General features: G+C 33.8%; 1 protein-coding gene across 2 annotated transcripts; it reads right to left on the bottom strand.

Moving 5' to 3' along the window:
• Positions 1-11223: 11223 nt before the first annotated feature.
• Positions 11224-77136, bottom strand: LOC118189231 (FAST kinase domain-containing protein 2, mitochondrial-like). 2 transcript variants are annotated; one of them, XM_085827455.1, is made up of 9 exons: positions 77114-77136; positions 67627-67811; positions 59669-59798; positions 55408-55810; positions 42771-43407; positions 33638-33868; positions 25890-26019; positions 17649-17763; positions 11224-11390 (listed from the first exon to the last, which is right to left on the bottom strand). In XM_085827455.1, the coding sequence occupies exons 2-9, from the start codon at positions 67796-67798 to the stop codon at positions 11277-11279; spliced, it is 1932 nt and encodes a 643-aa protein (XP_085683581.1). In that variant the 5' UTR covers positions 67799-67811; positions 77114-77136; the 3' UTR covers positions 11224-11276. The 2 variants fall into 2 exon arrangements, with proteins under 2 accessions (XP_085683581.1, XP_035215698.1); XM_035359807.2 differs by lacking the exon at positions 77114-77136 and adding an exon at positions 76953-77107.
• Between the last annotated feature and the right edge of the window lie 49745 nt (positions 77137-126881).

The following is a 126881-nucleotide window of genomic DNA, read 5'->3' as shown; positions in this document are numbered from 1 at the left end:
ACTTTTCAAACTGTTGCCACAAAATGTTAGAGATAAAACTTAAAAGATGAAATAAATTTTTGGGTAAATATTCAACTCTATTACATCTCAACTAAAATTTAAAAAAAAAAAAAAAAAAAAACTGCGTTTAATTTTGCTTAAGCTTAAAACTAAAAGTATCCCCCCCCCTCTTTTTAGTCCAAAGGGATTTCAGTCCCGAAGGACTATTGCTTTCGTTTTGGCATTTTGCGTCGGACTCATAAACGTCGGTTCACTTTTCAAACTGTTGCCACAAAATATTAGAGTCCTGCATTATATTTGAAGAAATTAAATAATGAAAAATCTGCATAAATGATTGTCTATTTCTCGCATTGTGATAAAACAATGGTACATAGAGCCATCGAATTTTGAATGACGAAATCCTACTGCGAATAGGGGCATCTGAAATCCCAAATTTGGAATTTGTTTTATTATAGATTTTATATTTTTTAAAACTTTAACGAATTTTTGATTTACAAACTCAATGCTTTAAAAGCGAGAAATGGCAACGTTATATATAAAAAAAAAAATACTTTTATCTCCAGCTCGCGAGACTGTGTATATCGGAAATTCTAAAGATATGCTTAATTTAACATTATTTTGCGATATTGCTCTTGAACTGAATTTTATGGTTTAAGTGCAAAGAACATGATATTTAATAAATAAAGGTAACACTCAAAACGTTAAAAAAACGCCCCTTTGGACGTCATTTAAAATCTGAAACATTTCAGAATTTTTTTTTTTTTTTATAAACTGTAGTCACATAACAACTATAAATCAGACAACAACAGATTTTTTAAAGGACCAGAAACTGTTGTCTTGCAAATGAGAAAATGTCATAACCGGAAATTTCCGACTTCAGCCGGATATCATATTGAATAAATCCTGACGCAATTCTTCCTGTATAATTAATGTTGCATCTATTCAATTACATATTGATATTCGGTACAAAAAATGATCTGACGTAATCCAAGTTCAAAAACCGAGAAACCTGTCAGATTAGCTGCTGACTTTCTTCAGAAATTAAATTAACATCAGAAAAAAGGAAACAAAAATTACAATACGGCCAAAGGGGCGTTTTCTTAATGTTTTGTGTTCTACCTTTATTTATTAAATATCGTGTTCTTCGCACATAAAACACAAAATTAAATTCAACAGCAATATCGTTAAATAATTTTAATATGAGCATATCTTTAGGATTTCTGATACACAGTCTCGCGTGCAAAAGGAAATTTTTTTTTTTTTTTTTTTTTTAAGTACAGTGTTGCCATTACTTGCTTTGAAATCGTTGAGTTTCTTAATCAAATATTCGTTAGTTTTACAAAATATGAAATCGATAATAAAACAAATTCCAAATTAGGTCTTCCAAATACCTATATTTGGTGAAGGATTATGTTATTCAAAACTAGATGGCTCTAGATATCGTTGTTTTATCACAATGCGAGAAACATTTATACATTTATGCAGATTCTTCATTAATTTCTTTAAATATAAGACAAGGCGATAATATTTGGTGGCAACAATTTGAAAAGTGAAATAGGCATTTAAAGTTTTCGACGCAAAATGCCAAAACGAAATTAATTGTCCCTCTGGGTTAACGCCGTTTGGGCTAAATAATGTCTAACTTTTTATGTAAATGACATCTTTTCTCAAAAATATCTCTTACTAATAAATAGCGTAGTAGGAAACTAGTGTAAATTTATAAAATACTATGATACTTCTCTAATACAAGTTCTATAAGATGACATCATTATTTCAGAAATATTGGACTATCTCAGGCAAGTTTAGGATTTAGTCCTCATGATTTTACACAAATTAAAAGTGAAAAATGTTTTTACTGCAATGAATTTTTGGGTATAACTATTAGAAAAATTCATTTGCATACCAGACTACCAAAATTATACATTAAAATACACAATGTAAATCACAAAGGATACTGAATGATTTTAAATGGGGGGAAAAATATACCTCGAATTATCCTAATTTATTTTTTAAACTTAATAAACTAAACTTAATTTTAGGGAAACAATAAAAATTTTTCTGGTGCAGATAAACTGGTGGGAAAAAAAGCGATAGAGAGAAACACCACAAACTTTGAAATTAAATATCTCAATCAAACATTTAATGCTATAAACTTCTAGTTAATGTAACTACTATATCAGCCAGAAAAGCATATAAACAATTGAATTTCATAATTCTTATAAAATCGATTTTTCAAATTAAAAAATACTGCAACATGAACATTTCCTTCGTTTAAAATATTTTTTGTTCGGAAGTACATATCTATGATCAACAGCTAGAAAAATGAATGCCTGTAAAATCTTTTTTATAAACACACTGTTAAGTTAAATGTTTTCCAGCAGACTAAGCACAGAAATTTCTAAAACAGGCTAAACATTTTTGTCAAACGTTATAAATTTTTAACTTTGTCATGACACAAATTAGAAGTATGGTATTGAGAGTTTAAACGGAATACTTATATATACCAATGCTTTATAGGTTTCAAATTCTTAGATGGTTTAAGTCTCCTACCTTGATAAATGCATAAAAAAAGGGTTGATCTTTACAATATGGTAACTGGTAGTTTGGCGACATTTTGGAGGCGATAAAGGTTACTACCTGGGACTTTGGTAATAATGTGAGCAGTACTCAGTTCCAATTACGCATTATTTTGCGTGAGGGAAATGAAAGATCATGGGATATGTCATGTGATATTAATGGACGAATTACGGTTCTTTAATCGGAAAAGGGGGGAAATCGGGAAAAAATGTGGAAATTTTGTATTTAGCTTTATTCTGTGTTGTGTGAAACAGTGTTGTTTAATTTTTGGATCCCATGGCCCTAACTAAAGTGAATTCGAAATGGGTATTTAGGCATTGTGATAAAGAGAAGTTTGCTTTTTATTTAGAGGAGGAAGTATGGAGGAAAAATTCACAGAAAAAATCTTTCAATAATTTTATTGAATGAATTAGAAAAGTGTATCCGCCACGTAATCAAGATTCTGAAGAAGATTAGGTAAGTTAGTATTTTTAATTATTTGAGGATATTATTTTTATGCATTGTTCTAAATGTAAGGTGGAAAGGAATTTGGTATTATTGGGAAAATTGTTATTAGCAATGATTTAGTTTAAAGTAATTAGGATTGTAAGGTAATTTTTATTAATTTAATGTATGTGCTCATTTATATTTTAAGTAGTATTTTTGAATTTAATTATATTTTAATGAAATGATAGTTATTTTGTGAATTTTATGTTTGTAGGAATTTGGTATACGTTTAAGTTGAAATAAACGTGCATGGAAATAATTTAAATATTTGATACTAAGTATTTGTAATGCTTGCGGTATGAATTCGTTGGTGACGTGTATAATGTAATAGATGATTTAGAGGTAAAAGTTTTTGGATATTTTATTTATTTTATATGTGGAAATGTTCATATTTGTAAAGGGTAAATACTTTTTCGCGATCAGGTAATTTCATATGTGTTCTTTTTACCGGGTTTAAAGATTGAGAAAATTGTCATGTATTTTCGTGAAATTTTTCTAATTTATGAGAAAAAAGCAGTGTACATGGATATAGTGAAGAGTGTGCGCAATGCCATTTTTGTGCAATTCTGGGATGTTTTTTTTAAGTAAAAATAAGTCGGCGTGTACATGGTTTATGTGTATGTGTTATTTTGAAAAACGAGTAAGGAGTATGGTATTGTGCACTTTTTCCCAATTTTGCAGTGAATATTTGTCATGATTAAGCAGTTCTGCTTGATAAAATTTCTAGCATAAGTGTAATTCGGCTAGTAGATTGTTGGAAGAAGTGTTCAGTAGATAAAAAGAAAAGAAACATGTCTTTACTTCGTGAAGACAAAATGGCGGCGGGGAAAAAAAAATAGAGGGTTGCCGTAGGAGAGTTGGTTGCCAAATTTTCGCCAAAAAATCGCCAAGTTACCATAATGTAAAGATCAACCAAAAAAAGGTTAAACGTCTTCAATGAAATCAACGTATGCAGTACTGGTAAGATGCTATGCCAGAAGCTTTGTAATATCATAGGCAATCGAGGTAATGCTGAACCTAGCTAAATGTTAAGCTATCACCTCAAATCTGAGAGACAACACCCTGAGGGATAGCCCAACAGTCTTCTGCCAAAGCCTCTGAAGAGGACTTTTGGCCCTCTTGCCACAGAATTACCAAACATTTATGCCTTCTCTGACAACTGAACCTGGGCCCATCAGTATGGTAGTCAGCCTCATTAACCAATACACCAGCTGGGGAACAAAGCTAAGTAACATTATGATTCAAATATCTTTGAGTTTATTATAAAATTACATGCCATTAAAAATTTTATGCATTCCTTCAATAAACATGTAATTATTGCATCATCCTGCTTTACAGAAAATGTTATCATTTCAATCCAATTGCATTTGGTCCTCTGAAGTATTCTTCAGCACTATTAAATGGGATACAGATTTACATTCTTTTGGGGTGGAGAGAGCAGATTTTGATTTGAAGACAGACGACACTCTAGCTTCAATCACAATATACACCAAGACAATAAAGCCCATATGTGGCCCTTATTTTCTCAATCGTTGGTCGTAGATATATACTTCCAGCAACATAAATGAGAAAAATATTCATATTACAGCATTTTTAAATTTAAATAGACAAGTTTTTAGAAAATATGAAATTTAGCTTTATATGTGCAAACAATTAACAATATAGTTTTATTAAAAACTGATTTCTCAATATAAAAAATAAACGACACTAACTTCACAACTAGATATCTAGCTGTTAATGTAATGCTTCATATAGATACATGCATTTTTATCTAAATAAATTTCAAAGTTATATATATCACAATATTGACATTTTATTTTTATTCTGTGATCAATAATTTTGAATCATACTTCTGTCATTTGCTGAAGTCCATACTTACAAATCCACCCGTCATTGAACTTCAAATTATTCACAAAAGCTTTTTATAGATTTTAGTTTTTCTTTGTCATTTTTGTTTCAAATTTTCAACAAAAAATTTCAAAAGTGCACATTAGTAATAAAGTAATTCCTTAGACCTAGAAGCAGTAGCGCATTAGCTGTTTGAAATAAACAATTTCAAGTTGATTCAATAGCACATTTTAGTATAAGACCATACTATGCACCTTGTGTAAAAATACATTAAAGGATAATAATTCAGTGGCTTGTCTTGCCATGTTCCACTTCATATGCCGATGGCAAACCATTGCCGATTTTGGGGAACAAAGAAAATACACAACTGTCAGATCAATAACACTTTTCCCCTTACTCTTATTTTGCTTTCAGAGGGCTTAGTTTTGTCCTATATTTAAATTGAGAAAAGTGAAATATACTGTTCTTTACTTACCTATATTTTTAGATGATTTTTACCTATATTTTATTCAGAATCAAAATTTTTGGGGGTTATTATTTTTATTTTTTTCCACCTTCAAAAATTAAATCACTTGATATTCTTTCTTTCTTTCTTCTTCACTTTTTTTTTTTTTTTTTTTCCACAACATTAAAATCAAGAATAGAGTATAACACTTGATGCACATATGCCTAAAAACAATGCAAGCTTCTTCAGTCACTGCTGCAAGTTCTCTTTTTTTTTCTTGCAGCTCTAAATGGCATTCAGCACTTTATTCTAATGTTACACGTATGTGATGAGTTAGATATTTTAATTAACAGCTTTAAGAATGAACTACACCCTGCCATCAATAATTAAATGGAAGAACTTTCAGAGAAAAGATCTAAAAACACTATTATTCATGATCTAATGAAACATAGAAATGTTGCATGGGAACTATTGTTGTGAATATATTGTCCCGCCAACAAAACAGCTGTCAATACATTGCACCACAAAGTCAAAAAAACTAAAGTACAACATAGTTAGTGTTAGATATTTAGAACTGTTGTTTTAGGATAATTCTATCTATGAATCTAAATAAAAGTTATGTTACCAAACTATTTTTTCTATTAGTGCCCCTGACAAGGTCATCTAAATCAAAACTGAGAAAGATGAATCACTAGCTGATCACTGTACATCTCAATTTTGTGCTAATGATATGCCTCAAGCTCTTAGGAAACAATACTTCAAAATAAACACACACGGACAAACTTATTGTGGTCAAATCATCTCAATAAAAAGAGGAAAGAGGACTAAATGGCTCAATATTTAAGTAGAACACTCAAGCCCCAGAAAACCAACTCAGACTGTGTTCTGCCGCCCTTTGCTTTCAGTGCGCCTCTGGGCCTAATCAAGACCCATTGACTCGCGCAGATGTTAAAAGATTCCTTGGTTCGTGTTTCAAGACAGGTCGGGTGGATGACCAATCTACTCGCCGCTAGCACTCCCACAGGCATGACATAGCTCACCAACGTCGCAACAGCACTGGCCCACACAGTCAGAGAGTGCGGCCGCACCATCAATAAACGCTTCCTGCTAAAGGGAGGAGGCAGACAATTATCGGCTTCATTAGGGCCACTAAAACCTCTGTCGGGCTATGAGAGCAGATGAACAGACTAACAACCGACGCTCCGCTACTTGCCAACGCATGTCCTTTAGTCTGTCGAGTCTTCCCAACTGGCTACGGCGTCCTCAAAGCGGGAGAAAATGCGTCAAGAACCGTGACCTGCACAACCGACCCGACCCAGTTCTGGGATCTGTTTTGGTCAAAGTTTCCAAGATTACATCAAACGCATCGTCAATTCTTATGTTATATACGTTTTTGTGTTACAGGTCGCTTTTCAAAAATCATGCTTTACTATTCATCTCCCCCCAAACCTCCTGATGATTATAAAAATGTCAACAGGAGACCATGGTTATAAGTGGTCAAAGCATCCGATTTCTGTATTTACACACATTTTCCAATTTATTTTCCCTCTGCAACGTCCCTATATCTTATTAATCCTATCTTTTCTAGTCAGACTATAAGGTCTTCAAAGCATTAGGGCAATGATGTTACCAATATTTCTAAGTTTGAGATAAACCATGATATGTCTTGCCCATTAACGAGAAAGCAAATTTCTGAACAGAACAGAAATAAAATAAATAAAAAAATCTGAAAGCCTTCAGATTTTACATTGTGCCCAAAGGGACATTTTTTCTTAACATTTTGTGTGTAACCTTTACATATTAAATATCATGTTCTGCACACATAAACCATAAAATTCAGTTCAACAGCAATGCCTCAAAATAATTTTAAAATGAGTATATCTTTAGAATTTCTGATACGGAGTTCTCGCACGCTGGAGATAAAAAAGGCTTTTCTTCCCATAAAATGTTGCCATAGCTCGCTTTGAAATTGTGGAGCTTGTTAATCAAAAATGCATTAACATTTTACAAAATATAAAAAAAAAAAACAAATTTCAAATTTGGGCTTCCAAATACCCATATTCGGGTGGAAACATACGTCATTCAAAATTGGATGGCTCTAGGTACCGTTGTTGTATCACAATGCACGAAACATATATACACTTAAGCAGATTTTTCATTATATAATTTCTTTAAATATAATATAGGGCTCCAATATTTGGTGAAAACAATTTGAAACATGAGCCGACATTTATAGTGAATAGACGCAAAATGCCAAAACGAAATTAATAGCCCTTCTGGACTAAAAAATAAACAAATATCACCAGGTTTTATAGCAAAAGTATAGTTTCATGAAGTGTTGAAAAATAAAAACGAAATTCAAGCTAGTTTTTCTACACCACCACAAGCTACAAAAGTTTCTGCAATATCATAAATATAAAATGTTAATGAAAGTGGAAAAAGCCTTAATTTTCCTTGACATTATGCTTCTGCAATATCATAAATATAAAATGTTAATGAAAGTGGAAAAAGCCTTAATTTTCCTTGACATTATGCTATCATCACATAACTATAAATGTTTGTGAATAAGCACACTATTTTAATATTTTTATTTTCAGAAGAGAAATTTCCTTATTTATAGGATGTAAAAGTATCTATATACAATTTCCATTGCAAAATTTACAGCCATACTTTTTTGTTTGTTTATTCATGGAAAAAGAACGATCTTTATTTCTACAAACCCTTGAAATATTTCATTACATTAGCAGTATAAAAAAATGTATGCCTTAATTTCTGACTATTGTGAATTATCTTAAATTTTCAGACTCACTACTCCCTTACTCAGTACACCTGAGTGACAGGCAAAACATACTCTAATATATAGTAAATTTTGAAGTACTTTATTAAAAATACAATACATGGAGTTCAGCAACATATTATATTCTGTTATTATTTATTAATATTCATAATGTCTTACTGTGACAAATTCATCAACTAAGTTTCAATGAATTTATACGTTATATGAATATCCTGTTTTACATAGATAATCACTACAATCAAAAGTCATTAATTCGGACCTCAAAGCTACAAACTTTCTGCGCATGCGTCGCCTTTATGGCTGCGAATATGCGTGTGCGCATAATATGTTTACGCATGCGCGTTTAATGTATAACGGACGGTATAAGCTAAGCTAAAATTATCTAATTCAGTTAATGTTGCACACTGCGTTGTTCCTTAATCTTCAAATTGGATCCGGCTTATTATTTTTTGCAGACTGTTAGAGCAATTTTATAAAAGTAAGCTTGAACTTTCGATTATGTCAAATGGAATTTCCGATATATATTTACTATTAATATGTAAAGGATCTACAAAACGAAAGTATGTTTCGAAGTCAATTAAACAAAAAGTGGAATTGCTGCAAAAAATGGATATCCTTCATTTTTCTAACCATTCCGAAATCTGTTTATCAATTTCACGCTGCTCTGGGGGAAACGCCGCGGCACACAATGAATTGGAAGTTGATCTGTCAGCACTATCCTTATCTTCAGGGCAGATGTTTTTATTTTATTTGGCTTATAATTCCTTACTAAATGTAGTATTTCATCTCGATGTACTCCGTCTTTGATGTGATTTAAATCAAGTTCCTCATCATTATAATTTGCTTCCGCTAGTGAAGAAAGTGACACAGAGGTTATTGAAAACTAAAAAATTTCGATTGACAAATTAGTCGGTATTCTCGACACAGCAATTATAGGACTCGAACAGCGGAACTTTGTAACTGAACAAGAAATTATGTCTGTTTATAGAATTAAAAAGAAAGTATTATCACATATAACAAAGCAACTTACATTGAAAGAAATGTTTAATAAAGTAAACAAATAAATATTAAGCTTTTTTTTTGGTAAATTTTGATACTTTTTAGATCATAATTGTTCTTTATTACATAAATTACGGTTTCATATTTTTAATTTTATAATTTCTGCATGCCATCTTACTAGATTTAAACTGATGATCTATAATCCGGAAAAATCGATAATCTAGAATCGCCGAAGTCCCGACGAGTCTGGATTAACGACTTTTGACTGTATTACCTGCAGTTTCATGTATTTGCGGTATCTCCTGGAATTAATTCCAGCAGATATAGGGGTACTGTAATTATCCTAATCACATAAAAAGTTCTGTATGAATTTTATAATCAATATATTTAGACACAATTTTATATCACATGAAACAGCAGCTTGTAGAATTGGCTGTCTGTCAGATTTATAAAGGGAATTACTGGCATGGCAATCTGCTTTCTTTGTATTTAATTAAACACACTTACAAATCAACTGAAGAAAAAATTCATCCGTCTTATACACTGTGACTTCAAACGTCCTTACGTGTCCTTTATTTTCTTTTTACCACTGGTCATAATGTCCAGTTACAAAAGTGTTTTAAATGACATGCATGTTCATGATTTGACACTTTTAAATTTAAAAAAAAAAAAAAAAAAAAAAAAAAAAAAAAAAAAGTATTGTAAAAATAACAGACTATATATATAGCCTCTGGTCCCTATAGTCAAATTTAATGAAAATCTATAAATTACATTAAATGAAATATACAGTATATTTAATGAATTTATCATTTAGTTAAAGTTAGCATAACTGATGGGAAAAATTGTATCCTAGAAGAAAAGTTTTAAATATTACTGCAGTATCAGTAATAATTTAAATCTGTTTCATAGTATGAATAAATTATTACAAGTAACGGTTTTCATTACAATTGTGATTGCATTACATATGTAATAGCTACAAACTAAGCTGAATATGTTACATTAATATCCCATCCAACTACAGAATTCTAGCTAATAATAATAATAAAAGACAATAAGTATATGAGTGTGTGTGTACACACGCATACAGATCAATTTAATAGTAAAGAAATAATTCTAAAATGGAATGAATTTTAAAATCAAGTGCTACAAGGATTGAAAATTTAACAAAATTTTTTAATAATTAGAAAACAAGAAGCTGAATATGTTACATTAATATCCTATCCAACCACAGAATTCTAGCTAATAATAATAATAACAATAAAAGACAATATGTATATGTGTGTCTGTATATAATATTGTATGATATTAAATTCATTTAGTGTGAAAACAAGTTACTACTACTTGCGCAATTGCTGCAAAGTAAGTTAATAATAATTTATTTACTAAATAATATTGATGAATTGATTATATTATCCTTTAAGTTTAATTATAGTAGGATTATCTTAAAAGAGTGAATCCATACTAGTAAGTTATATTATGAAAGATGTTTTGAAGTAACTTGAAAGTTAATTGTTAAAAATGTTTTAATGGGAACTGGAATTAAATCATGAATAACAAAATTTCAATTGTAAAAGGAATAAATTAAAGGTAAGAATTAAATTAAATAATATGCATGTAATCATTATCATTGATCGGAAATTAGTTGTATATATATATATGTACAGACTTAACTTCTTACTATTAAATTGATATATATGCATGTGTGTGTGCATATATATCACACACGCATACACATCAATTTAATAGAAAAGAAAAAAATTATAAAATGGAACGAATTTTAAAATCAAGTGCTACAGCGATTGAAAATTTAACAAAATTTTTTAATAATTAGAAAACAAGATTATTACTATCCTGAAAAATTTTAAGAAACCATTAATTTGAAATTTAAAGATAAAGAAAACAATGAAAGACTATTATTTTTTTAATTATTAAAAAATTAATCTTTTGTTGCAACCAGCAGTTTATCAATGTCAGTGCAAATTGTGGTAACTTTAAATAGAAAAATTCAGAATATGAATCTGTACATTCACACAGACCAAAGAGCATGAAAAATTCTTCATATTACTAATGGTACAATCAATTTTAAGACATTTATTGACTAATTACAGATTAGGCAATAAATTTTCAGCTTAATGTAGTCTTTAATGCATCCTTATCTTGAACAGCTTGCTTTATTTCTCGCATCAGATACGGAATTTTTTCCCGATCAGGTAGATCCCTCCAATGTGAATAATGTATCTAAATTAAAAAAATAAGTAAATAAATAATTTAACAACACATTTCAAACACAGGTAAAAAAATATGATTCTCACTATGAAATTTAACTGCAGGTAAATCTACAAGTTCAATAATCAAATTAAATTGCATCAAACATCAGTAGATTACAAGGTACATTTCTCAAACTGTAATGTTACAAAATTAAATAATCAATTTTCTAAATAATAAATATTATAGTAACCATTTAATATGATTTGTTTCAATCTACTTTTGGATTTTTCAAGAAACACTGAGAGAAAATACAGATGAATTCCATGTAAAAGACAACATAATTCTTGAGAAGCAGATAAATATTGAATAAAAAATTTAAAATTACCAAAACTTAGCCTCAATTTGATGCTCATTTCACATTAAAGCTTCAAACTATTTTAAGAGAATTCATCTTTTTCTTGAAATACATTTGGTTATGTGATGGTTTTCTAGCTCTGCACACTCAATGCTTTTTCATAATGATAGTGATAGTAGATTTCTGGCACAAAACCTTAAATGTTATATGTGCCAAAGTGGAACCCTGAGATACAAGTTTAATTTGTTCCAGCATTGAGCTCGTTGGCAAATTTCATGTATCTAGAAACAAATTTCCCTATTGAAGATAATGGGAATCCAGTTAATCCACTTCGCATCCTCAAAAATATCAACATAAAAATCAATTTTCCTAATAATATAACTATAGTTTACCTTTATGAAGAGTCCTGACTAGTGATATGGATGTGAGGAGGAAGATAAAGGCTACTGTGGGGACAGCTTGCCTTACATGCCATCTCATCTTCAGTCAATGTACCTGGTATTTTTCAGAGAAGGTACAAATACAGTGAAAGAGCCTTAGAAAAAATGCTATCTTCCAACATCGAATCGCCTTTTAACTGCTTCTCGTTAATCCACACCAACAACAGCTTCTCAACATCTACTAGGGGCTTTGGATGGTGCTTGGAAGTAACGGTAACTTCTTTGGCTGCATCAAGTTTCTTAATTTATTTTTCTTCTTCGGAATAGCACAAATCATTGATGTCGAACAGGCATAAGTCTTTGCCAATTCAGTCTCTTTTACATCATGCTTATGTTTATCTATTTCTTTTTTAGTTTCAACTTCAATGGCTTCCTTCTTTTTCTTTGCAGCAATATTAGAGGCAACAATTTTCTTAGAATGCATGGTGAAATAATTACTTCACACTAAATGCACATAGTTATTAACTCACAAGCACACAAACACGTAGATAAAAGAACACCAAGTGATCTAATGGGAGGATTCACTGAGTCAAGCCGGATCAGGAAACGCACCACGCATACCAACAGTCTGGCTTGTTACTCGAATGTTCGTATTTAGAGACTCATACTTTCCTCGTATTTGAATTTCTCGTATATAGAGGTGATCATGTCTTGAGGTTCCACTGTACAGAAGTTTTATACTTCCACACACAAATAACTGACAAACACACATGTTAGATAAATACAAAGTTTAAAATAACAGCATACTTATAAACAGAAATGATAAAATGATTAAAGCTGAGATGAACAATAAGATTCAGGTAATGATATCAGATGTAAACAGGAGTAAAATTATATGAGGTATATTAAACATGAGATATATTAAAGTACCAGTATGCAACACCAAAACAAAATCAAATTAAATCATGAAGGCTCTTTCAGGTAGTGAAATAAATTTGTATTGGCCTCTTTCCTGTTTATATGGTCAAGAGACAAATCACAGTCATTAAAATACTTCAGTAAAATAAATACTGTTAAAATACAGACATTCTATTAGAACAGTATAAAAATCTGCACAAACAGGTTCACCCTCGACTTTAACAGGTAATTGTGTGTAACTCGAGAATGAACAATTCTAAGGATGGGTTAAAATTCCTCCTTCCAGTTTCCAGTGGCCTCCCAATGCTCTACTTGGGATATTCCCACTTCTCAACTTATTAGTAAGTTGATTACTCCAGATAAGCTGCCATTTACTGAGGATTCTCTGCTTGATGGCTTTCCTAATATCTCTGTAGGAGACAAGCCTGCATGACCATTCCTCAGCAGAGTTTACAGTGATATTTGTCAGCTCCTTTCCCTGTATGCCCACATGTCCAGAGACCCAGCGGTAGAGAACCTGATATCCTCGACTTCTCAACTTTAGATTTATACTTTTAATTTCAACAATTAGTGGATTCTGAGCATCTGAAATTGCTTCTAGTACATTAAATGAGTCAGTATAAATAATAAACATTTTCTGGCACAGTCTGGATATAAATGATAGTGTGTAGTACAAAGTAGTTAATTCTGAAGTAAGCACAGAGCACACCTCGCATAAATGTTTACGCTCCGCATGGTTTCCAATCACTAAGGCTATTCCAACACGATTTTTTGCTTTCAACCCATCTGTATAAATAGAAACATAACTACTGTACTCTTCTCTGTTCTCCAGGAAAATATGATTATATATGATCTCGTTAGTGTTGTATATTTTTCAAGATGCTGGAAGACATACAGAAGCCAAATCTGAGCATCTGCCCAAGGAGAGATTTTAAAATATTTTACTGGCTAGATATCCGCATCATCCATGCAATAGTTTCCTATCACTGAGAGAAGCCTTAAAAAGACGTAAGGCACACAGGATGGACATGCTCCAAATAAGTGGTCACACGTGTCATCAAGCGAAAGAATCTGACAAGGATGGTGGGCTTACAATATTTTGTTGAAATAACATTGGAAAGACAAATGCTCATGACATAAAAATCAATGCATTTTCATAATAATTTTCTATACATATAATACTTGCTTATATACAGCTTATATAAGTTATTTCCTTGAGTTAGTTTTACATATGATACTACAACTTATTTTTTAAACATTCAGAATTTCCAAACTCAGCAAAATGATTGCTGAACACTGTCAGTTTGACCTAATCTCCTAATATAATTAATCCTGGTAAATGAGCAATCCCCCCTCAAAGTAATATTAAAATTAGCCATTTTCTGTAGGTCAGTCCTATTAATCTTCCACTGAGGCATTCTCTTCAGGCTCAGTGAATTCACTTTTGCTGGTATGGAAGACATCTGCGAATTTACTGGAAGCATAGCTTTGATCATAATGGGAAAAGGTTGATGCTACAATTGAAAGAAAAAACAGCGATGATTACTTCTTTCAAGAAGATAGTTGTATGACTCACCATTATACAGACCATTATCATCAGTATCTTAGTCAAAAATACCTCAGCTGCAAAGACAGAAAGAATTTTATGTCCATCTTGGCATATGCCATTATGATGGATACGATGAGCGCAGGAGACACATTAAATGAAATGGCCAATCTGGGCTTCAGATTTAAACCATGATTTTTTTCGGGGGGGGGGGGTTGGCCCGAAACAAAGGCCCAAGAAACATATTACTTAAACATCAGTATATCCTTTATTGAAACAGTAATGCATTCCCATTGTAGCCAATGTATGTGTATATAACGTGTAATTCAAGCAATTGTGCGAATGGCCCACCGGCCCAAGTATACTATGACATCACTTAAGCAATAGTTAATATTTTATTTAAGTATTAGTGTTACCATGATGCACCACTGTTGTAAAGTATAGCATTGTTCATCTGCATTCAACCAATGTAATATTACTTTCCCTTTAGTTTTGCTTAGTGGCAACAGCTGAAAAATGTTATTATTTTGGAAGAATAAACTTGTTTGGTTGTGTTTAAAATTCTTATAGAGATTATTTAGGTAGAAATGAGTTGATGAATGGACAAAATGGTGTACATTTATTGTCATATCTAACAACTGTGTATATATATAACATGCATAATTCCAGCATCAGTGTAATAACTGTGTGCATGCACTGCATAAGTGAATACAAAACATAACTATATTTAAGCAATAGTGTAATACTATTGTAACAATTACATATAATGTATACTTCAAGCATCCACGTAATCCTATTGTAACCATTGTGTGTACACAGTGCATAAGTAAACAAAACGCATGAACTGCACATTCTAGTTTGCTTATTGAATGCTTCAATTGAATGCCAATTCACAAATTACCTACTTACGCTACCAGTCCAAAAAGGTCAGTACAGTCAAAAGTCGTTAATTCGGACACCCATAATTCGGAATGATCTATAATCCGGACATCAAAACTAAAAACTTTCTGCGCATGCGCCACGTTGACACATGTGCAGAGGCGTTCACGCGTGCGCGTAAGACCTTTTACGACTGCGCATATGAGTGTGCGCAAGTGCAGAATATGTTTTCGCGTGCGCATTTTATGTATAATGGATGTATAAGCTAAAATTATCTAATTATCTATTTCAGTTAATGTTGATGATTGCGCTGTTCCTTAATTTTCGAATTGCATCTGGCTTATTATTTTTTGCAGACTGTAAGAGCAATTTTATAAAAGTAAGCTTAAACTTTCGATTATATCAAATAGAATTTCCGATATATATTTGTTAATATGTAAAGGATCTAAAGCAAAAGTATGTTTTGAAATCCGAAATCTGTTTATCAATTTCACACTGCTCGGCGGCGGGCGCCTAATGAATTGGAAGTTGATTTGTCAGCACTATCCTTATCTTCAGCGCAGATGTTTTTATTTTATTTGGCTTATAATTCCTTACCAAATGTAGTATTTCATCTCGATATGCTCCGTCTTTGATATGATTTAAAACAAGTTCCTCCTCATTATAATTCGCTTCCGATAGCGAAGAAAAGTGACAGAGGTTATTGAAAACAAAAAAATTTCGATTGAGAAATTAGTCGGTGTTCTTGACACAGCAATTAGAGGACTTGAACGGCGGAACTTTGTAACTGAACAAGAAATTATGTCTGTTTAATAGAATTAAAGAGAAAGTATTATCACATGAAACGAAGCAAAACTTATAAACAACTTACATTGAAAGAAATGTTTAATAAAGTAAACAAATAAATATTAAGCTTTTTCATTTTGCAAATTTTGATACCCTTTAGATCATAATTGTTCTCTATTTCATAAATTACGGTTTCATATTTTTTATTTTAGAATTTCTGCATGCCATCTTACGAGATTTAAACTGATGATCTATAATCCGGAAAAATCGATATTCCGGAATCGCCGAAGTCCCGATGAGTCCGGATTAACGACTTTTGACTGTATTAAGCATTAGTGTCATCATATGGAAGCTACTGTGTGTAAATAAAATGAATTATGTTTTAATGTAATCCCACTGTAACCACTGAATTCATACCATCTGTATGCGCATAAAGTGTATGAATTGTTGTTCAGGTAATCTATTTTCAAAATCATAAAATATCCAATCGCAGCAAATAATAATGTAACCATAGGCTGCACATGCTCAATCTAATCATGTTAGCAATGGTGTAATTTCAATTATGTAACAGCCGTGTAACTACTGAATATAAATCAATTGGTGGCACCATTGCGATGTCAGCCGCACCTTAGCACCAGAAAGACACTGTGGCCCCAGGAAGGCATTGTTAATCTTGATAGCTAGTGTAAGGGGTCTATACCTACTTACTCAGGCTAAATAATAGGTGGCCTCTGCACTTATATTTAACACCTGCAATCAACAAATATGTTGGATAGTGGTCTTTCATCTGTCACACAAACTTGGCTTGGTGGCTTATAACTTCTTTTTCTTCAGACCATTAAAAACAATTAATAGGCACAATGATTTACCGACACATACAAAATGAAAATGTGCATTGGTTTATGCATTTCTGTAAAGAAATACGTAAACCAATGCACATTTACATTTTTCAAAAAGGATTTAAGAGCTAAGTACCGAGATGGCACAAATGCATGGGGTGTATTGGTTTTCAATTTTTTTTTTAACCCCAAGCAGTCCATTCATTACTGTTACAACATTATTCCCTCTTTTCCAAAACTTTAACATATTTTCCAGAATTAACATATTGTAACCTGCAACCTAAACTGACTATAATCATTATTTGACTTATTACAATTAATTCTAGATAATACACTTAATTATGTTTCAGGGGGGTTAAATGAGTTAACATACCAGATGTTTATTTACAAAGATAACTAAAATGAGCTCTTAGAAATTTACTACCTCACCCACAAAATATTTCGCAAACAATTTTATACTAATGATAAAATGGAAATTTAAAAATGGTCCCTGTTTTGTAGTATGAAAAAAAAATTAATTAAAATTTTTAATTACATATACTATGAATGATGTATAAAAGTGTATTACTATATAACTAGACTTACTATAACAGGAGAATAGTCTCTCTTTGCTAAGCTTCTAATTTTTATATCCATCCATCCTCGTAGTACTTCAGGATCCTTACAATATTGCTCATCATATGTGACCATGACAGCAACACTAAAACATATAAATCAATTTTTTTTACAAGTATTCTAGGAAAAAAATGTATAAACACAATTAAATCTATTCTATATACTTTTTAAATTTTAAATTTATATTATTTATGTATTAAATTCCTCACTGCACACACACACACACACACAAAAAGTCAAAGATGAATGCATCCATATACTAAGCCATTCCACATATTCCAAGAATACAGTCTTCAATATATTCTGGATTTGTCACATTTTGTTTCAGAAGTTTGATGGCATAGCTACAAACGAGTGTATCAGAGAAATGTAAATCTGGATAACATTTTGGAGTAATGCAGTTACCAAAATACATTAGCATAATTCAGTTATCAAGTACAGATCATTCACTAGCATGGGTTTTGGGATCTGCTTATGAAAACCTGCATCAAAACTGCATTTAATAGCTACATATTTATAATATACACTAATTTTAGACTCTGTTTTCATAAACTGTTTTTAATCTTCAGCTAATTTTAATAATTTGTTAAATTTAGTATCTGTTTTCATAAACTTTCATTCATTAAGATGATATTCACATCATTAAAGTTAAGTAAAAAAGTAAAATATTTTAAATTATAAACTAATATATACCAAACATCTCATGACCGAACAAATGTGGTTATGCCAATCAGGGGGTTAATGCTATTTTAAGGCAGTGGTCAAACTGAAACTGATGAGTTAGCAAATTCTTTCTGGGAGTTGTAAAAAATTTCTTGACGTACAATCTTTAACAAATGAAGGAAAACTTTGTGAAGAACATTTTGAAAGTTCTCACTTTAGAGATAAAGCATTATTCAGTTGCATTACCATTCAAACATAACAATGATGTTTTAGGTGATTTCCATGAAAGACATACAGAAGATTTCAATATTTAGAGAAGGACTCTCATCCATACCAGAAATTTACAACCAATATATTCAGTTTATGAAAGAATATTTTTCACTGGGACATGTAAAATTTGTATCAAACACAGATTATGAATTACAGAATAAATACTATTAAATCCCACATCACTTCATATTGAAGGAATCTGTCAGTTTTGGTGTTAAGAACCAAAATTGACAGTCATCTTTGATGAGTGTGCTAAAACAACTACAGATGTGTTGCAACTCAACTCTTGCTGAGATCCGATGGCTGAGTGACGTCATCTCGAACTATGAACTCTCATTTAGAGATCGCACGAGAACTCGGAACTGAGAAGTCGCACGCTACGTCGTGCCACATTTAAACACTTTTCATTATGTAAATATTCGGTAACCTGTTTGCGTCTTCATTAAATATGTTTGTGTAAAGAAAGTATTTATTATTTATGGATTATTCCCTTCAAGATTTTGCAGATAGAGATGCACAGAAGAAATCAATTTCAACCAGTGGCCCTGGCAGAACCCATTGGGACAAGGTAAGCAGTTTTGTTTTACCTAGATTAATTAGTTAGAAGTAAAGATAACAATAAATAAATAAAAATAAGGTGTTTCTTTAAATGATACATTAACCCTCTAATCGGCAAGGCCATATATATATATGGAATAGAATATTTTTTGCAATATCTGTAAGAAGGTTATATATACGTGCATATTAAAATATGCCAAAAAAATTAAGGCAATATATCAAAAGAAAACAAATCCAGGTATGAAATACCAGGAGAGTTTTTAGATTAAAATAATAAAAAAAAAAAAAAAAAAAAAATTCTTCTCATAGTAGTTTTGGGAAATCTGTGCTTTCTTAGCGAAAACCCTGGCCGCTCAGAGGGTTTATGATAGGCCACAAACACAAGATGATTTTATTATTAAGATTTAGACTTCATAACATTACAATAACCGCTGATATTTAAATTATGTAGAGACAAATAAAAGTTCACAAAAAAGAAACAAGATTTTCAGAAAATAACACATTGTTCAATAAGTCTCAGGATTAACAAAGAAAACAACATACATTTCACAAAATTCACATTTATTCATCAACATGATCATCATCAAGAGCTATGCAATCATTGCAAAGCTTTTCTAACTTTTCGATACCATGCCTGTAAAACGATTTGTCCTTGTCCGTAAAATAAGCTTCAGTGGCAGCGATGACTTCCTTATTCGAGCCAAATCTTTTCTCCCGGAGCATCTATTTCAGATCAGCAAACAGCCAGTAGTTGCTGGGAGCTAGATCTGGGGAGTATGGTGGGTGGGAATGCAGAGTGAAGCCCAACTTGTTCAATGTAACCAGTGTATGCATTGACTTGTGGCACGGGGCACTGTCTTGATGGAAGATAATTTTTCTTCTTCATGTGCAATCTTTTTTTTTTTTTTTTTTTCGATTTTGTCCTTTAGACACACCAATAACTCACTGTAATATGTGCTATTGATAGATGTCCCTTTTCAAGGTAGTCAATGTAAATTACACCTTGCGTATTCCAAAACACTGATGCCATGATTTTGCCAGCTGACCGTTGGGTTTTTGGATGCTTCGGACGGCTTTCACCGGTTGCACGCCACTCAGCTGACTGTTGCTTCCACTCCAGAGTGAAATAATGGATCCACGTTTTGGCCATTGTCACATGCCGACGCAAGAAATCCTGTTTATTGTGAGTAAACAGCGACAAACAACTCTGTGAATCTTCGACTTGTTGTTGCTTTTGTTCCATTGTGAGCACATGCGGCACCCATTTGGAAAATACTTTTTTCATGCCCAACTTTTCATGTAAAATTGTATATGCACTTCCAGTTGATATGTTTACCATCTCAGCAATCTTACGAACTTTCACTTTGCGGTCATTCATAGCGATTTTCAACAATTGTTTCGCATTTTTTGGAGTGACTGCTTCATTTGGCCTATCTGAGCATGCCATATCATTTGTATCCATGCGACCGTGCTTGAAATCAGCATACTAACTTCAAATGGTTGTTTTTGATGGAGCAGATCTGGATAACATTTTTCAAGCCATTGCTGAGCTTGGATGGTATTTTTGCCCAATTAAATAGCAATGTTTGATCAACACTCGAAATTCGTTTTTCTCCATTTTGTCCACAAATGCACAACCACTTTCACCACAGTAGCTTTGCTAGTTCCGGTCTGAATGCCATGCAAATCAGACACATGTCATTTGAAGGTTAGTTCTTTCGAACAACGAAGTTAAGTTGATATTACTACACCATCCGTCAGTTAGTCCTGGGACTTATTAAATGATGTGTTATTAAGGAGAGATAGCTCCAATCAACAAACACAAGTCTGTAATTTAAACACTGTCGGATATGGAATTGCAGCTGCTCCATATCTTGCAACCAACGTTTTGAGTCAGTTAGCGATTGATGAAGGACTGAACTTTCCGAAGGCAAAGAATGCAGTTTTAAGAGATTTTTACATTTATGATGTACTAACCAGTGTTAAGGATAATCCACCCGGAAGGTATAGCGTTGATAGATGAATTGCAGCAAAGGCTAAAAAGGGTGGCTTTGAGCTCCATAAATGGTCAACAAGTGAAACATCATTGTTAAAAAATGCTGGCTTAACAAACATTCGTCATGCAATAGAAGGTAAAACATTAAAAGTTCTGGGATTGGAATGGCATTCTGACAATGATGAATTCAAATGTAATTTCAGTGTAACAGATTATCAAGGTGTTTTAACAAAAAGGATTATTTTGTCATTTGCATCAAGGTTATTTGATCCACTGGAGTGGCTAGTTCCTTTTGTAATTCTCACTAAATCCTTCAGCATTTGTGGAAATTACATTTGTTATGAGACGATTCTATACCAGAACAGACTGATCAAAATTGGAGAGGTTTATGTACAGAAGTTAAACTTTTAAATTCTATAAATGTACCTAGAAAAATACAGTTATATGATTATTCTTGATGTGAACTTCGTGAATTTTGTGACATACCTAAAAGGCTATGCAGCAGTTATTTATGTCAAAACATATAACAACTTTGATATCTGCGTTAAATTTGTAACAGATAAAACTTATGTAGTACAACTGAAACCTATCACAGTTCCAATACTAGAATTATGAGCAGCAGTATTAGTGGTATACTTGATTTACGCTGTCAGAGCCACATTAGCTATACAATTTGATTTGGTGCACATTTGGGTGTTGTCATGGCTGAAGTCAGATTCTGAATGGTGGCAAGTATCCATACCTAAGAGAGTTTCTGAAATACAAACCATCTTACCAGCCCAGAATCGGAGTCGTGTTGACAGAAAAGTAAATTCTGCTGATTGTGCTTCCCATGGGTTATTTTCTGCAGAACTACTGTCTCATGAATTGTGGTGGAATGGACCTCCTTGGTTAAACTGCAATCAAGTTTCCTTGTCTACACATACTCCTATCAATTAAAAGGTATAACTACAAGCACATGAAACAGTATAATTTGTAGATTTTGAACCTCTACAGGAAATTACTGTTATATCATTTATATCCTCATTTTCGACGTTACAATGCATACTTGCCAACCTAGGACACACTCACAAATCATGAAATTTCTATCAAAGATGAAAAGATATTTTAAATGATAAAAATATACATTTTTTACTAATGAATTAACTGAAATAGTTACTAATTAATATCTGAAAGTTAAGTTACTAATTCTTAAATGGAAACAGTACAAAAATACTTATAAAAACACTTTTATGATTTGCATCTTTAAAATAATAATAAAAAAACTTAAATAAGTTTTTGTAGAAGTGTTATGAACAGTAGCAGATTTTGCTTTCATTAAAAAAGAAACTTCAGAATTTTGCTCGTAGCAATCACCATATAGGCCTGCTTTTGATAATTAAAGTTTTTCTAATGTGCCATTACTAATGTTAGTTCTAAATTTAGTCCTTGTTTTTGCAAAAATACTGAAAATCCTCTAACACTCTGCATTACTATGGTGAATTGTCAGAAAGGCCAACATTATTTAGACAGTTCACAATACTTTAAAATTCCATTAGCACCTTTCAGTTTTTCAATTAAACTCCACTGGGTGCCAATCCTAGATAGTTTTATAACATTATCCAAATTTTCTAATTGTAAACTTCAAAATTACGACTGCAATTTATCAGTTGCAACATCAAAACCATCTTTCATGACTAAATGAAGTAAAATGGGAAATATATTCAAAAAGTATCTTGTATCTATCGGGAGACATTTTTCTAAATAAAGCTGCAACATTATCTGATGCAGCGGCAGTTTCCGATTATCCGATTCCAGTAAAAAGGCAGAGAACAGGCATTCTGTATTTAAAACCCCTTTGGTCTTTTGTTTCCAAAAAAAAAAAAAAAAAAAAAAAAAAAAATCCAACAGAATTTAAATTGTCCTTGTGTTTTTGTGTAAGCACATGTCTGAGACATTGGCCCCTTAAACGTGCCATAATTTCTCACTGATGAAACAACCTTGGTTTTCTTTTAGATTTAATATAGAAAAAAACCAAGTGACACCCCAAATCACTTTTTTGGTGCAAATAACGAAGTATTAAGCCAAGATACATAAAAATCATGAAAATTTTGAATATAAGAAAAATCGGGAGAAATATGTCGCAAACGGGTTGGCGGAAGAACGATCAGAAATCAAGAGTCTCCTGCCTAAATCAGGGGAGTTGGCAACTCTGTGTATGCTTGAATATTAAGATTTGTATCAAATTCAAGGCTGTCACATCTAGAGAGAAATACTTCATCTTTATCTAGGAATGAAATTCGAGCTGCAAGACTCTGTTTGAATACTACAACGACTGAACTTCAGCAAAGAAATTCAGTGTTTGTAGATGGGAAAAGATTTACCTACAGAAATATATCTCCTTAACTTGTGTCCACTTTTAGATAATAACAGTTACGAGTAGGAGGAAGACTGAAAAACCTGCATCTATCAGAGAATGAAAAACATCCAATTTTATTACCTTCAAAAGACAATCTGATAAAAATCATAATTAGACACTTTCATAAGAAGTATCTGCATGCAGTAACAGAACTTCTTTTAGTCAGACAGCAATTTTGGATCACAGCTGCTAGATCTGTTATTCAAAAATTAGTAAAAACAAGAGTTTGCTGCAAACATAGAGCTCAACTGGAAAGTCAAATAATGGCTGACCTATCAGCACCTACAGTAACACAATTGTGACCATTTCTTTGATTTCATAGACAAAACTCATTTAAATGCTATGTGTGTTTATCTGTGTGCTTTGTAATCAAATCTTTGTATCTTGAAGCAATCAGTTAACAAAGGCATTTTTAAGAGCATTAAAACAATTTATTTCAAGAGGAACTGTGGTTTACAGCTACTGCGGTACTAACTTTAAAGGTGCAGAGAAAGAAATTAGAAAATACTTTTTGCAGTGAAAGCAGAATCAAGAAATTCATGACTTTTTGTCTCTAGAGCAAATAAAATGGATATTTAATCCACCTTCAACACCCCATTTTGGTGGAGTATGGGAATTAAATGTCAAAGCCAATGAAATTTTATCTAAAGAGAACTGTTGGTGATACTGTGCTGACATATCCTGAATTTCAAACTCTGATAGCGCAAGCTGAGGCTCATCTCAACTCTAGGCCATTGTATTCAATATCGCCTGACCCAAATGATTTAACTGCATTAACACTTGGTCATGTCCTAGTAGGAATGTCTTTAACTGCCATACCTGAGTAAGATCTAAGTTCCTTGAATCATCTTGACCGATGGCATGCAAGACAGTTCATTTTTCAACAAGCAAAGATGAAAGTGGCAAAAAAGTCAATGATTTGGTTCTCACAAAGAAGCCAACCTTCCACCACTTATATAGCAGTTAGGAAGAATTACTGTGAAATCCAGGCTCAGATCACACAGTCAAACTTGTTAATATTAAAACTGTTCATGGTATCATAAAACGACCTATCATGACATTGTGCCTCCTTCCTACACACACTAAAAACTGGAAACTGCATCATATCTAATATTTTTGCATTTCGTATTAGTTTTATTTTATGTTTTATTAATAGTATTTTCATTACAGAATAAGGAGTTGCAAAAATCACCAATTGTTGAAATCCACTAAGATTTAAACAGGGGCCATTCATGCAAGTATTGTGAGTAATGCATAAAATCTAAGATCACTTAATTTGTCTATTTGATGGCTGAATCACCAGTCCACTTCCACTGAATATTGAAGATAAATGAATCTATGATTTATTATTGCAGAAGTGCGTAAGTTTCTTTGTTTCTACTTTTTGCATGTGGCAACAAGACTAGTATTTGGTAAGAGTTTTTGTGTTTGTGACAGCCATGTAGAATGGCTCACTTAGTTTGTATTACTTATTTCATATTTAGAACTAGTGTAATTAAATAAAGCTAAGGGAAATACAGTCCCTGAGTCATGTGATTTAGTATTTAGGGAACAAGCCGCAGTGAAACATGCGAAGTTTGGTCCAAATATTTCATCATACACACACATATGCAATAAGAACTCCCTTTTAGAACTTGATCCATCTTAATATTTATTCTTCTTCATTTTTCTTAATATTTATTCTTCTTAATTCAACTTTCTTGGAATAACAAATATTGTTTACAAAATTAACCAAAATTAAAGTCACTAAAGAAATTATTCAGTAGTTCCTAAGAATTTCTGAAAGAAATGCTCCATGTTTCTGAAATGGAGATACACAGATAAAATATCAGAAGGTTGAAAATGACAACAGTGCTGCAATACATCATTAAACACTATGTTTTTCTTAGAATATATCTTATACAACACTTTTTTTTAATAAAAAAATTTTTTTTAATAACATAAAAATTTTATTTTGAATTCATTGATCAAATATTTGTACTTAAAGCAGAATACTTTTGAAAGCTTCAAATCAAGAACTTTTAGTACCTATTGGATTTACCAACAATAAATGATTGTCCCCTAAACTGATGATCAATCAGTTTGAATAGCAAATATGTTTCCTCTGTTCTTCGTATGCTTTATAAAAAGTCTCCTTGCAAGGGGAAGAGTAGACTTACTTCTATTGCAAAATATCCACACAGCTCTCAAAATAAAGTTATGTATCTCAACAACCGTTTAAAGGGATGGGAATCCATTTTTGTTCACAATATATGCAAAATAATAAAATTATTACAAATGGTACATGAAAAATATGACTACTAAAACATCAAATTAATGCACTCACATTCTAGCATCAAGTGGGAGATCAATATCTTCAACAAAAACTATATTCTGGTAATATTTTTCAGGTGCAGAAGAAAGTGATTTTTGTATAGAAACGGGATAATTTCCACTCCTCATGGCAACAATGTGATCTATTAAAAATAAAATATTATGTGAATGTGATCTATCAAAATAAAACATTATGTACAGAAATTATATTGTTCTAATATAAGCATTCAAAAGTTCTCTTTATATTTTTTTAATAATGTACAACTCCAATGATTTTTTTAAGGATTATGAACAGAACAGTCATATAACTTATAACAGCATTTTAGTTTGACATATAGAGTAAACATTTACTTTTTTATAATAATATATGATAAACTATTAAAAATTAATTTCTGGTATAAAAACTTTATTGAAAAAGACTGGAACCAAAAAAGATGAGTTTTTATTTAGTCACACCAATATAAACTGAAATGCTAAAACTTTAGTTAGTTATAACTTTAGTTTTAAGTTTCTGGCTGCTATTTCCAGCATGAAAATAGGTGAAGTCGAATGACAGGTGCAAGATATAATAATTATGAGCAGTCATACTTAAGATCATGTTTGATAAACATGTACTGCAAATGTGAACATATTTCTTATTACTGGACTTACTTTGATAAGCACTCTGTATCTAAGGTGTGAACTTTTGCAGGTGTTTACAGAAAAGAATCAAGATTTTAATAGTAATATGAAAAATAATAATTGGGGAAACAGCACATGTGAAAAGAGTGGACATTCTTTTCACATATGGAAATGATTCCTCAAGAAGATGATGATGGAAACAAATAGAAATTAGGGTGCCTCAAGAAGGATATAATCATTCAGAGAAGGGAAACATTACATTTGATGCTTGTGCCATTTAAATCATAAGCTCACAATACAATGCACAGTATTCGGAGGTTTTAATATATGGCAACTTTCATGAGTATGATCTCTGTCACTACGACATCAAAAAACACAGCTTGATCAAGGTCAAAGACATTCTTGAAACATGCACGACTAATACCGCATGGCAAGGCTAAATTACATTCTTCAATATATTTTTATGCAAAATTATAGATCTGTCTTGTCAACAAGATGATATCCATGTTTCACAGCGTTCCCTCTTGGTTTACGACAGTCATACTCAATCTTAGACCCACCAAGGTTTTGTTGGTGGCCTCATCATAAGCCCATTAAAGGCAATAAAAAAACCTAACAAGTAGTGAGCATTAAATTATTCAAAAATTTTCGGGAAAAGAATCGTCGGTGCATGTTGCATACAATGCAATGAATCTATTGCATAAATTTCACACACCCTGCGATCCTTCTCACTTGCATCTTGTTTTGAAGCTGTCTTATATGTCTAAGAATTAATGTCTTGAAGATTATTAATGACTTACACAGTACTGCACTTACACTAGATACACAGTACTGCACCATGCTAACATACTTGTTTGACACATCCTTTTTGAATATGATAAGCTGTTTCTTTTTTCTACAGATTAATTATATACTTAAATTATATCTAAAATCATTCTTTGATTTTTATTTTTAAATCAGACATATTTTTCCAGTTATATTCTTATTTAACCTCTTTTGCATATACACTGCTGGCCACTCAAATTGCAACACCAAGAAAGACAAAAGATATCACAACAAAATTTATTTAGTAGATAACATGTTGACCAAGTATCAAATGATTAAATTTATAGACTTCTGTGAAGTGTGGTTCCTTCCAGAATCAGTAGACCGAGTAGACGCCATTGTTGGAGATCACCGCTGCCACATGCCTCGGCATTGATTCAAAGAGACTTTGGATGTGTTCTTGGGGTACAGCAGACCAAGCAGCTTCCACACGTTGCCAAAGTTGATCTTGTATGGCAGCTTGGGATGTAATCTGGGTCAATCGTTCAGCAACCATGCACCACATGTTTTCTATTGGCGAAAGATCTGGAGAGCGAGCCGACGAGGGAAGCAATTCAATCTGGCGATTGACGAAGAACCCTTGGACAATGCGTGCCAAGTGTGGTCGCGCATTATCCTGCTGAAATATGGCTGTGGGCTAGCCCTGAAGGTAAGGAAGGACAACTGGCTCTAACACCTCAGAGATGTAGCGCTGGCTGCTTAAAGTACTGGCAATGCGTATTAGAGGAGTGCGAGAGTGATATCCAATACCGCTCCATACCATAATACCAGGTGCAGGACCAGTGTGGCAGTGCATAACGCAGCTGTTCAGCATCCTCTCCCCAAGGTGTCTCCAGACTCAAATCCGACCATCGTGATGTAGCAGACAGAAGCATGAATCGTCAGTAAAGACAATTTCATTGAATTCTGCCGTCCACATCCTTCTTTCATCGCACCATTGGCGGCGGAGATGTCTGTAGTTCTGCGTCAAGGGTAGACGAAGCAATGAATGTCTTGCGAACAGACCACTCTGCTGTAAATGGCGTCGAATGGTACGCTCAGACACTGGATGATGTGTTACAGACTGAATGTGCTATGCTATGGTTCGTGATGTGACTGAGCGATCCGTCACTGTCATGCATACAATGTTCCTGTCATCACGTGAAGTGGTGCACTGAGGTGGATGCGATCGAACACGTCGGTCCGGTGTACCCTCCTGCATCCAACGGTCACATATCCGCATCACAGTTGTTTGGTTTCGTCCAACACAACTACCGATTTCCCTGAAAGATAATCCACACTCTTGGTAGGCCACTATCCTTCCTCTGTCGAACTCAGATACTTGATCAAACAATGATCGCTGTTTACTACGAGGCATAATTGATCTTTTTTTTTTAAAAAAAAAAAACAGAAGAAAAACACAATTGCCGAACTTGAAATCGTTAAAAACTCCAAGCCTTAAATAGCGGTTTGAAGTGTGCCACAGGCACGCGTGATGTGCGTCTGCACTGAAATTGTAATCATTTGCATATCTCACCTCCGCTAATGCATGTTGTAAATTTCATGTTATTTGCATCCTTCCTTCAGGCTGTTGCAATTACGGTGTCCAGCAGTGTATATTCCTATTTAACATTTTTTGCAGTTATATTCCTATTTAACCTTTCTCAAAGAGTCTGAATCCAGTGAATCAAATGCAAGTGATTCTACTTCTTCAAAACTGGCAGTCAAGAACTCAAGTTCAGCCTGGGTCAATTTTATCTTGCAAAAATACAACTGAGCTGTATATATATAAAATCTATTTAAAAACCCTACTATGACACATGTGTCCAATATGTATACAATAGCTAAATATTAATATTTTTACTTGTTACAATAGTAATTTTGTCAGTTTCAACATATAACTTTATCACAATAAGAAGTGAAAATAGTATTGGGTTGTTCAGAAAGTAATTCCGTTTTTTTCCCATCAGAAGGCTTTAGTGTATTTTTTCACAGAAGCTTCACATCTTAGCTGCATAATTATTATATATCATGACAAATGATATAGCAAGGCTTGCTCATGCAAAAAATTTGATTGATTTTACGAAGTAATTTTTGGTTGGTGCCCTTTCCAATTTGGAAAGTGTAATACAGCATTTTCAGCATATTTTACTTTTTTACTATCGAAAAGGTAAAAATGCTTTTCAAGCAGGGGAAGACGTACTGAGAGGACAGTGTCAAAACTGCTTTGCAAAATTTCAATCAAGCATTTTTGACCTTAAACATGCACCATGTTCTGGAAAGTTAGTTAAAGCTCATGAAGACACAATAAAGGCATTAATTGATGCAACAACTTGTGAAATTGCTGAGAGATTAAACTTGGTGAATTCGACTGTTCATTATCATTTGAAATGCCCATGTTTAATCTCGAAGCTCGACATATGGGTCCTCACGTTCCCCACGGAAAGAAATTTTTGCCATCGCATTGATGTTTGCAATTTGCTTCTCAAACATCAAGAAAATGATCCATTTTTGAAGTGCATCATCACTGGAGATGAGGGAGTAAAAAAGATGAATTGGCTCAAAGCCCTTTGAAAGACGACATTAATAAAAAAAAAGGTGATGCTATCCATTTGGTGGGATTTCAAAGAAATTGTATTTTTCTTTTTTTTTAACTTCTATTGGATAACACAATAATTAATTCTGAAGTGTACTGTATGCATTTGAACAAACTGAATGATTCGCTTAAACATAAAAGACAAGAATTGATCAATATAAAAGATATAGTGTTCCACCAAGATAATACAAGACCTCATACAAGTTTGGTAACTTGCCAAATGCTTTTACAGCTTGGATGGGATATACTGCCACACCAACCATACTCTCCAGATCTGGCACCTTCTGATTATCATTTGTTCTGGTCTCACATGTAACACCAAAAATATATATTATCTGCTGTTTATTACAGACAAAATTAGTTGAGTATACTCAAACCATTATTGAAATACATCGATGTGAAATAACAACATAACATAGGCCTTACTCCACTGAAATAGAGCAGTGGTTGGGACATATATGTCCAGTGAGCTTGAAAGGGTGTATTTGGCAAAATTCAAATTAAAAGTGTGGCTCTTTTTGGAATTCTTTAATAAATCAGGACATGCTAAACAACTGTAACTTTAATCTGCTTAACCTTCCAACATGCGTGTATGCGCAAAATTTATGACAAATTCAGTTTTTAATGCACATTTTTTGCATATTGAAGCTGAGACGTCTGAATGTCATTTCTATTCCTCTTTTCTACCCTTCCCCACATGATGGAATGTGCCAACAGGAAGTCATTTGACTTTTTTTAACTGGGCTTTTGTGCTACGTGGCAGCATTTTCAAAAGAATTACGACACGCGCGTGGTTGTGTTTTAAAATTCGGAAAATATTTTGTAATTTTGTGTTATTAGTTGCAGTGTATTATTTTAATTTGAATACATTTGGCTCTGTAAATTTTATATCGTTTTTCATGGCAAAAAAAAAAAAAAAAAAAAATATATATATATATATATATATATATATATTGCAACAAGCTGATTTTGCTTAGATTCTTCAAGAATTATCTGATGAAGAAAAGGAAACCTTTGGACGGGAGAACAAGCGATTTCCATTCCTTATTTTCTTTTATTTCTAGTTTTTTGGAAATAAATAAAAACATTAAAGTTAGTTTAAAGTGTGTTTTTGTAACCAGTAAGAAGTAAATTTCCTTGCAGAAATAAGTAATGCTAAACTTACTTTTTTCCCCTACCAAGGTGATTTCCTTTTCATTGTCTATACTTTGATGAATATTAAAATTAGCTTCGATTTTAAAATATAATTATTAAATATTAAATTAAAAATTTTCTATAATGAAATACATCATTGCATTTCTGTTTCACTAACATACAAATTTTAAAATAATTTACTTATATTTGAATGTGATATTCGTATTTTTGAATAATAAGATTAATATTTTATTTCTTAACAAATTTATTATCAATATTCACTCATTTCTGTCATTTTTCGTGTTTAAAATGGTAAAATAACGGAGGTTTTAAAAAATATGATGCGTGCGTTCTCATGTAAAATTGCCAAGCGCGCGTGCTCGAAGCTTAATAGCACTACATTTTAATCAGAATACTTTTTTAATATGAAAATAAAATTACTGAATTTATTCTTAATTTGCACATTTTTAAAAGAAGTTAAAACGATAGAGATTTTTTTTTAAAGAATAAATACCTATAAAACAGTTTGTAAATTAATGTTAACACAATTGATTTTTAGGTATTTAGTATGAAATGTGACCATCATGTTTTGGGATAGATTTTTGGCAATTTTTGGTTTACTATGTTTTGCCACATTACTTCATCACCGAGAAATCATACTTGAATAAAAGAAGTCAGAATCCTTCTTTACTTGTTCAGTTCATTTTGTGCATCCTTTCCTGAAGAAATGCCCAAAAGTTTTCGATTGGGTGAAGGTAGGGTGAATTTCCTGGCAACTTAAAAGCTTAAGATCATTTTCTTCAATAATTTTTTATTCCTTTTTTTAACGTGTGGCACAGAGCAAGGTCTTGCTGGAAAATGCCATATACCACTGGCCAAATTTCCTTCAGCTTAGTACATTTCTTTTGATTGTTTCAATATATTTGTCAGAATTCATTATTCCATCAATTTGCAATAATGACCACAGCCCATGAACAGTAAAGCAGCCCCAAAACAATTTCTTAACGGGTATTTTACACACTCATCAATATGTTTCACGGAGAGTTTCTCGCTGTGTGTTTTCCTGACATAGCAAGCAAGACCTTTGACCCTGCACAGCGAAATGGGCTTCATTAGATAATAAGTTTTCCCATTGTTTTTCATATTTTCTTCCCTTGATTGTCTCTTTTTCACCACTGCCTTAGTTAGAAGTTGTTTTTTATAAGGATGGACAGCCTTACGAACCAGCTTCTAGTAGCCTATGATGAACTGTGGATTTGTGAACATGAATCTCTGATTTTGCTAAATCTGTTTCTAGGACTCATTTGGATTTCCTTAGTAAAACAGAGGTAGTTAGCTAGTAGCTGACACAAGTGTTTTGCTTTCTCCCAAACTTTCCTTTCTGCTAGGGTGATAAACTGCCTGTGTTGTTAAACTGTCTAATAATTTTTCTACCAGAATTTAAGTTACATCATACAGTTCATTAATGTCTCTCTGTATCATCGAAGAGTGTTCATTTAATGTCACTATCTTCTTTTCTTTTGAGTAAAGTCATTTAAAACTTGCAGTACAACTTTTCCAACATATAATATAGCCTAAAAGAACAACAATTATCTCAAGAGCACCTAATAGCACCTCTCATTGAATCACCTAAAAGTACAAAATAGTAAATAGGTGAGTATAATCACAGTTAAATATCAAATGTAAATCAGGCCTGCCACATTCAGGAAATCAAGTGATGTGAAAATTTCCTCTTTTTCACATTAATTTGGAAACTACTGCACAAATTAAATTTGATACTTTAAATCACCTACCAGAAGTTTTAAAATCCCTGTTTTGAGATTTGGAGAATGATAAAGCTTTAGTCTCTTTCACTTTTATTTGGACATGTCTATAATGCAGTATTTAGCACATCTTCCTCGAAGTGTTAAAACTATAATCTCGAGTTTTCAAAGAGCAGGTTTTATTAACATTATTATTTATCTTATACTTTATATACCTGGCTTGATACATTCTTGTACTTGTTCCAATATCCTGTTCATTCAGTCCTACACTTAGCAGACACAGTCATTCAGCATATAGCATTTAGCCTTAAAGGCAAATGTATTTATTTATACATTACAGAAATTATGAGCTAAAAAATTCTAGTAATATATCTAAATTCAAACTCAAAAAGTTTATACCTTTTTTAAGAACAATCTTAAAAGATAAAATGTACTTAAATCCACATTATTCCATTCAAAATACTCAGAAAAGAAATTATGTGACAAATTAGTATCTCGCAACAACAACAACAAAAAAAGTGTATACTAACTAAGTGATTTCCTCACCCTCCAAAATGCACACCTTTAAATAAAATTGTTACATGAAAAAACTGTTACTGTATTTGTAATTGTAACATAGTTACTTTTTCAAAAACAGTTAAATCCAGGATTTTTTTGGCAAAACTGTGAGCAATACAAAACAAGCATTTTCCAATGAAATTTAAAGTAACAAAATATGAAGACAAAATTAAATGCCTAAAATGACTATATAGAATATATTTCAATAAAATTACTGAATCAATAATAATATATTAAAATGCTTGTTAAAAAATTCTAATCTTTAAAACTCGAAATTTCACAAACCTATGACATGGCCATCATGAGTATAGACACCACTCAGCAAGAACTGCGATCCACCAAGTCCATTTTCGATGAACTTTGCTAATGGACATCCAGCATCTACATGCCTTTGATAAATGCCTTGAGTAAGTTTTTTTATAATACTATCAGGAAGAGAAAATTGTTCGTTTTGATCATAAACTTCAAGACCCCACATGATAGAAAATAAACTCCTTTCAAATTCTGCAGCTCTTCCTAAAGAAGTATAAATTGAATAATTAGAAAGCTGCAAATGGGCAAAATTTCATAACAATATATATGTAACAAGGCATGAGGCAAATTTTAAAGAATATGAAGAACACTCTAAGTAATCTGAAAGATCTTTCTAAGAGAAGCTCTATTAACCAGGGTTCGTTAATTAACAATTTCCGTGTGCAGAAATGTGTATTTCTGCACACGGAAATTAAGTACTTTTAAGCACCATTAATGAAAAAAATTAAGAACCTATGAGCAAATGGGAACTGAATAAATTCAATTAAAATTATTATCTATGCCTGAACTTCACTTTTGTAATACTCAGAGCTGGTTTTATACTTGATAAGGCCCTGAGCTATTTAAGATATGGAGCCATTTATACTATATTTTAATTTTCTGGGGACCCTAAGTTATAGCTTGTATAGCTTACACGTAAATCCTGCACTGGTAATACCACCCTAAAAATAAAATATATCTGTAAGTAGGATGCATTATTATTAAATATTAATTAATTAACATAATTATTGATAAGTTTGAGAATAAAATAAACTATATGAAATTTATCAAGTAGCATTAAATATTTTACACTCATAATAGTTGGAAATATTTGAAAGAAGATAAGTGACATTTTATTTACATTTTATTAACAGTTAGTTTTATTATTATTTTTTTAATATCTTATTTTGTCATATAGTTGCAAAATCCAGAGGTTTAGTAAATAACAGGTAGATTTTCTGTCAAGCGGCATAGGTTAAAATGAGAAGTAAGATCATAATCAACATGATTCACAACTAAAGACTGGATGCTGTCACTGCTGCTGCTTGCCTACAGAGAGACCTGCTGATTGGAAGAAACCTAAAAGGGCTTATGTAGGCATGGTTGGCAAGTTTTGAAAGTTAGTTGGGTTCTGTCTGACACAGTTAGTGCCGTAGCTTTGTGTAGAGTTCCATGGGTTGTAACCCAGTTAATATACATTAAGGTTCTAATTTAGAAGCCAAACAACAAAAATCAGCGTTATATTTCCAAAATTTTCACAGGACTAGTTTCGATGGTTTTACCGAACCACCATCCTCAGCTGCAAAACCTCAAATGAACAAGATAGGAAATAATGATTAGATAAGATAAGAAAGCCTGGACAAGAATAAGCAAGTGGTGCCATCTATTGGTGAAACCAGAACTAAAACATAATTTCTTTAAAGGCCGAAGGCAAATTTGGATTGGAATTAGGATCGTTAACTAGAACGGAAAGATTTTTATGAATGTGAAATGCCTCTAGAAAATCCAGTTCTCCAATGGAAGATGTTTTTTGAATAATTTTGGCAGCAGAAAAATTGAAAGTGTGGTTTTCGGACCAACAATGTTGAGCAACAGAAGACTTCTGTGTTTCCTTTTTTCTAACATATGCCTCATGTTCCTTGACGCGAAATTTTAAGGCTCTCTTAGTTTGGCCAATGTAAATTAAACCACACTGGCAAGGAAAATAATTTACATTGGCCAAACTAAGTTTGCTAAAATGCTAAAACTAGTTTGCTAAAACTAAAATGCTTTATTTTAATGTTATTTTTTAAATATAATTTCAATATATTACCATTATTTTAATGAAATTTATCAATGTTACAATGTTTTAAAAACTATTGCCGAAAAATTAACAGATCTCGGGAGTAAAAATTTTTCTATAGAAACTGATCTTAAAATCGCCAAAATGTTGATAAGTCGCCAAATTTAGAACCGTTTAATAAAAGAATTCACATCCCCAAAAGTGAAAAGTTGTTTAAGAGCTCTTCACTAGGAAAAATGAATTTCGAAATGCTTATGTTTCACTTCTTGCTTAGAAACTTGAATATACCACCGTTTATATTAGAAATAGGAACAAATTATAACCCATTCAAAAGGTAACCATATATGCCAGTGAATTGCCAAAACTATTCCTTCAAAATGCTAACTAACACTCAAAATGGCAGTCATAAAAACAGACAGAAATTTCAGATGAATAAAATTAAGGACTTTCTGCTGATTTTGGCCGAAATTCAGGACTTTTAAGGACCAAAAAAATTAAGGACTTTTAAGGACTCTTACGGACTGTACGAACCCTGTTAACCTGTCATCTTAATAAATCTGAGTCTATAAAAATAGACTAAAGTAAGTAAATATACAAATTTAGCTAATAAGGACTCTTTAAATACAGGTGTTCATGAAAAATCCCAAAACACGAGGTGCTCAGAGAGTTAAACTCCTCAAAATAACTATGCTTATGTTTTACAAAGTCTTCCATATTTTCATGTTTTGAGACATTTTTCTCCAGAATTTTAAATAAGAATAAGAAAAAATAATAAGATAAGGTTTAACAATCTTATTACTAAATTTTGTGTAATAATTCATGATACTTAATATTTTGCTGTTGACATTTTTGACAATGCAAATAATGCAATTTACCACCAATAACAAATACAAGTCATATCAAAACACACTCATAAGAACTTTGCTTTGGTTTTATGTAACCCTGATCATCAGTAAGCCAAATTAGGTTTTGCAAGAACGTTACAAGTTAATTGCTATTTTCTTTGCTTTTCTCTTGCATTTTGCAAAAGTGACTGAAACTTAGAACCTACTTTTTACAGAATAGCAAGCAGTAGATAATTTTCAAAGATGCAGAACTGGTTATACTACTGCACAAACTCAAAACAATTTTAAGACTGTGCAATTTGTACAAATGCCGAATTAAATACATCAAAGAAAGCACAAAACCTTTTAGATCCATATTTAAATGAACTTACATGCCGCTGTGTTCATAAAGAAAGTGGCAGTTTTATTACTATTTTACATTCCATTAAGGATTTTTCACCGTATGGACTTTTTTTCATATCACCGTTCATTTAGGATATCACCATGCGACTAATTTTTCACCGTTTGAAACTTTTCATTCAGGGAAAAAAAAAAGCGGGATAATTTTTAAAAAATTGAAAGATAAATGGTAACTGTGTTAAATTCATCATCTTAACCCCTTCATTGTTAGCTTGACACAAATTCTTAATTGTTGGATCTAAATCTTTACTTCCCTGCATAAAAGTAAGGAATTTTTATGTACTACCTCCCGGTAAATTTCTTAAATGATGGAAGTAAATGGCTACTCTGAAGCTGTTCCTTTTCCCATACAGACAACGATCTATGTCACAGCAGTATGGAAGAAATCAGCAGTCCAAATGTGCCATTGTTCCTTTTACAATTTTTGCGAAACTCCATCTGAGCAGATCACCCTGTCAAATAGATTGAAAAATACAGGAAAATAACCTGCTAATACGGACTTTGTATTCATTATTTGGGACTTCGATACAGCTTTTACATGGCAAGCTACTCAAGGAATTCATACCTGATTTTCAAGATAATATGAACCAAAGATGTAGATGGATAAAGAAAAGGTAAGCCTTCTCATAAAATTTGATGAAATCTCGTAAAATTTTAAAATTGTACGGATTTTTGGCATGTGTGAAACTGAATTAGCCAACAGAGATGACTCTGATTGTTTCCCAATCTGCAAACATAAGCTCTTTTCCAAACTCTTGTTAACTGCCACAACTTTTAATTGGACTTGCACTAAAGAGAAAATGGGCTCACATATCTGAATAAAAAATGGTTGGCACCTAATGCTCAAATCTGATCATGATGAAATCAGTTTTGATGAGCATAAATCTGACAAATCGAGAGAGTCATCAAACGTTTACCCATTAATGGTCACCTTGACAAAATTAACTGTGCACTATATGCTTATAACTTAAATGTATTTAAAACTGTCCAGCTCCACAACTCTAAAGTACAACTTAAGCCTATACTTTAAATCAAATTTCTCCCTCTACTTAGTTTTGATAAAGTTCTTAAAATTAATCACCTTCTACATTTTGTAATGCGAATAAAAAATTCAAACCCAAGAGAACAGCTTTATAATGCTTTAAATGCAAATCCTCAGTCATTTTGATAACTGCAGAATTAAACCATGTTGTCAATGGTATTCAGGTCCTCTCCTTTCATGTCTCCTCCCATGCGAGTTTAAATGCATCAAAAAAATTAATTTGCTGTAACTATAATGGACTTCAAGTAGCTAGCTTTTATGGTTGCCTGATATTTAAAACAGACAAGCATAAAAAATTCATTTTCGCCTGTCTTTGGAGTTACATATGCCAATATGACAAAAAACTGCTCACTCTGTTGCTTCAAGTCAATCTGAAGCTACCAACACCAATATTAATGCTAGAAGATAAGTTAACATACCAACCTTGCAGCCTTAGTCTAAAACTAAAAAGCAATTGATTATGAATTTATGTCAATAATATCCAAACTCGTTGAAAGTTTTCAAGATATTCGTTATTACTAGGCAATAACTCCAAAATTTATTTAACTATGCAAGAGATATTGAGCTATAATTTGAAAAACAGAAGAAGAAAAAAAAAATCTTTACTCCACAATCTAACAGCAAAATATGCAGCAACAGAACAGAGTCTTTCATCCATGACCACAGGCTCAAAACAGGCCCATTTGCCCTCCCTATTGCCAGTCCCTATGTGGGCTGACTTTCAAACATCACACCTATCAAATTAAGGTCCCGGGAAGACACTCTGCAGCACTAGGTTTGCATCACAGAAAAGACATTACCTGGCCATGAAAGCATAGCAAGTTAAGAACAGTGACCTTCACAAGTACTTCGTAATGGTGGACATCACCATTAACCCTGAAACTGCAAAGACCAAGAGCAAATGTTTCACAATATCAATTACAGATGATGCCATGAGACTAGCAAGGTCATAAAACACATGGGGAGGGAAGAACCACACAGATTTATAAAATAAAAAATGTTTTCTATTGAAGCAGCTACAGTTCGTCTGTTATACAGTCAGGGCTAACAATATTCAAGAACATAGTTCTGAACTAAATATACTTAAAAGATACAATTAATATTGTTAATAGATTTAAAAAAAACTACTGATGAATCAGGAATTTTAGAGGGGAAAGCAATACATTTTTGCACTGTGTACTGACTATGTGCTTATGAGACGAATTTGCTATGATATAATAAAATAATAATATAACCAAACTTTTTATTGCTTTATTTTATCAATTTTGGATATAATATGGCAAGGAAAAGGACTGCCAATATACTGAAAAAAGCTTATTAGTAATTAAATAATAAAAAATACTAAATAAAAAGGATATTCAAGAAAAAATTGTGTCTGACGTAAAAATAATATCCAGGGTAGATCATTTCCGTGTGCTCTCATCTAACTACACCACTATAATAACTTTCCATAGGAATGCTATAGCAGGCATTTTTCCAGGTTACAAAATAGCAAAAACATATTCATTCAAATTGTTTGAAAACTTGGTATTTTGCTTAGTTTCTTCCTAAATATGTATCTTTGAATATTTTTTTCATTATGAGAACATTTTTTAACAGAAAACTTCTTTCAACATAATTATTAATTACAGTAAAAACTGTAGATGCTTTTTAAAATTTTCATGGTCTACTATTTTACAAACTTTAAAAAAAAAGTTTCATGCAGTATTAATGGTTATATAAAAATTAAATGAGAATTTATGACAGAATTCAGAATACAAAATTCAAATGTCTGCATTTAAAATACAGGTTATAATACCTTAACCAAAAAATTCTTAACTGTAAATACTAATGATCACCACAATTCTTACTTTAAGGGTCAGTAAAATGGCAAGAGTTGTGATACATCATATGCTTTGCAAATTGAAAAAAATCCATTTTCCTGTTTGCTCTATTGAAAAAGGTAGTTACTGATAATATAATTGGGAATTGAATTAATACTTTTATTACTTAATCAAATATGATGATTGATTAAATACTTGAGCGAACAAACAGAATTATTGAAATATGTGAATCTGACGTTTTCCAACTTGAAAGTTTAAAATACTGTCTGTTTATGAGATGAACAGTGCCCGTGGTGCTATAACAACAGGGCTAGTATATTTCAAATAGGGGCGAACCAAGGGTTGCTTTATTGTTATTTTGTTTTTGGAGACTGTTGGCTCAGGGTAAAAGAGTTACCATCCATCTTCAAGATACCCCTACGGAAAATAGGTCAAGGATCATTTATATGGCAACAGACATTTTCAGACAAATTGGCGAGAGCTTTTTTTATGATAGACAGACTATACAGAGATGATAATGAATGAATATTAAGTAGTAAATTTTGTTTATATCATAAAAAAGAAACAACAATAATAATAAAGGAAGTATACATACTTTACAACAGCTGAAAAATTAAGAGGATAATGAAAATTTATCCTCAGCAAATATTAAGTTTCTGTAATTTAAATAATATTTCAAATATCTCATTGGAATTTAGTCGGACTATGTCAAAGACCATTATCAACTTACAGGTAGGAATGCCTTTGGGGAGGACTTTTTAAGGGATTTTGGCTAATATTCATACCACACATGGCAAAAATCACAAAATCTGCCATACTACATGGTTGCTGGTGGAAAGCTGAACAGTATCTAATTTAAAAGAAACATGTCAATGTAAAATTTATAAAACTAAGCAAATAAGCAATCTTAGTTTGACACAAATTTTGATATTTCTCTAAAACATAAGATTCAGACTCCTTGATACAAAATTTTAATGCTCTTTTAGTTTGCCTGATATATGTCAAAATCACGATGACTACATATGCTATAAATATCCCCCGGATTAAAAAAAAAAAAAAAATACCCAAAAGATGAAGAATCTGTATAATTTTATATAGGGAAGTGACAAGGTTGTTAGGATTTTTTCTAAAAGTATAATAATCCTGTTAATGTGAGATTATAAACATTTCCCAGATCAGTGTAAATTTGTAAAATATGGAAATGAAGCAAAAAGTAATAAAAATGCATATTTTGATGAACTTGAAAATATTATTTACATTGGATAAAAAAGGACAAAAATTAATAAAAATCAGTAATATCAATATAAGGTTTACACATACCAATAAATAAAATATTATATAGTAAATGTATATCAACATCATATATTAAAACAAAATTTTGTTGTCTTTTTAAATAAGTTCGGCAACCACTTTTTTATATTTTCGGGCATTATAATTTTTAATCTAAATCAATCCTAGCATATTACTCTACTTAGAATAATCTTTGATCAAAAAAACTTTATTTAATTTCAGTTTCCAGGAATCTCTGTCCCAGCAGGTTTCTGAACATTATCAGCAACATCTGCAAGGCCATAAATGGATTTGGATTACTTTCAATTAAATTTTTATCGATAATCGTTATCTAGGAGGCTGAAATTAGTATAAAAATATTATATGATTATGCAGCATATATTTTAACTTTCAATTTTTGCTGTCTTTTTGAAATTGCCACCCCTCAGTAATACCCACACAGCCTAAAGCAACATAGCTAACATGCTCCTATGCACATATTTTTGCTTTATTAAACTTTATTTTATTTAATTGATCCTGAAAGTTACATGCAGCTCCACCACAGAGAATGAAGAAGAGACTTTTACCATAATATATACATGTAACACTTCATTCATGCGAGCGAGAGATGTGATGATCAGCCAATCAGCAAGAGGCGCACATCACATGCTATGTTTTACATCACAGCTTCTCTCTCGACTCAGTCTCTTTTGGCTGGTTCCGTTGGAGGAGAAAGACTGCTATAGATTGCTCTCGGTAGGAATCTCATTTCTGTGTGTGTAATAAAACATATTTTTATATCAAATGCTGTTCCTTTCTGTTTCATTCATAATCAAGAGTCAGATCAATCAATATCATCTTTATACATAATACCATTAAAACTGCTTTTCAGTGAGAAGTTGGATTAGTCCCACTGCCATATTTCTTATATACAAAATTTCCCATGGCATTGTAAATGTGAAGATGATCCAGTGTAAAATATAGAAAAAATGCACTCTGTTACATAAGTGTATTTTTGATATTGTCAAAATTCATTTGTAAGTTTCTAATTCAAACACTCACTCAAGTACTACCTTTGAAATGAAATAAAATATTTAATCAGGAAGTAATGGAGTAATGAAGCAGCCCACAATGTTCTTTCAACATAACACAAGATGCAGAATTAACAAACATTGCATCAGGTTTTTAATCTGTTGTAAATTAACTGCACTTCAAACAGTCCCTTGATACTAAATTTATTTACCTGTGGGATCAAAGATGAAATCCTGGTTGAAATTTTACAATATTATTTCAATTTAAGCATTGGAAGCATGAATGACTTTTTTCAAAATGGTTATGTAATAATTTGCAATATAAGAAAACAAAATTATCATTCTTGCAAGTTATTCACAAAATATTTTGTGAAGACTACTTTTCATAGATCTGAATTTTACAGTTGGGATTCCTGCTATTTATTTAAAGAATCAAATGGTATTTTCACGGACCATTCATGTGCACTGTAAATACAAACGAGTTACCCTAGAAACTTCTCCACAAAGGCATCCCTCTCCTTAGGCTAATAGCCCTATATGCTTAGCCATATTTAAAAAAATATAACCACATAACAACTTAATTTCTAATGATCTTTTGGTACTTTCTGACTATCTGCAACTCCATGAAAATTTGCCAATTCATTTGCAAGTTGGTGAAAATGCTCATTTTATTAATTTTAACTTTCACAGTTTTCACCTGGTTTTTATATATATATTTTTTTTTAAATCTTAATTTTGTATTTCATTCAGTTTGTAAATTATTATATATATTTATACTAACCTGAATCTTTTTACTTACTCTGGCATTAACTATACAACAGATAAAACCACTTAAAATATTTTTGAAAAATTTTATGCACAAAAGGAAAGATTACACGAAAACAATGTTTGAAATAATGACCAAAGCTTAAAATTGTATTAAATATAAAACTTACCTTGCTTTTTACTAAGGCTCCATGCATCAAATAAATAATTTTCGTTGAGAACTCTTGTTAACAAGTCTGGTGGAAACTGGCCTAGCATGGCAAGACAGCTTACAAATTTCACAGCAAGATTTGGCGAATTTTCATATAATTGCTCTATTCTGCTGTTACACGAAAACAAGACGTTGACAGCTTCATCGACTCGAGGGGGTTGATATCCAGTTGCTGTCAAATATTCAACAATACTAAGGGGAGAATATTCTTGTGTAGTCCTCACGCTTTCTGCTTCTGAGCAAATAGCATCGACAAGGTAGTCCATTAAATTTGAAGGACAAAAACTTAACTTGTAAAAATGTAAAAATATTTCATATGTACTCTGCAAATTCCACTTACTAGCCACAATAGCTTCAGCAACACAGAAGAAAAATGGGCCGTGGTAAAAACCTTGATTTCGGCATACGCGTAAAACAGGAATAATTTCTTTTAGATGTAATATTTCTATATTTTTACATAAGACATCAAATGACACTTTAAGCAATTCGTTATACCCATCTACAGGAGTTTCAAGATTTAGTAATGCAAATATTATAGTCATTGCTTGATCAGTAGTCAACACAGGAGACCTTTCTATAATAGTTGAAACAATTTTCTGAAATGATATTGTCTTATATTAGTTCAAACATAAAATCAAAGATACTCAAATATAGTGATAGAGATTTATATTAAAAAAAAATGTTTACCACATGCCATACTTCTAAAACAACAACAAAAATAAAAAAAAAAAAAAAAAAAAAGACTAATTTAAATTTTTATCAAGAATAGGTATGCAGATTGAGCTGATTATTCGTGTTAAGAATGTGCTTCTTGGGAATAAAAAAATGTTAAATCAGCCACTATGACTGTTAACCTATTTTACCAAGCTCCATCACTTTGCAAATCATAAGCCGCACAAATGACACATACAGTCTTATGATATACAGTAATGCTCTTTGTTTTTGAAAAATACATAATACTTTCCAAAGAATAAGAATTCAGTGTTTTAAGCTTAAAACAGTCAGCTTTTTAAAGCAGTTAAGAACATATTTGGGGTGTATGGTTGTTTTCACCCGTGTGGTGACCGGGTGTGAAAGAGTAGTCTCAATGTAGCTCATGCATGTTGTAAAAGGTGACTAAAATGGATACCCAGCGTCTGGGGGTATAGCTGGGTACTCCTGCCTCCAGGGGGTTTATAAATATGGAGACCTGGCCCTCCAGGTTGGGTTGAGCACAAGGCCAATGCCTCGTAAAAACTTCTGATTCAGAAACCTCAAAAGGAATCTTCCAGACTGGTCTTCCACATTCCCAACGATCTAGTTTGAAATCGGATTTGAGATTTGAGACATGGAACATAAGAACTTTCTTTATATAAAGGTTGAAGCTTTGAAAATACTTACTGATGTTTTTATTGAGTATAAATTAGATATGCTGGCCATCCTAGAGATGAGATGGACTAGCAATGGAGTGGTTGATAAACATAATTCAGTGTTTATTTTAGCTGCCATGACAAAATACATCAGTTTGGAACTGGTTTTATTGTTGGTAAACAAATTAGAGATAGAATCATTGAATTTAAGCTAGTGAATGAGAGGATTTGTAGGCTACATATCAAAGGTCAAATTTTATGACCTTCTTGATAAAACTCTTCGTGAATGTCGCTCAAATGATATAAAATTTATATTGGGTGATTTTAATGCAAAGATTGGTCACAATGAAGACTTAAATGTGTTTGTGGGAAACCACAGTCTACACATGGAGTCAAATGAGAATGGTATTAGACTTATGAACTTTGCCTTCTCTGCTAATGTGATGATTTGGAGTACGGCATTCAAGCGTAAAAATATACATAAAGTCACCTGGAGATCTCCAGATGCAAAAACTCAAAATCAAATAAATCACATACTGATAGATCTAAGACACAGAAGCAGTCTTATAGATTTACGCACATTCAGAGGCGTGAATGTGGATTCTGACCACTTTCTAATTATTTTGAAATTGCACTATAAGATCAACAGATCTTACAATAAAAGGAGGGAACAAAAATCTAAAAAGCTTGATATTGAACAACTGAAGAAAACAGAGATAATTGAGAAGTACAGGAGAGAGCTACAGAATAAATTGTCGACAAGTGGAGGAACCCCGACACCTGAGAATGCTTGGCAAAATCTAAAGAAAATTATTGTTGAAGCATCTGAGAATACAATACCAGAATACCGAAAAAGCAAATGTAATCACTGGTTTGATGAGGAATGCAGTGAGATTACAAAAAGGAAGAATGAGGCATATAGACTAATGATTCAAAGAGATTACGCTAGAAATGCAGAGGAAAGGTACAAGGAATTAAGAAGAGAGGAGAAGAGAATTCATAGAAAGAAAAGGCGATTGTACCTGGATGAAGTTAACAGGGATATTGAAAATCTAAAAACACAGAAAGAAGCTAGGAAATTTTATAAGCTGATAAATAATATCAGAGCTGATTTTAATCCCAGAACAATAAATAACTTGTAGAAAAAATAATGGAGAAATCATCAGACATGGAGGAAGTTTTGGTTTCTTGGCATGAGTGTTTTAAGGGTCTGCTTTCGGCTAGAGAAGAGGAGATAACTACTTACAACATGCTACCTATTATGTGTGTGTGTGATTATGGCAAAGCCTCGAGGGCTATCTGCCTAAGGGGAGGGATGCCTTCATGGAGGACTTTCTAAGGGAAACTGGTTCGTATACACGTTACACATGGGGAAAACCACAAAAACGCTCATGCAGCCAGCCCATTCGCGGGATTCGAACCTCGGACTGAACTACCAGTGTTCAGCGACTTTACCGCTCGGCCGCTGGTGGGCGCTACCTACTATGAGTTGTCAATGTGAGATTATGGAGCATAATCCACCAACTCTATACGAAGTTGAACTGGCAATTAAAAATTTAAATAATAATAAATCAGTTGTACCAGATGGCATCAAAGCATAGCTTCTAAATATCAACAAAACAAATTTAAATGAAGGAATCCATCATCTAATTTGTTGCATATGGACACAGGAACAAATGCCCACTGAGTGGGAAGAAGAATCTGTTTGTCCTATTTATAAAAAAGAAGACAAGCTAGAATGTTGTAATTACAGAGGAATTACCTTACTGAATTCATATAAAATCTTCTCCATTATTTTGTATAAATAATTGCTTACATATACTTCTAATGTTATTGGGAATTACCAGTGTGGATTCCAGAAGGGAAAAAAAATAACTGATTAATTGCATTCTATTGGACAGATCTTGGAAAGAACTAAAGAATAAAACAATGATACCTACGACCTGTTCATTGACTTTAAAGCTGCCTATGACAGTATTGACAGAGAAAAAGTACTTGAAGCCATGTTAGAGTTTAATATCCCGAAGAAACTGATAAGCCTCATAAGGATGACTCTTAAAAAAGGTGATATGTAGAATAAAAATTTCAACATACCTTTCAGAACCCTTTTATACTGAGAAAGGATTAAGACAGAGAGACTCACTATCTTGCTTGCTATTTAATATACCTTTAGAAAAGGTCATAAAAAGACTCTGGAATAAACACAAGTAGAAACATCTTGCACAGAACCAAACAATTGCTGGCTTTCGCCAATGATATTGATATCACATTGAGCGATCAAAACGACCTGTCGTCGAGGCTTTCGTCTCACTTGAAAATGCAGCAAGAAAGATGGGCCTTATCATTAATGAACACAAAACAAAATTTATGATTGCATCTAATAAAACTTTTGGTTTATCCCCCTTGATAATAAAGTTATATCTTTGAAACCTAAAACAATTTAAATATCTGGGCACATTGATCACAAGTTGCAATGATATAAAAATTGAAATAAAGAATAGAATATTTATGGCTAAATAGATGTTACTATGGAATTAAAAAACAACTTAATTCCAAACTAATCAGCATAAAAAATTAAATTAAATTTATATAAAACTTTAAAAAGGCCTGTTGCCAATTACAGAAGTGAATGTTGGATATTTAACAGAGCAGAGAAAGACCTGATTTTTCCATTTTTGAAAGAAAAATACTAAAAAAGATCTTTGGACCGGTACAACAAAATGGCATGTGGAGGATTCTCTATAATTATGAACTATATGGAAAATATTGGAAAATATTGAAAATCGTAAAGACATCTCATATCAGATGGCTGGGCCATGTGTTTAGACATGATGATGCATTTTCAACCAAAAAGATGACCTTTTCGAGAATTGAGGGAGTAAGACGAAAATGAGGACCACCTACTAGATGGATAGATGATGCCGAGCAAAATTTAGGTTAATTGGAGTTAACTGATGGAAGGCTGTTCAGCCGAATGGGGTCAGGTGGAGGAAACTTGTAAAGACAACCTTGGTCTGTAACAGGCTGTGGAGCTTATCAAGAAGAAGATTGTTGTTTTATTTTTTGTAGAGCAAAAATGCAAATTTTTAGAAAGAAATCAAATTTTAAATTACAAATTCATTTTTAGAATGCTAATCAAAACTAAAGGATATCTATAGAATACAAACTTAACTGTTACTTATTGAAAAATGATTTATTTTAATTTTATATCTATATTTACTTTTTACTTCTGTTGCTGCTTTAACTAACTGGGCACAGTTACTGGGTAGTCTTTTCTTCTCATATCTATATTTATGAAATTAGAGAATATACACACATTCAATATTAATGTAGTAACTACAAGGTCATCAAGGATACTACTCTAAACATTGCCAATCACTGTGACCATTTTTAAGATGGATTTTTAAATTTAAACTCATCATGTACTTTAATCATTCAACACAGCTATTAGTTATTTGGTATTTGCTGATTATGCACAATTTGCACAAAAGAAAATAGAGCAGTTATATATCTCCTGTTCTACTGAGCGCCACCTGAGATAACCACTGATCTGACTTTGTAGTAAAAGTCTTACAGTGTTAATAGTCATCCTGGCAGAAGGGAATATTTCCTCTGTGTAAAAATATAAATGTAAATGGGCATACAAGGCCTGTGTATAAGGATAGATATGTTGATTACAAACATTGTCTAGTACAAGTTACATATGATAGTTACATAAAATCATGACAGCTATGTGTACATTTAAACATTATCTGAATTCATATTTACAATACTTTTACTGAGATAATCAAATTAAACTTGTAATTCATTTACACATTGACTGGATTTTCAATATCATTTAAACTGCTTTACAATATTACTTTTATCAAGTACATACAAACTGGATAGTAATATGCTTACATTACAATAGTTTTGCTCTTACAGTCCTGTTATTATTCTACGGAGTGAGCTATTTTTCTAGTGTTGATTTTCAGTTGTTGTAGTACTTTGAATTGCTATTAAAATTATGCTGCGAAGATACAATTCTCAAGGGAGGGGGAGAATTTCTTAGTACCTTGCTGAGCATAGCCTGATTTACCTCCTCTATTTTAGTTTTCGTCTGCTTGTTGCCTCAGGTATTTTCCGCCCATTGTGGCCAGTATTCACTGTTTGGCATTTTTAAATGCAGTTTATCGGTTTGTGGGCAGTTGAAGAGGAAGTGATCTGCATCACCTACCGCACCACATTCACACAATTCTGATGCTCGTATGCTGAATCTCTTAAGAAAATGTGGGAAGGGAACATATCCAGTGTAGAATTGAGTTTGTGCTCCGCTGTATGTATTAACTGAGCATGTAACTTTTGGAAAGAACTTGTAGGTTCTCCTCCCTGTGCTTTCCATTTCCCATCTTTTCTGCCATTCTTGTAAAAGGCTATTGAGCGTGGTTTTTTTTTAAAATAGGACTGAGGAACACTTACTGCATTTTCCAATCTACTGGAATCATTGGCTGCAGATTTCGCAAGCACGTCCGCCGCTTTGTTGTCAGTAATACCCACATGAGCTGGAACCCAGATCAGCATAGGTCTGTCATCTGATGAGATACTTAGAAGAATTTTCTGAATATCTTGCACCAAAGGACTCCTTGTCTTGTGCCCTCGGATGGACTCCAAACTTGAGGCAGAGTCACTATATATCTTGACCTTTACACCTAACTGCTATTTTGCCAAATTGATGGCTGCTTTTAATGCAAGAAGCTCTGCCTGAAAGACAGTATTTTTGTCTGCCAGTCGTCTTTCCCAAGTTTTAACCACTTCTCCTTCTTGGAGTACACAGTAGGCGCAGTGTGTGCCTTTCTCCGTCTTTGAGCCATCTGTATAAATAGCTAATGCCTTCTCATTTGACGGGGTGTATTGCATGTATATTGTGTTCTATAAATGTGTATCTGCAGGGTGTCCAAGCATGAACGGCTTGCGCTTCTCATAGTCTGTGTGGTAGAAAGTCTTTTGCCACAGAAAGACGTTATTTTCTAGGCGCAATGTTCTTACTAACAGTGATTCTCTCTCCACTAGAAGTCCAGTGGAGAGATACAATTGCTGAAATTCAACTTGCATTTTACATGTCTTAAAAGCACGATTTAGGACATACAGTCAAAAGCCGTTAATTCGGACACCCATAATTCGGAATGATCTATAATCCGGACCTCAAAGCTAAAAACTTTCTACACATGCGCCGCATTGACACATGCACATAGGCGTTTACGCGTGCGTGTAAGACCTTTTACGACTGCGCATATGAGTGCGCACAAGCGCAGAATACGTTTTTGCGTGCGCGTTTTATATATAACGGACGGTATAATCTAAAATTATCTAATTATCGATTTCAGTTAATGTTGATGATTGCGTTGTTCCTTAATTTTCGAACCGGCTTATTATTTTTTGCAGACTGTATAAGAGCAATACTATAAAAGTAAACTTGAACTTTCGATTATGTCAAACAGAATTTCCGATTCGGAGCTCCCAAAGGATCGTACAAAACGAAAGTATGTTTCGATATCCATCAAACAAAAAGTGGAATTGCTGCAAAAAATGGATAAAGACATGAAGAATGTGACAGAGAGGTTAGTGAAAACGAAAAAATTTCAATTGACAAGTTAGTCGGTATTCTCGGCACAGCAATTAACGGGACTTGAACAGCCGAACTTTGTAACTGAACAAGAAATTATGTTTGTTTATAGAATTAAAGAGAAAGTATTATCACATAAAACGAAGCAACTTACATTGAAAGAAATGTTTAATAAAGTAGACAAATAAATATTAAGCTTTTTTTTTTTTGTAAATTTTGATACCCTTTAGATCATAATTGTTCTTTATTTCATAAATTATGGTTTCCTATTTTTAATCTTATAATTTCTGCATGCATCTTACGAGATTTAAACTGATGATCTATAATCCGGAATCGCCGAAGTCCCGACGAGTCTGGATTAACGACTTTTGACTGTATATTAGATTTATACATAGTATTGTTCTAACATAGGTATTTTGACACAAAATCAGACTTTTTATGAAATAACACCAGTTTTTTTTCCATATTTCAGTTCTATTATTAGATATATAATAATAGACTAAAATTATGCCCAGATATCAAATTTTGCAATTTTTGGTGTAAAATTTATGGGGATATTTAAAATTTACCTTGCCGCATGTTTTTCAGTTTGCACCAAGAATAATTCATTTGGGGAAATTCTTAATCTTATTTTTCTTCTGAAGAAAAAGTGCATTGATCTTCTTTAGAACAAGTTTAACAAAGTATGTAAACCACATTTGGCATTATTATTGCTTAAAAACAGAGATGCCAAACTTCAAAATGCACCAAAATGTAAATTCATGTACATCTTAGCAAATTTTGAATAAAAACTCAAGACTGTAATGCCTCAGTGAAAGATTTTAAACCCACTAATGTTCTTAAAGCAGGGTAAAAACAAATTTTGAATTTACTAACTGCAAAGAAAGAAGTATTTATTTTAATTTACTATTCAAAAAACTTTATTAACTTACTATTATAAATATGCAGTGCATTCTGACAGCTTATTTATTTAAGATGTGCAGTATTTATATTATTAGATACTGCTTGGATTCAAATTGGGTTTTCTTATAAAAAATTCTCCACATAGGGGAAAAAATATTGAAGGTGTGATATATATATATATATCATACTTCCTCATTTATTCCCCCTTTTTTTACAAAATTTATCATCTGAAAATTGAGACGAGAAAAATTATGGAAACATTTCGATTTCCAAAGGATGCACTTACAATAAGAATATAACAAATGAAAAGTAGTCTTGGATAAAATACAGGTAACTATAAAAATATTATTTCTTAGAAGAAACCTACATTCTAATAAGAATACACAGTAATATTAACAATATCTACATAATTATATTATTATATACATAATAACAACATCTACATAATATGATATCTTCATTTCTATTTTTCCGTGACTTAAATCTCACCCATTCTTATTGTTGTCTCTGCTACTACTTAGGCCTCAAATCATTCATAACTAATATGTGCAGCTGACTCAATCATAGCAAAAATGTCAGTTTATGCTTGCTTCATTAAGACTGGTCAGTTCTTATATCATAAAGGCTGGCATAAGTTCAGCAGTTAAAAAGAACATGTTCAGATGGACTTTGTACGTAGTTTGTGAAGTAGTTTGACTTTGTAGGTTTTTGTTATTAAGATAAAAACGTTATGATTGAAATTATTTTATATTTAGGGTAGCTCGTTCTTTGAATGCTATGAAGAAGTGGAAAATTAGGTAAATATTTAAAAATTTCCAGAGCCTAGTACTAAAAAGCTAAGGAGAAAAATATGGCAGAAAACATGGTAATAGGAAATTGTGTCAACAGAAACTCCATGGAATATTAATCCAAAGTTTTCAAGCCATTAGATAGTTTCACAAAAGAGGTGAGATACCATTATATAATTAACACATCCAGATAATTTAGAAAATAAAATAAATTCTGCTTATTTCGGCAATTGATCATTTCTGAAAACCTCAAACAAAATGAAATTTTCAAGCATATTCTATATTAAAAGAAAACAATAATCACCAATAACATCTCCCAAAATATCACATATATACTATATGATCAAAATTCTCTGGACACATACATGTACAAAAGCAAAAATTTTAATAGAGAATGGGTCACCATTTGCTGCAGTAACAGCTGTCACTCTCTGAGAATGCCTGCTAGTTTTTGAAATGTTTTGGAAGGAATTACATGCTATTCTTGCAGAACACGGGTCAGTTTTGTCACCGACTTGGGGCAACATAGCTTAGATTGTAGTCAATGTTCTAGTACATCCCACATGTGATCTATGGGATTCAAGTCTCAGCTTTAAGCAGGCCAATTTAATTTCTGAACAACAATATCTGCAAACCACCTCTGCAGAGACCAAGCAGAATGGACAGCAGCCTGATTATGATGAAACAGGTACGGACACTCTCCAAATGCATGACAACAGAGAATTGTCAAAAATGTTCAGCTAGACCAAGAAAAACAGCACTAAACCATAATGCTTCTGCCTTCAAATTTTACTGGCAGCACAATACAATCAGATAAAAAGCGTTCACCTGGCAATCTCCACATCTAGACTCTACCATCAAAATGCAAGATAATATAACTTGATTCATCTCTCCTATACCTATGATGGCGTCACAGTTGTTGATGTCTGCACCACTGTAAGTGACATTTTGCATTCGTAGCGGTGCGATTTGGTTTATAATCAGCAGTTCTGCTGTAAACAGCACAAGTTTGTAGTTCGTGACCATCATTGTGATGACACTGCATTCAGAAGTTTCTTGGAATTCCTGTCGATTACATTTGATTAATTTTCAAACTCTCTATAGTGCTCTTCCAGTCTACAAGAGAACATGAAATACCAGATCTTTGTTGTACCATTATAAGCCCTGCACATTTCCACATCACAATAACATCATGTACAGTAGAATGGGCTGCTTCTAACATTTTTTTTTTTTCATTCAAAACCATTTAGTGTATATTTTCATTCCCTTGTACATTTCTAGCTCTGAAATAATAATAGCAAATTTGTCTGCCTTCTTTTAAAGTCCGGAAGCTAGAAGCCTGATGTCTCTAGAAGAATCCACTGTTACAAGGGGTGTCGGGATACTTTTAATCATACAGCATAAAAACTTGATTTTATGTGGAAACATGGCTTTAACATATATTTATAAAAACAAAAAAATTATTTAGTCAGTTAAATATGCCATTTCACACATTTTATTAATATATTATCATATGACTTTTAAAAACTCTTTAAATATATTTTACTAGCTTTTAATTTCTTTTTAACTCTTTAAAATATATTTTAATTGCTTTTTCATACAGTACAAAATCCGTAATCCGGACTTGTCGGGACTTCAATTATGGATTATAGATCATCAATTTAAATGTGGTAAGATGGCATGCAGAAATTATAAAATTAAAAATATGAAACCGTAATTTATGAAATAAAGAGCAATTATGATCTAAAGGGTATCAAATCTACAAAAAAAAAAAAAAAAAAAAAAAAAAAAACTTAATATTTATTTGTTTACTTTATTAAACATTTCTTTTAATGTAAGTTGTTTAAGTTGCTTCGTTTCTTGTGATAATACTTTCTCTTTAATTCTATAAACAGACATAATTTCTTGTTCAGTTACAAAGTTCCACTGTTCAAGTCCTGTAATTGCTGTGTTGAATACCGGCTAACTTTTCGATCGAAATGTTTTCATTTTCAATAACCTCTCTGTCACTTTCTTCAGTATCGGAAGTGGTATTTTCTAGATCTAGAACCATACTGCAGATTTTGTCATCCGTTAATTGATTGATGATTGGGACATTGTCATCACAATGAAAAACTTCTGTTATATCATCTTCATTTATTACCGCATCCCCACATTTCTTTACAAAATCCAATAACCGGAAAATTTCACCTTTAGTTTGCGATGCCCGAAAACCTACAAATTCGTGGCTATTTTCGGATCTTTATCATCCTCGCCATGACATGTGGTAGCTGGCCATAAATTATGCCAAGCATTTTTTAACGTATCTGGAGACACATCCTCCCACGATCTTGCGATGCTTCACACGGCAGATTTTATGCCAAAAAATTTCAAAAAGTCTTGAATAGTCTTGCCATTGCTCAAGAAATTTAATACAGATTTTAAAAATACTACTTTATATTTGCATTTCAGTGCGTGCACTATTCCCATATCCATAGGCTGAATGACAGACGTACAATTTGGAGGGAAGAATAATACGGATACATAATCTTTCCCTAAAACTTTAAGGGAAGTATGCACCATACAGCTGTCAACAATCAGGACTATTTTTGAGCCATCAGGTAAACCAACCAATTTCAAATGTCGTCGAGTCTCGGGTATAAAATGATTTTCAAACCAATCATTCATCAACGCTTGTGTCATCCATGCTCTTTTATTTGCACGATATATAACATGGAAAATCGTTACTCCCTTAAATGCTCGAGGTCGTGCATGTTTTCCGATTACAGAAAGTTTGCACTTGTGTGTTCCTGCAGCATTTGTGCATGCTAAAATTGTTAGTTTCGCTTTGGAATCTTTGACACCAGTTGGAGCCTCTTCTGTAGAGGTTGCCAAGGTATTTTGAGGTACATTGCCAGAAAACAACAGTTTCATCAGCATTGTAAATTTGTTCTGGAGATAATTGTTCACTAGTAATGAGTTCAAAGAATTCATCTGCGAATTGTTCAGCAGCTTCAGTATCAACTGAAGCTTTTTCACCTGGAATTTTTAATAGTCTTATACCATGGTGATTTTGAAATTTGGTTAACCAACCTATCGAATATGTGCACTCAGTATTTATTTTCATTTCTTCATGAAATATTTTGGCTTGAGCCATTAGCATTGGACCCGTCAATGGCACGCCTTCGCTGCAACGCTGTCTGACCCATTCAATGATCACTTTCAGCATAACGAACACTTTTTCTGTTATTCATTGCAAGTGGGGTGTCAGAATGCACAAAAAATTCAAAAAGTTCCTTTTTCTTTTTGCTTATGTCATATACAGTTAACTTTCCAATGTCATACTCTTTGCATAATTTTGAGATGGATATGCCTTTACCCATTTTTTGCAGCAATTCCACTTTTTGTTTGATGGACATCAAAACATGCTTTCGCTTGGTAGATCCTTTGGCAGCTCCAGAATTGGAAACTTTTTGACATAATTGAAAGTTCAAGATTAATTTTTATAAAATAGCTCTAACAATCTGCAAAAAATAATAAGCCGGATCCAATTAGAAGATTAAGGAATAGCGCAATCTGCAACATTAACTGAAATGCCTTAGAATCAGTAAAGATAATTTTAGCCTAGCTTATACCGTCCGTTATACATTAAACACGCATGCCTAAAGCATACAAAAAAAAAAAAAAGTTTGTGGCTTTGAGGTCCGGATTATAGATCATTTTAGATAATGGACGTCTGGATTACAGACTTTTTACTTATTTCTTCATTCAGACATTCACAGATACCTAATACAAAATTACTATCACCTGGCTCATATTAAAAGGAAAACTGACGTACATGTTATATATAAGAACAATCAATGGAGCAATCAGAGGTCAAGAAATAGTTTAAGGTCAGTGATATTAAAATTCCTCATTTATATAATAATAAATAAATATAAATCAATTAAAAGTATAACAAAATCAGGCACTTACTTCAATAGTTGCAGGTTTTAATTTCGATTTGCAAGCTAACTGTAAACAATCTGTAACTTCTGTCATATTTTCTGAATCAAGTTGCTGATCAATTTGAACCTGCAAAACTAGTGGTAAGGCTAATCTCAAACCATCAACTAATGAATTATGTTTTTGCCGGCTAAGAAGAAAACTGACAAATGTCAACTGATTTAAAGTCATGTCATTTAGACGTGCCCCTATCATTTTTAATACTGCTTGCATTACAAATGTATTGTTACGAATGTTAAGCAGTGCTAGACACTTGTACACAGTGATCAATTCTTGGGGCTCTAAAAACCGAACTGTCCGCATCAGCCGCGTACACAGAGCTTGAAATGTCTTGTTTTGTATCAAACTTTGATGAACAGAAGTATTTTCTGACCTTGAAGGGAAAACAAATACAGGGTATCAATAGTTATAACCAACCAAAGTCATACAGTTTGATTTTTAAAAACAAAAAACATGCATAAAATATTATAGCAATAAATCACTGTCATATGGAAATAAGCAGAGTTTTGAATATGACTCTAGAATAATGCAAATTATGTAACAGTTTCAAATACATATATTGCACCCTCAAACAATATGATGCTGAAGGCTGATTCTACATGCTTTCCTTTTGTGTTCAGGTTAAATCCTATGCCAAGCATAGATAACTTTTGTTATTATTATGCAAAGACTATAGCTTTTGCAAAAATTCAAAGATTCTATAATCTTTGTATAATAATGGCATTAAATTAAAGAAACACTGTCAATTCATAATTTTTTTTGATATTATTGGTGAGTACTATGACAAAACTATTCATTAAAATGTGAAACTGCATCTAAAGTATTAAAAAAAAGTTGTAACCAGTCAGTTACATCACTACTTTCAGTAATTCAGCTTATCTGATTGGTTTATTTAAGAGATGCTCATGAAAATAATTATTTTTTTGTTTTTTGTTGATTGACTTTTTGCTTTGTTTTCTGTTTAATTAGCAAAAGCATGCAAATTTATCTGCCTACACAGAAGAATATGTTCCACTTTTTATTGTAAAGATAAATTTTAGGTACGTGGTACTGCTGAAATACAGTAATATAAATAAGTGAAACTGAATAAATTTACCTTTTGAAATAATGATGAGGAAAAAAGTGCATTTATTCAGTTTTGCTTATTAATTAATACTTTAATAAATTAATTTATGGTACTTATGTATTATCCCAATGACGGGCAAAGTAGCGTGATTTAGCGCCAATTATGGATGACTTACTTCCTTTAGAAATCTGCACTAATGACTGGCTATTGGTGACAATGGATAAGATTTCTGCCAACAGTTGAGAGTCAAAGCTGGCTACAACAGGATTTTGCAGACGGCAATCCTGTCAAAGTTGCGTCAATCATTCATGTTAAATTCAAAAGGACTTGACATCTCTTTATTTAACGATTAATCAGTATTCGACCTGTTTCGTTTTTGTTTTCCATAAAAATGCTTTCGGCGATTTCTGCTACTCTATTAGCTTCTCCTATTTTACTGGGAGTTCTGTTTAGAATGTGTTGAGCACAATCTGCGCTGCTAATATTTCCAATCTGTTATTGTTTTGTGTGCCATATTCAACTGACCATATCGTGTCCATTAATACCCACTTTTTTTTTAAAGATAGCATCCCATAACTTTAATAACAATGCCTTATAATCATTTTTTTACAAAATGCAAGGAAGAAATACAGGAGGAATAGTTAATTTATATCCTTGTTCATAAAAATAAAAAGATAGAGAATATGATCAAAAATCAGCCTAATTTATGTCAAAGAAAAGCACAGATATATAGAGTGTTTTCTTGCGCCACCTTTATCAACAATTGTCGCAAATCGCACTCCGTAGTGACAGTTTTCATGGCCAATGGGATAATACATAAATACCTAATTCGTTAAATCATTAATTTACTATTTTTTCATTAATACATAGTAATTAAATGTATACTTTCATGCATAAATATTAATTTATCAAATACTTCTTACTAATTAATAAAACATCATAAATACTTTTATTAGTTTTTATCTGCTGTTTGTTGTCCAGGGTTAAAGAGAAGGGCTAGCTCATTCCTTTGAGTGAACCCTTGCTGACGCTATTGTCGTTTACTTTCTGTATGTCATATTAAAAATATTCATTTCTTTAAGATGTCTCTTAAAAATAAACAATGGATCAAAGGCCATATATTTTGCACTGTCTAAAGAGAAATATTCTTACTCAATTATTAAAAAAGATTTTTAAAGCATGGTTTTAATATTTCAATATGTAAAATAAGTGACATAATTAATTTGAAAGGAGAAAAAATGTCAAAGTTTACATCTGAGTGGGAAAAGGGCAAAAAGTGCATACCCAGCAAAGGTACTTACAGCTTCTATTAAATCTAAAGTCGCATCTCACGTTTTAAAGAAAAATCCCTCCCCCCAAATAGCTATTGCAAAATCTTTATATCTCTGTAGAAACTGTAAGCAAAATTATAAAATCTAATTTAAAACTAATTAAAAAAATATGATGTTCATCGCCTAATGCAAAAACATGTTTCTCGGAGCAAGACTGTGCAGATTGCTGTATAAAAATTATCTGGCAAGTGAAAAATGGAAATACAAAGTGGCGCAGGGTAATGGGAAATTTCGAAATAACGTCATTTCTGCGAATAAATTCCTAAAACTAGTAATTTATTAACGAAAGTGCATGTATTCAGCATGCCATTTATGTTTCTACAATCAAAATGTCCAAAAGTGTCTCTTTACTTTTTAAATATGACATCAGAAAGATGTGCTCCCATGCGGCGTTCACACTCAAACAGCCTGTTATGAAAACTCTGGAATGCGCGGTGTAGCAAATCTTGGGGAATGGCAGTGATTTCTTTTTCAATGTTCTTCTTCAGGTCATGGATTGTTGCAAGACGTGTACGGTACACCTTGCCTTTAAGATATCCCCACAGGAAGAAGTCGTACACACTAAGATCAGGGGATCCCGCAGGCCATTCAATGTTACCATTACGTGAAATAATACATCTTCCAAACAATTGATGAACTGTTGCCATCGACTGTCGAACAGTGTGAGGCGTGGCTCCGTCGTGCTGCAGATGCATGCTCTTGAACGGAGTGGCGAGGACTTCTCTCAATTGCAGCTCTAACAGCTTCAATGTTCTCTGGCGTACGTACTGCTGGAATGCCACCTGGAGGTTGCTTTTTCAAGGCAGATCCGCTGTTTCTTCAAAATTACGCACCCATGTTGTAATCGCATGCACAGATGGGACACATCCATGACGTCCAAGCTGGTAATGCTGTCGAAATCTATGCGTGGCAGTCACACTATGACCATGTGGTGTCTCTTCATGAGTCATCATTTCTCAAGTTGATTTCGTTTTCAGGAAACAGGTTGGGAGAGCATTAGAATTTCAAATCAAAACTTCAAGATTTTACAGAACATAGAAATTACATTTATTAACGATAAACTTAATGATATAGTATATTACTTCCACCTATAGCGGCCATGAAACATAATCAAGCATCAAATAAATATGACATGCGTCATTCTTCATGTTCAAGCGTCAAGTGGAATATTTTTCATCGGCGCGCATCAAGAGCGCCACCTATCTACCGAAAAGACGGAACACACCATTTTTATAAAACGCTCTCACAGCTACTGCACATTCTGCACCAGTCCAATGATCCATGATTACTAAATGGCAATGTACTCACAATAATTGTGCAAGGTTTCGAACAACTGCCGGCTCTACAGTGCTGCCAAATGTAACGTTCAAAATTTCCCGTTTCCCTGCGCCACACTGTATATAGTTACAGTTGATGAGGCTTGCATACGCTTATGTGACTGCAATAGAAAAAGATCAATTTATTACCGATAAAGAGTAGAAAAAGACTTAATATGTTGGTTCAGAGAAACAAGAAAAGTTTTTCTAACGGTCTTATCGCTATTACTATATTCTCTTATAACGGAAAACTTAAAATAAGGAAAGTAGAAAAAAATGTCAAAATTAATTCAGATCACTACAGAAATATGTTTTAACAGATATTTTTAAAAAGGAAATTCCATTTTTTTATCCAAACAATGTTTAATGTGTTAAATTCCATCAGACTGAACTTATTAGAAGATAAAATTCTAAGGTTTATTTATATACAAATCTTTGCAAAATCACTACAAAAATGTGCAAACACTCTCTGTAAATGATTACAAATTACTGTATAAAACGACATACTGTCTACTTACTTCAAAACATGATGAATATTTTCAAAACATACGACAATATGGTTGCTATTCATTACTTCCAGATGCATATTAGTTAGCTCCAGAATTCTATCGAGTGTTTTGCTTTTGTGTATCTGTTCCAACAAAATATCTAGAATGCAAAAAGTGCTCAAATAAATTTTTTACCTTTAGAGATATTTACATTTTGATTGCTAATATCCATTTATTAAAAAATATTTATGAAATATAATGATATATATATATACATGATGATAATGAAATGACACTAAACACAAAAATTATAGCATACATGCAATAATATGGTCACATAAATAATCTGTTCTAGCAAGTCATGTAAATTTGACCCCTTTTCTGTCCCATTGTTACACTTTTCAGAATTTTTGAAACATAAGTAAAGATCTTTTTAAATAAGGAAGGCAGATAAAAACTTGAAACTTTAGTTCATCATGAGACAAAAAGTTAAAAATAGCTCAAGATAAATTGATAAATAAATTAGATAAGATAAATTGTCCATAACATGTAATGAGTTAAGACAAATTACTAAAACACTCAGAGAGCACAAATTAAATTGCCTAACAGCCTAAGATTTGAATTCTCAACAAATGCTGATTCCAGTGCAGTCTCCTATTTATTTTACTTAAATCCAGGATAAAAGCATAACCGGAGTATTCCAGAAAAACCTGTCCTAAGGGTTCCCAAATGCATATCTTTTGTAATACTTTCAGAATGATACTAGGTAGGTTATATACTGCTAAATGTCACCAATATTAGGCAGTATATTCACCTTGGCAATTGCAAAAATTCAATAGGGAATCATAAACAAAAAAGTAAGTCCACAAAGTTTTAAAACTGAATTCACAGAAAGCAAAAATATAAAGAAGATAAATTATTCATTATTTAACTTTTACCATACATCTCTCAACAAGTTTACAGAGCTTTTCGATTGCAATACAGATGTAAATTTGACCCCTTTTCATAGAATAGACCTTTTTCAGAATTTTTGAAACATAGATTTCACTTCAGAGAACAGAGGCCAGTTTGCAGAGCACAGTGTCTTATTGGTCTGGAATAAGTTATTCATCAACAATTACATTATGCAAAGAAAATTTTATTGCTTCTTCCTGTTCAGTCATTAAATCTATAATGGTAGATATTAGCTGCATAATATCAAATAAATTACACTCAAATTTCTTTGCCAATTTAAGAGAAGCAGGCTGGTTAGTTTGGATTTCAGATGAGGTGCAATTTGTATTTTATGCTTACTTTCATTTAATTTTATTTACTTAATGTTTCCTGGCCAATAATATTATTGTTTGTTTTTGGAAGTGGCAACAAAACAAATATTAGAAATGTAAGTCAAGTAAAAAATATATGCATGTACACTGACTACCAATAAGTATTTGGACAGCTATGCCAATGACGATATCTGCGGTCCTAAGGTATGTCACGGACTCCGCTGGTATATATCGTGAAGGAAACAGCATCGGCTTTAGTCGCATGCAAGATGCCTCGCAGTTCGAAGCTCTCTGATTTCAAGAAAGGTATAATTATCGGGTATCACAAATGTGGCCGATCCTTAAGGGATATATCTAGCGATCTGAAGTACCCAAAATCGACAGTGGCCTATGTGATTAAGAAGTGGAAGGTGAGCGGTGATTGTCGGAATGTGCCCCGAGTCGGCAACGAAACTGGGAGATAGAGACCGACGACTGCTGTCCAGAGAAATTCGGAAGAACCGCACCCAACCGATGGCCCTCATCCGCGAGGAGTTTCAACAGGCATCCGGGAGTATTGTTTCAATGAATACCATCCGTAAGAAAGCACATCTGCTTGGTTTTCATGGTCATGCTGCTGCCCATAAGCCTTTGATCACAAAGTTCAACCGTGCTGCTCAGTTAATGTGGTGCAAGGCACATCGAAACTGGACCATAGATCAGTGGAAACGGGTGCTTTGGAGTGACGAATCAAGGTTCACCCTTTACCATTCGGATGGCAGGGTCTGGGTCTGGCGTCTACCTGGAGAACGTCTCCTGCCAGAATGCACTGTGCCAACAGTCAAGTTTGGCAGAGGTGAAATTATGGTCTGGGGGTGTTTCTCCTGGTATGGGCTGGGATCCTTCGTCTCCATTCATGGTAAGCTCAACTCCGATGCCTACTGCACTATTTTGAATGACAGTGTGCTTCCTACATAGTGGCAATTTTACGGGTTGGACCCGTTTCTTTCAGGACGACAATGCCAGTTGTCATGTTTCGACGTTAACTAAGGCTTGGTATGGTGCCAATGGAATTCATCGAATGGACTGGCCTGCCCAGAGTCCAGACCTGAACTCTATCGAGAACCTCCGAGACGAGTTGCATCGCCGAATTCAGGGGTGCACTACCCGTGCAAAATCGGTGAAGGAACTTCTATGTCTTCTCCAAGATGAGTGGAAGAAAATACCACTAGCTGTCATACAAAGACTTGTGAAGAGTATGCCCCGGAGGGTCCACGTTGTAATTACCTCTCGTGGAGGCTCTACCAACTATTGATTTTGAATAAAGTTAGTTTTTCTTTTCTATCACAGGGCTTATAAAGAATAATTAAGAATAAGAATATTTGATGTTTATATAACAAATGTTTTTATTTAATATCCAAATCTATTTTCAAACATAAATAATACTTTAGAATATGTTAATCAGACAAGATATTAATTAAAATCCCTGAAAACACTAATTTTTGCACTCATTTTTCCAAGCGGCAACAGTCTCACATGCTAGAGATAAAAATCTGCTTTATTTCAAAAAGTGTTGCCTCTGCTCACTTTCAAGTCATAGACTTTGTTGATAAAAATTTGTAAGTTTTACATAATATGAAATAAAAATAGCATTGCCACACTTTAAACATATTATTATATAAGATCATATTCTGACGTTCAAGAAAGCATGTAATTGCATGCATGACATTGTATGTCAAAAATGTTTCATTAATAAGCATTTGAAATAAATAGCAGCTGTTGGCAACTTTTTTTTGTTTCAGGCTAGTATAACTGACATGATATGTTAATGCCACATTAATTCCTTTAAATTTAAATTATGACATCATACATATTAACCTAAAGTATCAAAAGTTTGTGTTTTCTGGTTTGACAATTAAAAAAAAAAATTATTTACAAACTGATTGTTGCTTGGAAAGAATGAATTGATTTCATTGATACTGAAATGTTTCTATACATTTGCTTTGGCAGCAGCCCCCTCATCTGGTGGGCTTGCCTGCTAGTGACAACTATAACAACTACATTATGTGATGTGAAATCTGTGATTAAATCTCATAACAAAACTCTGAACTTATTTCTTTGTCTCCCAATTCATTTTTATAATATTTTAAAAAAAAAATGGCATTCCTGATTTGGAAGATGTTGATAAATGCTCTCTCAGAAAGATATTAAAATATCCAAACCTATTTTAACTATAAAATACCCTAAACAACTAATAATTGACATACAAAAATGTTTTATATATGAATATTAGAACTTTTGATTCAAGGATATGATCAAAGAAGCATGAATGGAATTCTAAACCTGGAAATGCAGTTCTTGTTGGAAGTGATAATATTAACTGCACTGAGTGGCCATTAGCCATTATTACCAAATTACTACCTGAAAAAGGTAACTTAATTAGATTACTGTGATTAAAAACTACAAAAGAACAACTTTTACGTTCCACTCAAAGATACTTTCTATTAGAACTGTCATGAAGTTGATTTGAAGATCTTAAAAGTGACAGAAATGGACAAGCTAGATGATAGAAGTTAAAGGATCCTCAGTGAAAAGCAGCCAAAAAGATGTAAAATCTGCAAAAACCAGGAGTGGATGAGATGTCAAGCCTATCCAAAGAGAGATCTTACAGACTGTATGAACATTCGAACTTTGATTCAGTCATTTTATCTTTCCTTTTAATTTTAAAATTTTGTGTTCATTTTGTATGTGTCCTAGCTTTTGCAAAAATTTGTTTGCACTTAAAGAATAAAGATCTACTTATGAATGTCTCGATAAAATTTTGTAGAAGTTAGTAAAAAAAAAAAAAAAAAAAAAAAAAGAGAACCTTGCCTTGGCAGAGATTTAATATTAAAGGTGATCTTTTTTGCCTAATTTTAAGTTATACTTAATTATTCACAGCACTGGATCAAAAGTAATTCATATCTTTAATTTCTTATAATTTTACTTAACTGATTCTTAAATTTCACTAAATTAATTACACAATTTAATAATAAATTCAACAAGTAAATAAGACCACAATGTAAAATATTCAAATTATCATAAATACAAGATAAAGACCAATGGAAAACATAATACAGAAATTACATTTATCTTGAAAATAAATGACTGCATTTTTGAATTTAAAATAAATACATTCCACTTTCACTATATGAGACATATAATTCTATACCACCACAGCACTTCCCAAGACCTGGAAATAAAAGTAATATTTGAATATCTGGACTTAATTCCTTTTTTAATACCTATAATAATAATCTAACTTTAAAATTTCCTTTTTTCTCTGATCAGTTTATTTATAATAGAATTTCTTCCTTATTTGATTCAGTAAAAGCAAGAGATACCAGTTACAAAGACTATAACTTCACTTCCTTTAATAATACTTTATTTTTAAGGAACACATGCAATGGATACCTCAGATATGAAAGCTTTAATTACCTACAATAACAAAAGCTTGAATACAAAGTTGTAAAAGTAATACAAAGCTTATTGAATACAGAAGCATTCAATAAAATTTACTCTTAATACAAAGCTATTGAAGAATGCTATATACTTCAATACAAAGCTTACTGAATACAGAAGTATTCAATAAAACTGTAAAGAATTTCCTTTATCTTTACCACAAGCATTACAATAACTCTTGACACCCAAACTAAAATGTGGTGGACGATAATTCATCACCACTTGGATTAAGTAGCAATTGGCCTCTTCTCTCCCATCACCTTTTATGTAAGGAAGAATGTATTAAATTTTCCATCTCCTTCCTGTGTAGCTTGGTATTATGAGAAGAAGCACATCTGGCTATTAATCAGGTCTGGACAGAGAGAGAAAACACAGAGAGCACAGCATAGACAAAAAATTACGACATTCAGAAAAAGTGAGCATCAGTAAAAAGCCTGTCATCATAAATCTGTCACATTTTCTTTGTTTCTTGCATCCAAAAAATTTGACTCTGTCATGCAAAAAGATGACTTTCAAACTTCTTGGATCCAATTTACTAATGTCACATACTTCAGTATGTGTTTGATCTATTTACTTATTTAAGAAACTGGATCATGTAAACAGTAAGGTCATGTAACAGTTAAAAGGTAAGGGTGCACACTTAAAAAGTCACAGGTTTCCCATTATTGGGCTAGATCAGGAGTCGACAACCTTGTAGCTGTGGTGTGTCGAACCAATCTCCTAATACGATTCACAGTGCCGCACAGTAGGAAATATTTGAAACAATTCGATTCCTATAACAATGCATGCAGAGTTAGGGAATAAAAGTCAAGAATATAGATTTAGAGTTTAATTATACATTAATTATGCATCATTAAAAGGTTAATCTACCATAAGCAGGGGGAGTGCGAAACTTGGCGAGAGTTTTTATTTGGCACAATTTTTATTTGGTTAGTTTTCCAGCTGTATGTTTTCTTGTGGCAAACATGGAGCTTTATTTCAATGATTGTAATGAATGTGAGTTTAGTGTAGCCAGAAGATTGTTCTTTTAAATTTAACTTTGAAATATTGTATTTATTTTTTAAAGTTTTACAGTTTAATATTTGCAGGAGATTGATCTGTTGTTGGTGGAAGAATGTTTAATTTCAGATAAACTTTAGAATTTAGAACCTGCGGTACTTAGAATAATTTTAAGAAAAGTTTGAGAAGATTAACAATTTGTTTCTGGTAAATTATTCACTTAGGAATTTCATTGGGTGAAGAGACATTTGGTATGTATTATTTTTGTAGTAATTTATTTTCGTAATTTTTAGTTTCATGTTTGTGACTTGATTTTTTGGTAGTTTATTTTAAATTTATGTGTTAGTAGTAATTTATGATTGTGTTATATTTAGCGTCATTTTCGTTTGTCGATGTTAGATTTTATATTAATTTCTTTTTGCAATTGGCAATTGTCAAATGAAATGGCAACGTGAAGTTTGACATCATAAATGAAAAGAGTCCAACTTATCCTGTTTATGGAAGATTAGCCAGCATTTATTAATATAAAATAAAATTTAACTATTCCAACATATATTATATATTATGTATCTTTTAAACACATTTATTAAAATAATTGCAACATAATAACAAAACAAGCTGTGCAAGAGCATTCCCTTCAGTATTTTCATCAAGAGCAATACTAAATGCAGCAGTTTTCTTGTAATCTAAAATTCTGCTTTGCTGTTACATTTTCTGCTACTTCAGTTATTCGTCTTTCAATAGTTCATTACAAAGATGATATTTCTTCAATTTGAGGTAATATTGTTTGTAGATCTGGTAAATCACTTAATGATATTTCAACACTTTTTTTAAATGCGTCCTTTAATATATTTGCCATCTGTGAAAGCTCTGCCTTTGGAACTACACAATGAGCAATTGCGAAACTATGTTCGTTGCTTTAAGTTTGGTTCCATTTGTTAGACAAAAAATGTAACTTGTTTCTTATATCTAGAGGGAGCTCTTTTTATAACTTCAAATTTCTCATTGGGATTCTGAGACATGGACTGATGGTTAGTTTGAAAATGTCTTTGTATACTTAACGTGTGACATAAAACACGATTCTTTTTATGTACAAATACATATTCATTCGTCCAAGAGTCTTGAAAACTGAGAACATCAGGCTTGCTTTTCTTAGTGGACATTTAATTAAATATGTAGGTATGAACTGTCACAATAATTAAAAAACAAAATACAAGCTTTCACAATAAAACTAAGAACATGTCATAAAGTTAAAAGTAACTTTATAGTGTACGACACCATCGATTAAAACGATAACTCGATACTCATGTATCGGTGCGATGAATCGAACGAAAAGCGAGAAAATGTGAGATGGGTTGCTGCAGAGAGCAGAGACAAGGTGATATATCTGTATGTCATAACTTTGTAGAGTGCCATTGAGAATTGTACTGTGTGCCAAATCTAGCATACATGTCACAGGTTGCCTATGCCTGGTCTAGATATTGCTATTTTCTATTGAAGGTGTCATAATTTTTAAATGGGTATTTGCTTTACATAAGTATTCAAATAAGAATGATCTATGACACTGGTATAAGTGAATCAGAAGCTATGTTTAGTAAACTTCGAATAAAATTTTTAAAAAAATCGGAAAGGTTACAGATTTTCCAAAGGGGTGCTTTCTTTTTTACAATTTTGTGTGTTACCTTTATTTAGCAAATATCATGTTCTTTGCAATTAAATCATAAACTTCAGTTCAAGAGCAATATTGCAAAATAATTTTTAAATGAGCATATCTTTAGAATTTTCAATACACAATCTTGCATGCTGGAGATAAAAATGTTTTTTCTGTACAACGTTGCCATGGCTCGCTTTGAAATCCTTGAGTTTGTTAATCAAAAATTCGTTAAAGTTTTACAAAATATAAAATCGATAATAAAACAAATTTCAAATTTGGGCTTCTAGATGCCCATATTCATAGGAGGATTACGTTATTCAAAACTGGATGGTTCTAGGTATCCTTGTTTTATCACAATGCGAGAAATTTTTACAGATTCTTCATTATTTAATTTCTTTAAATATAATACAGGGCAATAATATTTGGTGGCAACAATTTGAAAAGTGAAAAAACACTTGTAATGAATTAACACAAAATGCCAAAATGAAATTAATAGTCCCTCTGGAGAAATTGTCCATTTGGACTAAAAAATTGAAATAATTCAGTTATTTAATTTTAAAACATTTTAAAAATAAGCATGAATACTGTACCTGTATCATGGTTATGTGCTTTGCTAACAGCTGTTGGCATGTGAGGAAATGGTAGATCTTTATCACGAGCTGAACACAAAACTTTCACTGTGTTAGTATGGAATGCATTTATGCGATAAGTGCAACAAAATGACCGGCCACATTTCAGCAGGCAGACAGTTCTTCTCAACATAATGAAGTTTTAACTATATGTGAAAGAAAATATATATATTAATGTATTATGTTTATTTTGAAAGAAGTCCAAAATTAATATGTCACTTTTAAATTAAAGCTTAAAATCCAAACTTGACAGTTTGTTTCATTGGATTCTGTATAAACAGTAAAAAGTTATCTACTTTTATTAAACTTAATCATTCGATATCAATTAGGAATTTTCATAAGGAAATTTCACTAAACCTTGAAAAATTTTATAAAATTTACTATCAGTAATTAAAAAAATAAATTTTAACTATTACTTTAAATCAAGATACCACATGAAATATGCAATAAATCTGTCAGAACAAGTAAATAAGGAAATACACATATGAGACAAATTATTAAATATAAACAAATTTATATTTTAAGATACTATAGAAATTGATACAAATATAATCTGAAGTTTTGAAATGTGGGAATAAAAAATAAAATTAAAACAAAACAAAAACATGAATATGAATAAAATGGGTACTTTTCCGTTTCGCCAGCACAAATCTCGCCAAGCAGACTTTATTGGCGACAACATATAGTATACACATAAAAAATATTTAAAAAATTTTAGTTCCAAGAATTTTTTATTTTGAAGGCATAAACATTTTAATATCGCTTAAAATTTTATAAAAAGCCAATAAATAAAGAAAATAAATTTGTAAAAAGACATTCATTTAAGAATTTACTATGCTTTCATGGTTCAACATCCTGATTCGCCAGTTCATATCACGTGACCCCAAGCGATCTCATCTCAAGCAAACTACTCTACAAAAATCTAATGCTCTCAGTAATTATCTACATTAATTTCAAGTTCAATCTTCATTTGGAACACAAGGTTAAATGCAAGAAATATTTCAATTCGTACCAATAGCTTACTCAGAAATTACGTAAAACCGCAGTGCTTTACTTCGCTAATGCATTCTCATTAGAATGGATGAATTTAACCCTTGACTTTACCTTTTCTATATTTTCGGCTTCGGGTAAGTACTGTGATTGCATCCTAATTGACTTAATTACCGAAAATGGCCTTAGACATAAAACTGTACTATCTGATAAAATTCTATTATATGCCAGTATTGAAAGAAACAATCAATCTGATAAGAAAAAGCTGCGACTTGTTTTGAAAATGAGGCGTATAAGGTTACCAGCGAGAATATTCCGTTTGGCATCGGTTGTACCATTATTGGCGACTTTATCGCTTGCGCCGGAAAAACGGAAAAGTACCATAAAATGTTAATTTTCTAGGCATATTTTATAACACAACAGTGCCAGATTTTGCATATGTTATTATAAATTGTTTTATATTCAGAGAAGCCAATGCTAATTTTACATCTGTAATAAAATTCTACATGGAGAATTTCATCTCATGTGTTTTGATCCTGAAGATTATTTATTTAAAAATCTTAGAACAAAGCTGGGTAAATAAATATGCATTATTTTATTTGAGATTTTCACATTAATGTTACTTATACATTAATTATACCCTTGTGTACAAAATTACGAGAATTTGCAAGTTATGCATATTTGTACAAAAAGTATTAGACCAAAGCTACTAATTATACCACTAAAGAATTACGCAAATACTCAAGAGCCAAATAAGTAATCGTACATGTGCAAGTCTGCAAGTTGCGATTGTGGAGAGGATATCAGCACACGAAGAGTTTTCAGCGATTTGTGTGCTTCACAATACTTGTCACGTTTCTTGCAAGAATTGGTAAATTTTATGAGGTATCTGTTAAAATGAGTAGCTATGAACATATGGATGCAGAAATGAGATGGAAAATTGTTGGTAGATTGGAGGCAAGACAATCACAAGCACAGGTGGCTACAGAGCTCAGTGTAACATCCAGTGTCATCTGCAATTTGTGGAAACAGTTTCAAGACATTGGATTCATACTGATAAGACCTGCACTATGATAAAGCATTGTTATTTGGTACTTCGAGTGCAGCAATACAGGACTCCTACAGCTTCACAGCTTTCATGCGAGCTGTATTCTGCCACCGAAAGCCAAGCTTCACGGTTTACATTTGGCCAAAGGCTTCATGTTGAGAAGATCCGCTGTTTGCATCCGGGTCACTGCAGCACACAAGACAGCACATTTTGCATGGGGCAGACGACATGAGCCTTTGACCAGATTTCAGTGGAGCACCATGCTTTTTAAAGTTGAGTCGAGCATAACAGTAAGGAAAGAAATTTTAACATAGCAGTGGAGCTTCGAAAAGAGTTCAACACTTTCTAACCGAGATGCTGCCGAATCCAATTCGACAGCAACATGAGAACAAATGCAAGGTCCACACAAGTGATGATTTTCCTCTCCTTTAATTGGTTACATATTTCAAATCAACAAGAGATTTTCAGTTGGATGTCACTAGTGCAGTATGTGCATGGCCAACATAATCACTTTTAGTACTTTTGTGAATGAAAAGTTCATTGCACTACCTGGAGAACATGCCTTTGATATGCAAGCATGGGGGCTTTTCGTTTCTTAAAATTCTCAACCTCCATCAAAGAACTTGTTCGGCAGAGAATGACAGGCAAGCATTCAGGAGTTAAAATTGATTTTTAAGGCATATTTATCATTAAAATAAAATATAACTGCTGAAACTGTGTTGCACTTACCTAAAAAAAGTGGAAATGCACTTTGGTTAGAACTACAATTAACCTTAACAACTGATAAGTATCGGAGATGCACTCCGGTGTAGTTTATGCTTTGGGAATATAACCAATATGTAGGTGGCACTCTCATGCAGGACCTTCCATTGACTACCCGTATATTTCCCTAAGATTGCAGCCCCACATTAAAAAAAAAGTGCTCAATGATTAATAAAATTTTTATTTCATACTCACTAAGTACTTACTTAGGTATGACAGAATGAATTTAACATATTTAGGCCTGGTATCGTGAGAATTAAGCCATCCCCAATTTTCACCACCCACGTTAGGAACGGTTCTACTCTCATGCAAAACAAATAATTATGCTCTGCTTATGCTGCTATTTAGTACAGTAGTCTAGGAAGGAACTATAAAATGTTGGTACTTTTGTTATAGTGACTCCCGAGATTGAATCGGCAATCAACTAAGATAATTCGGCAAAATCTGACTGTGGGTTATTATACCTTGCCACAAGAACATGTATTAGCACCAGCTGCATGTTCTGACACCTTGCTAAGTTATCGTATATTAGATCCATGTTGCATTTTCGCTCTCGCCTTGTGTTCCTATATTATTCATTTCTGATAAGGTTTTCGAATTCACATTGTTTATTTAAAAATGCATTTATTGCATTCGGCAAAATCTGACTGTGGGTTTTTATACCTTGCCACAAGAACATGTATTAGCACCAGCTGCATGTTCTAACACCTTGCTAAGTTATCGTATATTAGATCCATGTTGCATTTTCGCTCTCGCCTTGTTTTCCTATATTATTCATTTCTGATAAGGTTTTCGAATTCACATTGTTTATTTAAAAATGCATTCATTGCTTTTTTTCATGAATATGATGTTAATAGTAATGAGGTGGATGCCATATAATTTTTTCAAGAAAGAGGTTTTTTTATCTGAAATTGGACACACGAAAATGGTCACAACATGAAACTTTATGTTATCAACAAAACCATCTGGAGGTGTACAGTCAAAAGTCATTAATTCGGACACCCATAATCCGGAATGATCTATAATCCGGATCTCAAAGCTAAAAACTTTCTGTGCATGTGCCACGTTGGCACATGCGCACAGGCGTTTTATGCGTGCGCGTAAGACCTTGACTACTGCGCATATGCGTGTGCGCAGGTGCAGAATACGTTTTCGCCTGCGCGTTTAATGTATAACGGATGGTGTAAGCTAAAATTATCTAATTATCTATTTCAGTTAATGTTAATGACTGCGTTGTTCCTTAATCTTCGAATTGGATCCTGCTTATTATTTTTTGCAGACTGTAAGAGCAATTTTATAAAGTAAACTTGAACTTTCGATTATGTCAAATAGAATTTCCGATGCTGGAGCTCCCAAAGGATCTACAAAACGAAAGTATGTTTCGATGTCCATCAAACAAAAAGTGGAATTGCTGCAAAAAATGGATAAAGACATGAAGAAGGTGACAGAGAGGTTAGTGAAAACGAAAAAATTTCGATTGACAAGTTAGTCGGTATTCTCGGCACAGCAATTACGGGACTTCAACAGCGGAACTTCGTAACTGAAGAAAAAATTATATCTGTTTATAGAATTAAAGAGAAAGTATTATCACATAAAAAGAAGCAACTTAAACTGAAAGAAATGTTTAATAAAGTAAAATAAATATTAAGTTTTTTTTTTTTTTTTTTTGTAAATTTTGATACTCTTTAGATCATAATTGTTCTTTATTTCATAAATTACGGTTTCATATTTTTAATTTTAGAATTTCTGCATGCCATCTTACGAGATTTAAAATCGCCGAAGTCCCGACGAGTCCGGATTAACGACTTTTGACTGTATCAAACATCTTAATATGGGTGAAAGTGCTATAGTTAACAGAAACAATACATGTGATAAAATGATAAGGATAAGAATTCTTAAAGATATTCTTACGAAATGGCATGAGTTTTATTGCTGCTATTATATATTGGGTTGTTTATTTTAATAATTCTTGCTTCATGAGCTTGGCAAAATTATAGCCGAGATTTTGGTGCTAATGTAAAATCATAAAATATGGTTAGGGACAAAGAAGTACCAAAATTAAGGTAAAATAACATGCTAAACAAATATTAATTTAGAAGTCAAACAACAAAATTCAGCAGAAAGCGTAAAAACAGATAAGCAAAACACAATGTCAAATAAGAAAAATTAAAATGTGTAAACTATAAATCAACTGATTATTTATCCAGCAGCATCAAACAGGTTTAAAATGATTTCATACCAATTAATGCAGGAAATCTCTTGAAATGAATCCTAGAAATTCACTAGCATGATACATATTATGAATGAAAAGCCATAACAAGGCAACAAGGTTTAGTATTAAAAAAAAAAAAAAAAAAAAAAAAAAAAAAGGCATTATTTCAACATAAACATTGCAGAACATCTTTACTCCTCACATATTATTAGGAATAAAGAATCTTCAGCAATCACTGTGCATCATGAGAATATATATAGCAAAATTATGGAATTCCCACCCTTAAATAAAAAGGACAGAGGACAGCAGAAACACAAATGATATTTTACAAAAATAAATTCATCACAATGATAATGTGTATGTTATGTACAAGAAAATAAATAATACAGTCAAAAGTCGTTAATTCGGACACCCATAATTCGGAATGATCTATAATCCGGACCTCAAAGCTACAAACTTTCTGCGCATGCGTCGCGTTGACACATAAGACCTTTACGGCTGTGAATATGCGTGTGCGCATGCACAAGATATGTTTACGAATGCGCGTTTAATGTATAACGGACGGTATAAGCTAAGCTAAAATTATCTAATTCAGTTAATGTTGCAGATTGCGTTGTTCCTTAATCTTCGAGTTGGATCCGGCTTATTATTTTTTGCAGACTGTTAGAGCAATTTTATAAAAGTAAGCTTGAACTTTCGATTATGTCAAAAAGAATTTCTGATATATATTTACTAATATGTAAAGGATCTACAAAGCGAAAGTATGTTTCGAAGTCCATTAAACAAAAAGTGCAATTGCTGCAAAAAATGGATAAAGGATAATGGATTTGTTTATCTAACCATTCCAAAATCTGTTTATCAATTTCACGCTGCTCTGCGTGTGTGGGGGGAACGTCGCGGCATGCAATGAACTGGAAGTTGATCTGTCAACACTATTCTTATCTTCAGGGCAGATGTTTTTATTTGGCTTATAATTGCTTACTAAATGTAGTATTTCATCTCGATGTACTCCATCTTTGATATGATTTAAATCAAATTCCTCGTCATTATAATTCGCTTCCGATAGCGAAGAAGTGACACAGAGGTCACTTTCTTCGAAAACGAAAGAATTTCGATTGACAAATTAGTCAGTATTCTCAATACAGCAATTATAGGACTTGAACAGCGGAACTTTGTAACTGAACAAGAAATTATGTCTGTTTATAGAATTAAAGAGAAGGTGTTATCACATAAAAAACAAAGCAACTTAAACAACTTACATTGAAAGAAATGTTTAATAAAGTAAACAAATAAATATTAAGCTTTTTTTTTTTTTTTTTTTGTAAATTTTGATACCTTTTAGATCATAATTGTTCTATATTTCATAAATTACAGTTTCATATTTTTAATTTTATAATTTCTGCATGCCATCTTACCAGATTTAAGCTGATGATCTATAATCCGGAAAAATTGATAATACGGAATCGCCGAAGTCTCGACGAGTCCGGATTAACGACTTTTGACTGTAGTATATTTACAAACAAATGAAATGGGAAAAATAAAAAGACATTTAAAAACACTTTTCTTTCCACTTGTCCCTTTCTTAAAAGTAAATACCTTTTGATTATCTGCACTCCACTGAAAGCAATGAGAAAGTACTGACCAGGCTGTCTGTACTTTCTCATGTTTCTGGTGACACCATGTCACGAGAAAGTATTTACGGTGTATTCAACAAGTCAGCAAAAGGTATTTATGTGACAATCAAGATATGCCCATACGTATGGCTCAGCACAAGTGAAATTGCATTTCTGAAATTCAATGCTCATTTTTCTGATTAGTATTTCTTTTTGCACCGAGCATATTTGTTTTAGTCCCAATGAATCATAATGGGATTGTGGAGTTTGCCTTCTTTTATTTTCAGTATGTTGAAGTGCATTTAAATTTCAACACTTCTTGGGTGCATGACCACTGTGCAGTGCTGAGTTTGTGTAATTCTCATTTTTTTTTTAGTGAAAATAGATTGTTTACAGATACAGGGGTTGGACAAAAATATGGAAACACCTTTAAAAAAACATGTTTCTTTGCTTAATATGGTGTAGGATACCCGTTGGCATCCAAAACAGCTTGCAGTCTTCTCAGAATGGATAAATACAGTTCCTGTATGTTTGCCAAGGGAATATTATACCATTCTTCCTGCAAAACGGTGGCAAGTTCAGATAACGATGTTGGCGGTGGATAACGAGAACGCACTTTCATTTCCAATGTTGACCACAAAGGTTCAATAATATTCAGGTCTGGTGATTGTGGTGGCCAGGGGAGATGGGACAACTCATCCTCGTGCTCAGAAAACCAGTCCTTGACAATGTGAGCTGTGTGAACAGAGGCTTTGTCGTCTTGGAAGACACCATCACCATCGGGGAACAAAGTTTGTACCATGGGATGAACTTGATCAGCCAAAATGTTCACATAAGTCTTGGCAGTCATGTGCCCTGACACAGTTATCATGGGGCTAGCAGAGAACCACGATATGGCTGCCCAAACCATAACAGAACCCCCCGCCATGTTTCACTCTTGGCAACAAGCAGTCTGTATTATAGGCTTAAGATGGCGTTCTCCAGACGTAAACTCGGCCAGAAGTGGGAAACAATGTGAAAGAAGACTCGTCAGACCATATTACTCGCTTCCACTGCTCTATAGTCCAGGCTTTATGACTTAAACACCACCTTTTCCTGTTACGGGCATTAGCATTACTGATGAGTGGCTTCTCGATTGCAGCACGGCCAGCAATTCCCTGTTTATGAAGCTCCTTTCTAATTGTTTTGGTACTCACAGGGTTCGATAACACAACATTCATTTCAGCAGTAACTTTTGCAGCTGTGGTCTTCTTATTTTTCGTCATAATTGCCCTTAATGATCGTCTGTCACGATCACTGAGGACACACTTTCGTCCGCGCTGTGATTTAGCAGATGATGTTTTTCCGCTTTTCAAATATGCGGAATAAATCTTTGATACAGTACCTCTTGAACCACTAAACACCTCGGCTACCTTGCTTACGGAAGCACCTACCATACGTGCTCCAACAATTTGCCCACGTTCGAAGTATGTTAACTCTGACATAATGCAATGACAACCTCACATAACAGTACTCCGACAACAACTGAACTGTTTAGCACGTTTACGAAGTTGTATAGGTGGCATCAGTAGTCAAAAACGCCAGAACCACCTACATATTTCATTAAAATCAATCTTTCTTTTCAAACATGCATTTCACAAGGTGTTTCCATATTTTTGTCCATCCACTGTATTTATGTAATTCTCTCAGTCTTTTTAAGTGAAAAGAGATCATTGCATACAGAATGATGAAAATTAAAAACCGCTTTCTGAAGAAAGATAAGCATTTTATTTCTTTAATGAGTGTAAAAAAAACAAAATAGGCAAACCTGGATGCATTGTTGAAACAGACATAAAAATAACCAAATAAAACATTCTTCGGTACTTTTCTGTTAGGCTCCTCCCATGCATTTTGGTAGAGTTTTTTAATGTTGGCTTCTCCTTCACATGTGCAAAAAGTGTGGCAGATGAATCATAGAAAAGTATCCATTTCTCTCAAAAAGTCAGCAAAAAGTTTGCAAATTTTCGGTGGGGTGCAGATAATCCGAAATTATCCCTAACTGTAATGCTAGATTGCATATTTGATACTAATCAATAATTAAAAGGACTTCACACCAAGATTTTGGATAATGCGCAAACACTTGAATGAAGATATTAAGCAGGTTAAAACTTGTCGTAACAGGAATTCAGGACATCTATTTCAAATTTTCTGAATAGAAATCATAATGATTACTTTTTATTTAATTCATTCATAAAATGGCTTTATGAACTATTAACAAAATACTTTTCAAAATTTCGATAATTTATTACATTAAATAAAAAAATAGCAAAATAAATCACAGAAAATATTTTAAGTCTCTTTAAAACCTAATTTTCAATAAATAGTATATTATTTGATACTACTAGATTTCCCACATTTATGCCTTTTTAATGTATACATGTAAAGATATATCATGTGCATCTCTGAATTACAACTGAAAAGCATTTGTAAAATTATCAGATATAACACTGATTTCATGTAAATAAATAATCAAATCTTATCAACCAAATGACTATTTCAGAATAAATCTAATCAAATTTATAGCCCTTTAAAGCAATTAAAATGCCTTAAAACTCTGAACTTTTATATATAACCCAAAATTTAAATGTAATCAAGAAGAATAACATATTATATAACTAGTTACCGTCAGATAAAAAACAAAGTAGAATAAAGTTAATTGGTTTTTTAAATTTAAATACTATATTAGATTGAGAAGCATAATCAAATAATCACTGATTTTTTAGTTTTGGGTGAAAGAGAATTATTTTTAACTAGCTTTCACATTATGTTTAAAGTTTCGCGTACCATGCCTAGAAATTCTGAAAAACAAAAGGGTTGAGTTGCATTTCTTCTTACATATAAAATATATTTACTCGGGGCTGTGCAAAAGAATAGGTGCATTGCTATTTCCCAATCTATAAATTTTAAAATAGTTCACGATATTTTCTCATTTTCATAATAATATAAAAAAAAATTACGGAAATATATCGTGCTTTCTACGGCATTTGTTATGCCATTTAAACCAAAGTGGCTTGTCTGCTCCAGTGACACAAGTTTATTTATTGTTAAAATTATTCGTGTAACAGACTTTCCTCTTTTTAAAAAGTACTACAAAAATTTTTCCAAATTTAATTGAGTATTAATAATCGTAATAATTATTAGATTTCTATCAATATTAGATTTAAATTAGTACTATTTATAATAGCACAGTTGCTTCAAGAGAAACGCAAAAATCATGTTTGCGCAAGAAACATATAATTTAAAATTAAAAGATACAGACAGTTAATCTAGAAACAAAAATATGTTTATCGTGAAGAAAGACAGAAATTTTAAATCCGTTATTCCATTGTCATACTTTCTTTGTATTTTTTGGCAACTCTATTATATACCTGTGTTTATATTCTATGATTGAATTTCAGTGGTTTTGTCGCCTGTGATTTTGTTATTATTTTCATTCCATTTTAAGCTTAAATAAAGGTATTTAAACCTGTAATGTTATGGACGAATTTAAAACAAAGTAACGATTTACGAACCTAAGTTTTTCCTTTATATTCTCAGTTTAGAATTCTGAAAAAGAAAGTGCAGATGTGTCATCTATAAACAAATTTAACGGACAATATTAATTACAATGGGAATTTTAAATTGCTTGTGCTCTCAAGACAAAAGGTGTATTTTCTATCACCAATTGAATTAAGGAAAAGCCAGAAAATTATGAAGTGGAAACAGCAAAATGGGAAAAAGGTTGCACGCAGTTGCAAAGTTTATAATACCGTCTGCGATGGAATTTTCACAAGTTACGCTTATACAGAATTATATTTAATCAAATGAAATGTTAAAAAAATCTTTAAACTCTATTATTAAACTGAAATATGACTTTAACAAAATGTTGCTGCTTGATAAATTTCATCAGTTGAAAATGGAATGCAGTGAAACAATAATCCAACACTTTGCAAAAACTTAAATACTTTCTCATCAAATCAAAGACGATGGCGAAAGCAATAGCGATGCAAATATAATTACGAAAATTCTAGGAAAATTATCTCTTAAATGCAGTAATTTCAGCTAAGCCTGGTTATCTGTTGATGACAGTAAAATAAACTTATCAAATCTGAACATAGACTCATCATTGAATAAACTTCTTTCTCGCAATCTGAGAAAAGTGAGTCTGCATTTTTCGCTCCTAATCGCAATAAATTTAAGTAAAAAAGAAATGGAATATGCGCGAGATTTAGTAAGCGACAACAGATTTAAAACTAATAACGGAAAGTAGATAAAATCAAAATAATATGTTAGATCTGCCGTAAGAAAGGGTGTTATGCTAGAGAATGTCGTTCCGAGCTATGTGGGAAATAAATTGGTATTCTAGAAAGAATTATAACGGTACTTTTCCGTTTTGCCGGCGCAAACGATAAAGTCGCCAATAATGGTTTAACTGATGCCAGACGAAATATCTTCGCTGGTAACCTTTTACGCCTCAGTTTCAAAACAAGTTGAAGCCATTTCTTATCAGATTGTTTCTTTCAATACTGGCATATAGAATTTTTACACGATATTTAAATTTTATCCCCTAAGACAATTCACGGTAATAAGTCAATTAGTTCTAAGTCAATTAGAACGCAATTACACCGCTCATCCGAAGGCGAAATCAAGTGTTAAATTCATCAATTCTAATAAGAATGCACTAGCGAAGTAAAGCACTGCTGTTTTACATAATTTCTGAGTAAGCTATTCGTACGAATTGAAATAATTCTTGCATTTAAACTTGTATTCCAAACTAAGATTTAACTTGAAATTAATGTAGATAATTACTGAGCGAATTAGATTTTAGTAGCGTAGTTTACGTGAGATGAGATCACTTGGGGTCACGTGATAAGAACCGGCGAATCAGGATTTTGAACCATGAAATCATAGTAAATTCTTAAATTAATGTCTTTTTACAAATTTATTGTCTTTATTTATTGGCTTTTTACAAAATTTTAAACCATATTAAAATGTTTATGCCTTCAAAATAAAAAAAAATTCTTAGAATTAACATTTTTTATGTGTATACTGTATGTTGTCGCCAACAAAGTCTGCTTGGCGAGATTTGCGCCGGCGAAACGGAAAAGTACCATTATAACAAATTACAATGCATTTAGCAGCGAAAGAGAGAAAAGTGTAAGAAAAAGCGATAAACAGTGGATCTTGGACAATGGAGCATTTGCTCATACAACGTACAATCTCAGTTACTTTGACATCTTCAATGAAACAGGTGAAAATGAAACTATCCGTCTTGGCAACAAACTAGAATTACCCATTACAAGAAATAGGGATGTAAAAACCCAGACACTAATTCATGATAAATGGCAAGAAGAAAAAATATGTAATATTTTGTAAGTTCCAGATTTCTAGAAAAATCTTTCTGAAGAAGTTATTACAGCTAAAGGAATAAAGCTATTAAAAATGCAAGATTATGCTGATATATACAGGTGTGAAAATGAGTTAGGTGGCTCACTAGTACACTCTGCAAATAATCTGTATTACGTGCTTTTTAAAACTATCATTTTACTGAAACGAACATTTCTTTCAAGGATAATCTAAGAATATGGCATGAAAGAACAGGATATATAAAATTGAAACTCTTTGAGAATTCAGTGATAAAGGTCTGATTGAAAGGTAGATGCGTCAAACAAAAATGAATTCTTTTGCGAAGATTACCAGTAAGCAACATAGATTTCCCTTTACTTCCAAAGAGTATAAGGCTACTAAACCAATGGAATTAATAGTGACATTTGGGGTCCTAGTTAACCACAGTCAAAATGGAGAAAATTGCTTCATATTAATGAAAGCTGATTTTTCTCAAAAACAGAAGTGATGCATTAGAATCATTGGTACTTTTCCATTTTGCCGGCGCAAATGATAAAGTCGCCAAAAATAGTACAACCGATGCCAAACGGAATATCCTCGCTGGTAACCTTTTACGCCTCGTTTTCAAAACAAGTCGCAGCCATTTCTTACCAGATTTATTGTTTATTTCAATACTGGCATACAATTACATAGAATTTTTACCACATAGTTAACTTTTATGCCCTAAGGCCATTCGCAGTAATTAAGTCAATTAGGATGCAATTACACTGCTCATCCGAAAATATAGAAAAAGCAAAGGGTTAAATTCATCAATTCTAATGACACTGCACTAGCGAAGTAAAACACTGCGGTTTTTCACAATTTCTGAGTAAGCTATTCATAGGAATTGAAATAATTCTTGCATTTAAACTTGTATTTCAAATTAAGATTTAACTTAAAATTAAAGTAGATAATTACTGAAAGAATTAGATTTTTGTAGCGTAGTCTACGTGAGAAGAGATCACTTGGGGTCACGTGATATGAAACGGCAAATCAAGATGTCGTACAATAAAAGCATAGTGAATTCTTTAATTAATGTCTTTTTACAAATTTATCGTCTTTATTTATTGTCTTTTTATAAAATTTCAAACGATATTAAAATGTTTATGCCTTCAAAATAAAAAATTCCTAAGAATTAATATTTGTTAACATTTTTTATGTGTATACTGTGTGTTGTCGCCAATAAAGTCTGCTTGGCGAGATATGCGCCGGCGAAACGGAAAAGTACCGAATCATTTAAAACTTTTGTCCATCTATGTAAAAATAAATTTATTCATCAAGTTAAAGCATTTAGATTTAACAACGGAACCGCATATATTAATTTGCATTTCAGTGAATTTCTAAACGAAATAGATATTCATTTAGAAACAGTAACTCTTTATACTCCATAGCAAAATGGAAGATCTGAAACGGACATGAGTACAATTACGAAAAGTAAAAATGTATGATGTATTCCAAAGCATTGCCTTTGTATCTGTGGACAGAAGCTGTGAATATAGCAGTTTATATTTTGGATAGAGTTCCTACAACTCAAGCTCCAGGTGTAGCTCCATATTAGTTATGGACGGTAAAACTTGCTTTAATTAAGCATTTAAACGTTTTTGGTTTAGACGTCTACATGCCCGAGCCCGATATCCCTCGAAACAAACTAGCACTCAATCGCAAGATGATATTTGTTGTGTATGAGAAAGAGTGTAAGAATTACCATCTTTTTGATCCAGTTATTAAAACCATCTAAGTGTCAAGAAATCTTAGTTTGGTACTTTTCCATTTCGGCGGCGTAAATCTCACCAACATAGACTTTATTGGCGACAACATGCAGTACACACACAAAAAATGTTAAGAAATGTTAGTTCTAAGAACGTTGTTCTTTGGAGATAAAAACATTTTAATATCGTTCAAAATGGGTCTTTTGTTTCCCTTCTCCAGATAGTTTACCAAGGTTCAAATCCCGCAAATGGCTGCATGGGCGTTTTCGTGGTTTTCCCCGTGTGTAACGTGTATACGAGTCAGTTCCCTTAGAAAGTCCTCCACGAAGACATCCCTTCCCTTAAGCAGATAGCCCTAGTGTGCTTTGTTATAATCACACACACACACACACACCAAATAAGTTCCGCGAGAGGATGACATGCCGTTTCTCTGTGTTTCTTATTTCACTATTTGAAGTTACCCCGCATTGTTTCCCTTTTTTACGTGGGCCTTCCTGTTTCCGGATCGACAAAATAATATTTATGGTTGACTTTGAAATGTTCGAAACTTTCCTCTTCTCGTTTTTCAGTGCAATATGATTTTCACGAATCGGAATATATTGTAGTTCCGTTTTCGTTATTTTCTTTAATTGCTTCTACACTTCTGGCCATTAAATTTGCGATACCATGAAGGGAAGCAAATGCAAAAAAGATATTTATTGTACGCAAACAATATGGCATGAAGTTTCTCTAATTATTGAGAATTCTAATACAGTCAAAAGTCGTTAATTCGGACACCCATAATCCGGAATGATCTATAATCTGGACCTCAAAGCTACAAACTTTCTGCGCATGCGTCGCGTTCACGCATGCGCACAGGCGTTTACGAGAGTGTATAAGACCCTTACAGCTGCGAATATGTTTGTGCGCATGCGTGTTTAATGTGTAACGGAGTTATACGCTAAGCTAAAGTTATCTAATTCAGTTAATGTTGCAGATTGCGTTGTTCCTTAATCTTCGAATTGGATCCGGCTTATTATTTTTTGCAGACTGTTAGAGCAATTTTATAAAAGTAAGCTTGAACTTTCGATTATGTCAAATAGAATTTCCGATATATATTTACTACAAAGCGAAAGTATGTTTTGAAATCCGAAATCTGTTTATCAATTTCATGCTGCTCTGCGGCAGAGGGGGGGGCAGAAACGTCATTATTAGATTATGATAGATTAGAAAGATTATGTCAAATAGAATTTCCGATATATATTTACTAATATGTAATTTGTATCTACAAAGCGAAAGTATGTTTTGAAATCCGAAATCTGTTTATCAATTTCACGCTGCGGATTGGAAGTTGATCTGTCAGCACTATCTTTATCTTCAGAGCAGATGTTTTTATTTTATTTGGTTTATAATTCCGTACTAAGTGTAGTATTTCATCTCGATATACTCCCGTCTTTGATATGATTTAAATCAAGTTCCTCGTCGTTATAATTCGCTTCCGATAGTGAAGAAAGTGACCCAGAGGTTATTGAAAACGAAAACATTTCGATTGACAAATTAGTCGGTATTCTCAACACAGCAATTATAGGACTTGAACAGCGGAACTTTGTAACTAAACAAGAAATTATGTCTGTTTAATAGAATTAAAGAGAAAGTATTATCACATGAAACGAAGCAACTTACATTGAAGGAAATGTTTAATAAAGTAAACAAATAAATATTAAGCTTTTTCTTTTTGTAAATTTTGATACTCTTTAGATCATAATTGTTCTTTATTTCATAAATTACGGTTTCATATTTTTAATTTTGTAATTTCTGCATGCCATCTTACCAGATTTAAACTGATGATCTATAATCCGGAAAAATCGATAATCCGGAATCGCCGAAGTCCCGACGAGTCCGGATTAACGACTTTTGACTGTAGTTCACATTGTTAGTCCAAAAGAGCGTTAGCCCAGAACTTATTAGTCTCGATACAGTATTTTGCATCAGTTGACTATGCATACATTTTTAACTGTATAGTACTTTTTTACTTGTTTCCACTAAACATTATCGCCCAGTATTTTACTGAAAGAAATTAAATATTGAAGAATATGTATAAATGAATGCGTTTCTGACACTGTGAAAAAACAACGGTTTCTATAAGCCATCTAATTTTGAATATTGAATAATGTAGCCCTATACTCGAATATGGACACCTGGAAGCCCTAATTTGAATTTATTTCGTGTATTTTACATTTCGTAAAACCTTAAACAATTTTAATTAACTAACTCAACGATTTCAAGGCGAGCGGTGGCAACACTGTATGAAAAAATATTCCTATTTCCACCGCGAGACTGTGCGTGTGAAATTCAAAAGATATACTGTTTTCAAATATTTTTAGTCGAAAAAGCCATTAGCTGAAATGCTTCTGAAACGTGCATGTGTATGAAAAAGAAAAAAAAATGCCACTTTATGCGTAATATTAACTCTGAAAGCTTTCGAATTTTTTATTAACATTAATTAAAAGCAAAAGCGAATGAGGCACTAAAAACTCTATTACGGAAGTTAATTCATTTATAGCACAATATGTGTCTTATAGAAAGATTTCAAGGTACACGCATTTGTATACAGACAATTGTATTTATGTTTATGCTTCGAATATAAATTTAATAATGAACAGAAAGAAACTGGACTGTGATTTTTTCCCCTCAAGTTATGTCCCACTTTGTAAATTTTCTATCAAAGTTCAAAAGTTTTCATAACAGCATAAATTTCATATCATAATTTCAGCTCTTTTAGAGTAATTATTTAATACAGTGCTGGCCATTAAAATTGCAACACCCTGAAAGAAAGCAATACAAAAAGTTATATATTGCGCGTAAACAGTATGGCATAAAGACATAATTATTAAATTTGTGAGCATGTCGGACGTTTACAGGGGTGCGAAATTAGTACAGGTGCCACTGCTGGCACTTCATCAACTTCATCATCATCTTCATGAAACATTTTATCAACCATATTAGCTGGAGAGAGGTGGCTGACCAGTCTCTCAGAAGCCCATGGTCAGATGTTTTCAGTGGTTGACAGATCTGGAGACCGTGTGGGCCAGGGTAGCAATCGAATTGAACACGACGTGCAACATGTGGCATTATCTTGTTGGGGCAGGGCATTCGGGGGCCTCGAAAATAGGACAGAACCACTGGACGTAAAATGTCAGAAATGTACCCATCTGCGTTCAAATTACCATCAATCCGAACTAGAGATGTGCGTGTCATGTACCCAGAGGCTATCCAAACCATCACACCAGGTTCAGGGACCTTATGCCGATATCGAATGCAAGCAGGCGACGTGCGGTCTTCTCGGATACTCCAGACACGTATACAGCCATCAGTACACTGCACGCAGAACTTGGAAACGTTAGAAAAGGCGACATTGTGCCATTCCCGTACCTAGCTTTGTCGTCTGGGGCACCAGAGTCGCCATCTCTTTCTATGCTGAATTGTGAAGGGAAGCCGAAGTAACGGTCACCCTGCTGATAGTCGACGCTGCTGCAAACGTCGAAGCATCTTACGAGCTGATACTGGACGTACTGCAAACATGCCCATTTCTTGATTAATGGTCTGTGATGCGGTCATACGGTTTTGCAAGGCTGAATTAACAATATGTCTGTCTGCTCGGGCGTTAGTCATGGGAGGGCTTTGAGATCCTGCATGCCTTTCAGTATGACCCCCAGCAATCCATTGATTCCATATTCGCATGAAAGTGGTTGGATGTCAACCAGTGCGACCGGCGATATCACGGAACGATAATCTACACTTTCGATAGACAACGATTTTGAATTTTGAAACTTGTTGGTAAGCATTTCCTCTTCTTATTCGAGGCAAAAGATAATATTCTGAGCAAACTCCAACCTTACAAAGCACTTTCCGAATAAGAAATTCACCACACAACTTTTCTTTTATGCTGTTCTTCAGATGTCCTTTCTCCCTCCTGCGTCGTCTAGATGATCTGAAATACGAATCATTTGCATATCTCAACTTCTTCCTTTCATGTGATTTTGGCTTTATTAGAGCATTCCTTCCTGGTGTTGCAATTTTAATAGCCAGCAGTGTAATGTCATACTCGTGGATCGGTTTGGCACCTTCACAAGGAAACATTCGGTTGTTTCACAGTAAACTCCATCAAAGATCCACAATTGTGGTACAGAGGCTGTTCGCACATTTTTTAGACGATTTTGGTAAGCGGTAATAAAAACTCGTTTGCTGCAAAAGTAGTAATTGCAATTGTACTATGTTTTTAAAAGTCAAAATTATTGTCTGTGCCTTGAAAGTTTTATTTTTATTCAAAATGGCGAATTTACCAAAACAGTGGTTCGAAGGTTACATTTACGCTCTTTCCGAAGAGAAATATGCATACTCCGTTATCCAAAAATGATGTGAAAGTCATGGTTTTGTGATATCTAAAGCGTCGATAGGTAATATCATCAACAAGAAAGGAAAATAACGTCAAATTGGAACCTCAAGTGGTACAAAAATTCCAAACAAGTATCCAAGGAAAAAACGGACGTCTTCAACTACTGCAAAGGTACGTTGTTTAATGTTAAAAGAAAATACCCCTAGTCAAAGGACAGTTGCAAAATCATTAAAAATGCTCGATGTCCACTGTAAACAAAATGATAAACGTTGATTTAAATCCTAAGAAAGCGAAAAAACGCAATGTACATCGTCTTCTTCCAAAGCATATCGCTCAATGCAGGACACGCTGCAGAATTCTATATGAGAAACACTTATCCAAACAAAAATGGAAAACAACTGTCGCGATAGATAAAGCTTGGGTGTATTTAAATGATTGTAACAATAAAAGAGCCATTTATTATCATAAAAAGGGGAGGAAAAAATTGAAGTACATGGTTCAAAGAATCGAAAGAAAGTTTTTCTAAGGGATTCATGATTGTTGCTGGTTTTTCATATACTGACACGTTAAAAATAAAGAGAGTGCAAACAAAATGTCAAGATTAACTCCAAATACTATCAGGAACATATTTTATCGCCAATTTTTCTGAATGAAATACCATCGCTTTACCCACAGTGCCATCCATCTGTGAGACTCCATCAGGACAAAGCTAGCAGTAATCAAAATCCACTGTAAATTTCCTAAAATAAATGGGACAAAAAACTGGTATCAAGGCCATACCCTTCACTGATATCCCTACTCAATCTCCCGATGTGTCACCTATGGATTTTTGTGCTTTTGGACTTTTAAAAACTGCATTATCCAAACGTTGTCCGAAAACCCTAACAGGACTCTGGAAAGCTGTTCGGAAGGAATGGGATAGAATACGTCTTCTGCCACTTCAAAAGGCATTATTATCCTGGAAATTGCGGTGTCGAAAGATAGTTCAGAATAAGGGATGTCAAATAGAACATTTAAAGCACAAGAATTTTATGTAATTTAGTTTTGTGAATACAATATACCTCGTTTAAAAATGTGTGAACAGCCATCTCAACTTCTTCCTTTCATGTGATTTTGGCTTTATTAAAGCATTCCTTCCTGGTGTTGCAATTTTAATAGCCAGCAGTGTAATGTCATACTCGTGGATCGGTTTGGCACCTTCACGGGGAAACATTCGGTTGTTTCACGGTAATCTCCATCAAAGATCCACAATTGTGGTAGAATCCATCCCGCATTATATTTGGCGCTCCACGAACAAACTTTCATCCACTTCGACGATCATGGCATATCCTCCGAGTTACCGTTGTTGACGTTTAAGTAAAGAACCCACACAAAACTCGCGCAATCGACAAAAACACTTATTTGTATGTTTGTCGGATTGGCCCATGAAAGTCAATCTGAAAAAAGCTCACGCTATTAAATACTTCATTTTAGTTACCAAATATTTCATAGTATTAAAGATTTCCTACTTTTTTAACAAATGTAAATACATATACTTTTCTATTTTTAATCCTGTATAAAGATGCATACATTTGCATATAAATAATATGTATAATAATTTGCATATATATAATATGATAAATTAAATCAATAAAAGTGACAAACTTACTAACAGGAAGAATATTTCATTTCGCACAGTATATCGAGCGACTTGAATAATTAATACTCTTAATTTTGGAGGGAGTTTCTGAACTTTAGATTCTGTATATATAGACAGGGAACAAATTTAGAAGTATTCATGTAGAGACACTGAGACGTAGAAACGCAGAAATACTGATGGCGTAGCACGTACATAGCATAGTGAAGAGAGAGAATTCTGATTGGGTAGACTTCTAAAATGTTTAATCCATAATCACTAGGAAACATGGCAGTCGAGACAGATTAAATTTCATTTTTATTTCAGTTGACATTTTTGCTCACAATTTACTTGGCACTCTAACCTATGCAAGAACATTTACATTTTTAATACTGTTGAGATAGGAAGAGAGCAGAGCAAAATAGCAACCAAGCAGTAAAAGTGGTAGAAGCTAAAGTGCGCAGTTATCCAATATGGAATCTCAATAAAAGAAGATTTTGTCTTAGGTTAGAAAGGTTTCAGTTCTCAAAATTTTGAGTTCAAGTTGCGAATTTGCTACGTCATTAGATTTACGCAAGCCATGTGACATAAATTAGTGTAGATGGCGCAATCCAGAAAAGTTATTGCTACTTTTAGAATGCAGAGAGAAAGTACCCAAATTAAAAATGAGGAAGTAAGAGGCTATAACTAAATTAAATTATAAAGATGATTTATATATTTTTTATCTTACACATATTCATACAAAGAATAAATTATATTATATGTAGGTAGATCCAATAATAAATGTTACGGGCAGCAGCATTTGAAAAGTATTTATTGTGGAAGTAATGCTTTACTCCCAGAGTGTAGGCAGATAACGCTAGTCCTCTAGCAGCGGTTGTGTGGGCAGGTAGGGCAAGTTCGTCGACGCGTCAGAGCGATTGAAATCGCAAGACGTTTAGAAAAGTGGTCTCGATTGGAGTTGCGAGCCTTGGTTCGTTGTCTTGATCAAGTTCCCCCCCGGGGGCAGTTTCAACCACGGGGGTATATAATCAGGGTTGCCACGCTACCTGGAAAACCTGGGGAACCGGGAAAAGTCAGGGAATTCGAAAATTGACCAAAATATTCAGGGAAAAGTCAGGGAATTTAAGTATTTTTGTCAAAATCTGGAAAAGTCAGGGAAGTTCATACAACGATCCAGCCAAAAAAAGCGATTTTTGCGCCGACGTCGGAAGAGGTAACTTTTTTGGCGAATTATGTATCACGTGAGTGTCATTCGGGTAGCTGGCATAGAGCCAATTTTCGCAGCTCCAATTTGATTGGCTTTTAGAAAGGCAAAGCAACTTTTGGTTTCCAATATTCTCGAGAATCGCATGTGCAGTGCATGAACTAAAGAAAGTACCTGTTCTCATATAAAACAAAATGGGTTTAATCCTAGTATACGGTACCATGGAGGTTAGAATCAAAGAATATGTATTGTAAAGAAGGAAAACCTCTCTGCAACAGACGTGGCTGTGGCTCCGTTCTATCATAGAGGGAAAACAGCTGTGCATGTCTGATATATCTGTTGCCAAAGCTCGAAACCGGTGTCGAAGTTCGAAGGTCACGTTATCAAGAGTTCATAAAATGAATATCGTTTAAAATTTCTTTAACCACTTGCGCTAAAAAGACGTGCCACGCACGTCAAGATGCTTTTGTCTCAAACCGCGAGCGACGTGAACACGTCGATAAGCATTTATCGCAAAAATGAAAATAACGTGGTGCACACGTCGCCTAACAACGAGATTGTTTATTTCTCGAGTTACAGCTCTGGATTGCACTCGCAGATGCGGAGCGGCGTAAATGAGACACTTTACCGCTTGTTATATTGTAGCGCACGGCACCGCAACCGTGAAGTTTAGTCTTAGCGCAAGTGGTTAAACTCTAAAGGAAAAGAAAATATTTTTTGGCGCAAGTAAATTAATTCATGGATTAGTTATTTTCAGGAAAAAAAAAAAAAAAAAAACTACGAAAATCCGTTTTTAAAATTATTGCGAAAAATCCAAGAAGAAACGTCCTTTGATAAAACGTTTCTTCTTGGATTTTTCGCAATAATTTAAAAACAGATTTTCGTAGTTTTCTTTTTGTCAAAAAGCGTTTCTTCTACACGTGTTTCTCAATTTCCTGTACACATCGCGGAGAGGGATATTCTGGCCGCCAGGTTCCGTCGCCAAATCCCTTGGCAAATTTTCCCTCCGCATTCTAGCGGCGTAATAGCATTTTACTGGTATGGAACCTTTTCTTCTTTACATAGACGTTCTTTGGTTAGAATAATAATGGGATTTGGCGACATCTTGATGCGCAGTAAACGGGTCATTTTGGTCTTGGCGACAATTTTCAAAATCGTGCCAAAGCCTTACCGTATACTAGAATTTTACCGCAAAATCGTTTAAACCTTTTTTTTTCTTTTTAATAAATACCTTGCCGTTTTTCAGTAAAATAAAAAAATAGTAATCAGTCATCTAGGCTAGCCATGTAATATAACTATATTCGCTAAAATATCGTTGATTATTCTAATTCAATTTTTAAGTAATTATTTTTATGTTATTCATATAATTTAATGTCGCTTCTTCCCTCTAAATTTATTTATTATTAGTAAATAATATTTCCAAATTTCAGGAAATTTTCTCTGGCATAATCCTGAAATTAATTATAGCAGTATGATGACATACCAAATTTAATACAAATTTAATGCACACATTTTTTCCTTATGTATGCTGCGAAATTAATATAAAATACCTCAATTTATTAAAATAGATTTCTTTCTTTCGTTTAGCTGCAGAATGTCTGCAAAAAAAGCCTTATTTTATTCCAGATTGGGAAGATTCTAATTTCAATCTTCAGTGGAGAAAACAACAACTATTATAATTATATTTGTGTTTTCAAGTGTTAAGGTGCCTTTTAAGAACATACCTCACGCAAATTAAATTTACCTAAAATCTAACCTAACTATTTAGCATTGCATTGTGATTTATAAGGACCGGATTAGCCTTGTGTTGAACTGGTGATGATCATGAGTAATAATTAAATAAAACATACATTTGTTATCCAATATATATATCTTAAATTTTATTAAGTTTCTTAAGTGGAAAACTAAACAAAATTATCAAACAAAGTATACCAAGAATAATTAAGAATAAATGTCCTCTGGGATTTATTAAATAATTAAGTGAATTTGTTACACAATACAAGTAAGTAATACCATAATTAATTTACCTCTTAGTACAGCCAATGTACATTACGCGGATAGACTGGAATTTTCTTGAAACACACCTGGAAAACCTGGAAAAGTCAGGGAATTTCATTCTCCTGTTTGAGTGGCAACCCTGTATAATTTGAATTCACAGGACTAGAACCCGAGTATTGTACTCAGGTTGGTTCAGAATTGGCAGGGACCGTACTGGTACTGTCATGTCTGTTCCTCTGGTTGTGGTGGAGCTATGTAGTACATATTGTCGACTTCCCGGGGGTTTGACCCCATTCAGCTTTCGTGGCGGGGACTGACAATGAGGACAGTACACCTTTAGAATGTGGTTTTGCTAAAGGAATGGTGACAGCGTGATTCTTTGACAACGATTTGTATTGCCCAATGCTTGCAAAAGCCGGGCGGGGATTGCTCCCGCGAGAACGTGGTCCCACGGGTGGGGGTTACACCAAACTCTGAATGGGTCCCACATAATGAGGACCTGGGATGGAGGTCCTTCGTCCGGTGTGTCTGTCTTGATCAAGTACCTGGTATGTATCCATAAAATTACCGCCCATTGTTACTTGGTCACTTAGACAAGTTTGGAGACAAGGAATTAAACAAGGAGACACCACTTAATTTTGGAGTGGATTACACACTCCGCCATGCTATATGCAAGCAATACTAGGTCAGTCCACCCTCAGAACAAGGCCCAGTAGTTCAATCCCTGTCCTCGCACCTTGAAGAGGATTGACAGCAGCCGCCGTATGGTGAAGCTGGTCGTCTATTTGCTACCTGCCAGTCGCTCGGGCTGCACGTCGCAGAGATACATTACCCAGCATACCCGGGGATACCACCCTGGGCTACTAAGGTTGCTAGCTTACATGCTTCGCCTAGCTAGGTGCTAGCACTACATAGCCAATCTATCCTCAGAATAGTTCCGGGGGGTTCAACCCCCTCCTTCCCATCTTGGAGAGAATTCGCACCAATGGCCACACGGCGACGCTGGTTGTCTATTTGCTATCTGCCAGTCGCTCAGGCTGCCCTTCGCAGAGATGCATTACCCGGAATACCCGGGATGCCACCCTGGACTACTACAACCAGCTGCTCTAGGACTCGCCAGACCCATGGGTCGGCAAATAAGTGACTTTTCCGGGATCTTCAGAACCACTAGGTTCATAATTTTTATACCCCGTGTGGTCGAGACTGCCTAGGTACAGATCCTAGCCAGTAGTTTCGAAGAGGTCTCTACGTCGACCCCAGAGAGCCACTAAGTTACGTGAAACTGTCCGGTACAAGCGCCTTAGCATGTTGAGTAACGGTGTCATCCTCCTGCATGGCAATGTCCAGCCTCATACTGCTCGTGAAAGTGGGAAGTCTGAAGTCAGCTCCCTCCCATATACCCATGGGTCGGCAAAAAAGTGACCTTTCCGGAAGCTTCAGAACCACTAGGTTCATAATTTTTATACCCCTGTGGTCGAGACTGCCTAGGTACAGATCCTAGCCAGTACTGGCTAGTGATCCTAGCCAGTAGCTTTATACCCCTGTGGTCGACACTACTTAGGTACAGATCCTAGCCAGTAGTTTACAGCACTTACATTGACTATTTTCGTTTTCCCGAATCTCTTCAGACAGTGATGTGAAAACAGCCACCGAGAACTACTTTAATGTGCAGGGACATTATTTATACCAAGCCAGATTAAACATGTTGGTCCTGCTTTCAGATCAATGCATAAATAGATTTGGTGATAATGTGGCAGTAATAAGCAGTTATTTTAAAAGAAGAATAACTGCTTATTACTGCCTGTTAAGAAGAATAACTGCCTGTTAAGAAAAATTATACAGTGCATTGAAACATACTGAATACACAATAATGTGCAATCTTGGCTATTAATTTTGGAACTTAATTACGTATATTTAGTAAAAATTTACTACAAATGTATATAGAAAAGCAAGTTGATAAAAGACATTTATTTTATATTTTAGATTGCGCTATTGTTTTTAAAAGTAAAATTAAAATTTTATTTTGCATTTCTAGTTTTTTGCTTCTTAATTTTTATATATATATATATGTGTGTGTGTGTCTATAAAGACATAAAGTGAGAAATTTAGAACTAATGTTTCACAAAGAGCAGAAATTTTGAAATTCGTAATTAATATAAATTTCAAATAATCCTATAAATGCAACAAAGAATTTAACAAATGTTAAAAACCAAACTTTTAAGCAAGCAATACCCGAATTCAAAATTTTTTTAAGGAAATTTAAAGAAAAAAGAACACAACAGAAGAGGAATTCAATCAATAATTCCACTTCATTGGGGAGGAACGAAATCAATTGAAATCTCTCTTCTACAAAAATTCTTGCCTTTCTGTATCCAAAATTAGCCGAAGAACGATTTAAACGTATTTTAATTATATTAGTTCACCCGAAAATTCTGGCCCTTCCCCAAAGCAAGGAAAAAACAAAGTACAGGGTTATCCAAATTAAACTTCCCCAACTCAGAGACCTGTGCAGAGTGTTGTATGGGTCATAATGTGATGAAATTTTAAAAACAGACACTTCAGATCATGCGCTCGAGATTTATTGCACAAAAAAATTAGTACAAGAAGTTGTCGATAGGTGGCGCTGTAACACTAGTAATGTGCATATTACAGCAATGTGATTTGCAGAAATAAAGCAACGTATCCAAAAGACGAGTCCTACAAAAGTGGAAGACAGGCCTTGCATAGGCTCGTCTTCCACTTTTGTAGCTCCTGATACACAATTTTCCAGCTCGCTGATGCACAATGGCGACTTTGAAAGACAAAGCTCTGTTAGTGAAACTTTTCTACCAGAATGACGAGAACTCCTGTGCTGCGATAAGAGCATTCCGTCGGCTGAAGATCTTACGCCGAGGACCAATGACACCACGCGCTCTACGAGACATGATTAAGAAGTTCGAAAGAACGGGACAGCTGGGAATTTTACCAGGTAGAGGACGACAGGTTGTGGAATCTGCACGTGTAGAGGACGTTGCTTTGGCGGTCAAGGACCCCACTAGCCAATCGCCACATGGTGCTGTCAGTGTGCCAACTGTTTCTCGTGCTGCTGATATGCCCTAAACGACCGTCTGGCGTGTGATGCGTCGAATCCTCGGTTATTTTCCCTACAAAATCCATAGTCTTCATCAGCTGTCCGACGGGGATCCTATAGTTCGGGAAACATTTGCGTTGCAGTTTCTTGCCAGAATGGAAGTCAATGCTGCTTGGCAGTGGAACATCCTTTGGACGGATGAGGCCCATTTTCACCTGAATGGTCAAGTGAATACGCACAACTGCCGCATTTGGGCAAGTGAAAACCCACGCGCAATCCATCAGGTGCCTTTGAACCCTACAAAGGTTACTGTATGGTGCGGTTTCACTGCAACATTCGTCATTGGGCCTTATTTTTTTGAAGAGGTTACTCCAACAGGGTTCAAAACCTGCTCTGTCACAGGAAAACGGTATCACGACATGTTGACGGCGTTTGTGATCCCTGAACTGCAACAACATGGCCACCTCCAGGACACGATATTTATGCAGGATGGTGCACCTCCCCATATTCTTCGTGGCGTTCAACAGGTGTTAAGGGCAACTTTTACCGATGCACGTGTGATAAGCTGCTGTTTCCCTTCAGCTTGGCCTCCCCGCTCGCCTGATCTCACACCATGCGACTTTTGGTTATGGGGATTTTTAAACGATCGGATCTACCGAGAACACCCAGCAGCCTTGGCACAGCTGAAAGACGCAATTATTCGACATGTTCGTGGAATTAATGTGGACTTACTGCGTTCCGCTGTGGAACACATTGCTTTGCGAATGGAAAGAATTGCGGAGAACCACGGCACACATATAGAACATGTGTAGAATGTCTTGTTGATCTGCAGAGCCACCTATCGGCAACTTCTTGTACTAATTTTTTTTTTTAATAAATCTCAAGCGCATGATCTGAAGTTTCTAAAATTTCATCACATTATGACCCATGCAACACTCTGCACAGGCCTCTGAGTTGGGGAAGTTTAATTTGGATAACCCTGTAAATTCTAATTATAATCTTGTACCTTAAATAAAGAGAATTCTATTTGGTTTAAAGAATCGAAACTGAAATAAAAAATTAAAACACTTAAATATAAATCACAATTTTATCTTTAAACATATAGCAAATAATCCAAAGAAATTTAATCTTTAATGAAATTATAAAACTTAGGTGAAAAGATTTAATTAAAACTCACGATAAGTAGTTAAAAACCTTGAGCACTTTCACTAGACATCAATCGAAGCTAGGAATATCGCGACTGTAGTGACTTATTATATATATACATACTATATGCAATATTTTGACAGGCAGGCACCGGAATAATAAAGCTTGACGATATAAATACATCAGAGTCCGGGCATTGTTGTGGCTGGAGTAGAAGACTGTAAAATGACGACATAAAAGGCTTTTAGCTTTTTAGATTCCATATTTTTATTCAATTTTCGCCGCAGATCATATTTTCTTTAGATTAAATTCTCCAAATCACATAATTAGTAGTGATTAAGTAAGATTAACATTAGACTTTCCACATTATAACTATTCTAAAAAATCTGATGTGTACACCACATGACTTCCTTGTACGGAATATTAAATTATACGCATTTTTTCTTGCATTTCGTTTAAACTTATTGGATTGAATTAAACCTACTTCGCCGACAGAGCATAAACCACAATAGAATAAATGCATTCTCATAATTCCCTTTATTTGTTTACCATAGCGACACTCTGGCGCTAGGTTCATTTAACAGTATTATATTTCGTTCATATTATAACTCAGAATGCACAAAATTTATATCATTTAAAGAATTATCTAATCGTTGCCAAATGTTCAATTCAAATACTATAATAAAGCTAGAACGATGTAGAAAAGAAATTAAGCAAACAAAACAAAAAAGAAACAGTTTTTCACAGACGATTGAGTATTTCTCATTCAATTAATTCAGTTCTTGCTTCGCGACAAGGCAAAAATGCATAAAAAATCAAAATATCTGTATTAAAAATTACGAAGTAAATCTTAAACACTTATTTCCTCGAAAAAATTCCAGAAAGGATTAAGCGTGATGTAATTCGAAACAATAAATGAAGGCGTTATCTTTGTTGTTGCGAAGCTAAGTTTCTCTAGATTGGCAAAAAATCCACTATTCTGCTGTTTCAAATGCAAACAAGCAATGGCCGCCATCAAAAAAATTATTACGCCTAGCGACACTTAAAGAACTTTAAAGTTGTTGACAGTTCTAAAAATATTGCATGCAGATTTATTCAGATCACTGAGCTGGGTAACAGAGTGGATATATATATAAATATATTTATGTATGTTTGGTGCGGCCGATTGAAATACGAGGTGCACATCTGCATGCTATAGCAGTCCTATATGCAAAATTTCATCGTTCTGAGGCTACTCGTTTTTGAGTTATGCGAGATACGTACGTACGTATGTACGTACATACGTTCGTACAGACGCCACGAAAAATTCTCTTCAGAATTCATTTTAAAGTACTTTTATAATTTTTTGTAGGAAAAGAGTCTTTTATTCTGTCCCATCGTACAGATATCACGCAAAAACATCTTTAAATCGCATTCGATAGCGGTCGAAATGGATATTTTCGTTGAAATATGCTGCCTGAAACTTTTCGCGATTACAATACTTCCTTTTTACTTCGTACAAGGAAGCAAAAAGGGAAGACAGATGGGAAGAGCAAGATCTGTTAGCAGCGATAGAAGAGAGCAGTCTGCCGAAAAATGGCCCGAACTCTGCATTTATACTAGCGGTTATGTATAACATGCCAGAATGTTCTCGAAAGTACTGGTCTGGGGAAAGATCCTGAAATTGCTGAAAGTTAACTATAGGTTGCCTGCTCGCGCAGAGCAAAGCTATCGTATTTTTTATATTTTGTATATATATATGTGTGTCATAATATAAGCAAAGAAAAAGACGGAATACTGTAGATGCGTGATTAGACCCATATTGAAGAAGATTTTGATTGCGCAGTATGCTAGTAATGCTAACTTGGTAACATCTAAAGAACTTGGCAGTCGAGGCAGTTTTAATTCCATTTTTATTTCCAATTGATATTTGTGTCCACAATCACTTGGCACTCTAGTCGTGCCTTTCCACAGAAGATTTACATTTTTTATATTGTTGGGATAGAAAGCGAGCCAGCGAAATTACATGTTAGCACAGTAGAGAGCAAAAGCTGAAGTGCGTCATTATGAAAGATGGAAGTACGCGAAGAGAAAAGTTTTGGTTTACAATTCGGTGATGGGTCGTCAAGAGGCATCTGGTATTAACGGTTACGTAAGATCGCATGATTAATTTGAATGACGCAATGCAGATAAGTTATTACGATTTTAGAATAGAGAGGAAGAATTAATGTTTATAGTTATATTATAATTCTGATTCTTACATTTTTATCTTACATATTCCTACATATATATGCTCGCAACAATAATTAATCATTTTATTTGTTTACAACTAAAATTTTCATAATTTAAAATTTTAATTAGCTTTATATGAATGAGATTATGATATTGTATGTACCTTGTGTATACAAAGTGTGACACCAAAAAAAAAAAAAAAATAAACGAGACTGGTCCAATAAATCATTGTATTTACAGAATCAGTTCTCCGTGACGTTATCACCTTCAAAACAGTCCCCTTCAGCATACACACACTTCTGCATTCAGTGCTGCCATTGCTGGTAACAGTTCTGGAACGAGGTTTTTGGAAGGCCCTTCAGGGGATTCCCCTTTTTTGCCTGAACCTCTTCAGCTGAAGTAAAATGGGTTCCACTTAAGTAAGATTCAACTTTAGGATAAAAAAAAAAAAAAAAAAAAAAAGTCGCATGGAGCCCAATCAGGTGAATAAGGAGGATGCCTCATGACAGTAATGTTTTTGATGGTCAGAAGCTGCTTCACAGATAGGGCTGTGTGGACGGGTGCATTGTCCTGGTGCAATAATCACCCATCATTCCACAACTTTGGCTTTTTTCTTAATTTTTTCACGAAGTCTTTTTAGCACTTCAATGTGGTAGTATTGATTAATAGTCTGACCACTGGGACACCATTCAATCATGATGAACGTGCCGGGCGCCCCGTTAGCATTTGAAATATTTCCTCCGTGGCTGATTTCTTAAGTTTCATAATAAACTTGATGTTGATTCGCTGTCGGGATTTTACATTAAACATTTTCTCGGCAGAATGCAGTTGCCCGTGTTCACTCAATAGCGCAGTACTCCCCACTGGCCTGGTCGGTTCCCATTGGCCTCATGGATAGAGGAGGTGTGGCAGGACGTCACCAAAACAGTTCTTTTCAACTCCACTCTGTTTCCAAGCTACACACTTAGTCTTGTTTCTTTTGTGCCACACTTCGTATATATATATATATATATATATATATATATATATATATATATATATATATATGTGTAATAATAAAATTCCATAGTCAAAATTACACTTAAAATTCTAACTGTATGTTCTTTTCATTTTTAATGGCGACGGTCTCTTATTTGAAAGTACGTGGAATTAAATTCACAGCCCCGTAGTCAAGTTGTTTATCCCACCTTTTCTACACGTACAGTTATAAAATGTTCTGGAAATATTTAAAGCGAACTGGATTGGCTGACGAGGCTGACGTCATTTCTTGGAAGCTCCGCCTATAATTTAAGCTACGACTAAAGCTGGTACATCATATATATATAACAAATACAAAATCATTATCTTATTAAGCTAATTAAAATTTTAAATTATGAAAATTTAATTGTAAACAAATATAAATATATATATTATATCTTTTTTTTCTATATAAAACAATGCTTGACACAGACATACACAGCTAAGCCACCGATTCTTGAATGGTTATTTACATTGATGTTTTTACACTTTTGGGGATAAATTTACAGAACAGAACAGCAGTGGCGGTCTGTGAGTTTATAAGCCAGAGAACTGAAAAGAAATGTGACGTTTTTATTAAGAAGAAATAATTCAAATAATTCAGTTTATGTCGACATTATCCCGTTTGACTAATTTAAAGATTCAGATCACAATTTTTAGCAATATTATTGGCTGAAGCATTTGCGTTATATAAGAATCGTGTGAGACGATCTAATTTTGAAATCACGCAGTTTAGAAAGATTATAAGCATGTTGTAGTTTTGAGAATAGAAAAGAGAATTACCAAATTATGGCAATCAAAGCTAATAAAAGGCATACATATATCTTACATATATCTTGTATACATCTTCTTCCCTTGTTGAAAGAGAAAAATTTTATGGCAGAAAAGCGTTTTTTACTTCCTTGTACGAAGTATTGTAATCGCGAAAAGTTTCAGGCATCATATTTCAGCGAAAATATCCATTTTGACCGCTATCGAATAATGCAATTTAACGATGTTTTTGCGTGACATCTGTGCGTAAGCACAGAATAAAAGATTCTTTATCTCCCAAAACATTATAAAACTGATTTAAAATTAATTCTGAAGAGAATTTTTCGTGGCGTCTATACGTACGTATCACGCATAACTCAAAAACGAGTAGCCTCAGAACGTTGACATTTTGTATATAGGACTGCTATAGCATGCAGATATGCACCTCGTATTTTGGTTGCAATCGGACGCACCAAACGTATATAAATATATGTATATATATATCTACTCTGTTACTCGGCTCAGTGATCTCATTTTTTTTTAATCTTCCGGTTAAGGTTTTTAAGCCTTTAGTAAATCTGCATGCAATATTTTTAGATTTATCAACAATTTAAAAGTTGTTTAAGTGCGGCTAAGCCTAATTATTTTTGCGATAGCGGCCATGTTTATTTACATTTGAAACATGACAAAATAACGGATTTGTTGTCAATCTATACCCTCGAATTTTGAATTTAGAATTTGTTTTATTATCAATTTCGTATTTTGTAAAACTTTAACGAATTTTTGATTAACAATCTGAGGGATTTCAAAGCGAGCCATGGCAACGTTGTACAGAAAAAAAACATTTTTATCTCCAGCTCGTGGTTTTCTGTATCGGAAATTCTAAAAATATGCTCGTTTTTAAAACTATTTGCGATATTACTGTTGAACTGAATTTTATGGTTTAATTGCGAAGATCGTGACATGTAATAAATAAATGTAACACACAAAATGTTAAAAAACGCTCCTTTGGCCATAATTTAAAATCTGAAATATTTCGGATTTTTTTGTAGAAATGTATTGAAATTTTTATTATTCTCTTATTATTTATTATTATAGTTACGCAGTGAATTAAACTGCGTATTGTGTTTTAATAAAGCCAGTATCAACGAACATCTCGAAAATCAATTCTTATCGTATGACAGTCCAGCTAACGCAGAATTCATGACGAATGTTGGATTAGAAATTATATGATAAGATTTCAGCTCAAAAGCCAGTTTCGTTGTAAATCTAGCTATTACAAGTAAAATAACTGATACTGTTAGGAAACTCAACGGACGAAAGGCCTCTGAGTTGAATAGAATAAGTAAAATATTGTCATAAATTTATTATATTGAATGGCAACATTCTATTACATTGAACGCTATAACTGATACTGTTTGGAAACTAAACCTACGGAAGGCTTCTGAACTGAATAGAATAAATAAAATATTGTCATAAATTTATTATTTTGATTGGCAACATTCTATTACATTAAATGCTGAAATTTACAGCCATTTTGGTACTTTTCCGTTTTGCCGGCGCAAGCGATAAAGTCGCCAATAATGGTACAACCGATGCCAAAAGGAATATTCTCGCTGGTAACCTTTTTCGCCTCATTTTCAAAACAAGTCGCAGCTTTTTCTTATCAGACTCATTGTTTCTTTCAATATTGGCATATAATTACATAGAATTTTTGGTTGATCTTCACATTATGGTAACTTGGCGTTTTTTTGGCGAAAATTTGGCGACCAACTCTCCTACAGCAACCCTCTATTTTTTTTTTTTCCCGCCGCCATTTTGTCTTCACGAAGTAAAGACATGTTTCTTTTCTTTTTATCTACTGAACACTTCTTCCAACAATCTAGTAGCCGAATTACACTTATGCTAGAAATTTTATCTAACAAAACTGCTTAATCATGACAAATATTCACTGCAAAATTGGGAAAAAGTGCACAATACCATACTCCTTACGCGTTTTTCAAAATAACACATACACATAAACCATGTACACGCCGACTTATTTTTACTTAAAAAAACATCCCAGAATTGCACAAAAATGGCATTGCGCACACTCTTCACTATATCCATGTACATTGCTTTTTTCTCATAAATTAGAAAAATTTCACGAAAATGCATAACAATTTTCTGAATCTTTAAACCCGGTGAAAAGAACATATATGAAATTACCTGATCGCGAAAAAGTATTTACCCTTTCCAAATATGAACATTTCCACATATAAAATAAATAAAATATCCAAAAACTTTTACCTCTAAATCATCTATTACATTATACTCGTCACCAACGAATTCATACCGCAAGCATTACAAATACTTAGTGTCAGATATTTAAATTATTTCCATGCACGTTTACTTCAACTAAAACGTATACCAAATTCCTACAAACATAAAATTCACAAAATAACTATCATTTAATTAAAATATAATTAAATTCAAAAACACTACTTAAAATATAAATGAGCACATACATTAAATTAATACATACATAAATACCCATTTCGAATTCACTTTAGTTACGGCCATGGGATCCAAAAATTCACGAACACTGTTTCACACAACACAGAATAAAGCCAAATACAAAATTTCCAGATTTTTTCCCGATTTCCCCCCTTTTCCGATTAAAGAACCGTAATTCGTCCATTAATATCACATGACATATCCCATGATCTCTCATTTCCCTCACACAAAATAATGCGTAATCGGAACTGAGTACTGCTCGCATTATTACCAAAGTCCCAGGTAGTAACCTTTATCGCCTCCAAAATGTCGCCAACTACCAGTTACCATATTGTAAAGATCAACCGAATTTTTATCAGATAGTTCAGTTTTATGTCTAAGCCCATTTTCGGTAATTAAGTCAATTAGGATGCAATCACAGCGCTTACCCGAAGCCGAAAATATAGAAAAGGTAAAGTCAAGGGTTAAATTCATCGATTCTAATGAGAATGCATTAGCGAAGTAAAGCACTGCAGTTTTACATAGTTTCTGAGTAAGCTATTCGTACGAATTGAAATATTTCTTGCATTTAAACTTGTGTTCCAAATTAAGATTTAACTTGAAGTTAATGTAGATAATTACTGAGAGCATTATATTTTTATAGAGTAGTTTACGTGGGACGAGATCGCTTGGGGTCACGTGATATAAAAACGGCGAATCAGGATGTTGAACCATGAAAGCATAGTAAATTCTTAAATGAATGTCTTTTTACAAATTTATTGTCTTTATTTATTGGCTTTTTATAAAATTTTGAGCGATATTAAAATGTTTATTCCTTCAAAAAAAGAATTCTTAGAACTAACATTTTTTTAATATTTTTTATATGTATACTGTATGTTGTCGCCAATAAAGTTTGCTTGGCGAGATTTGCGCCGACGAAACGGAAAAGTACCGCCATTTTTTTTTTCGAAAATTACGGCGTATACTCTGAATTCTTATTGAGATTCGAACAATTAGTTATTGCTCGAAAGCTTCTTGATACTATCTTTCCTGAGCTCAGAGGAAGGAGCCAAGTGGCGAAAAACAGCTGAATACTAGCAGTTCGTCTTGGGTCCTTCAGAATCTGCTTTTTCAGAATTAGTTGCTTCGTATGGAAACCACTTCTGAGGTATCTGCGGAAACTGTTTTGGTGAATGTGTCTTTCGACTGTGATTTGTATCCTGCTTCGTGGAGTGCTATGGAACTGGATGTGGCGGATTTTCTGCCGTTACTGACTGATATTGTGTTATGGTAAATTCGTGGACTGATGCCTGGTGTTTAGATGACAAAGAAGATCCCCCCCCACTCAATGCATCTGAATATTCAACCATGTGCTGAAAATTGTGTTAACGGTTCCATTGATATATTAGAACTTTGGAATGATGATACCAAAAGCTGCGAAATTATGTTCGAAGGGAGGATTAAATATTTTCCTGGTGAAACGTCAAGTGCAAATAGAAGTCCAACTTCTCTTTGGAGTAGGCTCTTGAAACCTGTGTTCCATGTAACATGGACAAGACATGTAATGTGGACAAGACATATGAAAATTGTGTTAACGGTTCCATTGATATATTAGAACTTTGGAATGATGATCCGCATGGAAACGCGTATCGCAGAAAAACTATGAAATCGATTTGCGGCTTTCGTTAAGAAAGCACCAAGTTCGCAAAAGTACCATAAGAAAGACCTATTTTCTTGATTTTTAATGTCCAAATTCCCCTGGTACTTTATACCCGGATTTATGTACTATTAATATATTGCTTTAATTTCTTGGAAATTGTGTAAGATGCACGTATACGTACGTTCTTATAGACATTCGAAAAATGTTTTTGGCCGTATATATACGGCCTTGCTGGTCAGAGAGTGAAGTAGATATCACTGACTCTGAACGTGTTCATGCGCTAATTAAGTATCCTATTTAATTATTGACTCATGGTACCAAAAGCTGCGAAATTATGTTCGAAAGGAGGATTAAATATTTTCCTGGTGAAACGTCAAGTGCAAATAGAAGTCCAACTTCTCTTTGGAGTAGGCTCTTGAAACCTGTGTTCCATGTAATATGGACAAGACAACAACAGCAGCGTCAAGTGAGGAGCCAGTTTCTCGTTCTGGAAAGTGGAAAGTTGCTCTTGCCAATGATTGTGCAAAGTATCTTGAAGGTAAGTGAGAGTTTTTATTGTTAAATAGTAGCAAGCGTTATCTTCGTGTTAAGAATAAGAGAAAATACTATTTTTCTGATTTGAATAATTCTGGTCATTTCCTTAAACTCGGTAAAACTTTCAACAGAAGGAGGTTAAGCAAACTCAAAGCTAGCTTACAACTGAAGCATAAATTTTTTAGTTGAAAGGCTGATGATATTTATGATACCAATACTGTTGCATCTACTAATGTTGATAATATACGTGTTTCTAATTCTAATGCCTATGTATCTGATGCTGTAAATTCTCATAATAATCCTAGTAATGTTTCTATTGGTGTAACTTATATCGGTTTAATCCCAGTATCCGGTGCACAAGGGATTTGGCTACTTTTGGCGACTTTATGATGAGCAGTAAACGGGACATAGCCGATATTTCTTTAACTTATTATAGTAATTTTACAATTACCCATTATTTTTACACAATGTATATGAATAAAATTAAAAATGATTATATGAATTTAAAATATAAAATGTCAATCAATATTCATTGGGTAAAGGCCCATATTGGTATCATTGGGAATGAGAGGGTGGATTCCCTGGCAAAGGAGGCTGCCCTGGGGGGTGGGACCTCTGATGGTGATCTACAACATTCTAAAAAAGTTACAATTCGCAAAATGAAAGATCACATGTATATCACCTGGTCTGATCAATGGAATGTGTCTCCTAGAAGATCAGAGGCCTTGTCAAATATAATAATTAAGAAGAATATGCCTATATTTTGCGATAAAGACTATAATCAATTAGTAACAGGGCATGGACGCTTTCCTATGTACTTACAGAGATTCCACCTCCAGGGGGTAAATTTATGCCTTAAATGTGATACTGTTGGTAACTGCATTCATTTTATTGAAAGTTGTACACTCACCGGGGGGGGGGTAAGAGCTTTACATGGAATCGGAAATGTAAGAGAAATGATTCAAAATTATAAAAAAGGTGTAAAATTTGCACAAGACATTATGAAAGTCATCAATTCTCATAAACATGTCATCGGTATCTCTGATTGATCGAGCTAACATACTGAAAGCGCTCAATTTATGGAATCTACCCTTAAAGGAAGAGAAAGACTTTATATGCAAAGGTGCAGGGAAAGCTTAAATGTTTCTATGTGCCGTGTTATTCTTTTTAGTATACTAAGTTAATTTTCTTTTCTTTTTGTTAAGCTGCTAAATTGATTTTGTTTTTATTTGGATACGGCCGGCTCGTGTCATTTGTTGTTGGAAGGGTTGCGCCCGCTTTTCTTCATGAGGTTCAACAAACCAGGCGAAAGGGCTGCGCCCGTATAAAAAAAAAAAAAAAAAAAAAAAAAAAAAAAAAAAAAAAAAATGTATATGAAAACAGATAACGATAAGACAATACAGACACAAGAAAAAACGAAAAGTTTTCGACGGATTCTTTTTATATAATATAAACGTTCATTCTTGCTTTGCACGTGATGCTGTTATTTCGTCTGTTACTTATTTAAAATTTTCACATTGTTCTATGTCTTAAAATTAGAAATTAAAGTTAATGACCTAAAACTGCAATAGTACATTACAGTGCAAATGAAAATATTGTCGGTTTCACTCACGAGTGTGTCGAATTGCGCAATGCTTATGAACCCCACAAAATTATCGCAAACAACGGGAACCGGGGCTCGATAAAAAAAAAAAAAAAAAAAAAAAAAAAATCGGTGATAAAAAGGGTTTAAGAAGCCCTGCTATAAAGGGATGAATAGTTACAACTATGTTTTCGCCTAGATTAACCTGTGTCCTTCGCCCTCCTAACCACTACACGATCTGGGTGGTTGCTCACGGTGACCGTTATTTGTTCATATGTGTTGTCCGCTCACCCCGGCAAATCGGTGAATAATGATTTCACAGTTAAAAATACCATCTGTGCGGATACATTAAAATATTTGGGATTATTACTATTCCGTTTTGAGGGCCGTAAAAAAATTACAGCGAAAATGTATGCGCAAAAGCGCCAAATCTAGCAAACACGCTCATTTAAAAGCGCGCCAAATCTAGCGTAGGCGTTGATTTCAGATTGCGTAAGTCTATATAGTTCTATATTTCTTAAAACGGCATTGAAATACTAGTTTAATTTTTAAATCCTTTTTTGATATCCTATGGATTTAACAATTTGGGTATTGCCCACGACGAAAAGTCGGCAATAGAATTTTGGGTAAAGTGCAGAATCACCCACTGTTTGACGCGATTTTAAGAATTGCATATACAGTAAGACCCCGCTTAACGCTGTTTCGGTTTAGCGCTCTTTTATTTCAACCCGGGGATTCTTCGAAATTGTGCGCTGCGCTAGGTTTCCAAATAACATATCCGAAACAGTGTAGTTGTGTTTCTTGCTTTTTATCATTTGAAACAACATTTGTTGACATTATTGTAAGTTTAAATTTGATATATAATACTATAACGATTAATAATACAGTGACAAATAGTATGTATGATCTTTAGTTTTTATCGTGGGTGATAATACGAGTAAAACACAAGAAAAGAAAGCAACCAGAAAAAGCATTTCACTGGAAACTCAAATGCAAGCGATTAGAAGATTAGATTCTGGTGAACGTCAATCTCAAATTAGTGCTGCATTGATATTGGCAACTTCAACAATAAGGACAATTCTTAAGAATATAAAGAAAAAATACTGTCATCGGCAACTGCAACTACGTTAACAAGCTCTGCAACTAGAATTACCCGTTCTAGAAATAACATTATAGAGGAAATGGAAAAACGACTGTCTATATGGATTGACGACGAAATTGAACGCAATACGCCATTAAGCCAATCTATCATAATGCCTTCTTGACAAAAAGGCAGAAAATTGGAAACCCAGAATAGAATGAATGATCTGACTGAGAATTTTATTTTGTTTTTAAAAGTATATGCGTTTATATTGTTTTTATTTTTGTAAGAAATAAATGTTTGATTTTATTTTTATTAAAAAAAAAAACATTATTAAATTTAATGCCTAACCATTTTTTATCCGTCTTCCCCTAACCCCATTATTTACATGTTAAGATAGCCTCACTTAGCGCTGTTTCGCATTACGCTCTACTTCGATGGAACGTATCCCCCGCGTTAAGCGGGGTCTTACTGTACACGGTATCCATGTGCACATCGACCTATTTTCACTTTAAAAAATTCTAGAATTGCACAAAAATGGCGCTGCGCACACCCTTCCCTTTATCTATGTACACTTCGGCATATTTTTATTTAAAAAGTAAAAGAAAATTGACAAAAATCCAATTCTTTTTAACCCTTGCAAAAAGCGGCAAACAAATAAGTGAGCGATTCTGCACCTTACCGAGAATATTTTCAAAGAAAAAGCATCATTCGTTATAGAAAATTACGTTTGAACAACCAACGAGATGAAATTATGCTTTAGAGATAAGTCGGTAGTGAAATAGCGATGCAGGCATCCATTCAGTTATGTTTAGCAATTTTTATATAAATTATAATAATGATCTGAAATAGTTATTTACACTCTTATGCTTCCATTCAGTCATGTTTAGCCTTTTTCATATAAATTATAATAATAAAAAAGTATTTAATGAAATTAACCATTCATCTAAATTAAAACATCAATCTTAGATAGTTATTTACTATTATACTTCCTTTCTTGCCGCAATGATTAGCGTTGGCGCAATTATTTTTGGCAGCATTGGCATCAAGAATAATTTGGTGATTTTTTACGGTCCTCGAAACCGAATAGTACCATTATTGTTAATTATATTAACATTATTAATGTGTTGACTGATCGAACTACCTGCACCACCATTAGGGGCTTAACAGGGCTTAGTGGAGCTATTTAATTGAAGAAATGTTGAAATCTACAACAAGGTCTAAATCAAGCCCAGAACAACCACTACTTAAAATAACTTTAAATAGAATTAACAACTAAATTATAAACTCTAGAATCCTGTGAGATTTACCAGCGGTGCCAACATATAATACATTGTTACATACTTTGTAGTCTCTACATATAACAAAGGCTCACCAGCGGCCGAGCGGTAAAGTCGCTGAACACTAGTAGTTCGGTCCGAGGTTCGAATCCCGCGAACGGGCTGGCTGCATGGGTGTTTTCGTGGTTTTTCCCATGTGTAACGTGTATACGAGCCAGTTTCCCTTAGAAAGTCCTCCACGAAGGCATCCCTCCCCTTAGGCAGATAGCCCTAGTGTGCTTTGCCATAATTAAATACACACACACACACACACTACATATAACAAAAGAAAGAATCTGTCTGTGTGTGTGTGTGTGTGTCTTTCGTTCGCGCTTGCGCGTGTAAGCGAATAGACCCACGGTTACGAAATTTGGTACATAGGTGCATCTAGACAAGAGCCAGTGCACCTCGAAGCGATTTTTTCGAAATTCGAATTCGAATTTTTTAAATTTTATGTTTTGTGACGAAATTGCGTCATTTTGAGATATAATAGGCTATAGGAAAGCGAGATTTTACTCTACGCACTCCATTTTCCCATCGTCACGAAACGTAGGCACTTAGCTATTTTACGAACTTAAAATAAATTTCGTGTTTAAATAAATCTATTCAATACGAATTTATTTAACAAAGTGAGCTTAACACCTTTTCAACGGGTTTTTTTTTCTAAAACAGTTGATTTTTAAAAATGTAGAGTTTATTTTTGCTTGATTTTTGGACACTTTAAACTTTTATCCTTGCGACTGCTTTTACAAAAAGAATTTTGGAAAAATGATAATATTTTGTATTGTAAAAAAAATTTAAATGAAGCTTCCGAGTACACTTCTCACATCTTTAAAAATGTGATTTTGGCAACAATTTTCCTGTCTTATTGTTGTTGATAGATTTTTGATGAAATCGCATCATTTTGAATAGTTTCATTCTTTTAGAAATATGGGTTTGGCACCAATTTTTCATCGTATTTCTTATATCACAGTTTTTAAGAGAATTGGCATATTTCATTGTCATTTTTGTATATATATAATACATTTTTATTGATTTTTTTATAGCTGTTCTGCAGAGTAAAATTCTGCCCGGAATTTTTTGTTTTTTGAGTTTCTTTCATGTTATTTTTCACTGATTTCATTGTTTGTAAGATACCTGAAAAGTTTTACATGATTTTTTTTCGTCAATGGAAAGTTGGTTAATTTTTTATTAGGATAATTAATATTTGTATTAAGGGATATAGCTTATTTCTTTGTAATTTTTGGTACTTACGTATTATCGCAACCAGGTTGGCGCGATTTGTAAGTTTGAGTAAAAAAGTATGAATAGAAAGAAAATGTACATTTATTAATTACAGATAATTTTAATACAGTTTTTTATATTATTTTGTTTTAAAATATAAAATAGCAATTAAACCCTTCCGGTTTCGAATTTGAATAAGTTGCAGAATTAATTTTTCGGCGGAAATCTTTTGGCTATTGCTTTTAGCACTGATTGAAAACCGTCTTCGCCATTAACAGCTTGAGCTTGGCGCCATATAAATTCGATAAGGTATGAGTCAAGATGATGACGGGCTGTTCCTCTCTGTTTTTTGTTGCGCCATTTGGCTGAGCCCCACATGCGCTCTACATGTTGTGTGTGAACGCCCGTGTTGGGATCCACAAAGTTATATTTGTGATTAACAGTTCCATGCAGAAATCCAGCATTTTCGAACTCACTTGTATTGTATCCTTTCCAGCAATCCAAATAAATGATGCTTCCTTCCTTGATATTTTCGCAAATTTTTTACATGAGGGTAACGGCGCTTCTGTTAGGTACAGTAACCAAAAAAGTCTCTTTCTTTTCTCGGCAAATTCCGCCGAAAACCCATTGCTGTGGTAGTACACGCCCAGTGTTATTTATAATAATTTCTTTACGAAAAACTACGTATAACACGTAGGGTTGCCGTAAGTAGGATCGCCAAATTTGGCGATTTATGCGAATTTTGGCCTGGTTGCGTTAATACGTAAGTACCTTAATTTTTTTCTCCTGAAAATCTCTACATATAATAAAAGAAAGATTCTGTGTGTCTTTCTTTCGTGGTGCCCGTCATCTTATAGATCAAGGGCTACGAAATTTGGCATATAGGTGCATCTGGACAAGAGCCAGTGCACCTCGAAGGGACTTTTTTTAAAATTCTAATCAGATTTTTTTAAATTTATCTTTTCGATTTTATCGCATCATCTTGAATAGTTTCACTCTTTTCGAAATGTGGTTTTGGCAACAGTTTTTCATTCAATTGTATACTGGATTGCTGAAAATCAGCAATGTTGCCACTTGGAAAAATGACGGCGACAATTCTGTGCAGTTTTTAAATTTAATGTTTCTCTTGGATACTGGACATTTGTTGAGAGAAGGCAACGGGAAGTTGGTTAATTTATTTATTAGGATAACTAATATTTGTATTAAGGGACATTGCTTATCTCATTCTAATTTTGTTATACGTAATAATTTTTGGTACTATTCGGTTTCGAAGGCCGTAAAAAAATTGCAGCGAAAATGTATGCGCGAAAGCGCCAAATCTAGCAAACGCGCCCATTTAACAGAGCGCCAAATCTCGCCTACGAACTGATTTCAGATTGCGTAAGTTTAAATGGTTCTATATTTCTTAAAACGCCATTGAAATACTAGTTGAATTTTTAATTCCTTTTTTGATATCCTATGGATTTAACAATTTAGGAATTGCCTATGATGAAAAGTCTGCGATAGAATTTTGGGTAAAGTGCAGAATCACCCACTGCTTGACGCGTTTTTAAGAATTGCACATACTAGGTATCCATGTACACATCGACTTGTTTTCACTTAAAAAAAAATCCCAGAATTGCACAAAAATGGCACCGCGCACACTCTTGAAATTATCTATATACACATCGACCTATTGTCACTTAAAAAGTAAACGAAAATTGACAAAATTCCAATTGTTTTTACCCTTTTAAAAAGCGGCAAAGAAATAAGCTGGCGATTCCGCACTTTACCGAAAATGTTTTCAAAGAAAAGGCGTCATTCATTATAGAAAATTATGTTTGAACAACCAACGAGATGACATTATGCTTTAGCGATAACTCGGTAGCGAAATATTATATGAAATTAACCTTTCATCTAAATTAAAACATCAATATTTAAATAGATATTTACTATTATATTTCCTTTCTTGCGGCGTTAGGGTTGCCGCAATTACTTTTGGCAGCACTGGCATCAACAAGAGTTTGGCGATTTTTTACGGCCCTCGAAACCGAATAAAACCTAATTTTTTATAATGAAGTTGTTCTGCAGATAAAATTCTGAGCAGTTTTTAAATTTAACGTTTGGTGTTCCCTTCAGGCACTTTCCCGGTACATTTAAAAGCCAGACGAAGGCTGTCAGCGTAGCTGCTAGTACAAAATACATTTCATGTTACTTACATGCATAAAAAAAAAGTTACGGAGTTTGTGCAATTCCTTGACTTGTTATTTTCAAGCTAGCGATTTTGAGAAACGCGCGAAGCTGTGGGTGATACTCCACTTTCCCAGTTTGTCGCCAAGGATGTGGGCTCTCCTTTTTACCAAAGTTACATACATAAACAAAAAAATAAAATAACGAAACAATATAAACACTTTAGTTTTTCTTAAAACAGACAGAGAAACTTTAAGCACAATCAATATATCAATTTATTTCGATTATTTTACGAAATTTGACAATTTCAATTTAGTCACTGTATTTTTAGGTAGATCACTTAGAATATTAAACCTAGCAATATCTGGAATAAATCTTAGAACAATATTTTTCGTAGAAGAGCATCTAAATAACAGGTGCTCAAGATTGACATTACTCATACCACAAGGACATGCACAATTTTTACTCGAAAATCTATTATAATAAATTGGAAAATGTCCATGATCAGTTAAAGGCTTCGTTAAGAGACTTCTCACTTAAGCATCTTCTCTCACTTATAGTTTAGATTAAATTATATGTGAAGCTTCCTTTACAATCTGGATCGTTCCACTGTGCTTGCCAAAGAGTCAAACTTCTTTTCAACAAGGTTTCAAACTATAAAAGGAGGTTTTTAGTTTAAAATAAATGATTTTATTTTCACTTTGCCAATCTATCTGCTAACTCATTTCCCAATAGTTCCAATATGACTCTTTGTACAAAAGAATTTTGGGTACTATTCGGTTTCGAGGGCCGTAAAAAATCGCCAAACTATTGTTAATGCCAATGCTGCAAAAAATAATTGCGACAACCCTAATAATTGCGTCAAGAAAGGAAGTATAATAGTAAACAACTATTTAAGATTGATGTTTTAATTTAGATGAAAGGTTAATTTCATATAATACTTTTTTATTATTATAATTTATATGAAAAAGGCTAAACAGGACTGAATGAAAGCATAAGAGTCAATAACTATTTCAAATCATTATTATAATTTATATAAAAATTGCTAAACATAACTGAATGGATGCCTGCATCGCTATTTCGCTACCGACTTATCGCTAAAGCATAATTTCATCTCGTTGGTTGTTCAAACGTAAATTTCTATAATGAATGATGCCTTTTCTTTGAAAATATTCTCGGTAAAGTGCAGAATCGCTCACTTACTTGTTTGCCTCTTTTTACAAGGGTAAAAAGCAATTGGATTTTTGTCAATTTTCTTTTACTTTTTAAGTGAACATAGGTCGATGTGTACATAGATAAAGTCAAGGGTGTGCGCAGTGCCATTTTTGTGCAATTCTGGGAATTTTTTTTAAAGTGAAAATAGGTCGATGTGCACATGGATACCAAGTATGTGCAATTCTAAAAAACGCGTCAAGCAGTGGGCGATTCTGCACTTTACCCAAAATTCTATTGTCGACTTTTCGTCATGGCAATTCCCATATTGTTAAATCCATAGGATATAAAAAAAGGATTTAAAATCAAAAAATGATTTAAAAATTAAACTAGTATTTCAATGGCGTCTTAAGAAATACAGAACTATATAAACTTACGCAATCTGAAATCAGCGCGTACGCTAGATTTGGCGCTTTTGCGCATACATTTTCGCTGCAATTTTTTACGGCCCTCGAAACCGAATAGTACCGAATTTTGTATCTCTGAAAGCGCTAGAAAAAAATGGGCATATCTCTTATCTGCTTAATTTAATCGTTAATAAGACAAACATCCATCATTGAAACAACTGCACTTTGGCATTTCTTATAGATTTCTACAGGATCTTGCGTAAAATTAGAAATAAGCCAATATAAGGCCTCCCAAAGGGCCACTAACTCTGCCTGATAGACAGAGGCATTGACAAGTCTATATTTCCTTTGGATGCTTATTTCTCGCGTGAGAAATCACAAAAGGCTGCCCGTACAGGACCATTTAATTTAGATCCGTCTGCAAAACAGTATAGCCTGTCATATTTGGGAGACCTTTATGCCAATTCAACTTTTTCAATAAAGCCGGATGATAGTCTAATCGTTTATCTAAGTCGAAATCTCTAGCTGAGAAGACCTCGCCGAAGCAATCGACAGTTTCATTACCAGCTTTTAATTTAAAGATAGAATATTCTTTTTCCGCTAAAACACCGATTGGAAGACATCCAGCCAAAATCTGAAGAGCTACTGTCGAAACGGTTCTAAAACACTTAAGTGATCCCCAATAAAACGATTCTTTGAATTTGAAAAATTTTGTTTTGCATTCGGATTGATCCAATCCACCATGTGCCACATGCATACAAGATCTTTGGAACTTTGCGGTTATACTGGCTTTCAGCAGGAAATTCAAGTCCTGCTCTTGCCAGTTCCTGATGTGATCCCATGTGGGGCCTGACAGAGTAGAAACCTGAAAGAAATTTTCTCTCGGGGAGGTAGAAGTGTGCTGGAGAGAGAGAAAGAGAAAAAGAAGCACTTTGCCCCTGTACTGCTACATCTTGGATGGAAACCGCCAAGCAGAGGCCGGAGAAAGAAACTTCGGATGACCTGTGTAGGATAGCCCGAATACTAACTGTTCATTCGTCGGAGCCAGTCACGTGGGAGGTCACCCTCCCAGAAACTGACCCCGATCGATGCTGCTTGAAAACCAAAAAACTGGAACTTAGAATTCTGAACTCAAGAGGTGGGCGGCAAATGGGCGGAGGTTTTTGTCTTCAGCCAGGATTTCGTAGATAAGAATGTGCGTGAAATTAGCGGGATTCATATTAATAATATTATTAAAAAAGTTGTTGTTTATTCTGCTGAGGTAGTCCTGAATAGTATCTATTTTCAAGTCGGAGTGGAGAGTCCTATTCCGAACAGAGTAAGGAGCTTTTGTGATGATTCTTAGCACCTTATTTTGAAGCACTTGGAGTTTGCTAATTTCGTTTGCTTTGTAGTTTGCCCAGGCTGGGGAAGCATACGTGAGAATGGGTCGGATTACAGTTTCATAAATCCTCTTTTTCAGTCTGAGGGTGAGGTTTTCATTCTTTAGGAGAGGGAAAAGCCTGAAAATGATCCCGTGTGCTTTTCCGCTTACTCTAAGCATATATGCTCCTTCCAATTGTAGTTCTTGTTAAGGGTAACTCCCAGGTAATTAGCTTTATCAACTGTAGGGATGATTTTGCCAAAACGTTTAACCTCAGTTCTGACCCGTTTCCTCTGTCTGCGATTTCGAATAAGTAGAATCTTGGACTTTTCTGGCTGAATGCACGTTTTCCAGCGACTGCACCACCGCTCAATAGCAGGGATTTTCGCCTGAATTCTTGACAAGGCATACTCTGGGTTTAGAGACTTGGTGGCTATCGCTGTATCATCAGCGTAGCTGGTTGCGAGAACATTTGTATCCTCGGAAAAGCAAGGGAAATCGTTGGTATAGATGATGTAAAAAAGGGGGCATAAAATTGACCCTTGAGGAATACCTGTGTAAATATTTTTGACACATGAAGTACAAGATTTTTCTCTCTATAGCTCTTTTATATAAACCAGCGGTTCTCAACCTTTTGACTACCGCGTACCATCTAAGCAAAAATTCAAAACATTTAGTAACACCACTGCAAAGTACTACTACCACCACCACGCTTGAACAAAGCTCAGATCGCATAAATTTACGAGTGTTGGGGAAGAAACTCAATCAGGATGTCGGAGTTTTCATTTTTGAATTTAATAATTAAAAATACTTTGCTTACCACCTATTTTTCTCTTGCGTACCACCATTTGAGAACCCCTGACTCTTTACTTTGGAGGCTCATTTTATTAAGTCTGTTAAGAATATGAGTGCATTCAATCTTTATTTGATCTAGGTGCGGTATAAAAGTAAACTATTCATCGATCGTAATGCCCAAATATTTGATTGTCTTAGAAACTCTAATTGGTTGATCATACATAATTAACTAATTAATAATAATTATATTAATAAATGCTAAGGGAAAGCATGGTAGCATAAAGGAATTCTGCCACAATAAAGAGTTTAGATTTGCAAAGGATTCGATGAACTTTATAAACGGCAACAGAACAATGATGGGAATTTCGGTTTGATGTTTTTGACTGTATTTTTGTTTTAATTATTTGTTTCAATCTTTTAACTGGCCCACCAGCGGCCGAGCGGTAAAGTCGCTGAACACTGGTAGTTCGGTCCGAGGTTCGAATCCCGCGAACGGGCTGGCTGCATGGGCGTTTTTGTGGTTTTCCTCATGTGTAACGTGTTAACGAGCCATTTTCGCTTAGAAAGTCCTCCACGAAGGCATCCCTCCCTTTAGGCATCCCCTAGTGTGCTTTGCCATAATTAAATACACTACCAATCTTTTAACTGTATTTTTGTTTGTCTCTGTTGGGTGTGCTGCATTGACCACGAGGCCGATTATTATCGGCCAGGAGGGTTGCAGCACACTCGTATATCGCATTACATTACGTTGAAACATGGGTTCACAAGCTGCCGAGAGGTAAAATCGTTGAACACTGGTAGTTGCGACCTGGGTCTGAATCCAGACGCACGGGCTGGCTACATGGGCGTTTTCGGCCCACCAGCGGCCGAGCGGTAAAGTCGCTGAACACTGGTAGTTCGGTTCGAGGTTCGAATCCCGCGAACGGGCTGGCTGCACGGGTGTTTTCGTGGTTTTCCCCATGTGTAAAGTGTATACGAGCCAGTTTCCCTTAGAAAGTCCTCCACGAAAGGCATCCCTCCTCTTAGGCAGATAGCCCTAGTGTGCTTTGCCATAATTAAATACACCACACCATGGGCGTTTTCGTGGGTTTTCGCAACTCCGTAGGTGCCAGTTTATTTTAGAACGTCCTCCACGGAGGCATCCCTTCCCTTAGATAGATAACCCTAGTGTGTTTTGCCATCATAAACTAAACCAAAACAAAACAACACTGTTAAAATGCACTTGAAAAGCAAATGTATTATTCACGATTCTGCCTAGCATGCGTTGCTATCTTCTAACTGAGAGACTAAATCTGCAAAGCTTTGATATATTTTGTTTCCAATTCATTTCTCAGCGGTTGAGAGCGCTTAGGATTTCTTCAATGGAAACTTAAACGTGAAACAATTTACTTTTAGATAATTCTGCACGAAAGCATTTTGCATATGCCAGTGTTCAATACTTTGAGCAACCGAGCGGTAGAAGCGCTGTATACTGGTAATTCGGTCCGAGGTTCGAACCCGGCGAACAGGCTCACTGCATGGGCGTTTTTGTGGTTTTCCTCTTGTGTAACGTGTATACGAGCCAGTTTTCCCCTAGAAAGCGCTCCACGAATGCATCCCTACCCATAGGCAGGTAACCCTCCAGGCTTTGCGGTAATCACAATCAATCACATCTCCAATACTTCGTTGCCAGTGTAAAATAATCCAGTTTCATTACTGTTTTGGAAATCAAAGTGAGGTTTAATAATTTGTTTTGATCTTGTTAATAAATTCTTTTACTTTGGTAACTAGGTTAAATAAATAACGAAGATGAATTACAAATTTTGATTTGATTCATTTTTTGCATAATAGCAAAAATAGCCGGATTGCACTAGAGAAATGTTTCAGCATATTTCGGAGCTGAGAAAAATTGCCCAGAATTTAAACAGATTTAATAAAAAAAAAAAAAAAAAAAAAAAAAAAAAAAAAAAAAAATTAAACGTATTCCGATACAACGGTAGATTACTTCTAACTTCAAGCTTGCTTTCGAAAATGATTTAACTTTCCGTTTAAAATGTAGCAAATTGATATATTTAAAAATTTGTTTTCGAAAAAAACTAGAAATTTATACACATATGCACAATAAATTGTGGAGATTTGCTAATTCGATGAATAATTCAATTATACTTTTATGTTACAGTGTTTAAATTTCAGTTCTTTTAAGCATTCTCATTCAAGAAAATTTCGGTACTACTCTATTTCGGTGGTCTTTGGCAATTTTGGCAATAGTTAGATTTTTTTCGCCAAATCAAACACCAGACACAAAATAAGGGAAAAATCTGAAGTCTACATCCGAATCTTGCATTGTTAATTTATCGAGGACGCATAACATTTTTAATAGCTTCCAAAATCGAAGAAAAAATTTTAGTTTTTTTTATGGATGCGTCGCCACACACTTTTGTAACGAATTTGCAAAGATTTATACATAAACAAACCCTAAAATTTCATTTTCTAATACGTTCAATCTTATAACCCCTTTGTTGGTTTATCATATTATACCTTGATTTCGAAGAAAACGTACGTATTATCTTTATAACGCATTTTCTATTTTCGTGCACTTTCTGTTTGGCGGATTTTTTAAGGGGGCTCATACACCTTAAACCCCTTACGATCTCCGAATATGAGACTGTTGCAAGCTTTGGGATATTTTATTTATTTTAAAAGCAATTACTTCCAACCTTTTACAGCTGACTACAAAATATAGCTGCTTTGGGAACTAGTAACCAGAAAGTTTGTGTAGCCACAAATATTTTTGTAATCTAATTTGTGACAAAATATTTCGTCATATTTCCACCTTGCGCGCATGATATTTTAAAAATGGCTAATGGTACAAACTTGAAAGTTAACGGAATTCTTTATATGGGCACTATCTTCTTCCTGAACCAAAAATTTGATGAATATTTTAATATTAAAAACTTTTATGCACAAAAACATTACAGATTTTTTTAATAAAATACATTTTATATACTCAACTTCAAATAAAATAAAAACTTAACATGAAATTCTTAGAATTTTTGGTTCACAATAGTTTGCAAATGGTATGAAAGCTACATATTAAATATGGAATCAAATTATGCAACAGAATGTTTTAAACTGTGCGCGCAAGGTGGAAGCATGATGAAAACTTTTGTCACAAAGCGGATTAAATTATAAAAATATTTGTGGCAACACAAACTTTCTGATGACTATTTCAGGAAGCAGCTATACTATGTAGTCAGCTGTAAAAAGTTGGAAGTAATTGCTTTTAAAATAAATAAGTTATTCCAATTCTTGCAACAGTCACATATTCGAAGATATTATAGGTTTTAAGGTGTATGAGTTCCCTTAACGCGGCACGTTTGATTCCTGGTGAATTTCTTTCGAAGTGGCCACAAAAGCATAAACCACACCCTAGATTTTCGAATGTTTTAATATATCGTATAGAAGACGTTTTGATTTGAAACCGCTTTTCATTTGGTTATTATTACAAATATTTCCAGTAAATTTTGCGAAGGTTCAATCCATTATACCTACGAAAACAATAATTTAGAGTAAACATTATTTTATGATATCTGAATCTTTTTTTTTTAATGGCCGGCGCTTTATTATTGTTGTTGTTAATGCTCACTTGTCTGTCCTGTAGTCAGCCCAAGCTCACGAAATTCCTCGTGGCAAGAAGCGCAAGTTTACCCCTGTCGTTGGCAACAGTCTTGAGCACTTTACAGGTGACAGTGCGATTTAGCTCAATTCCGCCACCAGTTTTGATGGAGAGCACCCCGCAGAGACGGGTCCGACGGTAGCTTTGTACTACTACTAGGGCCGGAAGTTGTGGCCATTTCATTATGGAAGCATCTAATAGGTGACCACTATCTAATAGGTGGTCTAACTACTAATAGATGGCTACCATCTAATGGAACCATCTAATAGGTTCTATTATCTAATATGTGGTGTAACTACTAATAGATGGCCACCACTATCTAATGGAACCATCTATTAGGTGACGAGGTTGATCTTTACATTATGGTAACTTGGCGTTTTTTTGGCGAAAATTTGGCGACCAACTCTCCTACAGCAACCCTCTATTTTTTTTTTCCCGCCGCCATTTTGTCTTCACGAAGTAAAGACATGTTTCTTTTCTTTTTATCTACTGAACACTTCTTCCAACAATCTAGTAGCCGAATTACACTTATGCTAGAAATTTTATCTAACAAAACTGCTTAATCATGACAAATATTCACTGCGAAATTGGGAAAAAGTGCACAATACCATACTCCTTACGCGTTTTTCAAAATAATACATACACATAAACCATGTACACGCCGACTTATTTTTACTTAAAAAAAATCCCAGAATTGCACAAAAATGGCATTGCGCACACTCTTCACTATATCCATGTACACTGCTTTTTTCTCATAAATTAGAAAAATTTCACGAAAATACATGACAATTTTCTCAATCTTTAAACCCGGTAAAAAGAACATATATGAAATTACCTAATAACGAAAAATTATATACCCTTTCCAAATATGAACATGTCCACATATAAAATAAATAAAATATCCAAAAACTTTTACCTCTAAATCATCTATTATATTATAAACGTCACCAATTAATTCATACCGCAACCATTACAAATACTTAGTGTCAGATATTTAAATTATTTCCATGCACGTTTACTTCAACTAAAACGTATACCAAATTCCTACAAACATAAAATTCACAAAATAACTATCATTTAATTAAAATATAATTAAGTTCAAAAACACTACTTAAAATATAAATGAGCACATACATTAAATTAATAAAAATTACCTTACAATCCTAATTACTTTAAACTAAATCATTGCTAATAACAATTTTCCCAATAATGCCAAATTCCTTTACTTCCACCTTACATTTAGAACAATGCATAAAAATAATATCCTCAAATAATTAAAAATACTAACTTACCTAATCTTCTTCGGAATCTTGATCACGTGTCCGATAAACTTTTCTTCTTTCTGTTTCAGGATCTTTAAAATCATACTTATATTTCCCAGCAAGGTACCAGGTAAAATAAATAACTTAATAAAACATCTTTATTTTTATCTCGCACAACCTTAAAGAAACATTTATTACTACCCTTTTCAATACCACTAAATACCCATTTCGAATTCACTTTAGTTACGGCCATGGGATCCAAAAATTCACGAACACTGTTTCACACAACACAAATTAAAGCCAAATACAAAATTTCCAGATTTTTTCCCGATTTCCCCCCTTTTCCGATTAAAGAACCGTAATTCGTCCATTAATATCACTTGACATATCCCATGATCTCTCATTTCCCTCACGCAAAATAATGCGTAATCGGAAGAGTACTGCTCACATTATTACCAAAGTCCCAGGTAGTAACCTTTATCGCCTCCAAAATGTCGCCAACTACCAGTTACCATATTGTAAAGATCAACCGGTGACGACTATCTAATAGATGGTCTAACTACTAATAGATGGCCACCATCTAATGGAACCATCTAATAGGTGGTTGACGATTGATAACAGAAAGGAGTTAGCTGGGATATGAGCTATTGGATAGTTTACAGTATTATGATTAAGCCTGAAGACTTCAAGTCACTTATAAGTTCTGAAGACTAAGTTTATTAAGTATCTGGGTACGATTAGTACTTATATAAATTTTTTAATCCAGGCTTGCAAAACATACCTGGTTATATTAGACTCAGATTTTCTTAAGAGAATTAGGCTGTGACTTGTCAATACTGGTTCTTTTCTGTAGAGAAATTTAAAGTTATGTCTTTGGTTCATTTAACTCGAGGAACACTTCGGCAGCACTTTCCATTAAGATTTAGTTGGGTTTTACATCAGTACATGTGAAGACTTTCTTGTATGTGTATGCTACTAAGAGAAGTGGAAAATTGGCTAAATAGTTTTCTTAACTCAAGAAGACACGGATTCACATAGCACCTTAAGTTGACTTGCACTCAATTTACTCACTTCCTTTGCTTATTAAACAATGGTTTGCCGCATCATTTCGCAGGACTTCCTTTAAATTAGTCAAATAAGTACCAGGCAGAGAACGATGATTGAAACTAGAAATTAAGTGAATAGTTGGTTTTAGACATGACCACAGACAGTCTACTCTGTCTGGCCCCCAGAAGTGGCGTAGAGGAAAATAGACAGCCTCTGCGGTGTGGACTTTATGCTGTGAAAATAGGTCAGCAGTCCTTGAGACAACCGTTGCCTCTTATGAAGGGATGGACAGTTACAACCGTACCTTTTCCAAGATTCGAACCCGTGCCCATCGCTGCGGCAGTCAGGGTCGCTATCCATTATACCGGCTGGACAGCATGATTGCTGAATCTAACCTACTATTTCGGAAACTGCAAAATTCACACATTGAGAAGGAATTCTGTGTCGATGATGACCCCAAGGGAACTGTGACCGATTGGTTTGATGTCCGAAATGCTGCCTTTAATTCCAAAGGATTTACTCACTCGAATTAAATGGAAGAAGTGTGTTGAGATTACGAGAGGTTACATTCAAAATCATAAAGTATATTTTACTTTATGTTGTTGTTTTCATGTTCAAGTGTAATGGATGAACGTCAGCGTAATTGGCAAACTTTCCTCGTAATTATTTATAAAAATATCAAACAAAGGGCAGTTTCAGAACAAAGCCCCTTCCATACCATGTATTAAAATAGTAAAGCTTTTGAAAATCTGGAGTTATTTAATTAGAATTATGGAATAATTTCAGCTTACTGGATGTTTCTTGCATATAGCTCGCTAATAACCAAGTCAAGACCTCTGAACCCTGCTAATTCGACCTTGGTTCGAACCTCGGCTAAAGTGCTATCTTTTTGCATGGTTGTTTTCGTGGTCTTCTTGCATCTGGTAACATGGACATGAGCGAGTTCCTCTTAAGAAAGTCCTGCAAGAAGGTATCCTTTTCCGTAAACAGATAGCTCTCCTGAGCTTTGGCCATGCTCAAATTACCTTACGTAGCTCCTAGTGTGCCATTACTGAGAAAATCAAGGCATAGTTTAGCTTTGTAGTTTGTTATGTGAAACCTGGCTGTTTATGTGTTGGTATCTCTCCTGGGAGGGGTCGACAGAAGTTATCCTCTTGCTTGCTGTTTAGGATCTGTACCTAGGCGGTTTTGGAATCGGGAGAACATAATCACTTTTCACAGGATTAGAACCATCGGTCATTCAGTAGTGATAGGTTCAGGTTCTACAAGAACCGTACTGGTACCGTCTTGTCTGTACCTTTGGTTGTAGGGGGGCGCTACTTGGTCAATATTATAACGTTGTCATCGGGGTTTAAATCCGTTGGTCAGCAGTAGGAGAGAGTCTTTTACGAAGTTTGTAGTTCTCTTTGTATGGCGACCGGTTGGTGTTCGGTTGCTTTGTCTTGCATTTCATAAAACTGTCTTCATAATTATCGACCGGGGTTGACCGAGGTGTGTATGGCGCCCCTTTGGATCGTCTCTAGGGGTTGAAGTGTTTCAGGACCATGTACAGTGCTTTAAATATCCTAGGCCAGGGAGTCTCTTCTCTCTAGTTTATACTGTCGATATCCTGGCTTGGGTTTTACTTGTGGACATCGGATCAGTGTTTAGGTGAGTAAAGCTACTAAATACTTACGATATGTGTCGATTCTGCTTGTCAGTTTGTTCGATTTTCATAGTTTTTCTCATATATGACATCTGATTGGGAGGAAAATTCTGATGAAATGGCAAAAGGTTTGGTATGCTTAGTCAACCAATAAATTACGAAATATAAAACCTAAAATAGAACATTGGAAATGTGCCCTTAAACCGAAAGGAGCAGGTCCTTCTGATCCGATTGAGAATCGGTCACACAAAGCTAACACATAGATACTTACTGATGGGCGAAACTGAAGCAGTATGTGCTGAATGCAGCAATATTTTAACCATTAAACACATTTTAATTGGCTATCCAAATTTTAATTGCTTTCTAAATTTTTATTTTATTACGTGTGAGATTTCAGCAAAAGATGTAGTTGGTAAAGAACCACCTTCTAACATTTTAAACTTTTTTAAAGCTACAAAGTTTTACCACGTTAATTCAATCCGCTGAAGCCAATTTGGGTTTCAGGAAATCTAACTGGGATCTTCAGTAGAACTCCAATTCTTCAGTAGCCGGGATCTTCAATAGATCTTCAGTAGAAAAGGCAACACTTTTACGTACATGTTATATATATTACTTACTGGTATAGTCCTTACGACTGCTGAAAGTCATTGCTTGCTGAACATCTCTGTCAAAGTGAGCTGTCTGACTGTCTTCATCAGTTTTCGGGCAACACATCCGCTTGACAATGAGAAGTTGCATGTGGTAACATTCGAGCTGACGCTCCATCCATTTCAACGCAGTTTTAAGGCCAGCAAACGTTTCACTAGCTGATGGTCCCATGTTTGCTTCAACTTCGACATTAAGGTCATTTTCTTCCTCTACACTTTCTTCTCCCACACTTTCAATAAGTTCATCATTATTTAGAACTTGAAACCCTGGGTCTGACGAATTACACACCATCCATCTTGCTATATCCTGAGCACTAACTTTTGAACATCCAAGAATTTACAAAAGATTTTGCGATTTATTAGCAAAATTGTACGATTGAGATATCAAATTTATTTATTTTGCGAATCTCTGTACGTTCTTGTCTTAATTCTTTTTCTTAAATTCTGAAAGCGATTCGGATAGTCGGAGTTCAGATAATTGGAGTTGTACTAGAGTTTCTATCTGTATTTCATGGTTTTCATATCCAAGTTTTTCGTAAAAGAATTTTATATGTTTGATTTTATTGCTTGTTATTTTGTACCTATATGTAACGTTTGTCTTAAATTTCCACTCGTGAGTATGCGCTGAACGGTGCATGTGTTCCTGTCTTTACTATTTTAAGTTTTGAAAATATATAACCTTTTGTTTGACGCAACATAACCCCCATGGGTTTTGTGCCAAAAAACTCCAACCAACCAACCTCATGCATGACATAAATGTGCACCATTTTTCTTTTTAACATGTCTTTCCTAGAGCTATGCATTTTCATAAGAGGAAGGTCAAAGTAAGGTTCTGGAAACTAAACTAATTCAAACCTTACATCCCTCACTTGTGCAGGTTACCAATGTTCACCAAAAAGGTAAAGTAACTGATTAGCTCAGCCATGTTTTAGGGGGAGAGGAATAAAAGAAATGGGCCAAGAGGTATATTTAGAATTTAACATTTCGAGAAATTTCTTTACCTCATGTGAAGTGAGAGGTGGTGTGGGGGAACCAGAGCTTTACTGTTAGATTTGACAGGTATCGCAACAACCACACTAACCGTCTAGAGGAAAGACTCTTACAAGGGTCTCGTTGGTGCCCTGTTGGGCGAAACTTGAGAACATTACAGCTATTGTTTAGGTTGTAAATAAATATACAGTTATGTTCATTTCGAAGGTTAAGGTTGCAATAATAGAGAATGGCCTTCGCTTAAGAGCACACCAATAAACAAAGTGACTTCTGGAAGAAAGCCATATGCTCAGATGAGAGTGAATTTTGCATTTTGGGGATCAGAAAAGAAAGTACATTTGGTGAAAACCAGGTCAAGAACTTGAGAAACAAAGCCTTTATCCAACTGTGAAGCATGGAGGTAGAGGTGTTATGATATGCTGTATTAGCTGCGATTCTTGTTCCTCTTGCTACCAAATGATCTACCATTAGCTCAAGCACAGTAACGTTACTCTTGATTTGAGACAAATGAACTAAATAACGATCTCCCGCAGGAGTTATAACTCTAGGTCTGCCTGGAACATGTCTTCTAGAGACACTCCTCGGATTCAAACTGATTCCATAGTTGGTGGACCATGCTACGAGAGACATTGAGACGTCTAGCAGCATCAGCTTGTGACATCTCCATTTCCATCCGTCCGATCGACCGCCACATCATAGACTCTCCTGGATATTGTCGTCGAAACTGTAATAACAACTGAAGATCAACACTCGTGAACAAAAATTACATGGAGGTAGAGGTGTTATGATATGGGGGTGCATGGAGAGCTCTGGGGTTAGTAATCTAGACTTTGTTGAGTCAACCATGAATAAATTTGACTACTTGGACATTCTGAAAAGAAATTTTCGAACCAGTGCAGAAAAGCTTGGAGTTACTTGAAGATTTTTTCTTTCAGCAGGGAAATGACCTCAAGTACTGCTTACGTTGTTAAGAACTGGCTGCTTTACCATGCACCGAAGCAGTTGTAAACATTACTCCAGTCTCCAGACCTTAACCTAAAAGAACATTTGTGGGATTTTCTGGAAAGAAGAATCAACAAAAGAAATGGTCAAAGAAATTATAGTGCAAGAATGGAACAAAATAACCGATAATGAAACAATTAAACTAGTTGAATCTGTGTCAAAAAATTAAGAAAGTAATAAAAAGAAGAGGATATCCTACAAGATATTAATGTTTTAATTAAAACAACTCTTGAAAGCGTTTTCGATCATGTACACAGACCTTTGACTCCCAGGATTTGAATCATTGTAAAGCTATTATTATTTTAAAGATTTTGTGTTGCATTTTAGTGATTTTTTCTAACCTTTCAAATCTAGTCAGTTTGAAGAATAGAATAATAAAAGCTCCATTGGTTGTCATCCAATGATGTTTTCTTTGTGGTCGTTGCATAAAGATGTAAGTCTGGATGCATGTACGCAGACCTATGGCGGCAAGTGTATATAAATATGTTTGAATTTTGTACCCGCGGTCAGAAGTCTATAAACATTTTGACTCCGCTCTTCGACTGGCCAGAGTTTTCCCGCTGGTGATTTTAATTAAGTTAAAGAAATCGTCGATGAATTCCAACCTATCAAAGCTTTTACCTTCCTTTGACTCATTTTCTTATAAGTTTGTAGTTAAAGATTTCAAATGCTGAAGGGTGATTTGATTTATTTGATTATGGCGAAACACGTTAGGGCTGTCTGCCTAAGAGGAGGTATGCCTTTGTAAAGGACTTTCTAAAAGATAGTGGCTAATATCCATATTACGCAGGAGGAAACCACGAAAAAGTCCTTGCAACCCACCCGTTCACCCGGATTCGAACATTCAGCAAATTTACCGTTCATTCACTGGGTAGCTTAAATGCTAAAGAATCCATTTGGCAGTTCTGACCAGAAAATTTCATGCAATTAATTTTAATTTGGCACTTTCGTTTTCTATATATATTTTATACAAGTCATTGTTATCTCTATGTAATCACAAACCATCAATATTTACAGCACCAAAGACGTTTCGTAGGACTTTATTTTCAAAGATATAGCGAGTTGATTACCTTAAAGTCCCAGTTTCAGAATATATAATTATTGGTCTTATTATAATCTTGTATGGAAGTAATTTCGTATCTTTTAAGTAATTTTGAGTGTAAAACTAATCTTGAATCACAAACTGCGACTGGTAGCAATAACACATTTCTTAATTTCTCAGGAACTATAGCAATCTATCAACTTGTATTTCATATTTCCCCCTCAACTTCTGCAAGTTTTAACGAAAATGTTACTAACCTTTAAACTCATTCACGTAAAGTATGTTAAAGTCCATGTTGCATTCGCAAAGGAAGACACCTTTACGTTACTTTTCTTACACCTTCAACCTGACATCTCTTGTTCTAAACAAAAGCTTTCCAAGAAAGGTGCGAACCTATTGTTGCGGATTTCGTATTTAAATAGCTAATGTGATTTGAATCATAAATTAAATTGTTTTATTCCCCGTGAAGTGCAGCGCGTGACGAATATTAAAGGAAAGCTAAGCCGGAAAATTAAAAATACAAGAGCACGTGCATTTAACATTTAATAAATAAATATCTCTTTTTGATTTCGAGAAAGTTCCAGAAAATTCGCGCGTGCGATTTAAAATCTTATAAAAAGGAGGAAAAATCTCACAGTTCGATTATTAGTTAGCTGGTTTGTTGTTGTTTTAAGAGTTTGTTTAGAAAACTGCTCTTGTTGAATGTAGCGGATTAGCTTTCTCTAGCCGTTTTGAATTAAGTTCTCTTGAACGTTTGAGTTGTTAAAAGATAACTACTGTGAGATATTGTAATACTGCACGAATACTTTAGGAAATTTAAGCATATTTGTTGCGATAGTAATAAATTTGTGTTCATTTTTTCATCGGACTTGTGCATTCATTTCATAACGAACCCGTACGCACACAACACTATTTTTAGGAGAACAAAGACATCATAAGCGTATCTTAGGACAGTGGTCTCAACTTCAAATTGTATACGGGCCACATGCATGAATTTAAAGCTGCTGGCCGGTTGCATGCACGACCTTAAAAACAGATG

This window comes from Stegodyphus dumicola, chromosome 12, assembly GCF_044657685.1.
Source record: "Stegodyphus dumicola isolate Sdum_Otavi_A_Nest chromosome 12, ASM4465768v1".
Lineage (NCBI taxonomy): Eukaryota > Metazoa > Arthropoda > Arachnida > Araneae > Eresidae > Stegodyphus > Stegodyphus dumicola.
Note: the sequence above shows the minus strand (reverse complement) of the source record. Positions and strands in the feature narration are given on the sequence as shown.

Coding starts and splice junctions, on each gene's coding strand:
- LOC118189231 (XM_085827455.1), bottom strand. CDS start 67,798: ATGTTGAGAAGAACTGTCTGCCTGCTGAAATGTGGCCGGTCATTTTGT. Junction 59,799..67,626: donor AGCACATAACCATGATACAG/GTACAGTATTCA, acceptor TTTGCATTCTAG/ATATTTTGTTGGAACAGATA. Junction 17,764..25,889: donor CTCCCACTTGATGCTAGAAT/GTGAGTGCATTA, acceptor TATATGTTTTAG/TGTTGCTGTCATGGTCACAT.